The sequence below is a fragment of the Homalodisca vitripennis genome, chromosome 3, assembly GCF_021130785.1.
Source record: "Homalodisca vitripennis isolate AUS2020 chromosome 3, UT_GWSS_2.1, whole genome shotgun sequence".
In the NCBI taxonomy this organism is placed as follows: domain Eukaryota; kingdom Metazoa; phylum Arthropoda; class Insecta; order Hemiptera; family Cicadellidae; genus Homalodisca; species Homalodisca vitripennis.
The window spans coordinates 198,404,344-198,548,522 of NC_060209.1; the positions used below are offsets into that span (position 1 = coordinate 198,404,344).

Sequence of the window (144,179 nt, forward strand, 5' to 3'; positions counted from 1 at the left end):
TATGACTGGTGTAATGTAAATAACTTAAACTTAACTGTGTTTTATGCATTATTATACAAAGTAATCTTAAGTGGCAGTGCCACACTGACAAAATTGCTTCCAGTACGGCTAAAGGTTTGTTTCTGCTCAGATCCTTTAGTGGTAATGTGAGCCTGAATGTCCTTCTTTTTATATATTATGCACATGTACACAGATATATAGCCTACGGTACAATGCTATGGGCAAACTTTGGTAATGCTAAAAAATATTTATTCTGCAAGAGAAGGCAATTAGAATCATATTTGATGTCCCAAGCAGAACTTATTGTAAAGAGCTTTTTATTTAGCTGGAAGTTCTCGCCTTATCTTCTTTATATATATATAAAATCTTGTCTTATATTAAGAAAATTGTATTTAGTTTAACTATAAGTAGTGATGTATTAAGCCATTTCACCAGAAAAAATTGGGATTTAACTCTAACACGGTGTAAATATAACCTTACAAAATCAGCGTTTTTACACCAAGGAATTGAGTTTAACAATGCTTTACCAATGACAACAAGAGCCCCTTAAAAACTTTAAAATAAAATTCAACGAACTGCTCATAAGAGAATGTTTATATGATATTAATGAGTGTTTTAGTTCTGTTGTAAGCTTACAGCTCTGATAACCAATAATTATTGTGACATTGCGATGCATCCTTCTGTTTTGGCAATAAAGATCTTGATTCTTGAAGAATTTAAAGGACAATAAGATTACCAAACCCAACAGAGAAGTTACATAGGTAATTTCTGCACTTCCCTCACAGACTCGGCCTATCACAATTCCATCACCCATACACCTGCTGTTTATTTTATAAGAATAACCTAATGTTAAACTTTTGTAATTCTCTGTTTTAAGTTTGTTGGAATTAACAGGATTTATACTGTTTTTAGACATTAAAAATAAATAAAATGTTAATATATTATTTAGAATTACTTTCTTGTAAAAGCATGTTCTTTCATTCAACAAATAAGATACTGAACCTATAATGTTTAATTTAATTTTAATTTGATGTAGAAAAGTTTTTTGATTTTTTTAGAAAAGTATTTTGCATTTTTTTAGAAAAAGTTTTGTATTTTTTAGAAAAGTATTTTGAATTTTTTAGAAAATATTTTACATTTTTTTTAAACATACAAAAATGATGTTTTTATGATTTTTTAGAGATCATATTAAAGTTGTAGTAGAAAAAAGGGAATCAGGAATAGCAGAGATAAAAAAATGCTGCCTCATTGCATATTTTTTATCAGAAAGATATCGAGAGGTGTGTTGTCCTCATTGACCAGCTGCTAAGTCTGTCACCACACTTGGATCCTTTTTTAGGTGAAGAATCTCCAAATCGATTGGTTTGGGAACACCAACCTGTTCTTCCACCTGACTTTGCTTTCCCTTGTGGGCCATCCTCACTTTCATTAGCAGTGCCAGACATTCATTTAGTCTTCATGGCAGATGGCACCTGATTACCTGACACTTTGTATGGTTACACCATCAATTCAAGTTCTTCGCCTTCTCAACTCAATGTCATAGTCTAATTCACATTATCCCCCCCTCACCCTTATGAGAACTGAACTATACACGCTTGGAATATATTATTTTCTCAGTCAAAATTATTCATACTACTCTCAGAATTATTTATCTAATACAATTAAAACCATCTAGAATATCTTGGGGGAACTTAAGCTGTTACTTAAGCATTCTTTTCTCAAAAACATGTACACATTTGAGTCTCCCACTCCTTCCAAGTTTTGTTTGTAAAGGGTAACAAATTTTTAAACCCATAAAATCCCTTCAAATCGTATTTTAAGAATAAGAGAAAACGTACTTTCTGCAACAACTAGTATTGTTCATAAGATATTTTAACTCTTAAAAGTTGTTAATTCTTTGTTTAGTATTACAAAAACCTTTCTTATCAAATGCAGTACACATTTGTCATTTGGGAAAATGAGGCTCGTAATATTATGATTAATTTCAGTATTTTATTTGATTTTTTACTCACAAGAAAAGGCACTGCAATATTTGATTTGTTATTCCTGGGCGTATCCATCCTTGTTCAACACTAGAAAATTCTATAACTAATAGTAACTTTATTTTCTACTCTTATACAATGATAATAGACAAAAGGTTGAGTACTCTTCAGTAATATACAACTTCTAATACTAAACAACAGTGTAAAAATTCCTCTCAAAACACATAAACACTTGATCCTTGAGAGGCAAAGATCAAGCTAAATACAAGTGTATAATATTCATAACTTGTGCATATTTTATGAATTAAAAAATAACTACTGACTGTTCTTACATGCATTTAATCTAAACACTTGTTTTAAAGATACAATTTAAAGACAAGATTGATTAAAAACGGTACTTATTAAGAATTTAGTAGCTAAGTTAAGTTCGTTAGCTGAAGATGGTTCTCGGAGGGAGAGCAAGCTCTCTAGCTCAAACTGTACATTCTCATGAGAACATGATCCTGCTCCGAGAACCATCCTAGCAAGAGTACAAAAATAAACTCTACTACAAAAAAAGTTTTCCTAGCTAAGAAACTGATAGATATACATCTTGTCTATCTCATTACGAGAAGGACTTAATTGTTATATGTGGAATGTAAAATCATACCTGTAAATCCTTTTTAAAGATGGCATTTCACTAGCTAAGGAATATGTTTCACCGTCTCAAGAAGAAAAATATTTACAGAGTGACAGCAAAACTACCTCCTCGAGTGGATGAACCATTCATAATCTTGGATGAATAGACAATGTAACTTATCAGCAAGTATATTATCTTTTAGAGATGGACAATTTTACAGTCTTAGGTGAACAGACAATTCACATTCTCGGGAGAGAGGTTACAGAACTTCTCAAAGTTATATTTAAATTCAGTTACAAAATATTGATTGTATTTACATTCTAAAAGATGTAGATGTAGATTACCTACACAAGAGAAGGAATATTTCACCTTCTAAGGGTTATGGATATTACACAAACTCAAGAGACGATATAAGATCTCTTAGTGGAAGTAACATTTAATCTTCTCAGAAAGTTAAAGATTTTCCTTCTCAGATGGGATGGACAATGCAACCTCAAGAGAACGGTATTAGCACTCTTAGGGGAAAGTAACATATTTTAACTTTCTCAGAAGTTAAAAGCTTTTCCTTCTCAGATGGGATGGACCAATACACAACCTCAAGAGACGGTATTAGCACTCTTAGAGGAAAGTAACATTTAACTTTCTCAGAAAATTGATTATTTTTCCTTCTCAGATGGGATGGACAATGCAACCTCAAGAAATGGTATTTAGCAATTTAAGAGAAGTAACATCTAATCTTCTCAGAAATTTGATTATTTTTCCTTCTCAGATGGGACATGGACAATACACAACCTCAAGAGAGCGGTATTAGCACTCTTAGGGAAAGTAACATTTAATCTTTCTCAGAAAATTGATTATTTTTCCTTCTCAGATGGGACAGACAATACACAACCTCAAGAGACGGTATTAGCACTCCTAGGGAAAGTAACATTTTAATCTTCTCAGAAAGTTAAATTTTTTCCTTCTCAGATGGGATGGACAATACACAACCTCAAGAGATGGTATTTAGCAATTTAAGAGAAGTAACATTTAATCTTCTCAGAAAGTTGAACATTTTTCTTTCTCAGATGGGATTAACAATACACAACCTCAAGAGACGGTATGTAGCACTCTTACGGGAATGTAACATTTAATCTTTTCAGAAAGTTGAACATTTCTATTAAATGTTGTATTTTCACTTTCCGATGGTGTATTTTTAACTATTCAAAATGTACGATATGTTTGATGATGTTATGCAATAAATCTTTATAACTATATACTTACTAAATAAAATATTCAAGCTTTAAAAATCTTGCTTTTTAGTCTACATATACTGCAGATAAAACGATGCAAAGCTAAAAATGGGTGATAAAATTTACAGATTTTCAATTTAACTGTAGTAACTAGTATAATTTACAATAACTTTTAAACTGATAACCACAGCCAGTTTAAACATTTAATGACCTTTAATTTTTAAACGTTCTAGGTAATGGTACAACTGTACATTGTAAAATAACTAATTATAAAAAATGTGTTTAAATTTAAACTCCCAGATGTGAATGATTTAAACACTCATTGTAACTGTTTACAACTGTAAAAGCTAAGTAATATTATGAACTTTCAAAAGTTTTATAGTTCTTAACCAAGAATGATAGACTATTGATACTAATATGTGTTAACTGTTATTTCTTAGAATTAGTTATGTACAGTGGAAAGTAATTACAGTAATGTCTTTTGTAAATTAAATCATTTAAGAATGCAGGATTTATTGCATTTCCACGACATCCCGTAGCACTTGTATTTTACAGTACATTCAGTAAGAAACAGTTTTATATTATTAAAACTGATTCTCACTTTAAAGCTTGAATCAAATTTTTTTAACAGATCTTTTTCTCTTCAGTGTTGTTTTCTTGGTCTGAAACAGAACAATGAAATCTAATACAATAAGGTATCTTGGTTGAGAAATTGTTTGGGAGACAAGAGATAATTTGTACTGTATAAGAAGTAACCCAGTTTGTCGTTAGATCCGGACAAGAATCTCAACTAAACAAAGAAATAGAACAACGGTCAAGAACGTAGCCAGAAAAAAAATTTGGGTGGATCCAGGCAACTGATATTTTTCCGTAGTGGACAGAGAGTAAGGCCCCATTCTGTTCCTTAAGAAGTTCTTGATCCATTTCTTTGTTGAGAACAATATTTCAGCAGTACATGTCAGTAATACTGAATTATTTAAATAATAATAATTTTTTACTAAAAAGGTAATTTAAAATTTGGGAGAGGGGCGTCCGGACCCCTTGGACCTCCTTGCTGCATACGTCCTTGCCAATGGTTTTTGTGAGAATTGGAATGAAAAGGATGTAAAAGGGTCAAGATACCAAGGAATATGTTTATAGTTGGATACACTTATCATAGTAATATCAGAATACACAGATTAGATAAAAAGGCTGCAATTGGTGTAAATCGATTCTTTGTTTGGAAAATTCCTTTATTAATTTAACAAAAAAATAGGTTATGTTCTTATACAATACAAATGGAGTCACATCTACCCGTTGAAACTAAAACCGTATAAACTATATTTTAATAAATTATAAAGATTTATTTGTTTTTATGTGTATCCCTTCTTGGGTTACAGTTAACACTCCAGTGGTCGCACAGGGTCTGTGTGGATCCCAGGTACTTTTGTTTAACTGCCATTTACAGTTGGTAGCACTTGTGATTTTGAGCAGTCATGTACCTTCCAGTTGATACTTGCTGCACATGTTTGTTTGGTTTTGCGTATCCAGTGATGTTTGTGTATGTCATCACTGATTGGGGTTCGCAAAAACACCATGCAGCCAATTTACACTACAGTTTTTCTTATATTTTGAAAAGTATTCATCTTACGTTTTTGGATCTTTTATTAGTTTGTGTGAATATAATTCGTTTAGCTCATGTATGCAAGAGAGAACAATTGAACTTATGGGTGAGGGAAACAGAAAATGATTATGAAAGTGTCGGTACTGAGGATCGTGATGAAATCGAAGAAGACCTACTAGAAGTGAATGAAGATGGGCAGATTAATTTTTAAGAAAACAGTATCATGAGATCAACCAGAGAAAAGACATGTTGGTAAAGTTCGTCGTTGTCAATGTGGTTGAGTGGAAGACAAGAAAGTCAAACTACTTGCGACAAGTGCTCCAACTTTACTTGTCCAGATCACATCAAAAAAATTTTGTGTTCATTGCTATTGTGTAGAAAATTAAAAAAATATTGTTTACAAACATTGAATATTTTCTACAACAAACGTAGGAACTTTAGGGGAATAGCCTTAGTACCTAATTTGGTGTTTTTTTAGAGGTTTGAGCACCTTCTAAACTATCTCCTTTATAATTTGAAATATTTTTTATAACAGGTATATCAATATTAATGTTTTAAATATGAATGATAAGCAAACTGAACAGCTTAGAGATTTACTTAGCTGTTCTGTGAACTCACCGACTCGTATAACACCGACGTCGAGTACTGCCACTGATTATGTCATACCAAACGTACTCAATAGTTCTGTGTCAGTGCTGAACACTGCTACGAGTATATCCGACCATTACGCACAGGAGATAGTGATCCGTGGATATTCAGTGAGCCAAGAATCCCACAACATTGTTTTAAGGAGAAATGTCTACTCACATAATATAAATCTGTTAAATATATGTCTGGCAAATGAAAATTGGAATTTTTTAGATTCTTTTACTTCTGCAGACACAATATTCGACTCATTCAACAGTTGTTTCATGTTCCGATTAAATGTTTGCTGTCCCCTTAAGAAAATTTAAAAAAGGTAAATTTCAGAAGAATTGTTAGATAACACCTTATTTCTAGTTCTGATTTCTAGAAATAAATTAAAATTTTATCATAAAATATTCAGGAACACTAATTATTACAAATTCAAATCTTTCTATAGAAATTTTTAAAAATTATAAAAAGTTATAACTGCTGCAAAATCATGCGAAATAAACAATAAACTAAAATCATCATCAAACTTTTCTAAGACAGCCTGGAACATTACAAAAAATTCAAAAAATAAGGCATTTAAAAAATCCATTCAGCTTGATGCTAATGGGATAAAATTAACCAATCCAAATGCAATAGCTTTGCAATTTAACGAATATTTCTCCTCAGTGGCTAGTTCTCTTGATGCTGACTGTGAATTGGAGCTGGAATGCAGTTACCATAAATACTTTTGCTTCATCTATGGTTCTGGTTATAAGGACGAGTGGGACATATTGTAAGAAGTTTTTCAGCTAAAACATCCAATGACATAAATGGCCTATCAATGTGGCTTATAAAACAATGTTATCAGCACATTTTAAGTTCATTGACAAAAATCATAAATGTTTCTTTTGAAACTGGCACCTTCCCATCCGCACTCCAATTGGCAAAAGTCATACCAGTTTTAAAAAAAGGCGATCCAGAGATAGCGGATAACTATTGATCAATTTCAATTTACCCTATTTTTGAAAAACTGTTCATGGACCATCTTCTTAATTTTTTTTAAAACACCAAACTTTGTCTGCTCAACAATTTGGTTTCAGACCAGGAAATTCAACTTTTGGAGCAGTCACACAACTTATAGATTTTATTTTGGAAGGCTTTGAGACTCATCAAAGAACACTCAGTGTCTTTCCTGATCTCTCAAAAGCATTTGATACAGTTAATCATGGTAGATTGCTACACAAGCTGGAAGGCCGTGGTGTACGGGGGACAGCACACCAGTGGCTCCACTCATACTTGAGCAGCAGAAATCAATGTGTTCAGGTCCAGAATGCAGTATCAAGTAGTATTAGAATATACCAAGGAGTCCCACAGGGATCAATCTTGGATCCTGTCTTTTTCTTGATTTATGTGATTAAACATCCATGCATCAGCCTTGTATGGGAAAATCATTCAATACGCAGATCACACGACTCTCTCTTTCCAGGATGATTCTCTGACTTCTTAAGAGTTACTCCAATGATGGCTTACTATGGATTAATATTTCCATGCCGTCCCTATGGAATTTCTCTGTGGGGCAGTTGTGCCATATCAAACTTTGAAAGAGTGGCAATAAGCAAAAAAAAGCTGTTTGAATGATATCAAAATTGAGCAACAGAGTCATGTCAAAGTGCCTTCAGGGAACTCAACTTGTTATCTCTACCCAGCTTGTATATGTTATAGACTTCATTTTACTGTACATTTCTGTGTATATTGACATATGGCAGTGATATACATATATACGAGACAAGAGCTCAGGAGCGCTTTCAAGCCTGACAGCTTAGAACAGTAGCATTAGAACGCCTACCTTCTCAAGCTGGGATCAAATTCATTAACAGTCTCCCAGAAACACTAAATTTAGAAACCAATCCAAAAAAATTTAAAAACCAATTAAAACGCTATCTGGTGTTTTGTGCTTTTTACTCAGTTGGCGAGTTCATGGAGCACACTTGGGATTGACATTCTCAGCAGTGTTGCTATCCTGGGGGTTGATCCCAGGAATTTTGTTTGTACTCGTATGTGTATGACTGTGTGCCTGCGTGCAGCTGTATGGTAATTCGAGTGAATGGATTTAGTTTTAAAAATAAATACTGTGAAAAATTGGTATTATTGACTATTGCAATACAATGTAATATATTTTTTAAATACAATAAATATATTCTATTACATATTCTAATACATTAGATCACTGGGGATTTTTTTGTCCCTTAAGAGCACACCTCATGAATGTTTTGTCTTTTATTTATAACAACGTGAACTGATAAAAGTCTTCTTTCTGGCAGAACATTCTGTGTCAACCTTCATCATTGCCAGTCTACTATACAGTAATCTCAACTTCCTCCAGTGAGACAGACGTGTTCAGACATGATCAGCTAACAACAACTATACTTTGGCACAAACAACCTCAGGTTCGGTATAAAACAATGTGATGCCCACAACAGAGCTTTTTTCATTTATCATATCAACAAAAAATATCTGAACAAGAATTATCATGACATTTGGAACTTTCACACAAAACACATTACAAGAGAAAAATTAAAAGATAATTTGTGACAAAGACAATTAAACATTAGACTCCTTTATAACATACCATTCCATGCTGTTGATAATTAGAGTATGTTTTCAATTCTTCCCTCCTCAAGACAACCTAAACACTGTAAACATGAAAACCAGATCTTACTCATACTTACCAACATGTTTTCGTTATTACAGTACTAAATAACGTACTATATAATTACAAAGAAATTGGGTTTTCAATTACAGATAACTTTCTTATTAGTGCCATTACACATTTTTTCTTTCTTTTTGAATATTAAAAAATTGTATTATGTTTTTATTAGAAATTATTAAAATCTTTGTCATTCATGTTGCAAATTTTAAATGTCACCTTATTGTTCAAAAATATTTCTATTAATTTTAAAATTATATCCTAATAATATTGTAAATGCGAAATTATCTTTTTTTTGTTTGTTTTGCTTTCACGTATAAACTTTTCAACGGATCATAATGAAATTTTACATGGACATTCCTAAGGTCCCCTATGCCTATTTTTATTTTGTAAATCCTTCCACGCTACACCTCACTTGTCTTTAAAGCAGCGAAAAATCCCATCTTGGTCTCTAAAGTTGTGTAATATGAATTCAAGGAGCTAGTTAAATGTAATCAACTGTTATGTAAAAGTGAAAGCATAACAAAAGTAACAACACTTCTCATTTTAACATCTTAGGCAAACCAATTTATATATTCTAGGTCACAAATCAATACACGAGATAGTAAATTCAATTTTATGACAGAAAATCGTTGAGGTGACATTGCATCCATTTTTCACTGATGAGGAATACGATACTACTCAGATATATAAATACTGATATAATTCCTACACTGGACCTAGGATAAAGTATGATACAGCAAACATGGATTGGGAAGCAAGCACTTTACTGTATCACGTATTATCTTTAAATATAGATGGCAACGGTCATAATGTAAGTATTGAAGTGTATTATTGATGTCGATTTTAGTTTTTAATTTTTAATAACAATATCCATATCCATACAGTTTAGAAAACTATACTGTTTTGTATCCAACCTCATTATAAAATTATATATAAGTCTATTTATATTGTTTCTCAGGGCAAAATAGCAACTTCAATTTTGCATTGGAAATATAATTAATTTGAACTAGAAGGTGCAAAACTTGAAATTACAATTACTCACAATTTTCATTAACTTCTGGTCCTCTTAATCATGAACACTGTATAATGGGTAACTGATGCACCTTATATGACTAATTGGACTTTTTTTAATGGTAGGGCCCTACCATATTACATCACAAGTCCTTTCACTAAGAAAGCTATGAACTTGAACTTTGAAGTTCCTCTACATTTATCTAAAATATTTCAAGTGTCAGTAAAACATGGGAGCTTTTCAAACAAATACATGGAATTATATATAGAGATTGCGGGTGAAGCTGCAGGTTTGTGCTAGCCTCTATATATAAAAGGCAAATCCCTCACTTAATCACCACTCACCACTAATTGTCCAACTTTCCGATATTCCAAGAAAGTTGAAATTTGGCATACATATGCCTTGTGTCATGAATAAAAAAAACTAAACCATTTTAAATAAAAATAAACAAACATAGAGGTTAGAATTGGGTTGTAACCCCTAGAAGAACTATGGTGTGTTTTTTAACTTCCTGCTGTCCTAGAAAAAATGAAATTTGAAACATATGAGTACATAATCCAGGGTATTACAATGGCCAGAAAAAGAGGTTTTTTTACTAAAACTCTACAATAGCATTTGAATTACTTTAATTGATTTAAACCAGAAATGCTTCTTCGTGCTTTAAACCTGAAAATATGAGTAAGAGGCAATTTAACATTTTAATGTTTAACTTTTAACCTATTAACAATGAACACTCATATAATATATACTTAAACATGTCTAATTCTGATTCAAAATTATAGGGCTCCATCATAAGTGTCTTCACTAGGATTACTATGGACTATAGCTTAAATAGCTCATGTTAACAAAATTGTTTGAATTATTAATTTTAATATTGTGGAATGTTGAAGAGAAATTTGTGTTTCATTGGTGCTCATGAAAACTGTTTCACTCTCAGACGTCGGGCCCCAAAACATTACTCTTTAAATTCAAAGTCCAATTATTCTGGAACAGATCAGGAGAATGAAACATCCTCCAGTGACAGTGACCATAACTTATTTTCAGGTGTTTATTAAGCCATTTAAAAAAGGATATACCTATTACTTACCTGTTGTTCCATAAGAAATTGCATGCAAAGCCGTGGACAACTGCTAGTTTATATAATAAAAGACTAACTCAGGAAAACATGTGATCAATTGGGAAATCGGTGAATGAGTTTTTATTGAAATAATAACTACAAAACTTACCTTGACGCATAACATTACATTTGTTGTCACCTCAAAATGTCCTTAACCTTATTCATATTTGCTTGCTGCTTGAGTTTGATGCGTTTGTAAATCTACTAATGTAATTTGTGCCTTCAATGTATTGAAAGAAAACAAATTTTGTGCCGCTCTTTGGAAAAGGAATGGAATGTAAATACCATTTATTGGAATAAACAACTATTAACCAACAGGAAAGAGCTCTCCAAGATGTCTAGGAGAGGTCCTAGTTTTGGCAATGATCCCTAATACTGTATTTACAAGGTGTCCAAAAAGCGGTATCGGATATCTGGCTATCGGAGTTCAAAATCAGAGCAAATATTATAAACTTAGGGCTGTACGCATATTTATGATTTTTCTTATTAGAATGATCACAATAACTGTATCTGATTATGGGAAAACAATTGGACTTTTCTGTGTTATGCCTTTAATTCGTCTATGACAGTAGTAACAAATTCATCGGATGTTATAAACCAGCATAAGCCAAGGTATTTGGAAACAAACGTAAACTTTTTCAAGTACTCTCTTGTGTTTATCTCATTCTTGTGCTGTACATAGTTTTGTAAATAAGTGTGACACAACTTTGTGGACACACTGTATGTTAAGTTTGTTGGCAAAGTGTCTGAATTTGCATTTTAACAAAGAAGGCATTAATATAACTCATTATATCATTGACAAGCAAATCAAGACAATCTGAAGTTTTTCGAAATTGAAACTGAATATATTGGAAACAATTTTTCTGTCTTGCTTGTCAAGTCTGAAAACTTTTTGCCTCTGTCTGTGATATAATTTACAATTTGTAAAAAAATCCATGCCACAAAGTTTTGTTGCCACAGTTGCTGGTAATTTATGTCAAATTTGTATTTTTATTGTTGTTTAGTGAATGTTAAAGAGTTGTTATATAATTTTTTAACTAGAAAGGAAATTCATAGTTATTTTACCAGAAAAAACCATATTCTAGATTTACCTACTGTCAAACTTGAAAAAAGTAAAAGCAGCCACATATATGAAAATTAATCTATTTAACAAATTACAGGAAACAGCTTGGTCTGTTCCTATAAAAAGATTTAAAATAGTAGTGGAAAGGTGGTTAAAAGAAAATGTATTTTATTCTGTTGATAGTTTTTTAGCCTGTGATACTAGCACTATATATTTTTAACTACATTGATACATTATTTTTTTATTTTATTTATTTCTGATTGTGTATTAATTTTATTTGTGTGTGTTACTGTTATCATAGTTTTAGTATAGATTATTTATATATTTATTTAATTATTTTACTTCATTATTACCTTAGAGATAAGTACCGAGAATTTTACAACTGTCTTTTAGACAGAGATTTATATTAAGAAAGTAGTTAATTAGTTAGTAAATTTGACTTTGTCAATTGCACAATGTGTGTGTGTGTGTGTTTAAAGACAATACAAATTATTAATTCTTGATTCTTAAACTTAAGTATAAAAACTCAATCCTAAACTGTGATGCTGATAGTCCAGTTCCATTTTCAATGAGACAGAGACTATACAGAGTACATTGAAATGCTTAGTGCACCTATCAGATTTATACTATAAACATTAACCTATTTACGTCAACTTACTTTTGTTACCCATGCAGCCGTGACAGGACTGAGAAGACCAACTTGTTCTCTAGCTTCAAAGCCCTAATAATCCATATAATTAAAACCTTGGTGTTAATAAGGCAATTTCCTTTTCACTGCAAAACTGTGTTTTTGAAAATGTGATAGACGTATTCCGTTGTATTGTATAATAAAAAACTGTAATTGATTTTGGTGAATTCTATTTTGAATTATTTTCTCACGGATCGAAATTTTTGCTGTGTATGGGTTGGCAACACTGTGTTTTGTCATCTTTGCATATTATTTTGCAGATTAAATGTATGCTAGTGTTAAGTTTAACTCCATTTCATCTTCTGCTTGGTGCAGCAGCGTCTGATTTTGTCACAAACTGAAAACATACACCACCTAAACAAATTTACGTAAATTAACGGCTGACAGATGTTATTATGGAAAGTCCTTTATTCCTTCCCCGACTCGTGAGAAAGTGAATAAATTTCCAGCACACATATTAATCAAGGATCAAATGTGGCCACAGTACAGAAAACTTGCAATGTGGGCAAAATTCCTTAGATCTTGTGTCAAGTAGTGTTGTTCAGGTCTAAGCCAATACAGTACTTGCCTTTGCAATGGAAATCTGCTGTCATTATGAAGTAAGGGCAGACTGAGTAGATGGTGAAAAGTTGTTGTTTTGGCTTTTTTTTATTCTCTTAGGACAAGAAGCTTATAAATTGCACTTAGTCCTGTAAGAACCTTAGCGCTGCTTCCGGAGTGACAGGATATTCAGGATGGGCAAGGTAGGGGGTTGGGGCCGCCTCCTATCGAGATCCATGAGGAAGAATTAGGGCACTAATCTCAAAGTCATGTCCCCCGGGAAAAAGGGGAGGCCAGCTCTGAACCAGCCTCTCCAGTTAAAGCAGACAGGAGGTGGCACACCCTTGTTGAGGCTAGCAAGAACCTCTGAGGTTAGGGAACAAACCCCACCAACTCCAACAATCATCTCCCGCAGTAGACTAGACCTATCGAATTACCCTTGCACCCTAGAATCTCGACATTTGAGGTTAGTGATGTGCTGCTCCTTGACATCCATAAGGTTGCCCAGATTTAAGTGACACATCGGATTTTGCTATGCTCAGTGGTGGGTTCAACTGGACGGAATAAACCAGTCAGAAGTGATCCCTGCTGGGTTTTCTTTTGGCTTCATTTTGGAGATATTGCCACATCTGCCAGAGAATTAGCAGGATTCTTGGACACTGGTCTTCTGCACGCAGCGGGTCTGTACTCCGTGGTAAGGTTTATCAATAGATAAATAAGTATTTTTGAAATGGAGAGCTGAGTTTACCACAATGCTAAAATGCTCTGCACTGGCTTGTACCATAAGTAGAACAGAATTTTAGAGCAGGAATATTTGTTTTAGACTGTTACTTAGACATAGAGTGTTGGCCAATGCTTCCTTTGAAGTCATTAGCAAAGCTTTGGCTGATGCAATAATAAAACTGTGGTAAGGTGGACAGAGGTATTGATGTAGTTGTTCATGTCATTTCTATTTATCTACCTATATTGGAGCAAAGACTGTTCAAATGTTCCATATAATTTGAGATTCCAAGACCTTTAAAAGACAATAACCCACCTGGCTCGGAGATAAATTAATATACATTATTGAAGAATTCAAGATTGCAACTAACACTTACTTACCTTTACAGGAAAAATTTGCATGTATTTTAGCCAATTTCAGTTCTGGATATCACTATCCAAGTCATTGTAAACCCACAACTATATTGTAATGATCTTTCACCTATTTATTTTTTGATGAAAATTAATACAGATTTCTGAGGTACCTTTCTTGGTCTTCTTCGTTGTGATGACTTCCTTAGCCTTAATAAGAAAGGCTGTATGGTCTTAGTAAATAATCTGTTGGGCACTGAAAAAACTTGCCAGAACAATTAAACACTTTGTCCAACGGATCCTCAAGTAAATGGAAATTATATGGGTCTGTCTGTCTATCCTGATAAGACAGAACTGGTTATCTTGGTTTATAGGAGAGTCTTTTTCTACAACTTTTGATCTCACACCATGACGGCCAGACACGTGACAGGTCCGCGGTGTGCGCAGTAGTCGATCGCGCATCTTCCCAGCTACAACATTTATCACCGTTGAGTTCAAGTAGTCAGTTTGTGCTGAGCTGCAGTCACATAAACATGGCCGCCTCCATTGATTATCCCGCCAAATATAAATTGAGGATCGTTATTCATTTCCTGTCAAGAACGTAGCCAGAAAAACATTTTTGGGATCAGACAACTGATATTTTCTCGAAGTAGAAAGAGAGTAAGGCCCATTTTGTTCTTTATAAAATTTCTTGACCCATTTCTTTGTTGAGAATGATCTTTCAGCAGTACATGTCAGTAATACTGAAATTATTTAAATAACAATAATCGTTTGCTAAAAAAGTAATTGAAAATTTGAGGAAGAGGTCTGGACCCCTTGACCCCCTCGCTGGCTACGTCCATGTTTCCTGCAAGCAGAAGGGACTAGTGCACCAGAACTCCATCGGAGGCTTTACCGTGTTTACAGATAAACATTATGAATGATGGTGTTTTGCGTGAGTCATGTCAAAATTTTAAAGATGGCCGAAAAGTCAAATTCAAGGATTAATTCAAGAAACGTCAAAGCTGAAGCCATTCAGCGATTTTTGTGGATGTCAGTCAAAATCTTTGGCTTTCTACACCACTCACGTATAACACAATTATTCATAATGTTTTCTTTGTAAACACTGCACACTCCCCGATGGATTTCTGATGCACTAGTCCCTTCTTCTTGCAGGAAACGAATAAAACTCCTCAATTCATATTTGGTGATAGAATCAAGAAGCAGCTATGTTTATGCAACTACAGCTCAGCGCAAACTGACTACTTGAACTCGGCAGTGACAGACATTGTGGCGGGAAATATGCATGATCGACTGCTGCCAACACGAACAAAGAGAGATTTGTAAACAAAAACGGCCTTTGTTAAATGCCAAGTCCCTTTAATAAGCAACGTCAAAATAGTTCAGAATCTGGCCACCACCATGGATTATAACGAGCATTTTTTTATTTGTTTTTTATTTATAAGCACAGTTTAGAAAATATGCATTTTATCAAAAATTCCTTTACATCTAAATTTAGAAAAAAATCTATAAACAATCCATACAGCAAACCGCACTATACCAATTAATTGATACAGAAAGTTTAAATTCTCTTACTTTCAAAAACAAAATTCATGTAAGAAGCAGAGTGTTGAAATTTTTATTAGGAAATTTATAATTTCCTTCTTTACTACACATAATAATAGTAAGTAATATAATTTATTCATAATGAAAATGCATGCAAACAAATGATCTATGCAAAAACAAAACAATAATGTGGCAAGACTGACAAATGTAACATTTTTTTCTGACTTTTCTGGTGCCAATACGTATTGATATTGAAACTAATACTGTTTAAAAGACACCATTACATTTGTCGAAAGGAGTTATTGTTGCTATACAAAGTGACCACTTAATAGCGATGTTTGAGAGATGAAAATTCAGTCATCGTTTCTTGGGTTAATTGTTTTTCTCAGAATCTTTTGTACTGAAAAATCCTTGAACCCATAATAATTAGTAGTTAAATAAACACTTTTTCTACGTCCTTAAACTAATTAGTAGTCAAAAAACACTACAATGCAACGTATTTGCACTTGCAAAACTAGTAACATAATCAGCGTGTTGAGGGTGAAAAATAAAAATAAGCGTTGTTCAAACAAATATATTTATTTTACAAATAATACAAAATCTAATAAAATAGCACCTCAGTGTTATTTAAAAATTAACAAATACGTTAATATAAAAATAACATTGGTGCACTAATTCAAAAGCGTGATGTCTTTGTACAATTATATGTAACATTACAAAAACTATAAAAGAAACAATTAAAATTAATTTTAACATGTACATGAAAACGTGTTACATCGTAATATTATGGACGCAATGTACCTTCATGCAATAGCGTCAAGGCAAACAATTTAACGTGGCGAACAACATAACTGCAATATTCTAAGATAAAAACATACCTTTTATTATCGATTAGAACATATGATTATACAGTATTAACGTACTAACGTGAGAGTATCGTGTTTAATTAAAAGGGTCAGGACTACTCGTTAATTAAGACTAGGGTAGAAACAATATCCTCAGAGGGTGAACAGAACTGGTCTGCTTTAAGTTATTTACAAGAGGTACTTGACCTTCACAATAAATATGCAACCGATCCAACGCTGAGACATCCGTGTAGTGTATAAACATGCCACAACCTGCCAGTACACGCCTACAGTAACTGTCCGTCACACACACTTCGCAAAGAATTATTCTACAGTATCGTACACTGCCTACTAGATATCAATACCTTTTTCTCATTCAATCATCGATTTTAAATTTCACCTTTGTTTATAAGGCGCAGACAGTAGCACATTTTGGACATTAGAGGACTGCTCCAAAACATTTTGGACTTGGAAATAAGCAAAATTGTAAAAAGATGCAAAATTAGCACATTAATTAATTTTTACGACAGAAAATATTTCATTATGAGATTAAAATAATACTGTCAAAAAATGACTGGTTAAAAGAACTTAAAATTGCTATAAATTCCCAAAAAATGTTATACTTTTACTTTTAATTAAAATTTTAATTCTTAACTGACACAAATAAATTTATAAAACACAAAAACAAACAAAATCAGCTAAATCAAGATTTTGAGTACAGTACAACCTGATCTATCCAGATCTTCGGGTTATCTGAATCAGTTTACAAAATGGAAAGTTTTTTTTTAGGATAAACTGTTTTTGTTGAATTTCCTGCGTAGTTTTTTTTTATTGACACATGTTCAGCATTCAGAATAATGAGTACGATATAATGAAAAATTAACAATGTTACAGTAGACCTACAAGAGTTTGATAACTGTAAATTTTGAAGATATAAATGATTGGATTTGAGCAAACAACATCATCATTCAAAGACGATGATATACATAAAAACGATTTTGATTGTAAAATCCAGCAGACGGATGGAAATTCAGAGATGGAAATTTTGGCTTTGAAACATCTGTTGGTTCGTACTTCCCAGAAGCAGTGTACCAACAGTTAAAAAAAAGAGTCTGACTGAGTTTGTGTTTAACGAATTAGTAATCATTTCTTTTTATTTGTTATTTAATATATTTCCTCTATGATTAAACTCTTTAAAACAAAATAATAAATTGACCTTCTTTTACTGTTATATTTGTAATTAATTCTTATTAACTGTAATTTATTGTTATTATATTCCCGCTTTATCCAGGTTTTTGTTTACCCTTAAAATTCTGAACGATCTTCCCAATTAATCTCATTAAATGAGTTTGTGTTGAACTTAATTAATGTAATAAACCGTAGCCTAATTATAAATGTGTGTATGAATGATTTTTCAAAATTACGATCATGAAATACCATTTCTACCAATGCTCAGATCTCTGTAAACTTGTAGGCCACTTCCACACTTCATGCAAATAAAAATACGTGTCTTCTTCATTGTTTTGTGAACTGCCCTCAACAAACTGTATTTTTTTATAAAATTTTCCCTAAGTTTTACAAAAATTTAGTGTTACCTTATTACTCAGTATTTCCCTTCTGACAACCACACAAATCAATGCAATGAGAAACTGAACACCCACAGGTTCGAGAATCAGTGGCCTTGTCTGTACACTACACGATATATTGGATTAGATGGTTTGCGTATTTATTGCGCAAAGCTCACGCAGAACATTTCGGTGATAGATACTACTGACATTTCCAGCAATGAAGAGGGTATTTATGCTTAAATCAAGAACTTTACACTCAAGATCCCTAAGATTGTGTTACATATATTATCATAAATAATTTAAATCATAACAATAACATCTCGAACAAATAATTTAAACTTAATGAATTGATCGCAACATTTAACTGTGTTTCCCAACAGAACGTTCTACAATGTGAGAAGTCAGTAGTTGAGCGTTATTACGTTGTTGCATATCAACAATCCTTACGTTGTTACCCTGTACGTTTCATAACGAGGCAATTAAGGAATAGATAACGTTTACGAATACAAACGATGGAAGAAAAACAAGAAAATATCTTCAAAAGTTCTTACATTTAATAAAACAATTTATAGCTGTTTGTATTCTAGTTATTTTTAAGATTAAATCCTAAAAGTTCAACAAAACATTTTTAATTTGAGTTAGAAACTGTTTTGCATAAAAATTATACTTATTTTAAAAGTGTTATGCCAAAATTATGTTTACGATAAAATTCAGTCTATTTCAATGGAAAGAAAATCATGATTGAATAGCAGTTTATAATGTACTGTAATTCAATTATTACAAGACGCTGCTTAGCTAAAATTACTGATACTATGGGAAACACTACTTTGGAATCATACAAAACGCATCTTTAAAGTAAGAACCAAATTTCCTCTTCAACTTAATAGTTATAATTAGATTACATAGTAACATTGTATTATACAGTATTTGAACATCTCTATTATCTTGAAAAGTTAAAAACTAATTTATCAATGTAGCTGTTATGGTATACTTGCTTTAATAAGTAACATGTTTTTATGCTAGATATTGTTATGATTTTTGGCAATATATTAAATATATTACAAAGCCTTAGGTTTGTTCTATGAAAATATTTCTCTCCCCCTGTACAATTTTTACTGCCCTCCTGTAAAATGGAAGGCGGTAAAGGAGCACAAACTCAAGTGTTCTGAGGACGTAGTTATGACGTCGTTGCAGTCTGGATTTTCTTACAAATATTACTGGTTACTATAGGAAAAGTTTAGTCTTTCTTTATTTCAGTGTTATAAACTCTTTAAAACTGAATTGAAAGTTACAGGACTAGACGGAATGTCTTTATAAACCAACTGTAAATTTATTAGGCCATTTATTTTTGTCTTTCAGTCTGTTGCACATTAGTTTTCATGTGTAGAGCGAGACAAGTACGTGGTTTATACAGGCGGTGTATCAAAGGTAGATCTTACCTTCATCGCCAAAACTTATAACGACAATAACAAAATATAGTGTAACATTCAGAAACATCAGAATTTCATTCTGAGTGAAAATATTCTCATTTGCAACGTTCTCTATGGCAGAAGCAACGAAAGTTGTGCTCCTCGGCTGGAATGATGCAACGTGTAGGTGCAGGATGGCGCGTGCCAGAGAGCCAAGCAGCTACTGCTGTAGTAGAGGTGGAGTGTTGCAGGAACTTATAGAAGGTGCCAGAGTCTCTCGCGCCAGACAGCTAGCGCCGTACAGTATCTGGTGTACCGCTGCGGTAGGGGGTGGAGCGCCCCACAGACTTGGAGGGGGTGCTGGGGAGGGGGGAGGCGGTACGGGACATTACCCCCCCTCTCGTACCGAACTGCTAGCGACCTACTGTATCCGGAGTGCCGCTCCTATAGGGGGTTGAGTGCCGCAGAAACTTGGACGGGGTGCTAGGGAGGGGGGAGGCGGCTCGGGAAACTACCCCTCCTCTCACCTGGCAAGGGTCGTGTCGCTGTAGAAAATGTTCCAGGGTGTCCCATCCCCCACCGACCCTCACCATCATGTGACGGCCTTTCAGCAGCTGCAACATACAAAAATGGTACATCACTCAACTTCGACCTCTACAGCTCACAAACTTTCTTTTATACAAATAATAACACGTAGACTCCTCCATCTTTTTTTGTTTCAGAGACGTCTGTTCTGGTTCTTCCATTCTCCTTTCCTACCCCCTCCTCCCATCCTTACAGAACCGTCCCACAGTTTAAAGTAAGTTTTTAAGTGTAAAATAAAAACAGAGTAAGGACTATACATTTTTTTCACTTTCATTATTTGATTTTAAGGTGTTTCTTGTTGGAATGCTTGAGACGTATTAATGGTGATGTTCTTGCATGTGAACTTAAGCTTTTGGTAGCTACTGATTTCAGTACAAACGGGTTTTCTCATCTATTCACTCACTCAAACGTTTACGTTATTTACCAGAACATATCAAGCTGCTCTTGACTAAATCACTTGTACTTCCACATTTCAATTACTGTAACTCCGTGATCAACAATTTGACTGTAGTACGTAGTGAGAAGCTGCAAAGAACTCAAAACTATTGTATACGTTACGTTTACGATGTGAGACAGGTGCAGCACATCACGCCGTACTATATTCAGTCAAATATTCTAAAATTAAAAGATAAAAGATCCATCAAAATTCTAATTCATTCAATATTAAAATGTGGTTTTGAAGGTATTTTACTGAATATTTTTAATCTGTGTCTCATTTAGGTGTAACGAGCACTCGTTCTGGCTCGTACATTTTGAGAATGCCTCAGCACAGGACTGCAGTGATTGATAAGTCATTCCATGTAATGGCTTGTAGGTCGTGGAATGCCCTTCCCCAAACAAATACTTTCGATAGTCGTTCCCGGTTTGTGGCGAAACTGAAAGATACGTATTTTTAGCGGTTAGCCGAGGCAGGTTCGGTCTGAGATGCTGTGGGCGTGACGCTGGCAGAGAGATGAATTTGAGATTGTGTGTAATAAAAGTTAGGACGTATTAGAAATAACTACTTTAGTTTTATTTGCATATTAAAAGTATAATTTTATTTTATATGTTTTAAGAATTACAGAAGTAGTTAATTTAATAATGTGTTAAATGTTCATTTTTACATGTTAAAATATTATAATAATTTCTCCACATTGTTTAAATGTAATTTTTTCTTTAAATTTTATTATTAAGGTAATATTTAATTAATTTTTTTTAATTTTATTATTAAGGTAATATTTCATTAATTTTTTTAAATTTTATGTTGTTGCAGGTTAAGTATAAGATGGCAGAAACATATTGAATCCATCTCTACAAAAGTTTCAGCAGTATGCTACATGGTATGTAGGTTACAGCTAATCGTTGGTAAAGATGGACTTTTGAAAGTATATTTTGGATGTTTTCATAGCATCAAGAAATATGGCACTATTTCTTGGGGAAATAGCCCAATGGTCCAACACATATTTTTTCTACAAAAAACGTGTAGTCAGAACACATTATCTGACACACTGTAAAGCTTTGTTCCTGCAGCTAAAAATACTTAACCCTGTCAGCTTTGTTTATTTTGGAATACGCGTTGTTGGTAAAGAGAAATCCTGAGAAATTTATAAAAAATGAAGAAGAACATAGGTATCCTACTAGACAAAAGGAGTAAAGTCTAGAAAGGCTCAAAATGGACAAAGGTATATCTGTACAAAAATCTATAACAAGGTTCCTCAAGAAATAAGAAATATGGAAAATAGAAAAGTTTAAGTCAGTGCTAAAAGAACACCTTACAACAAGGCCTTATTATTCTGTAGAAGAATTTTTAACTGAAGAATAGCCAAAAAAAGCCATTTTGATGACCATGATGTAGACTAAACTTCTAGTGAAAAAAGTACAAAACAAAACAAAAAACGGGAGACCCCCTCACAAAGCACCAGAACTCCCTGAAACTTCCAAAAAAGAAAACCTGAAACGCCTGATGAACCCTAATCCAATCTCACCATATCTCACAGAAAATATACAAGAACCTAGTTGCCCTTCCTGGAAGACCCATTGCAACGAATTTCATCATACCTAGATTCCCAATTAAAACCAATAGTCAGTGAACTGCCTTTGTATATCAAGGACTCCAACCATGTCCTGGCACACCTAATCACCATATCAACCCCATTACCCCCAATACGATTCTTGTAACCATACATGTTACTTCTCTTTACTCAAATATCCCACACAACCATGGCCTTACAGCATTAGAATATTTTCTAGAAAAACGCTTGAAAAAAGAACCATCAACAGCTTTCCTTGTAAACCCAACAGGGTTTCTGTGCAAAGAACTTCCAGTTTGAAGGACAGAATTTCCTGCAGGTGGAAGGACAGCAATGGGTACTAGAATGGCAGCTGAACTATAAGAGGACTGCACATATGTTCCGATGAAAATTAATTGAACAATTTCAACAGCACCATCACTGAAGCTTTTGTACAGTGAGGATACCCACAGAACTTAGTCCAAAATCAAATGCGCCTTGCCCAATCCAACAACAGACTCCCACCAAAAACCAAATCTGATAAGTTCTTGTCTCTAACAACAACGTTTAACCAAGGCCTACAACAACTAAATTTGACATCAAAAGATGGCTTTGAAATGTTACAAGCCTCACTTGTGATGGTATCAACAATTTACGAAACCAACATTCATGGGCATAAGTGAACCCTCTTGCAACAATTGAACGTAACTTTCAACAGCATTTTAGTATTAATGTCTGGTGGGGTATTATTCATGATCAGCTGACTAGACCATTTATTTTTCAAGAGCGCTTAAGTGCTTATAGTTCCTCAAGAAGAATTACTGACATCACTTGAAGATGTTCCTCTTGCAACGCAACACCAAACTGTACTTTCAACATGATGGCGTTTTCGCCATATTTTTGAAATATTTTTTCCACCTAGTTGAAAATCCAAATAAATGGATTCGGTGTGGAGGATCCTATTCACTGGCCACTCAGGTCATCAGATCATACGCTGTTGGATTTATTGCATATGGGGATGGATGAAGGAGAAAGTTTACAAGATCAAATTTAATTTCCTGTGAGGTGTTACTTAGACCTATAAATGAAGCTTTTACACAATTAAATCAGCAGAAAATACATTGAATTCAGTGGAGACATTTTTTGAAAATTTAATGTAATTTAACCCTTTGAACCCCGATATAAATTTAGTAATTTTTTAGATTACGCTCATTTAAGGTGAAAAAATAAAAATGAAAAATTCCTTAAAGCTAATTTTTTTTTATTCATCACACAACATACAAAAAAATTACAATATGTAATACTTGCATTAAAATAATCACATTTTTTCATAGTAATGGAATATTACAATCAAAATCAAATTCAGGTTACAGAGTAATCAAATGCATGTGATGAAAAATATGAAAACTACGTACAAGGATAAGAAAACAAATAAAGTGTAATATGCTGATCTTGATTAGTTTTATAACTTCTGATAATAATAGATTTAGGCAGTTGTATGGTAAACTTCAAAACAAAAATCGGGATGAAGCCATGGGGTCTGGAGACATGACTTGCAGCGATAATTACACAACAGAAAAGAAACAATAAAAACTTTATTATAACACCTAAAACATGGTAACAATAACTTTTTACAACTGTTTGTATAAGGAATGACAACGCAAGAACACTTCCCAAAGGCACAATGCGTGCTCCATTGACAGTCAGTAATGGCGGATAATATCGTCATCGGCGTTCAGACGGGAGTGGAAGAACAGCTGCCAGCAACAAAACAATTTATTTTTTACCTACTGCGGCCAGCTGACAGCTGCAACTGGATTATTTGGTCAAGCCAGTACATTACTTAGTATTGTGGCTTATGTATTGAACGTATAAACTTCAAAAACAGTAATAAAATATATTTTTATCGATCTTCGGATTATTTCGTCTTTGGCGTTATAAGACCAAACAACATCACGGATTATTCCGTCTACGGCGTGCTAAGGGTTAATTGAATAGGTTTAGATTAATGTTTTCTGGTTAATTTTATTTCGTACTGTTATGAATACAAATTCATTTAGCATCAACATCTATTTGCTTTCTGTGTATTTTATTTATACATTCAGAATAACATTTCCTACAAGTTTTATTAATAATTTTGATCTGTATCTTGATGAAATAACAAAGTTATTGTTGACCAGATGAAAAAATGTGTTATTTCACTCCATATTTTGCATTTAACGCTGGTTTTCTCAAAAACCTAGTTAACTTACAGTTCTGGGACCTGTTTTATTCAATTTATCAGGTCAAAAACCACAAGAAACGATTGAATTCGCCCCTTAATCTACCTTACCAGAATTTCAGGAAGATCTCGTTTTATATAGTGTGCTGATATCCGGGATAAATCTTTCACTAGCTGTAACGCTCTAAAGAAGCATTCCCAGACCCATGTTTGTATAACCTTTTTCATTATTTTTAGATGTAGAATAAGCTCTCACTGTTTCTGCATATCTTTGTGAATCATCTTTGTATAGGTCTCACAACCAAAAGCCTAAGAACAAGAATGAATAGGCACACACAAGATGTCAAAGTCAAAGTAAGACTACAAAGAGAAACCAGTCCCCCAACATGCTGCAAACCACAACATCGCAGACTTCAATCACTTTTTTAAATCCACAATAGTAAAATTATTACCTAAAGACTGCAATCCCTTACAGTTAAGAAGATGAAAAAACCAAGCATACCAACAGCAAAATTAAGAAATTCTCCAAACCAAAACCTGAGATAAGTCCCTCCCTCCACTCCCTACAGCAGACTAAAAGTTTCCACAGATACATAATATAGTACTCGTACATTGGCAACAGTTACACAGTGATAAGTGTCTAGAAAAAAGTGAATAAGTGAATTGGCACCCCTGCTTCCCACAGTGATTCTGCAACCTAAAGTGAACAGACAACTAAAATGCTTTAGAAAGATTGCAGTTCAATCAAAAATTTGTAATTAAGTGAAAAATTTTTATTTTTATGTGTTCTTTTAAGTACAAAGGACTGGAAGACCAGCTTGGTTCTGGCCATCAGTCATCAGGTTGACTTTCCGCACAAATCCTCAGTCTTAAGGATGGAATCTCTCCGGCCTTATTTGCCAGGTGAGATTATGTTATAGTACAAAGCCAAATGAAGACATTTTATCCTACTGTACTCGCGCGAGGATAACTAGAATAATATCATGGTAACAGTATTTTTATGTACGTCTGCTATTATTAAGTGATACAAGAAATCAGTAGCACTAAGTTTCGTGACATGCAAACTGATCTCTTCCTCAGGTGGTAAATAACTAATCTAACACATAACTAAAAGTTAGGTGAAAACTCTCGACAAAGGGAGACTACAATCCTTCCATCGTCATAAATCAACTTTAACCTTCCGAGCATCTATCATCAATATTTTTGATGACTCGGAATTTCACGTCATCATCAAAAATGTTGAAGATAAACATTCATCTCTTTAAATTCATTTTACCAACGCTAATACCAGTCAAATCGCATTATAACCTATACCGTTCGAAAGCCTGCGAGTTTTTCTTTATGTTTGGTGGTCTTTGGATTTTTTGTAGTCTGTAAAGAACATTAGTCTACATCGTTTTCATCAGCTGTTTTGATCTCAGCAAAGTGTGTATGCATTGTTTGCTGTTGCTCAGATACAAACATGAGAATTTCGCTGTTTACAGTCTATTTTGCACTTATTTTCCTTTCAATTCGTTGTTATGTTGTTACTTATTGTTAGAAATAATATTATTGCATGTAAATATTGTTTATGTTTTTCATCAAAATATTCACCATTTTGACGTGTGTGTGTGTGTGTGTGTGTGTGTAAATATTATGAATTGCTAAAAAAATTAAACCAATGTGTATTTCTGTGATCACAGAAAAGTTTGCTACAAGTAGACTATTCTGAATGTTGTACATTTAGTATAATATAAAAGGTAAGAACATTGTTATATCTACTACCTGCAAGTAGGAAAATATTTCAAATGTGTGTTTTGTCGTAATAATATAATATAACAAAAATAATATAAACTGTCCAACATTAAACATTTCTGTTTTCAGGGCAAAATTTCCTACAATTTGGCTATTTTGAATTTTGAATACGTGTAATATTTCAAATACATGTGCATACTTCTTTTGAAAATTTTGTTTATTTTTATTTTTTTTTTAACTTTTTTATCTACACTAAGAAATTTGTTTTTCTAACTTCATAGTTACACAGTTTGGGAGCACAGTTCTTTACAAAAAAAGTGGTATATAACACTTTATATTTAAGTTACTATTTAGATTTATTATAAATTTTAAAAGGAGAGCTTGCAAAACCTCACAAAACAGGTGTGCATTTCACAAAATTTGTTAGACGCTCGGAGAGCTAAATAAATTTATTTTAATTATGAGAAACACGCTGTAAGATAAGAGGATTTCAACACCAGCTGTACATACCCGAACAAAGACGTTTCGCCCAGCAATGTTGTACTTTCCTTCCCCGACCTTCTTCACCTTCAGTTTCTCACACTTGCCATCGGAACAGCGACAGTGCTTCTGGGCTGCTCGGGTCACATGTTGCACCTGAGAACAACAAATCTGTTATCACAAGTCATCGAAGATCATACCTCCTCGTATGGTAAAATTACATACAACTGCTCTGTAGAATCCCTTTTTCTCTAGCTAACCTTAACCCTTTCAGATCACGAACTTTTTTACCCTTGTTGTTAGCTAGGTCACGATCTTTTGAGTAATTTTAGAATGTGTACATTTCGAGTTGTTTAAACAGCTCTTGATGTTTAATTTGCTACACAAAAATATTCCTTTTTGTTTAGAACTTTTCAAATATATATGAAAAATTTTAGACCTGTAGAGGGTTGAATAGATACACATTTTGATTAGGTCTATGTACATTTAAAAAAACTTTCACATAATATATCACTTTGGAATCCGACACTGTCACAGACTTAGTTTCTGGAACCTGGAGTCAAGTTCGACTGAAGAGATAAAAAAAATCAATGAGGAAGAAACTCAAAATTAACTCTTTACGTACATTGTTTTGCGATCAGAGAAACAAGTACTATAAAGTAATCTAGGTGTAGAGGCATTCTCACTATTTAACAAAATCACAATCGAGTGAACTACGATGTTTCTAACACAATCCCTTCCCATCATTTTAAATGGCCACCAACTTGGATGAAATCTTAAGAACGAGTTTCCTTTTTTAAGTATCGTTTTCGGATATAAAATAACAACATACATTTCTGAGTACAGAACTCGCATATAATAACTGTTTAGGTTATTTTTTAATGTGCAGTGAGGTGCTAATATTGCAGTCATATTACCTTAATATTATTAATTACATAAACCTCCTATGGAACCTCATAAAAATTAGTGTCCTCTGAACAATTCAGACTTTTCAGACTAAAAATGGATGAAGAGTTAAAACAGGTTTTACCTTAGGGTAACATCATTGATTCCTACTAAAGACAAAAGACTAAGAATCCAGAATCTCCTAACAATTCACTGGATCCAAAGGTAAAAACTATACCTTAGAGATGAGGAAAAGCCTGCTACAAGTGAAGAATTTCCTTTCTCATGCCTCTAAGTCAACAGTTTTTCTTGAAAGTTGATTCTTATATTCCCTATATCGCTTTTGAACTTTGCATATTCCTATCACTTCATCCTCTTCATTACCAAGATAATGTTGCACCTTTTGCCTTCATGCCATTGTCATGAGAATTGAGCCAGTAAGGAAATCATGTATCCAGTGTACAATCTTAATCTCTGCCCAAAGAATAAAAGAAATTTCTGCCAAGGTTATATGTGAGACAATCAAAGAAGGCTATAACTACCAATGGTTATACACAACTAAGTACCTTCCGGTCCAGATCGGTGATTCCACGCTGAGTGGGTGTGTTGGTGGGTTCTATCTCCAGATCCGGGTCCTCACCACTGCCTCGGGACCAGTCATCCTCCGTGGTATCGCTGGGCACACCATCACTGGCCCCGCCTCCTGGAGGCTGTGGCGGTGGCAGGGGTGGAGGCGGACCAACTTCACCCTCCAACACGAGGCTTCGGCGGTCCACTATTGTCTTGTTCCAGCCCGACAGTGCTGACGCTGAGCTGAGAACAACATCGATTATCATTAAAAAAACACATGAATTTAGTTAGTGTTCATACTCAAATGAGGTTACGTTCATTTACAAATTAAATGTATTATTATTTTATATTTTTAACCAAAGTTTAGATTATACAAAATGAGTTAAAATCTGTGAATGAATCTTTTTTCATTATGAGGCGTGGTTTTAGTTCTAGTTTAAGAATAAATTTCAGTGCTGTGGTCGATGTCTTTTGCTTGTGCACTGTCAATTGCTTTTATATCTGTAAATACTTGACCATTTATTCCATAAATGAGTTTTTTTTTTAATACAATGGTAAAATATATTTAATTTAAGTCATATATATATATATATATATATATCCACTATGTATCCGCCATATATATATCCGTATGACCGCCCTTGCACATACAACAGCAAATTACATTAGTTGCATATATTGTTTTGTGTGTTCGTTTCTTTTGTTTTGAGGCAAAGCCAGTGCTATACATCACTAGAAAAGATCATCACAACGAGGATGAAACATTTGGATAAACTGCTGTAAGCACTCTACAACATTTAATTCTTCTTGTTCATTTACACTGATGATTTGACAGGCAACTACATTTTTTTTACCCCTCGATTGAAAATGTGTCTTAGTCCGCAATCTATCACACACTGGAGGAGCAAATTTTCAAATTGATTTGGACAAAATGATTCATGACACTTGTTTCCGAAGGTTTGCTCCTCCAATGTGCATCCGGCCTAAGATAGCTCCAACCACCTTTCTGCCTGTGACCGTGTTCCACTCGGTATTTTTTTGGTTTTTTTGCTAATTCATTAATCTCAAATAAGCAAAGTCGATTTTAAAAGATTAAAATCAGTGCAAAGAAATTGGCTGACAGTTATCTATAAGATTTGAACAAAGAGGACCTGGTGAAAGAAATAGAAGGTTTCAAATGGCATGGCCTCGATATGGATAACAATTTAATAAATTTTACACCTCAACAAACTAAAACTATTAATTATTAGAAACACTTATATAAAGAATAACACCTATACCCAAACATTACAAGATAACTCAAAATATTCCTTATGCTTCCAGCCTATGTCGCTTCGGTGGAGAGCAAGCTGAAATTAATTAACAATTATTTAAGAAGCAACATGAATATCAAAGAACATAAAAATTTCATTTGACGTAATCAATATTTTGCAGCCAAAAATCTAGAAAAGTTAAAAAAGATTAAGTACTATATTAATTTAACATCAAAGAACATAAACAATTGCATATGACATAATCATATTTGTAGCCAAAAATCTGGCAAAGTTAAATTGTATTCAGTTTTAAAATAATATTAATTTTTTATCACACAGTAATTTATTACGCACTTTTTATGCACAGGGTTGTGTGCTTTCACAGTAAATACAATTGTATCTTTCTTTCATTTATAGAAACAGCTAGTGGATTGTCTTAACTTAAAAAAATGTTAAAAGTTAAGTTGTTAGTTCTGTTGCCTGTGCCATTGTAAAAAATTTGAAAATAGTATATAGTAGGTAATATTAATGACTTATTATATGATTATGGCGACATTAATTTTTTGTATGGGCATTCATGAAAAATAAAAGTGGAATAAAAAGTTTACCTGATTTTTTATTAATATATCAAAACAGTAGTTACCTAAAAAACACACACATACACACACCCCGTACATCTTTCATTTTTACTGTTAATACAATTTTAACCAATGAAGATAAAACCATTGTATCTTTTCTAAATTAACTGCATTTGATAACTTCGCGTCACTTCGCTGTATGTGTATTAGTACCCTTACACAGACAAAACTACATAATGTAAGTCAGCAGTGCATATAACATCAAACCATATTGAGGTTATAAAATTTTCTACCATATATTGTAAAATAATAAATAAAATAATTGCTTACAAACTAGTGTTAATCACTATCATACAGGACTTGAATGTTGGTGGCTGTTAAACTATTTAAGGAGATATTAAATACGATTACTGTAATCATTGCTGCTATATTATAGTATATGACTCAGACATTGTATCTTTGAAACCTATCTATATCAAAAACTTAAAAATTTTGTAAATAACCTGTCACGTGGTTGCTGTTCCGCTCTCATCCTTTAACAGTTATGTTCTGTAACTTAACCTCTCTAGGTATATTTTCCTCAAATTTAAAATGTGCTTAGGTTGTCCCAGTCTTTAAAAAAGGAGGTAGATTTTCAGTTGAACAATATCGACCTATTTCAATATTTCCTACGGTGAGCAAAATATCTAAGTGATTAATTCACAATAGACTTACTGAATTCTTCTAGAACTTCACAACCACCTATATTAAGTTGCCTTAAAAACAGTTCAACCCTTCATGCAATTTAGATGAATTCTTAAGAACTGTATTCTTTACATCAAGAATCAGGAAGAAGCACTGCTGCCATTTTTGGGATCCCACCTGTGCTTTTGATACTGTCAATCATAAGCATATTAAGGAGAAGTTGGAGCTTCACGGTTTCAGAGGTATGCTTCTTGAGTGGTTTCGTTCTTAACTTGTAGGTTATTCTCAGTTTGTTGAAATTGCCAAAAATTAAAAGTAAATCTAGCTGTTTACCTGTTTAGGTGTTTCCCAAAGTTCTAAGTATGTAAAATCAATCAAGGGCTACTTGCGTGCATCCAAGTAGAATCACCTAAAATCCTCAAAACTGATCTATCTATAACTTAAAAAATGTCTAAGCTCATCATGGTTCTTTTTTAAATGATTTATTTTTAAACACTGAAAAAACAAAAATACTACATTATTTCCCCTACTCCCAATTTCAAGTCTGACGATGTTAATAATTACATATATAAACAATAATAAACCTTTTTAACACTTTTTTATGTATTTTTTTATTTCGTACAATATACATTTAAAATTCTAAGAATTCATAATCAGGTACTTTCATAATAATACTTTTGTTAGGTTTTCATATTTAGTCATATTAATTAATCAAATTTTACGCATTAATATAGTTTTTACTAATAACTAGAATTGTATGTTATTTAGAACTGCTCTTTGCCCACCATTGTCCGATACCATTTTTATTATAAGCCATCTTTTTCCACTTATCTTTGTACACACACACACACACCCACCTGCATTCCAAATCTATAGTGGTCCGATCGTCACGTGGTATGAGGTGACTTCTGCCGACCAATCAGGCGTCCAGGACGCGGACAAGAAAAGCTCCCCAAGGCATCTCTCCAGTTCTTCCAAAGACTCCGTTTCGCTAGGTTGTACGTCAACACCAGCTCTAACCAAGTTCGGGCCGTGTCCCTTTGTCTTGTCTCTTGTGAACCGTAAGCCGTTCTATGGCAGTTAACAGTCCCTTCGAGCCGGACATTATTTGGTTAACGAGCCAAAAGTAACTTTGTCGCAACGTTCGTGAGTGAACCGAAAACAGTGTCAAGTGAAGGTGGAATCTTCATGGTGGAATCTTCATCCCTCAGCAAGGACTCCACCAGCGCAACGTTCCTTGGAATCAACCCAGGTCGAACTACAATCAACCCAACTTCATGTGTGTCGAGGTATCAGACAATGGACGGTGCAAGGTAACAGTGTTTCATCATTCTTATTATGGTCCTTCGCAACTAAAGACAATCTTCTTTTCAACCAAGATTTAAAATTCCTCAACTAATTCGGACATTTTTGGACAATTTAACAGAAGAAGAAAATCATTTTAACACTTGTATTTTGCTCTAATTGTGTGCCCTTTTTTCTAATATTATGTTTTGTGATCTCATTCGTATTTTTATTTTCCCATTCGACTAGTAATTATTCTTTAGAAAATCAATGTATGGGCTCCACCTGCTCAGCTATCGAAGTATGAGTTTTTAAATATTAGACATTTTATTGGTCCTTCGAATAATTGCGGTCCGCCAAGCCGGATCTAACATATCTTTGGGTCCTTCTGACCGGATATCACACAACTTTCATAAATAAAAAATACATCAAAAAGTGTTAAAAAGGTTTATTATTGTTTATATATTTATCAAATACTTTTCGAGGCTACATTAATAATTACTTTGTTAATATGGGATGCAATAATAAGATTGACGAAACTGTGCTGAATGTTTACAAGATAAAAAGACAAAGTAATTTGATAAATGGATTTAGTTTTACCGCTGTCTCTGAAAAAGTGAAATCATCTATGAACGAAATAAAATTAAAACCAGTTGGTAGTGATGGATATCTATCCAAATTTTGAAGATTGAGTTTGTATTTGTTTCTCTTAATTCAATCAGTACATTGAAAAACACACCAACCAATACTGATCACTTTATTTTGTGAGGCCTTTTGATAGCAAGGCTGTCTTCTTTAGAAACTATGTTTAGTGATGTAACTAAACATAGTTTTGTGTTGTCATGACATTTATAATAGAACGAATAATGATAATTTACTCAACTTGCTGAGAACTCTTAGAAGGCGCTATAGACTGGCTATTAAAGAAGCAAAGAGACAGAGTAATGAAGATTACATAGAAAATTCAGTCAATAAATGTAGAGCAGCATGGACAATCATTAACAAGGCATCGGGGAAGGAAACCCTACGCAGTCGGTCCAGTAATATTCTGCCTGATGAAATTCAACTCACACTGTGTGACAGCTATTGAAGAGATCAGTGCCAAAGTGAAAAGTTCTGTGAATAGTGCAAATCAATGTCTTAATAAGTTATTGCCTCCATTTGAGGAGTGTGTTTTTTGTCCTGTCACTGTAGATGATGTTCGTTAAAATTGTTTTATCTCTAAAAAATTCCCATTCTAAAGATGTGTATGGATTGAGTAGTATTTTAATTAAGGCTGTTATTGATTATATAATTGAGCCTTTGACATATTCTATTAATTGTTGTGTATTGGAAGGGATTTTTCCAACATGTTTAAAATTTTCAAAAGTATGTACCTGTGTATAAAAATGGCTCACTTGATTGTCCGAATAATTATAGGCCTATCTCATGTGTACCAATCTTGTCTAAGGTAATTGAGAAATTACTTAAACATCAAATATGTATTCATTTTGAAAATCTCAAATTATTTAGTCTAGTCAATTTGGTTACCGCACTGATTGTTCAACGGTTTAAAGCTGTAAATACTCTTGTAAATAATGTTCTCTTAGCTTTGGAAAATAATTGTTGGGCTCAGATCACACTTTGTGATCTGAGCAAAGCAATTTGATTGTGTTAGACCTGATATACTGGTGAACAAATTGGAATTCTATGGGTTTCGTGCAAAGAATTTGAACATGTTAAGGTCCTATCTTGCAAATCGCAAACAGGTTGTTATGGTTAATGGAGCTTATTCCCAAAGTGGCTGATATAAATATAGGTATGCCACAGGGATCTGTGTTTGGGTCCTGTTTTGTTTATTATATTTATTAATGATTTAAGTTTTAATGTCTCTAGTTTTACTACTATATATGCTGATGATACCACTTTGTTAAATAGTCACACAAATTTGCTTTTACTTAAACAACTTGGTAGAGACTACAATGAATGAAACTGTTAACTGGTTTAATGTAAATGGTCTCTATTTAAACGCAGAAAAAACAAAACAAATGTTTAATAACTCTTAAGAATATTAATAGGCCTATATTTGAATCTGAAGTTTTTGTTAAGTTATTGGGGATAATAGTGGACAACAGGCTATCTTGGAAACAACACATTGATTATGTATGCAAGAGATTATTCTAGGGTTATTTACTTATTGTGTAATTTAAAAAAAATAGTATCACAAAGGTATATAAAAATGGCCTACTTTGCATTTTTTGAAAGTATTATTAGATATGGTTTAATAATTTGGGGGGTAATGGTACAGGCATTGATCAGGTGCTAGTAATCCCAAAAGAAGGCTGTGAGAATTTTAGCGGATGCACCTGTGTTAGATCATTGTAAACCTTTGTTTGTAAATATTGGTGTTTTAAACTGTTATAAAATCTGTATATTTATGAGGTATTAGTAGATGTAAGAAAAAAGTCACACATGGTTTTGAAAAGAAATGATGTTCATCACCTATAATACAAGAAATAAAGATAAGTTAAATGTAGATAGAGCTAGATTAGGTAAAACCATGAATTACCATACAACCTTAGGCATTAAAAATGTTCAATTTGTTACCTTATGCTGTTCAAACTTTACCATGTCAAGTTTTTAATAATAAATTGTATTCTTGGCTAAAAAATAGACCTTTCTATAATATTAATGAATATTTTTAGCTGTGAGATTCGTTCATAAGGATTTTTAACTTTAGATTAGGCTAGTAATTTAAGCCTTAATATTTGACGAAGCCTATTGTAATTTTATTGAAAATTATTAATGGCCAATAAATTGTCTATTGTCTATTGTCTATTGTCTATAACTGAATAAGATCGAAAGGCTTCACAAAATAAAAGTTATGAGTATTGGTTGGAGTGTTTTTTAATGTTTCAAGAACATAGCCAGGAAAAAATTTGGGGAGAGGTCCAGACAACTGATATTTTCCCGTAGTGGACAGAGATTAAGGCCCCATTTCATTCCTTAAAAATTTCTTGACCTGTTTCTTTGTTGAGAACGATCTTTCAGCAGTAAATGAAAGTAATAGTGAATTATTAAAATAATAATAATCGTTTACTAAAAGGGAATTGAAAATTTGGGGAGGGTCCAGACCCCTTGGACCACTCACTAGCTACGTCCTTGATGTAGTGATTAAATCTATCCAAATTGTTAAAACTGTGAACCATTTTGTGATAGGAGCTATAACACACCTCATAAATGAATAACTGGAAAGTGGCGTTTTTCCCAGAGAATTGGAAAGTAAGTATAGTATGCCCCCCGTACTCAATGAGAACATCTTCGGACCCACACAACTTATATTATTGGAGAGTTTGTTTAAATTAATACATAATTTCCAATAAGAAAAGAGCTTCAAGAATGTAATAATGAACTTTGTAAATCAAGCTGACTTTAGATTATTGCCAAAATTACAGACAGGCTTTTGGAAAAATCACAGTATCTGCACTGCTCTAACCAACCTGCTAAGTGACAATGACTGATGCCAAAGATAAGGGTAGGTACAGTTCCCTTATAAGGTTAGATTACTCAAAGGATTTGACCTTAATGCACCATGGAATCTTGTTGACAAAGCTGCATTACTATGGATCCAATTATGAAATGGTCAATTGGATAGGGTCTTACTTGAGAGACAGACTGTCAAGATAGGGAGTGACATGTCTGGTCAGTTAATCACGAAGAGAGGAGTTCCTCAGGGTAGCTGTCTGGGACCGATTTTGTACATGAAAAATGTTCCTGCCTTTTTTCAGAACTGCACTGCTCATCTATATGCAGATGGTACTCAACTCTTATGAGTCCGAGTTATATTTTGAAGAACAACTTCAGTTAACTCAGTTGGGAAGAGTGATGTGTGACCTGGATAGTTGTCGGGAAGTGTTCACTAACAGAAATCTTTTGACTTTCTTCATGTTTACCTTCAAAATTCTTCAGTCTTTCCTTACATATAACCTATCACCTATATTTAACCAGAAGAAAGGATACAATCATCTTCCACATCACAACAGCAAGAACTTCAAAAAGTCCATGTCAAATGTTGGTGGCAAAATATCAATGCTCTGCCGAACAGTGTGAAGACTCTTCAACTGAAGCATCCTTTAAAGCAGTACTTGATCAAGCATGCATTTTATTCTGCTGACAAGCTTCTGAATGGAACTTCCAAGTATCGGCCATTAATTTAATTTGTAACTTACGGCTCATTTTTGGTTTATTAACATTGTTTTATATAATGGTATTTGAGCATATACCAGTATATTTGAACAATAAAAAGTGTGATTTGATTGAGTCACGTATCTAATGCTTTGCAACACAACTTACCTTCAGAAAACTCTGAATCATTCACTCATACCTTGATCGAATAACAGACTCTCTTGAATACTAAAATTGAATGTTCAGTTCAATGCCAGTTGCTAATATGCAACATATAAACAATGCTTCTTAAGAGTTAAAATGCAGTTTTGATTTAGGCTATATATATTAGTTTATTTGCTAAAAACTTATCACCAAACACTAATTCGATATGAAAAGTAAGACATACTATTCAAATACAACCCTTTGGTTCAAGTAAAGTAGTTTCTTAATATATTAGACATTAAAAAGGATCTAAACCCTTTTAAAGCTATTTTGAACTAATATTTAAGAATTTAATTAATCTAATTTTTCAATAATGATTAAGATTACAGTAGAACCCCTCATATCCGGCCACCACGGGACCGAGCCCCTGGCCGGATAACGATTCGGCCGGATAAACCAACCTACAGTACACAGCACTTGACGAAACAAAACAATTGTACTGTACTGTACTAACCGGACTGGAAATAATCAACGAACTGTTTACAGGTTAAACCTATTAGCTCAACTGAGGACAACACAGGAAAATGTAAACAAATAGATACACCAAAATAACGCAAGAGTCGTGGGAGACTAGTGCGTGCAACTGCGCGTCTGCAAGCCGTGGTAAATAAATTTCGATATTGGCTTCCGGGAAGTGGCCGGATAAACCGAGGTGCGGTAAAACCGAGGCCGGATATGAGGGGTTCTACTGTATATAATTAAATATTATGTCATCTAGTCTCCTGAAAATGATCATGTATTTTTTTTAAGCCTATTTTAGATTCCAAGTTAGATATCATGTGCGATCTTTCACAATTGCGAGAATCAAATATCCGACTGACTGGATCCGAGTCCGTGACTGACCTGCTGTGTCGTATGACCTTGGAGTGGGGGCTGGGGGTGGGCTGGAACTGCCAGGAGACGATGGAGCCGTGAGACAGTCCAGAGTCGTGAGATTCTTCCTCAGCGATCTCCTTCTCCAGCGCCACCAGACCTGGAGGCTCCATGTTGAACCTGGAGGCTATCCGGGCTACTTCCATCAGGCACAGGATCACACTGCGAGGATTGTTCTGTAGCACTGCACAAGGAGGTCAAGTCAGACAGGTATTATACAAGTCAGACAGGTATTATACAAGTCAGACAGGTATTATACAAGTCAGACAGGTATTATACAAGTCAGATAGGTATTATACAAGTCAGACAGGTATTATACAAGTCAGACAGGTATTATACAAGTCAGATAGGTATTATACAAGTCAGACAGGTATTATACAAGTCAGACAGGTATTATACAAGTCAGACAGGTATTATACAAGTCAGACAGGTATTATACAAGTCAGACAGGTATTATACAAGCAGACCATAGTTTGCGGTTTTCTACAACAAATAAAATGAGTAACTGCATGTATGGAAGAACTGTAGCTGTAACAGTTACACAGAGAAGGTAGAAGCTGCATTCGGGTATGAGAATGAGCAGAATGGTACTCCAGGATGGCGTCTGACCTTCTCTCACTAAGTACATTGATGTCTTCTCAGGTTATAGGTCTGATTACGGGACATGGTCACCTGAGGAAGCATCTTCACAGAGTTGGCATCCTTCAGGAGGATCCACTCTGTGGAATGTGTGACGAACAGGAGAAAACTGCTGAACACCTGCTCTTTGATTGTCCTGCAATAGCAAGGGAGTGCTATGCCATGTTTGGTAGTTTGGACAAGGGTGATGAATTTCCCCAGGAGGACCTGATAGGTTATTTTCGGTGGTTTTCGGTAGTTTGTGGAACTAATGAAACCATAGACTGGTAGGCCTCATGGTGTGCTTTCGGGGTGCACAAAAGGCCCTTGAGGAGTGCACGGCAATAGGCCACTCCATAGAAGAAGAAGTTACACAAAAAGGATGCCAGGTTTTCTGGCCAGAATAAACACTTGTTTCCAAAATAAGGACTGAAATTTTGTCATTCTTGGATATCATGTGCTCGGTAATAGCTCTGAAAATAGGTGCGGCCTGAGAATAAGGGTAGTAATATAATATAGAGGACTATGTTTAGAATGTGAATGTAAGATTTTTTCTGTACATAGTCCGTAAAATCAATATAGGTACAAAAATAGGCACAGCTAAGAATGAGGGTTGCAATAAAATATAGTAGACTATGTATTGAATGTGTATGCAAAGCTTTATTAAAATCGGTCTGTACGTTTTTGAGGTTAGGGCCCATCCATACGTTTTTTATTAGTATATAACCCGTAAAATTGATATAGCTCCAAAAATAGGCACAGACTATGAATGAGGGCTATAATAATATAGTAGACTATGTATTGAATGTGTATGCAAAGTTTTATTTAAATCGGTCTGTACGTTTTTGAGGTTGGGCCCATCCATAGAGGTTTTGTCATGTTGGCCTTTAAGATTTAGTCTCAAAAATTGGTGTTTCAAATGGTGGTTATAAAAATATAGTAGGCTAGACTATGTTTATTTAAAATCTGTATTGGAATTCCAATGAATTCGATTTTATAGAATTTGTATTTTTTTAATTTGTCTTCAAATTATAAAATTATTGTAGTTGTGTTTAATGGATTGGTTCAGGAACTAGTTTAGGAGTAGTTCACAAGCAAGGTTAGGATTTGTGTCTTAGGATTCAAGAGAAGTTAGTTTGGCGCAATGGCCTGTGAAACATGCTTGTGTATAATTTCATAAAAAGTCCACAACTTTGTTTGTACTGAACATACTTTTATGTTTAAAGTGTCAAATTTATAAAAATCAATAGCTTAATAAATATTCGTATAAATAAAAGAAAAGCTACATTTTTTTACCCATATGTCAACTGACTCCCTTTAAGATTCTGGTAATCTGTAAAGGTCTTATGGTGTAATGCTCAATTCTAACAAGTAATGGTCCTGAAAACTAGTAACAGTTACAAGTAATATGTTTAATGTTTTATTTTATGTTAACAAAAACATTATTTAAAATTGTCATATTTTAATTATTTGTATATATTTTTTGTGACTAAGGACAAGGACAACCTTTTAAGGACAAGATTAATAACCTAAGTTAATAAACATTGAAAATTTCCGAAAGAGAGAAAAGTACAATTTTTGATCATAAGAACTTCCTTAGAATGTGAACTTGCGATTCTGCAGACTGCGATAAGACAGACGAGCACTCACCTACGAAACTTCATTTCCATTGTAATTACACAAAAAAAAACATATAATGTGAAGAAGAATGTAAAAAAAATTATTATTCTACTAAATTTTCAAAATTAATCCCATTTGTATTGATGAAAAACTCTTTGTATTACATTTTGAAAGAGTCTGGGGTTTTTCTCCCACTTCTGCTGCATAGTAATATTTTTTTAAATTAATAATACTGTTTTTAAATTCTTGTTTGCATGAAATGATTCTTTTTTTTGTAATTAAGTAGACGAAAAACAAATTTAGTTAGAAGCCGAAACTCAAAGGGAACTTACAAGAAGGCGTTTCACAAATTCTCAATTTTCTCCAAAACGAAATGTTTGTGACACCATGTGTACTGGACAAAAAATTTTGTATTCACATCCTCTATCAACCCTGAAAAAATGTGCAAAATCACCCGAAAAATACAAATTTACGTATATGTAAATATGAAATACTTATACAAAATACGTGAAATACGTATTTTTCATTTTTGTATCAAATGAAAAATACAAGTCCACTAAGAGTAGAGACCATCATTCTACAAAGCTTGTCTTTTCATATACGTAACATATTTTACCATCGTTGTTCTTTTGCATTTTGGGAATTTAAAAAACTACCCATGTAATTCTGTAGGACAAACATTCAGTTGATATACAGACCTAGATCATCACTTTCAAACAGGAGGTTCTGGTGAACGCCAAGCTGTCTGCAGAACTGGATAAACTTGTCCATGTTGTCCCTCGAGAAGAAACTGCGTCGCGCGGCGTTCTCGAAACATCTCCCCTTGATCACTGGTGGCGTCTACACAGAAGTGACAGCATTAGCATACATCTATCAGTGAATAACTGGACTGTTCTATAGTAGCCTTGTGTTCCCAACAGTATTTTTAAATAATAATCAGTATATATTGAAACATAAAATAATGATTACACAATACGACTATACGAAACGTAATGTACGTACATATGGAAACGTAGTGTTACTGATCTTTTGTATTATTGAACGATGACAAGATGGCAAATGTCTGGAAAATCTTGTTTCCTTCACAATACAACTACTTTGGTAAACTCTGTGAACCACTGTGATATAAAAACATTTCTGCATAGTTCATTATTTTCATCTTACAACTTACATTAATTTTGTATTCACAAAACAGCTCAGCTGAATAAAATGTAGTAAAATTCCCTGGAAGTTTTCTTCATGAAGACAGTGTTAAACCTCATGCAGTTTTACATCCTAATTTATAGTCGTAGAATTATGGGAGATACCCCATTTTAAAGATAATATCAATACGCATCAAAACGTTCAAAGGTTTTTCCTATATTTTACGAGTTATTCAGAAAAAAACTCAAACTGTGTTGTCTTCTTCGTTTAAATATTCTAAAAGATTAAATTTTACAAAAAGAAATTAAGAAGCGTTTCGCTGTGTATTACTTATATCTTGAAAATGGGATACATCCCATAATTCTGCGACTAAACAACTCCATCTCTACTGTCCTGAGGTCAAATTGAAAGTTCAGCCATAGTATGAGAGTTCTCCCAAAAAGGTGTGGGTCTACCAACGCCTATTCCTCGCTAAGTTGACCACGTCGTTTAGAATTAGAGACCAAACACAAGCCAAAGCCATGGCTTCTTCAGCCACCATCTCGCCAGACATTGGCTGAAAGCTGATTATTGTGGTTACAAAACAAGTAACAAATATAAGTATGAGAAACAAAGTGTTTCATACAAGTTCAGTGCTTGATTCAAGCATACAGTATATAAACGTTTTGCTGATTCCAGATACAAAAACACAGTCTGCATACAACCCAAAGACTGTCTGTATGCGGATACAGTCTCCAGGCAGTCTGCATGCTGCTAATATCACAATCTGCATCATCAGTATAACCTACCCCAGTAGCCAGTCCGCTGCGGACAGCCTCCAGCGCCCGCTCTTGGATGACCCTCGCTAGTCGACAAAGTACAGCACCGTTGTCCAGCATGTCTAGGAGGTTCGACGACGTGAGGTGCTCCAGACCTGTAGACATACCAAACACAAATCAGTATAAATAGTGGTCAGTACCCCACCCTCAACGCCGTTTGCGTGCATTCTCCAGCGCTAGCGCCCGCTCTAGAATGACGACCCTCACCGTTCTTCAGTACGCCCGGGAAGTTCGACGATGTGAGGTGCTCTAGATTTTGGACACGCCAAACACAGGATCTCCGCATAAGTAAAAATTTGCAACCGGAAGAAGGAAATTCGCTACGTTTTCTTGACGGTGGGTGACGGCGGACCGTTGTGTCGTTCACGTCCAGTGGCAGCCCGCCAGAGCAGGAAAAACTGATACAATGGCTGGACAGGGAAGGACCTCATTCTATCCTTTGTTAGTCCATTAACAAGAAATCATTTTGTGTAAAGCGTGATAAGATTTTCACAGCTGAACGGTAAATTGTGATTATTACAAAAAATAGTTTAGCATGTCAACATTTACTTTATAATTTCATGGATACCTTTTAAATAGACCAGTACTTGAGAATTTTCAATGTAATTAGAATGATCTTTTTCTTATTTTGCTGACGTATATAATAAAAAAAACATAACTTCTTTTTTTAAAGTTTTTTCATTACGACGGAATGTTTGTCAGGATACAGGACTTCGGACATTTGCCGTCGTTATATATTACAAAATGTATAACACAACGTTTTGAGAATTACAATTTACCCTCTTCGTCAGGTGTGAATTTAAGTAGTTCGTGAAAAATGAGAGAGGAACCTGTTTTTTTCCATGAACTAATTATACTAACGCCTGACGAAGAGGGTAAATTTCAATTCCCAAAACGTTGTGTTACACATTTTGTTATACTGGTATATAACGATGGAAAATGTCTCAAAATATAAAATTAGGCATCACATAGCCTAATAGCAGTGTCCAGCAATAAAACACCAAATATGGTGAGAACTGTGGAAACGATGTTTTTACTTGTTTTGTCATTCACCACAAATATCGTGCACAAATCTTGAAGTAGGTAGGCTTATTCGAAAAACCTTAAAAATTATTTTGAATAGGCTATTTATTTGTAAACATTGTCGGATATCTGCTAAATAGAAATATAGCACAGCAAAAATGCAAAAGGGCGATTTTCTATACCACAGCTGTCGTGAATGAAACTCCCTAAATTTTATATCTTTCGAGAAGGGGCTCTTGTGCGGTTGCCACACAACTTGAAGTCTGTTGTGTTGCCAACACGGACCTTGCGTCGCAGTGGCGGTGCAATCGGGTTCGGTTGGAATTTAGCTTCAGAAAATTTCGGCTTCAGCTCTTTAAAATGCCATTCTGAAGACAGAGAAAATATTTTTTTAATCGTATCCCACGAGAAGTGGTATAAATTTGGATCACGATTTTAATTAGGTCAAACAAAGAAACATTGGTTAGTACGTAAGCTACAGTTGTATTGTGCTATAGTGTCTAAGCTAAACCACAGACTTTGCTTGAAAGTGCGTGTATCAAGGACGTAGCTAGCGAGGAGGTCCAAAGGGGTCCAGACCCCCCCAAATTTTCAATTTCTCAATCATTTTTCGAGTAAACTATTATTATTATTTAAGTAATTTAGTATTACGGACATATACTGTTGAAAGATCATTCTCAACATAGAAAACGGTCAAGAACTTTTTATGGGACAAAATGAGACCTTACTTTCTGTCCACTACGGGAAAATATCAGTTGTCTTGACCCCCCCCCCCAAAAATAAGTTTTTTTCTGGCTACATTCTTGGCGTGTATGTGTATTGTTAGTACTATTAATACTGTATGTGTATGTGTATTACTAGTCTATTCCGAAACACAATTTTAGGTACAGTACTTGCCTTTCAAATATGTATAAAATACGTATATTGCTATTAAATTGTCACAACTGACGTAAGAAAAGAACATGAACCATATATTTGTAATGAATTTAATCATTTAACATGATTAAGATCAGCGTAACAATTCCGGTTAGCTCGAACTGTAACGCTACGCTTGTGTGTTTCCGACCACGAACACGCCTGGAATACCAAGAAACACCGACTGTAACGAATCACCGAAAGAACGATACAGGAGAAGGTTTGCTCCACATCCTCAATTTCCGGTTTGTGGACGACCGGAAGAGGGCGCGCAGTTTGGTCGCGTGAGCGCCAACTTTCAGCTTCACTGCTCATTTTGAGTGAAAACTTCTGCAGTGGATCCATTAACAACTTGTAGATAGCGCAAAACACTGTTCTCCTTGTTGAGGGTTTGGAGGATTTTACAAGTAGCCACAAAACTGACAATATTTTACTAGCTATAGCAACAAGTCAATAAAACATCAGTTGTTTGTTGAGCTTGGTTGATTTTACAAGACCCACAAAACTGACAACATTTTACAAGTTACAGCAACATGTCAAATAAAACATAAGTTGTTTTATGTTTTGTGTTGAGTTTGGATGATTTTACAAGTACCCACAAAACTGACAACATTTTACAGGCGACAGCAACAAGTCAAATAAAAAACAAGTTGTTTTATGTTTTGTGTTGAGTTGCGGACTAAACAAACAATACCAACATTACAAGACCAAAAACTCTCCTCCAAATCAATCGGAAAATTCACCAATAAAATTTTGTAACGCTGTTTTAGTTAATTATAGTTGTTAATTTTAACCGATAATAACAGGCTAATCGTAAAATATGACATTGGGTATTTTTCAGTGTTAAAATTTCAAAGGCCACCAGAAATAACAACAAACAGGGCTTTCAAGGACGTAGCCAGCGAGGGAGTCCAAGGGGTCCGGACCCCCAAAATTTCAAGTTGTTAATTTAAATTTAAATAATTCAGTATTACTAACATATAATGCTGAAATGATTGTTATCAACAAAAAACGGACCAAGAAGTTTTTAAGGAACAAAAGGGGTCATTACTCATTACTCTCTGTCCACTACGGGAAAATATCAGTTGTCTTGGACCCCCCCCCCACGACCCACAACACTTTCGTGGCTACGTTCTTGAGGGCTTGTATAACAACAATTACTATGCATCAGTGACATCGGCATCCTCTCGTGTTGCGTTTAACATTTTTTTTTCTTTCGTGGAACAACAGTAATGGAAAAACAAAGCTTTTGTTATAAAATATAATTACTTTTTAGCTTTTGTCATATTTTATAAATGTTAACACTTAAGTTTAAACTAATGTTGGTTACACATAACGTAGCTATGATGGGAAGGGTGGAATCGATAGGAATGTTCAGTTTAGCTCCAGTTCACCTTTCTCTTAGCGCAGCGTCTGGAATCTGACGCTACATATCACAGACTTGACTCCTGAAATCTGAAGTCATTTTGGTCTGAAGAAAAAAAAAAACTGTCGGTTTGGTTTTACATCTGTTTGGAGAGGTATTCTCATAGGTTCCTCTTCACCTATATTACACTATATTTTGTTAGTCTAGGTGTCTCCAAAGACGAAATGATGCAAAGAATTCGTTTTTATCGCCGCCGACTTTTGGTGGATCTCTTCAGACAAACATGACTCCAGATTCCAGGAGTCAAGGCTGTAACAGCGTCAGACTTCAGACGCTGCACTAAGAGGAAGGTGACTCATTCTAATGAATGTTGTATGTTATCAAAAAATTTAACATTCTTATCTAAACATATTATTACTATTCTTTGCGCTAAACACGAGAAAAATGGAATGTTTATGAATGGATGTTTTCTGTGTAGTATTCTTAATACGTAGTGTCCTGCAGGTGCTCAGAACGTGTTATTGCCAGAGAACTAATACAAGGTAGGAGTACGCCAACCCACGTTTCGCGTAACAGACCTCATCCAGGTTGCGTATGAAATTTTAAGTCCACAGCTCTATCATTCTGATAGGCTACATGCGTGGCTATGCCGCGTTTTCAAATGTCCCAGTACTGTACTCAGTTTGTTTCCAAAATGTATTCATTCCGCGAATTTTCACGTTGTCATCATGGTTACCCACACAACCAACGGGGAAAATGTTCGCTAACGCTCAGCCAAATCCCAAGCAGTGAGACCTCAGTGTTTCCTACGTAGAAATTAAGCTTCCTGTAAAATTTCACGCCTGTAGGTCGGTTTGTTCTCGAAACATCGTGCCGGCAGACCGACATATATGACATTTCCCCAACCCCTCGAGTAAAAGGCTTCGCTAACGCTCAGCCAATTCTTTATCTTGGCTGAGCGTTAGCGAAGCTTATCACTCGGTGGCAGTTCAACGACTGATCCCGTACGGTAAACATACCGCTCACACACGTCTAGTCCTGTAGTGTAGTCACCACTATTTATAACAGTATCACCACAGTCTGTGTGACTACCGTAGAACAAACATCCGCCCGTATATATCACAAGAACGGTGGGGGGGAGGGGGCCCTTGACAAGGGCGCGGCCACAGGGCGTAGTACACACAGAGGGTGCCAGTGATAGGTTCATGAAAGCCCATAACGAGATGTAATTGATTAAAGGGATAAAAAGGGCGTTTATGACTTAATAACGTTGGGCTGGTGATGGAAGGTATTTGGAAGACAGTGAAAGAATCAGTGTTTATTAATCGGTATAAGATGATAACTGCGATATTGTGCAAGGTGTAATAAAACCTGGACTATTTTGTTATTACACCGATATAACTTTAAACCCCAAGAAGTAGAACCAACATTCATTAATTAAATATACATGCATTATTGTAATTATAATAACATTAAGGCTAGCTCTAGAAATTATAAAACAAAAATATTTAATTTATTAATAGGGTAAATCAACATTTATTTTTTAAATCTAACTTTTACATATTTTGGGATGTTAAATATGCAGGGAAAAATACAATTTTGAAGTAAGCTTAAACACCTGAAAAAAATCAAAACTTGCTAATTTGAAATTAATGTCTTGTTACTTATACTTAAGCCTTACAAAAACACAATTCCAACACAGTTTAAAAAATACCGTACTTTGGATTTTTACACGAAAAATAAAGTTTTAACGTAAACATTTTTAACATGTGAAAAAAATCAAAGTTGCTAATTTGCAATACCTTATTACTTCAGCTCTACAAAAATCACAATTTTGTGACACACATTTTTAAAAATATCGTATTTTTTTATGTCCAATATACAGGAAATATCCAATTTTGAAGTTAACATCTGATAAAAATCAAACGATGCTAATTTGAAATTAATGTACCTTGTTACTTACACGCCTTACAAAATCACAATTGTGAAAATAGCCTTGAAAAATATCATGGCGATTGAAGAACAGATAAAAAATAACGTAAAAAGTTATTAATTTCCAAAATCACTATTGCACAATTTGATCCACAGGACGGAGGAAACTAACATAACTAAGCAAAATAAGTAAAAGTAGCTAACTCCTTTCTGTCTGAACTGAATTTACACGTACATTACATCACATACAGAAACGCCTTCCAGTGGCCCCAGCCACCGGACTAGCATAACTGTACTGCATGTTGCATCCTCACACGGCAGGCGCTAATGTCTGTGACACATATCCACTGCAGATAACATATTAAACTATTAACTTACGTTCTGATAACTACAATTTGGTAGAAAATTTACAAAATCAAAATTGCGCTTATGATGGTGCAGTACCCTTCGAGTATCGTCAATTTATACCCATATACACAATGTTAATTCAAACTTCTTCCTGACCTTATTTTTAACTGGATTCTTACAACCAATTTTTAATAAGCTTCAAAATACTTTGTTCGTCAAATTACCTCATTTAGGTACGTCGAGTCGGGAGGAAAGTTCCTTATTTTTGGGTTTCTAACTATGGGATGTGTCTCATTTTAAAGTTAATGAACACGCACAAAAACGCTTTTTTTAGTTTTTTTAATAGTATATGGTTTAATACTAAAACAGATAAAGTACAAAAACACTTTTAAATATTTTAGTATCAAAACCTAATAAAAATACAGCAAAAACTAAAAATAATTTGGATGTAAATTTATTACACTTTTAAAATGACGCATATCCCTATAATTATACGACTAAAAACAAGATCGTTCAAGTTTTTTAAGCTTAAAATTGCTCTTACGGAGGTAAAAGTAGTGTGATGGTACTGAGTCAGTCAGACCGCCATTCTTAATACTGACAATAATACTGATCGCGTAAGGTCCGATATACAATATGGGGTTTCAAATAAATAAAACAAAAATAATCAAACAATCAAAAACGCCTAGTGGGAAAGTCAGGCAAGCGATTCCGACTTAAATGAAATTGGTTTTGTGGGAATTACTATATTTTGCAATATTTTCATCCGTCAGTCATAAAAAAATGAACTGTCCAAGCCACGAGATCGATTTAAGCTCAGAAATATAGAGGTATCTACAGACAACTGCATTTTAAACAGAACTTTCACGCGGAAGTCCACCCGGGCTTGAGCTGCACAATGTAATCTCTACGGCCGTAAAAGAGAATTGCTGCTAAACAAACTGTTAAGGAAAGGGCAAGTCGATTCGGCCGATTTGTAAGTTGCCAGTGAGTGAAACCGCCCAGATCTGTCGTCTGTAAAGGTGGTATCTCCGAGAAAGGCAAGCAGTGTAGTATGGCTAGTTCGAAGCACCAACGGGTCCACACACTGGAGAATGTGCTGTGAACAGATGTGCCATAAATAGTCCCGAAATCACCAACGATGTGAAATAATACTGTTCATATCAAAATTGTAAACAGTATTACTTATTTTATCACTGGTATAAATTACACAAACTTTACTTGAGATTACAAGGGTCATTCAATAATTAAAGAGACAAAGTGGTCTGGAGAAGAAACCGTTTACTTTTACAAAACAATACTTTTTCTGCTTTTCAACATAATCCCCTTGCACTTGTTTCAACGGGCTGCAAGCTTTTTTACGTCCTCGTTGTACTATAACCTCTTCCCACGTTCTTGTAGATCTTTTGCGGCACTTCACCTTAATACAGATATTATTATAAACTGTACCGGCAGTACTTTGAACATTATCAACCATTATTTCCAAATTAACACGGCGGTCGGCACGAATGTCATTAATTCGACTTTCAAGTGAGGGAGTTGCCATTGCAACTGGTCGGTGTTCATCAGTCACGACCATTTTGAACTGCTCTAACAATTTGTGAAAACTTGCATGATTCAAACAATCTTCACCATCAATCATTTTGAATTGTCAATATTATGACTGATTTTATCACTGGTATGGAGGGATCAATTACACATATTTTCCTTTATATAGTACTAGCTGTTTCCCGCGGTTTCACACGCTTTTTGTAAGCTTTGCCCGTTGATAAGCACTTCTGGTTTAAGTGAATTATATTTCCAACGCCGATGTAGAGTGTACCTGTTGCCACGATCAAGTAAATCTGCCAAAAATGTACGTTTACAGCCATTGTACACGTACTTGTACTTTATCATAAAGTGGTCTAACACTCAAGCTTTTAAGTTCCACCAAAGACTTATTTTAAAGACAAATATACATTAAAGCCTAGTATCTTCAAAGCCTAGTGTTTGGCTATTTAATATACGTAAATGCCTCGTAATTGCAGTTTATAACGTACAGGCGCTTTGATAACTTTTATATTTTGTAGCGCCGCCTGGTGATGAGTTACATCCATGGGCATAGCATATTAACCTTATACGTGGAAAAATAAATATACACACACATTTTTAAAATGATCGGTGAAATAGTTTCTGAGTCTATAAAGGACACACATACAAACATTCATTTATATATCTGTTATATTTCATTTATATATCATTTATTCTCACATACGTTATATATAGATTGTGAGTATTCTGGGATGTTAGAATGATAGTGGCCCTGGTTTGCTTAGGTGAACGGTGATTGGCCGACAAGATGCTATAATGCTGAAAGTCTTGCCGAAACAATGAGATGTTTCAATAGTATGAAAACGATTAAGTAATGTTTGAGTGCTTGGACGATAATGAGCTTCAATGTTTAGATGATGCATGCAGAGTTAAGTCGCTTTTTTGTAAAGTGTGTACTTTTGAAATATTTATACAATGAAGTACAACGAAGGTAGAGATTTTTTTATATCCATAATTATTGAAAAAAATTTAAATTGCGTTAGGATGCGTATTAATTTTAAGGGTGTTCCGTAACTCTCTGGACAAAGGTATACCATGTTATGTCTCAGGTCAAAACAAACATCACCATATAATCATGGATCACCTATGCTTAGTTTCCCACCTGTCTGTATGTATAAGTGTTTTTATAAAATAATTAATATTTGAAGAACTAATTAAGTTAATCAAGTTCAGTTATACCAAATTTGATTCAAATGTTTATGATAAAAAGGCCAATTACAGAAAAAGAATCATGAAATTATCTTTAGTATTTTCAAAATGGGGACCCTTAAAACTTTTAAACTCTGTATATCTTAAAAATCAGCAGTTCTTCTCAAGAATTGACATGGATAACAGTTTTTGGAGGATATTACCACAAATCTAATGACACCGACATCATTTAAATCGAATAATAAATAACTGAGTTAGAGAAGATTTACTGTAATAAGACCTTGTGGCCCACATTGAGGTTCTCAGCGAACAGCCAACAATACAAAAACTGAATAAACGGCAGCTCTCAGTGTGGGTCATGTCTTGTCACAGCAAATCTGCTCTGAATCTGTTATGTATTATTCAATTAAAATAAATTTTGGTTTTTAAGATATTCAACCTGTAAAAGTTTTTATGGCCACCATTTAGAAAATACCAAAGATAATTCGTGGTACTTTTTTACTAATTGGCCTTATTATTATAAACATTTGAGCCAAATTCGGCATAATTAAATTTAATAGTTTTGAGGCAATAATTTAAAAAAAAAACGCATACAGACAGACATATGGCAAACTAAGCATCGGAGACCCACGTTCATATGGTGAAATATTTGTCTTGACCTGAGCAATAACGTGGTATACCTTTTTCCAGAGAGTTACGGGACACCCTGTATAAGGAAATGGAGTAGAGAACAATACGATCTACATACAAGTCTGTTGGAACAGAAACAAAACACTTCACGGATAAATACCGTAACACGACGTAATTGTAATGAATGTTTCAAACTACACTAAAAGTCCCAAAGCTATTAGCGTCGTTATGCCTTCGTTACACCGAGCCAATAAAACAAGTCTACGCTGCCGCAGCAGCAGCTCTTATCAGTTCAACACAAACATTGTAAACGATTTATCTACAAATAGATATTGTTTAACAAAACACTGAAGGAGATAACATTGAGAACCAGTTTCTATAACCGATGCGAAATAAAATAAACAACATTTTAGGAGATAAAGCCAAATAAATAATCAGTTATACCCTTATACAGGGTGTAACAGTAAGGTTGGACTAGCTATGCATTTGCAGATTCTATGTGTGATTCAAAGTTAAATTGAAGAATATTTTCCAATTTCCACTTCGTTTAGCAGCTATAAGCCATTTTATTATTCTTTAAATAAAACAATTTCATGTTTCTTGTTGTTTCGGAGACCCATGTTCATGTGGTGAAATAAGTTTGTCTTGGCCTAATCAGGTGGCATGTCTTTGTTCAGAGAGTTACGGGACACCCTGTATATTTAAAAGGAGACATCTCCCTCAATTCTGCGACTGGAAATGAGGTCAGTTTGTTTCAGCTTCTAGGGTCTAGGGTCTCGGGTACTGGTGAAGGCGAGAACGCCGGAGTGTCGCGCATGCGTGGTGCGCATGCGTAGTGCAGAGTGCATCGCGCGGTAACTGCGGTAATCAGAACATAACGCGTGGTTCTGGCACTAATTGCCGGCACCATACCGCACCGTGGCAGGCTCCACTTTCCCGCCTGCGGACAAGCGCGTAATTGTCAGAGAAACCGACTTCCAGACCGAGCCACTCTGTGCGCTGGTAAGATCGGACGAGCAATTATTTCGACGGAGTAAAGGAAATATTTGTATATAAATTCACGTAACTTTCACTCCCATAGTGCGCATAGCGTAGCGGGTCCAATCTAAGCATTATCATTATTAGTCAGTATTAGCATTACAGATAATCCTTACCAAATTATCCTCAGGAGTCCTAATGTCTTTGGAAAAATGTTGCCAGAGTCAGGTACTGATTATCTACGACTTAATTTATCCCCACCTTTCGTATGGAACCTGTGCATAAAACCATTTTATGACAGTTATCAAATTACAAAAAAATCGCATTTTCGCTCATTTAAGCGCTTAGAGTCGTGTAGGACAGTGTTCAAAAATGTGCGACTGTTAACTTTGTTTGCCACGTCTCTTCATCTTAGAAACAACCTTGTTTTGTGTGTCTAAATGTGCCTTATCCAGAGGACGAGGTTTACATGAATATGAGACACAGATAACTACCGTACTGGAATGCACAGAACGGTGGTTTATGAACATTTGCCTTCACAGGCAGGTGTTCATTTTATAAACAGATTGCCAAACTCAATGAAACGTGCCTCAACGAACAATGTGTTAAAAACTCTGCCTGGCGTCAAACGCTTTGTACAGTGTTGATGAGTTTTTGGCATTCAACTGGGAGACCACAAGATGGGGAAACTGACATCGCTGGAAGAAGTGGTTGTAATTGGCAGGGAATGAATGGGGTGAGGATTTTGCATGTTGGATGTGGTCTTGATGTGGGATGAATAAAAAACTTTTGGATTTAATAACTGACGTTTACTATGCATGTATATTGTAGACTGCAATTAAACGACATGATTTGATTTATCAGTCCATTCCAACAGTTAGAAAGTCAGGAGGTAAATTTATAATTCAACATTAACAATGAACAATGCTAAACAATTAGTTTTTCCTTTAATTATTATGGTGCATGACGTATTTTTCATCAAAATTATATTATCCTTAGCTTGATAAGTTTAAAATGACAAACAGACACGCGTACAGTCGTAACTATCATCGTCAACAAACTGACAAAGGGACTTTAAGTCGCAATATGCAGGGTCTGTACGTGGTTAACTGGCGCTAACTCACATTTATTTGTGTGTGATAGTTTAGGGTGTATCAAACTAAGAAAATTAAGACCCGAGAAAAGTTACCAATTCATATTGTTCTTAACCCTTTCGACACCTTCCTATTTTGACTTCCACCAAAACTTGGATTTTTTTTTATCATTTCAAGAAATACTAGGTTGCATACTTTGGATCTCAGCTGGACCATAACGACACAAACGTTACTTAGACCTTTTTTCTTAGTACCACATAACTACAAGAACTAGTTTAAAGGGATACAGGATTTGGAAGCATCAGATCAACGTATACATAGGTTATAAAACTTGATTTCTATTCTTGTGTCATCAAAATGAAAATTTACGGTCGATTTGCTTATTGATAAATTATAATAGGCCTTAATAATTTTACAGCAATTATTCTCTCAGCAACAGTCAGAAAAGGAACAGACAAAATTTAATAAATGGAAACCGTAAATTATAGAGGGTGCTTGTGGAAAATATGTTTGCACATAACAAATTCCACACAGGATTTACATTCTTACTTGTTTAGGTGAGCCTTCAGCTAGACAAATTTGGAAGAATGTGAGATAATAAAAAACTAGGGTTTGGGGTAATTAATGTGTTAAAAACGCATTTTTTGAGAATATATTTCCAACGCCAATCATAACAAAGCGATTTTAAAATTGTGAAACAACCTTGAGGTTTGGCCTCATGGAAACATTGTTAAACTTAAAAACATTAGCGTACTTCATTTTGGTCGAAACATTACTATTCAGACGGTGCACTAAAAGGAAGGTGGGCTTATTCAACTATAAATGGCTAAATTCACAATAAATGTAGCCCTGTTTTGTAGTCTAGGTGTCTCTGATGTCGAACTGATGCAAAGAATTCGTTTTGTTCTTCTTCGCTGCCGAACTTTTTTTATGAATCTCTCTCTTCAGGCGAACATGACTCCAGATTCCAGGAGTCAAGTCTGTGACAATGTCAGATTCCAGGCGCTGCGGAGAGAAAGGTCAGCTGGAGCTAAACTCGACACTCACAGTGCACGACTGTTATGGGAAGACCGATCCCATAAACTGATAGTATATCGTGACAAAGAGAATCACTGTGCCTGACAGACAGGAGGACTCAGGCGCTGAGTAGTGAGTGGGATAAGTTGGCAGCTGGTAGTAAAACAGAGTGAGTCACACACGCAGTCAGCGAGCTGCTGCCAGCTTGCACATTGACAGTCTGGTCTCGTGCACACATTACACACACACACACACACACACACACACACACACACACGTGCTCACTCACTCGCTCATCTCCATCTCAACTGCCAACAGACTTCTCTCACTCTAGGCAGTGTTAAAATTCACAGTTGACAGCAAAGTATTGGTAACACTGGTCATTGTTGACATTGAACACTTGAATTGCCATACAGTGGATGTTACAATTCACAGTTGACAGCGAAGTGTTAGTAACACTGGTCATTGTTGACATTAAACATTTGAATTGCCATGAATTGGATGTTACAATTCACAGTTGACAGCGAAGTGTTAGTAACACTGGTCATTTGTTGACATTGAACTCTTGAATTGCCATACAGTGGATGTTACAATTCACAGTTGACAGCGAAATGTTAGTAACACTGGTCATTGTTGACATTAAACATTTGAATTGCCATGAATTGGATGTTACATTTCACAGTTGACAGCGAAGTGTTAGTAACACTAGTCATTGTTGACATTGAACTCTTGAATTGTCATACAGTGGATGTTTACAATTCACAGTTGACAGCAAAGTGTTAGTAACACTGGTCATTGTTGACATTGAAACATTTGAATGCCATGAATTGGATGTTACAATTCACAGTTGACAGCGAAGTGTTAGTAACACTGGTCATTGTTGACATTGAACTCTTGAATTGCCATACAGTGGATGTTACAATTCACAGTTGACAGCGAGATATTAGTAACACTGGTCATTGTTGACATTAAACATTTGAATTGCCATTGAATTGGATGTTACAATTCACAGTTGACAACGAAGTGTTAGTAACACTGGTCATTGTTGACATTAATCATTTGAATGCCATGAATAGGATGTTACAATTCACAGTTGACAGCGAAGTGGTAGTAACACTGGTCAATGTTGACACTGAACACTTGAATTCCCCGTGAATTGGATGTAAAGTCTAACTATTGCTTGTTGAGAACTTAATGTTTAGCTGTTAAAGCTATTAGGAAATTTACCATTATAGCATCAAAACCATATTTACTATGCAGTTGTCATTTTAAAAATTGCTTTTGAAAATTCCAGCCTTATTTTGAAGATAATACCAAAAAATGCCTGGCTGCTGACTTTCATTTGATCTGCGAAACCAGTTGTGTACAATATTATGTATTATTACTACTGCTCGTGTATAGCAGAATCGTCCAAAAATCAATTTCCTCAGTACAAATGTCATCAGGCAACAGATGCAATATTGACTACATCCGGAGGAGGCGTATACAACGTCGTAGAGTGAGTTACACATAATTTCCCTTTCAAAATAGATTGATCTGCTTCTACCCCTCTGGTCGTACAATGTTCACCCTCTGGTAACACAATGTTCAGTCTCTGGTCTCACAATGTTCACAATCCGGTCTCACAATGTTCACTCTATGGCCACACAATGTTCTGACTCCGGTCTCACAATGTTCACTCTATGGCCACAGAATGTTCTGACTCTGGTCTCACAATGTTCACTGTCTGGTCACCCAATGCTCTAGATCGGGAGGTCCGAGGAGGACGTGACATCGACATCGTCTCTGGCTCGACATGATGTAACGTGCCAGTTACCATCCCTGGTCCACCCAATGCTCCAGATCGGGAGGTCAGAGGAGGATGTGATATCAACATCGCCTCTGGCTCGACATGAATGTAACCGTGCCAGTTTACCATCCCTGGTCACCCAATGCTCCAGATCGGGAGGTCCGAGGAGGATGTGATATCAACATCGTCTCTGGCTCGACAAGATGTTACGTGCCAGTAACCATCCCTGGTCACCCAATGCTCCAGATCGGGAGGTCCGAGGAGGATGTGATATCAACATCGCCTCTGGCTCGACATGATGTAACGTGCCAGTTACCATCCCTGGTCACCCAATGCTCTAGATCGGGAGGTCCGAGGAGGATGTGATTATCGACATCGCCTTTGGCTCGACATGATGTAACGTGCCAGTTACCATCCCTGGTCACCCAATGCTCCAGATCGCACGGCACCAATAGGCGACATTTGCCGCGGCGCCTTGTACGGGCCGTACAGGAAGTGGCGACGGCACGACGTACAATGGCCGTAGTCGTGATCCGTACCATCTGGCCTCTCGACACCAATCATGTGTGAGATATATATAAACAAGAATTACTCATGATCTTGAATTTTTTGTATTTTCAAACGTTTTTAGCCTAAACATATAGAAGTAAGATTCAAAATAATTTTAAGTTATGCCGGCGTTTATAGACCTTATTGATATTTAATGGACCATTATAATACTAACAGTTTTCACGATGAAGTTGTTTGAAAAAATGCTGAATGTGAAGAAATCAATAGTATGACCTTTACTGCATCATTGCTAGGAATAACTTTTCCCTGTGGAAAAGCACAGGACCTTACCACTCCTTACTGAGAGACACCTATATAATATCAACCGATGCTTTTTGAAGTGCTAAGCGTTAAAACATTCCTAGGTGCTGAGTCGTGTGAAAACTACACTCAGCAATAAACTTTATAAATATAGTAAAAACATCTTCCGAAGTACAGATCCTCCTTTTTGTTTTTGAGATTTGAGTCAATAGCACATCTTCTCTTTCCACACAACACCGTTTGCAGATACCTCGAGACTCCTGTCCAGTCCCAGCGCGCCCCGACGTGCTTGCTCTTCGCCCAGATAAGGCGCGCCGAAGACTCTGATGGGCTCTCACCGCGCGACCCTGACCACCCGGATTGACCATCTTTGCACGTGCTTTTTGTGGCTATATTGCAAATCTAGCCGGGGAGAGTGGACCGAGGTAAAAATGTTGGCGCAACGTAAACACCGCCGAGGCGATATCATGTCCTCGGTGTTGGTTTACACCACATCAGGTTAGACCCGTACTGACAGCGACAAGGTGACCTTATTGACTAACGTCATCTCCTTCTCGCCGGACCGGCCCTAACGTGCTCACGTCACCTTACACGTCAACGTCCTTGAAGTTCACGGAGAAAATCATCAAAGGTTCGACTTTGTTGTACCCACTTTTTAAATCCTGATACATATAACTAAGTTTGATGATATCCTTTTAAAATCTGGAGTATTACGAATGATGGAAGGGGATTGAAAAATAGCATTCAGATACTTTTGATTAATTTATTTTGGCACCGAACACAAACATTTTAAAAAATAGAAGCGACGTATCCAAGGGGGGTGTGTGAGGCCACCCTTACGGTGCCGTTCGGGAATAATAACAAGGTAAAGTTGATAGAATATATTTGAATGTTGATTTTAGCTCCACTTCACCTTCCTTTCATTGCAGCCTCTGGTATCTGACGCTGTCTTACACTTGATTCCTGGAATCTGGAGTCATATTCGTCAGAACAGATCAAAAGAAAACAATTTACAGCGAACGAACCATTACGTCAGAGACATAAATAGGGGAAGTGGTAGTCTCATTGTCTCTGATGGTGATGAAAATATGAGACTACCACTTCACCTGTTTATGGGTGTCTCTGTTGTCAAATAGATATAAAGATTCGATCTGAGCTTCTTCATTTTAAATATTTTCAAGGAAAAAATCTAAACAATCCCGTGGAAACCGTGTGAACCGATCTCTACAGGTCACCTTGAAACTCGTCTACGTTGTGATATTGACGGTCTAAATGTGATGAGTAGTCAATATTTGTCAATGTAAAATGTAGGCAATCCCGTGGAAACCGTGTGTACCGATCTCAACAGGTCACCTTGACACTCGACTACGTTGTGATATTTACGGTCTAAATGTGATGAAGGTAGTCAATATTGTCAATGTAAAATGTATACAATCCCGTAGAAACCGTGTGAACCGATCTCTATAGGCCACCTTGACACTCGACTACATTGTAATATTGAGAGTCTAAATGTGGGTAAGTTTTAAATATTGTCAATGTAAAATGTAGACAGTCTCGTGGAAACCGTGTGAACCGATCTCTATAGGCCACCTTGACACTCGACTACGTTGTGATATTTACGGTCTAAATGTGATGAGTAGTCAATATTGTCAATGTAAAATGTATACAATACCATGGAAACCGTGTGAACCGATCTCTATAGGCACCTTGACACTCGACTACATTGTGATATGAGAGTCTAAAGGTTGTAAGTTTTAAATACTGTCAATGTAAAATGTAGACAGTCCCGTGGAAACCGTGTGAACCGATCTCCATAGACCCACCTTGACACTCGACTACGTTATGATATTGAGAGTCTAAATGTGGTAAGTTTTAAATATTGTCAATGTAAAAATGTAGACAATTTCGTGTGTAGAACCGTGTGAAACCGATCTCTATAGGTCACCTTGACACTCGACTACGTTGTGATATTGACGGCCCACACGGCGAGCCAAGCCTTGCTTGCAAAACCTTCGCCCAACAAGGCGCACGTTCTCTCTTGAGCTAAACAAGAGTTGCTCAATCCCTTCCTCTTGTGCATTACTTAGAACTCCACCTTTGTCAACCGGTTGTCAGCACGTTTCAGATAATCACTTCCAATGGTAAATTGTGCAGAGCCATTAATGGGGTCTGCTCCACACATCCACTTTGGCTAGGGATGGCTAATGATACGAAAGTGCCATTCCTTAGTGAGCCGGTTATTTAGACTTCTAGTAAACAATAATAATGAAACACTAGACATCTGTTCAATTTTATTATCTACACGAATTGCTGACTTTTTTCTGGTGACTTTCAATATAAAGTAATACTGAGGCATTAAGGACTTTATCAAGGATCTGTTTTAGGTCCAGCATTATTTATCGCTGACCTGTATGTCCCGGCGTGGGACGGTTTAAAGGCCCAAGAGCCTGCCGTAATGCACCGATTGACAGCCTTATAGCAAGTGACTTCCCATATAAAGTAATGCTGAGGCATTGATGACTTTATCAGGGATCTGCTTTATGCCCAGCATTATTCACAGTTGCTGACCTGTGTGTACTAGCATGGGACGGTTATAGACCAAGAGCCTACCGTATTGCACCGATTGACAGCCTTATAGCAAGTGACTTCCAATATAAAGTAATGCGGAGGCATTGAGGACTTTATCAAGGATCTGTTTTAGGTCCAGCATTATCTATCGCTGACCTGTATGAACCGGCGTGGGATGGTTAAAGGTCCAAGAGCCCACCGTAAACGCACCGATTGACAACCTTATAGCAAGTGACTTCCCAATATAAAGTAATGCTGAGGCATTGAGGAATTTATCAGGGATCTGTTTTAGGCCCAGTATTATTCACAATTGCTGACCTGTATTTACCGGCGTGGGCCGGCTAACAGCTAAAGAAGTGTGCGGACTGCCGTATAAGCCATTACTATAATGAGTTGAAGCCAAAATGCAGTCGTGGGCTGTATGACGTCACCTTGCCCACGTCTCTTGCACAATTGTACGTAGTCGCGCATTAGCTAGCCATTGTTGCTCAACTGAAGTAGCAGGCCTATACCTACGTCCTAGCTAACGTTTGGCTGTGGTATACTGGCAGCGAGGTTATTCCATTAAAATAAACACAGCTCTGTGAATGAGGCGGTTGAATGTTCTAGTTATAGAGAAGTAAACCTTTTAGATCGAAAGGAATGCCTATGTTCTTAGAAATAAGGCATACCTTGCACACAGAGCACTCGCGTGAGCTGAACTTGAATTTGGGTACTATCTCGAGGATGGGGATTTCCTATCGGTGCTTTCCTCCTTTCTTAAACGAGATCTGAAGTCGGAAGTTAGACGATGTGGGACATGATCTAAGGTCGGGGAGAACCGTTTAGAAATTCCCCTGACTATTGTATTATTTGATGACACATCTGAAGAGTGCGATGAACTGTGGTGGATGTACCTGAGTATTGCGTAATGACTCCCCTCCAAGCAGCTCCAAGTATTAACAAAAATAATCTCTTTATTATTGCATTAAAAACTTTTTTGAAATTGTGTCGCAATCGTCAATTTGTATAAATTTTGTAAAACACCATGTACACGTTTTACGAATATTAGCTGCAGCTGCTACATGTGTGCAATATTCCACTAACCCGAAGTGTAGGAGCAGCTGAGCACTTGAAAGGGTCAATGTCGTCTAGGGTATTTGTACTTTCGTTGTTCATTTTTATCTTACCGATTTCCATTTCATTCTCCCACCTGTGTTATTCACAAGGAAGATTTAAGCCATACAATTTTATCGCGTAACAAGCTTTTGAAAAAAGTTGCAAGCAAAAATTTTAAGTGTGTAGCTTATTTCATTCTCGAGATGCCCAGCGGACTGACAGACATTAATTCACAAACGAAAGTTTTTACATCCTTCCAGCAGGCAAAAGGGAAATTGTGTCAGCGTGCTGAGTAATATGCTTACCAAATATGTCGTTCAGCGTAATTCCTTGGTTGGAATTTCATCACCATAAAAACTCATTCTTGCCTATGTAGAAATAGTTTCATGCAAAATTAAAAATCAACAGATGGAATCTTTCTTGACATATCTTAACACATATCACATTCATATCTTCCATCACCGAACTTTAACATTCACTTTCCACTCTATAATTTATTCTCTTGTTACTGTACGAATAAAATTCTATACAAAGTCACACGTGAAAAACTCATCTAAATTTAGTTATTACGTTATTTTTTTTCGTTACCACCATGGTCACCTATAAGATCAATATAAAAATATTCGCTAAAGCTCAGCCAAATACCATGGAGTGACATGCACCTTCACTGAACTCAGCGTTGCCAATATAGAAATAAAACTTCATGCTAAATTTCAAGTCTGTAGGTCAGCTCGTTTACGAGATATCGTACTGTAAGACAGAAAATAAGAAGACAAGACAGACAGGCAGAAACGATCTTTCTCCAGTTCTTCTATCGATACGCTTCGCTAACGCTCAGCAATTGTGTATTTGACCCGTGACAATAGTGTTATAGTAACTTACAATTACTACATTCGGGTGAAATATACACATAGTGTTAGTCCTACCTTTGACAATATAACAATAAGACACTGACCTCGCTGATTTTCATATTGCGTGACAGGATTGACACAATGTTCCACGATCTGCTATTGGATCATTTAAGCTGAGAACTAAAATTTACCTTAAGGAAGGTAACATAAGCTATGCTGTATATAATGGAGTATATTATGGAACAGAAAGAATTCAATAATTTTACAGTAGGCCATTGATAACTTTTATTCAGGTAAAACCGTTTGTGTTAGCAAACGTTTTTAACTTATGTGTGTTGACCTTAAAAACACCGCACTTTTGGGAAGTGAAAGGGCCAAGTTTGAAGTTGAGCACTTGGCGTCATGGCCATAAAGGTCAAACGTAACAAATCAATAATGTATGCTGTTTGTTGGTTGTTGGCACCGCCTTATGGTAAGCGCCGTAGCGTAACCTTTTTGTATTTTTTGTTCTAGGGAGCAGAAGAGTTCAATATTTACAGTACGGTATTGATGTGTTTATTCAGGTAAATTGTTAGCAAAAGGTTTTAACTTATGTGTGTTGACCTTTAAACACCGCACTTCGGGAAGTGAAAAGGGCCCAAGTTTGAAGTTGAGCACTTGGCGTCAAGACCATAAAGGTCAAACGTAACAAATCAATAAAGTATGCTGTTGTTGGCGCCGCCTTATGATAAGCCCGTAACCTTTTTGTGCTTTAGTTCTAGGGAGCAGAAGAGTTCAATAATTTACAGTACGGTATTGATGTGTTTTATTCAGGTAAATTGTTAGCAAAAGGTTTTAACTTATGTGTGTTGACCTTTAAAACACCGCACACTTCGGGAAGTGAAAAAGGGCCAAATTTGAAGTTGAGCACTTGGCGTCAAGACCATAAAGGTCAAACGTAACAAATCAATAATGTATGCTGTTGTTGGCGCCGCCTTATGATAAGCCCGTAACCTTTTTGTGCTTTTAGTTATAGGGGAAGAGAATAATTCAATAATTTATAGTATGGTATTGATATGTTTATTCAGTTAAAACTATAGCGATGTCAAAAGGTTTTAAAACTCATGTGTGTTGACCTTTAAAAAACACCGCACTTTGGAAGTGAAAGGGCCAAGTTTGAAGTTGAGCACTTGGCGTCAAGACCATAAAGGTCAAACGTAACAAATCAATAATGTATGCTGTTGTTGGCGCCGCCTTATGATAAACGCCGTAACCTTTTTTGTGCTTTAGTTCTTCAGTAGCCACGCGCGAAGAACCGATGTAATTCTGCATTATCTTCTCTAAACCAGTACTCGCGTTGTATAGTTGGGAAAAAGTAAGAGAACAATTATCTAAATGAACCTCTAAAATCTGCTTATATGATGTGAAACGTTACTGATCAATCTATCGCCACAAAAGATAGTTATAAAAGTCCTATTGAAATAATTTATTATATTGTCCCTATTGTGTTTTGATTTTCACTGTATTCCCTGTACTTTCTATCAAGTTTTTATTTTACCCCAGTGGACATATAATAAATCAATTAACTTTTGGTATTGAGCGTACAAGTCAAACTATATACAGCACTATAAAATGTGGAGAGTAAGCTTTAGACTAAGATAACACACAACCAGCAATAAATGCTGAAACACCACCCAGGGAAACCTAGTAGGAAGTGAATTTTAGTGTTTTGACATTTCAACAAAAACAAAGAAATTTGATGTTATGAATAACACCACTGGTATTTATTTATGTTCCCAAGGAGACGACTACGACCAAGCACAGAGCCCTTGGTTATGACTATCAACCAGAGTAATGTACTTTAAGCGTCAACCATTACAATGCCTCTTTAAAAATGGTAAGTTTACGTTGAGTATTGAGTTTTAGCCGTGACTCCCGTGCTGCCGATCAGACCAATGTCCTTTCTTCAGTCGGCGTTTGAAAGAGAGCACATTACGTAAGTAAGGTTCCGCGACTGTAAGCATAGAGAGCCCCGGCCGTGACTCCCGTGCTGCCGATCAGACTAATGTACTTTCTTCAGTCGCCGCTGAAAGAGAGCCCATTACGTAAGTAAGGTCCCACGACTGTAAGCATAGAGAGCCCTGGCCGTGACTCCCGTGCTGCCGATCAAACTAATGTACTTTCTTCAGTCGCCGCTGAAAGAGAGCCCATTACAAGTAAGTAAGGCCTCGCGACTGTAAGCATAGAGAGCCCCTGGCCGTGACTCCCGTGCTGCCGATCAGACTAATGTACTTTCTTCAGTCGCCGTTGAAAGAGAGCCCATTACGTAAGTAAGGTCCCGCGACTGTAAGCATAGAGAGGCCTTGACCGTGACTCCCGTGCTGCTGTTCTCAGACTAAATGTACTTTCTTCAGTCGCCTCCGCTGAAAGAGAGCCATTACGTAAATAAGGTCCCGCGACTGTTAAGCATAGAGAGCCCTGGCCGTGACTCCCCCGTGCTGCCGATCAGACTAATGTACTTTCTTCCAGTCGCCGCTGAAAAAGAGCCATTACGTAAGTAAGGTCCCACGACTGTAAGCATAGAGAGCCCTGGCCGTGACTCCCGTGCTGCCGATCAAACTAATGTACTTTCTTCAGTCGCCGCTGAAAGAGAGCCCATTACGTAAGTAAGGCCTCGCGAACTGTAAGCATAGAGAGCCCTGGCCGTGACTCCCGTGCTGCCGAACAGACTAATGTACTTTCTTCAGTCGCCGTTGAAAGAGAGCCCATTACGTAAGTAAGGTCCCGCGACTGTAAGCATAGAGAGCCCTGGCCGTGACTCCCGTGCTGCTGTTCAGGACTAATGTACTTTCTTCAGTCGCCACTGAAAGAGAGCCATTAGGTAAGTAAGGTCCCGCGACTGTAAGGCATAGAGAGGCCTGACCGTGACTCCCGTGCTGCTGTTCAGACTAATGTACTTTCTTCAGTCCGCCGCTGAAAGAGAGCCATTACGTAAGTAAGGTCCCGCGACTGTAAGCATAGAGAGCCCTGGCCGTGACTCCCGTGCTGCCGATCAACTAATGTACTTTCTTCAGTCGCCGCTGAAAGAGAGCCCATTACGTAAGTAAGGTCCCGCGACAAAAGCAACGTCGCGTCGCCGTCACCGGACAAAGCCGCGATGATGATCTGGTGTCCACGTAATACAGTACAGTGGACGGCATTGTGTCCGGTTCGTTGGCCGGAGCTTTACTTCTCAACAGAAGCGTTCCCATCATCGTGGTGCCTAATAGCTTGCCCAGTAGAGTACCGTAATCACACGTCCCCCTAGCACTACTGCCGGCTCTGTGTGCAGCTAACCAACAGTATTGTGATTTAACCCTAATTTTGGGTTGAACCATTCTTTGTTTTTACTTCCTCCTTGTTATTCAATAAATACTGTGTCTGTACTCTGTTGAGAGGATGGACACTCGGTGTCCTGTAGTGATGACAGAACCTGTTACACGCGGTACTCTGTCGTTGCAAGGTTGGTAAAACTGGTGTGTGAGAGGTTTATGATCACGGTTTATCAATCTGCAACTCGTGTTTAAAATTTTTCATGTGTTCTCTGTCATTTTAACTCCAGAGCTTTCTTAGTTTTTTTATTCTTTATATAGAATCTTTACCTCATTCTTGGTAGAGAACCTAATCAGAGGGAAAACAAATTAATAAGTCGTTTATATTCATGTAGCATTCATTTACAAAAATGTAGGAGCGCTTTCATTTTAAAGCTATGCATGTTTTTTGTGGTTCTTCAACAGCGTTTTGTGCAGAAGTTCTGTTATATCAACTTGTTAACGTCGGTCCCAGTTCCGAAAGTACGTTTCGTCCCTACAACGAAGGATGTAGCCAGCGAGGGAGTTCAAGGTTTCCGGACCCCCCAAATTTTCAGTATACGATTATTATTATATAAATAATTCTGTATTACTGACATGTACTACTGAAAGATCGCTCTGAAAGAAACTGTTCAAGAACTTTTTAAGGAACAAAATGGGGCCTTACACTCTGCCACTACGGGAAAATATCGGTTGTCTGGACCCTCCCAAAATGTTGAACTTGGCTACAGCGTAAGGTTCAATCACAAATCTAGTAATAAAACGTAATTATTACTATATTTGTGATTAATGATCCATAATAACGTAGAAATTCCCCTGATTACCGTTACTTTTTATAAAAATAATTAACAGAATAAAATGTTTATGAAATTTTCAATTTTAAACCGACAAAAAATAAATTTACTAAATTGAACAAGATTTAAATTCTTTCCACTACGGAAGGGCAAAACGAAGCAATGTAATAATGTAATGTAATAACGTCCATACGCTCCAATTTCACCTTGCCATCAGATTTTTTATGGATAACCAAGAAAATATAACGGCGATAAGATAACCGCTAGACTGGGAGTGATTCACATTTTGCTCTGCATTCGTCCATATCCATCCAATACAGGTTGATCCGAACCAGCTTCCACTTACTTTATAGGATTCCGCTGATCTTCCACGTAAGCTATATTGTTCATGTATTAATGGGGTGCATAAACCACGAAAGTATTTTAATTTCAATTTTAAAGCAATGAACATGTTCATCAGTACAGCATAATCATGAATAAAAATGTTTATCTCAATCTATAATTCTACAAATTTATCCATAACTAGGAAACAGGATTTTTGACCAGTTCTCAATTTATAAATTTATGAAATAACTAAGATTGTGAGAAAAGATATTCATAGCTTTAAGTCCAGGTCTCATGACCATTATAACTAAGTTCAGAAATAAAATTTGATATAACAAGATTTAGATTGACAAGGACACAAAAATATCTCAATACACTTGCTGCATAAAATTTGTATAATAAGCTGCCAATGTGCCTGGTATAAGTTACATGTGATAAGATGTTCTCTGACAGACTTTAATTGGCTTAAACTACGTCCTAATGTATTCTGTTGACGAATGTCTTGAATGTGAAATCGTTTTTTTTTAAATTGAATTGGCCTGCTTCTAATTTTAATATTTAGTTTTAGTTATTTTGCTATCTATTCTTTATTACAAACTTGTTTTTAATCTGAAGCCTCTATTCTTTTTAATTTTAACTGTTACTTTGTTATGACTTTCTCGACATTTTATATCCGTTGTTGACTTATTGGGGTCTTTTTCGATTAAGGGCCAGCACAAAAAACCCTAGCTTTGCCTATTCAAAACTCAGATCACGCGATGCTTGCCCGCTGCGCAGCGCTTTGCGCTGCTTGCTCTTTTAGGAAAAAAATTAACTCGAGCTTGCAAGTCCAAGCCCAGATCAACTCACCCACGCTAAACTCAGACAAAACTAACGCAGGTTTCATTACAGGCAAAAGATAAGCGGCGCGCGTTTATCACTGATAAGATAAGACGGGTTTATACTAGAAGAGTATTACCTGGACTACTGCCCTACGAACTAATAAAAAAAAAAAAAAAAAAAAAAAAAAAAAACTATTAAATGCACTGTCAGTCAGGTACAGTATGTTTGTAAGGTGCTGGCCCCTTAAACGAAAAAGACCCACTTATTGTTACTTAGATTTTGTTGTTATTTTATATTGTAGTTTAACATGTTAGACTATTACTTGAACAATGGGGATCTGCCAGGTGCCACTGCACTGTCATTTTTTTGTTGTCTACCTTCCTTTTTGGATTTCATGAAACTGTGGACCACTTCTGTTTGAAGGACTAGTATTTTTAATAATTATTGTTGACGAAACCTACTGTAATTTTGGTAATTCCTAATGGTCAATAAATATCGTATCTTATCCTATCATCACATTGTCAACGATTAATATTGAGAAACATAGTCAAGACATTTACAAGATATTTACTGTCAAAAGAATAATCAGATTTGGTAAGCTGTTTGCACTCTAAAATCAACATCATTATCAATATCGAAAAGATTCTGCCACTGCTTACCAATATATAGAGCGTTAAAAAAGTCCCGCTCGAGTTTGAAATTCCCGAACGATTACAGGTAAAGCAATAAAACTTGGTACATCATTTATATCACTTGTAAATTTACTTTGAAGTAACTACTGTTACCATTTTTAGTCATGTCAGGGGGATGGACTGCAAGGAGTCTGAAGGATGCTATAAATGAGAGCTTACATCAAGTAGTACTTTCAAATTAAAGGTCTATTAGTAGAGTACAATGCAGCAAATCCGACCTCAAAAGACTCACTCTTTACGCTGGTTTAAAGTTCGAAACATTTACAATGTAGATCCTGTTCTAGGTGGTTTTATATTGTTGCCTTGGCTCAAGTTGTTGAAAGTTTAAACTTAGTAAATAGAATACTGGACTTAGGAAATGGTTTTCTAAGTTAGTTATTGCTCTTCACATCCATTGAAGGATGATCTACATGGAGTTCAGCAAAAAAAAGTTACGTAAGCATATCGTTTTTTAAAGTGTAATGTAAGCTGTACATCTATTAAAGTCTTAGGCCCAACCTAAAAATAAAAACTGTCTATTATAATAGTTTATACCAGGTTTTTCACTTTATCATTCATTTGAACCCTTTATAATGTTATTTATTACAACAATGATGTATATTTTTTAACCCAATTGTAGTTACGTTAACTATTTTATCACCGAAGAAAAATATTACTTATGGGACAACCCCATGAGTGAAGATCAGTCGACACAAAGATTCTGGATATTTTATTTTTGACATATAATTCACCTTTGGATAACTCCAACTCCCGTTTTGATGATCGTGAAAAAAATCGTCAAATATGTTGAAGAATATTTTTAGTTTGCTTTTTTATTGAAAGTAAAAATAATAATCTTTAAATAGTTAAAAGAAATTATGAATTTCAAATACAATTAATGTATTGGACGTTTTTCATTCCTTGTTGTAAATTTAGATCGAGTTATTATTGGTAGCTGACTACCACTGTGATTCAGGTGTGTACTTGGTAGTAAAATTTGTGGCGATAAGAATTGTCTATATCACAGATATTGTGCGATAAGGGTCGTTGAATCGACATAGAAGAAAACGATATTTCTATATTCAGAGAATGGAGGAAAGTAAATAAACAGTCTAAAATAATAACACCGAAACAATATCATTTGATTACGTTAAGTCGAACATTACCTTTATATTACTCGACAAAATGTTTAAGTGGAATCACTGTTTTCGGTTCGATTCCAGTAAATATACCGTACTTAAGAAATACGTGTACGAGATTCAGGCAGGTCGGGTATATCGTTTACTCATAAACCCACATCCTAAAAAGATTTTATTTTTCTAGCTTTACTACAAACCTTTTCCATTATGTAGTCCTGAGTAACCGAATAAGTTGTAATAGCTGTAATATTATTAAAAAATATCATTGGTATTTAAATTCACAGTACCGAACTGATATGGACATACGTCAATCGATATTAGTATCGTAACGAATCGAAGTATCGATTTCAAGTATCGATAATTTTGAGCTTGAGTATCGCGATACTAATATGATATCGACATAAAATATGTACTAAGTTGAATCGAGATACGGAAAATACAGCAGATGTCTTTAATTCTTAGAAGGACGGCGTCATTCGAATATATAATTTGATCTTAAAATCAACAGATTTTCTTCTTGGACTAGAAGAAATCTATGTACCAAGTTTCACCTCTCTAGGCCCTTTCTATCAAGAGTTATCGCACGACTAGATAGACAGGCGGATAGACGATCGGGTGGACTGCCCTTTGACCTTGACGTGACCACAAAATAAATACGCGTGTTCCTTGGAATGAGAGGATTCTTTCAATCAAGAGTTACCATACAGGCAGAAGAACAACGATGCGGTTTTAAGCGGTTTCTAAGTAAGGAAGAAAAAAGAACAAATTCAGGGTTGCATATTAATTAATCATTAAGCACGAATTTCTTCGACGTTATAATGGAAGTTTATGAAAATAACACTTGTCGTACAATTCTTAAACTACCGATTATAAAAAAAAAACTGGTGATCGTGTAATCGGTCGGTTTAACTAGTAAATTTATAGACTTCTTTAGACTTCAAAATCTTAACGTTTTATCTATTTTGACTATGTAAGTATAATCTACAACCTGTTTAACCAACCACTAATCAATAAACGCTTTATCTAAGTCTATTTATAGAACCAGTAGATAATCACAAGGAACAGTTTCCTTGCCTGAGAGATAAGTTTTACCTATCTGCTAATCCTAATGTGTTTATCGGGCATTGAGATACTTACAATGATGCCTAGTTCGGCCTCAATTCATCCTAAGACATCACGTATATGTTATAGCTTTGTAAAAAAACAATTTAAAATACTCAGGGTCCCACTGCACTGTATGGAGAACGTAATGACGTGTGATTTAGTTGCTCGTAAAAGCCACTGCAAACTTATGCTGAATCGGTAAGCTACCCTTTTACTGTTGCTAAATGGTTCATGTCATATTTGTTTACTTCCGTAGCAAAAAGTGTTATCCACGATAAGTAGCTATTAACTTTTAAAGAATAGTCAAAGCGTTTAAAGGTTTATAAATTTAAACCATATTTAATACCTTGAAATTAGATACCATTGCATATATAGTATACTTTCTAACATTGTTTATGATGATTATCTTCAGACGTTGATCTGCTATCACAGACATGGACAGTCCAGGTAGTATATCTCCTATACCGATGGTAGCTTATCAGCATTAACCTGTCAGTGGATGAGGGAGATTGTAATATTCACTCCTCTACCCATGGTAGCAAATAAGTCATCAGTAGTAACCTGTCAATGGGTGAGGGAGATTGTAATATTCACTCCTCTACCAATGGTAGCAAATAAGTCATCAGTAGTAACCTGTCAATGGCTGAGGAAGATTGTAATATTCACTCCTCTACCAATGGTAGCAAATAAGTCATCAGTAGTAACCTGTCAATGGCTGAGGAAGATTGTAATATTCACTCCTCTACCAATGGTAGCAAATAAGTCATCAGTAGTAACCTGTCAATGGCTGAGGGAGATTGTAATATTCACTCCTCTACCAATGGTAGCAAATAAGTCATCAGTATTAACATGTCAGTGGCTGAGGGAGATTGTAATATTCACTCCTCTACCAATGGTAACAAATAAGTCATCAGTATTAACATGTCAGTGGCTGATGGACTGCGCGCCACAGCATGTATAGTGTGTACTCGTAATGTTTACATTGTTGTATCTGCGTCACGTCTGTCGTATAGATCATCACTAAATGCCAACAGTGGTCGTTGAGTTGAATCGACCGGCGGCCTAGATGAATTGAATGTAGGCTCGTTTAAAGACAGGAAGAGACTGTTCTGACCACTTGTCACTACATTGAATGATTCTTCCGAAGAGAAACGTATTGTATCTCTTGGTCCAGAGCTATTCTGATTAAGCATTTTAATTCAACATTTATACTTCTAACTGCTGATGCTTCATGATAACTTGTGTGATGATATAAACGTTAGTGTGCTATTAAGAGGTGATTTTTAATCACCAAGTAGTTAGTGATTTTTACCTTGTTTTTGTTTTGTGATACGGAAGAAATGCTAAGAACTTCACCGCACTCTGTGCTAATCTCTATACTACCAAATACATTTTACTGGAAGTGACAAGAACAATTTAGAAAATATAAACTAAAACCTACAATGTTTTCAATGTAATCTCTGCTGGAAGCTTCTGATATTGTTTTGTGATACGGAAGAAATTCTAAGAACTTCACCGCACTCTGTGTTAATCTCTATACTATCGAAGATATTTTACTGGAAGTGACAAGAACAATTTAGAAAATATAAACTAAGACCTACAATGTTTCAATGTAATCTCTGCTGGAAGCTTCTGATATTGTTTTGTGATACGGAAGACATTTTAAGAACTTCACCGCACTCTGTGCTTTATACTATCGAGGATGTTTTACTGGAAGTAACAAGAACAATTTATAAAATATAAACTAAGACCTACAATGTTTCTATGTAATCTCTGCTTGAAGCTTCTGATATTGTTTTGCCAGAACCGGTGTTCGACATCGAGATTAGTATTTTCCACATGTAGATCGATCCTTCTATTTTTACAGGAGCTAGCTGTACTGATCCTTGCTCTCAACAAATTGATGGAATGTTTCCAAAGTACACATTTACGGTGAACGAGTTCAAATTATAGTTTAAAGAATATACTAAAAACTAATTTTTCCAAATATTGGAAACAACACAAAGTCAGTTAGTACAAAGACTACGGTATAAGCATGTACATCAATAACAATATATCGAAAGACAAGAAATGTCAACCTGTTGAACAGAAGTTGGTGCACGGTCACGACCTAGCTTGTCGGTACAGGTGCAGACAGACGTCACAAAGCGGTACAGTACAGTACATCGCGGCACGGCACACGCATGTGCAAGGAAAGTGTGGGTGAGTGACCAGCGGCAGTGCCACATGAATATGAATGGGCGGAAGACGGACGGGCGCGTACTAGACTGATCACGTGACACCATTCAACTCTCCCTCCGACCCGCGGCACGGCCGTGACATTGCCGGCACGGGCGGTGCGGTAGTGCTGCTCAGGACTCAAAGGCTAGACTACTATAATGTTTAAATATTACTAAATGTTAATAAAATACATTACTTTTTTCCAAATTGTTTATTTTTTGGATGAGGCCTTTCGAAACCAAAGGTTTCATCTTCAGGCAACTCCACAAAAACTAAAATGCATAGTTGTCCGTCTGTTTGTATTTTTTATATTCACATTTTTTTCTAAACAACCATTAAAGGTAGTAGGTTAACATTTTCAACATATGCTAATCTAGTAAATATCGTCAATTTATAAAAAATTCAAACATTTTAGTCAACAAAATTCAAAACGGCGGCTTGGTAAAATCTTTAATGATGAATTTTTTTTAAACCTTCCTGTATAAATAATGTCCTAGAATCAAAACATTTTATACTAAATCAAACGGTACCTCATTTTTTGTAATCGCTCAAGAGACAAAAAAAGTTTTTTATACTGCCTAAACACTTACATCGACTTTAGAAACAAGAAAAATACTTTAAGTTTCTGAAACTAATATTACAAATATGATATATTTTTAGGTTAAAAAATGCCAGAACTTTGTTATCTCTTGAATAATTTCAATAAATTCGGAACCATTTGTTTTAGTATAAATTTTTAAGTTATTACATTTTCATACAGGAGGCTGTTTTTTTAATTCATCATCAAAGATATCAACAAGCCGCCTTTTTTAATTTTTTTGATTAATTTTCAATGTTTTATAAATTCATGATCTCTACTAGATTACCATATGTTGAAAATTTTAACTTTCTTTAATGGTTGTTTAGAAAACATTATAATATAAAAACATACAAAAGACGGAAAACTATGCATTTTAGGGCATACATTTATATGAACTTTTTTGTTTGTTTTAACCCCAGGAACAACCTCCTTAAGTTTGTCGGTGTATTTCAGTTACACCCTGTATATCAAACAAAGTAGGCTACCATTTTATACAAAAAAATATATACAGGGTGTAAAAAAGTCCCGCACGGGCTTGATAATTCCCGAACGATTACATATAACGCAATAAACCTTGGTAAACCAGTACTATAAGTCTACTTTTTTAAGCAACTCCAATTTTTTAGCCATGTCAAGGGGATGGCCCGCAAGGAATCAGAAGAAAATCCTAAATGAGAGCATAGGTCGAGTAGTACATCAAATTAAAGGTCTTTATTGGTAGAGTACATTGTCGCAAATCTGACCTTAAAGGGTTCACTCTTTAAAAAAGATACTTTAAAAAAATGTTTAAAGTTTTAAACATTTACAATGTAGGTCCTGCTCTAGATGGTTTAATATTCTTGACTTGGCTCAAGTTGTGAAATTTAAATTTAGTAAATGAATACTAAACTTAAGAAATTGTTTTTTAGGTACTTACTGACCCTTCAGATCCAGTGAAGGTTGGTACACAAGGAGTTCGGTACAAAAATTTTACGGAAGCATAGCTCAAGATGTAAATCATAACAAAAGAGTTATTTAGCAGAGATGAATGATAAAGGGAAAACCCTGGTATCAATTATTACAATAGAATATTATTATATTTAGGTCGGCTTTTGGACTTTCGTGACATCTTACACTACGCTATAACATTATGTACACTTAGAGCTATGTTGAGTAATTAAAAAAATAGTTTTTAAACAATTAGGAGTCGGCTGTCGTGAGATGACTGGGTTTTCCCCCGCAAGAAAATGTTAAACTTCAAGCAATTTCATGCCCTTATTTTATTGGCAGAATTATAAGAGAGGTCTCGTTTAAAAACATTATTAATAGGCAAACAACTTTGTTTTAAGTCAGTTGATTGTTTTTACTACTTTCTTAAAATTTCAATATTTTTATGGGTAATTCAGAAAAATTTCAAATTTTGTTGTATTTCATTGTTTACTATAAACATTACGAAAAAGTGTTGCATGAATTGTGAAAAATGTTAAATAAGCTAAATAGAATTAAATATATAAATGTTTTTGATAAACAGGCCAATTTTGCGGTTCATTAAAGTTCCATTTCGTAAAGCGAGATAGCCTAGACATTGCGAAACCCCTGTTTTACACTCCCACCACCCACAACCTTCGACTATTCCCTCCCGCCCCCAAAGTCTAATGCCGGAAGGGCTGGACGGCTGGAATAGTTCCAAGTGGCACCGTTTCTGTGTTATTGGGTCCCTCGACATACAAGAGCCCAGCTCTGCATGCCAAACAGCCTCAGCATTCCCCAAGTGTACATAGTTTGGATTTATGATGACGTAATTACGGAACACGTTATAGATATACATAATAATAATTTAAAATACAGATATTTTAAACATATAGCTTACACATTTGTTACATTACAGAACTAAAATAACCATGTAGGTTTCTCGATATTCAAAGTATTAAAAATATAAGGAATTACCGAATATATATATATATATATATATATATATATATATATATTTCGTGTTTAGTCAAAATTCATATTAGAATAAATTTCCCTAATTAATGCTTACTCCAAAAGACTTTGTTGTGCTTTTTCTGTTTCTATTATTTTAATGTATTTTTAATTATTATCTCAGTTACTGAGTTAATTTAAATCAAATTTCGCTTTTATACGTAGTGTGCTAATATCACCAAATTATAATTTAGTCCTTTTAATGAATACAATTAAAATTTGTTACTAATCTGAAAACTGTGTACGGTACACCCACTCTGGTCCGGCTATGTACGATACATCTTCTCTTACCAGACTGTGTACGATACACCTACTCTGATCCGACTGTATACAATACACCTATTCTGACTCGAATATCCACGATACAGCTACTCTGACCCGTCTGTGTACGATACACCCACTCTGGTCCGGCTATGTACGATACATCTTCTCTTACCAGACTGTGTACGATACACCTACTCTGATCCGACTGTATACAATACACATATTCTGACTCGAATATCCACGATACAGCTACTCTGACCCGTCTGTGTACGATACACCCACTCTGGTCCGGCTATGTACGATACATCTTCTCTTACCAGACTGTGTACGATACACCTATTATGACTCGAATATCCACGATACAGCTACTCTGACCCGTCTGTGTACGATACACCCACTCTGGTCCGGCTATGTACGATACATCTTCTCTTACCAGACTGTGTACGATACATACACCTATTATGACTCGAATATCCACGATACAGCTACTCTGACCCGTCTGTGTACGATACACCCACTCTGGTCCGGCTATGTACGATACATCTTCTCTTACCAGACTGTGTACGATACACCTACTCTGATCCGACTGTGTACGATGTTTTTCTGGGCACCTCACACATATTAATATCCTAGATAATTTTTAGTGTATGTTAAGGCTTTAGAATTATATTTTTGTAGTACAACTAGTTTATGTCGAAAACGTTTTAAATTCATATATTTTTACTGACTTTGAGTTGTTCAGTGAATCAGGTCACTAACTTGAAAACAAATCATTAGCATGAACTTGAAGAATGAACCCTTTCCCCTTCACCCCCTTCCCAGAACCTTTTTAATGCCGGCTAAAATGAAACTATCTGAATGTTGGCCCACAATAACAATTTTAAACACTAAGGCACTTTTATGACTCACTATTGGCCCCGTACTTTTACAAGACTTTTCACTGAAAAAGAACGCTTCATAAAAAATACTATTTGGACCAAGTAATAGGTAAAACAAAAACAACTTTTTAGTTCACATAAGTTTGTCTGTATAATGAGGTATACAGTTTTCTAATCACTAAAATACAGAATGCTAATATCAAAATGTTTCATGTTTACTTTTGTTGTTAAAAGACAAAAGTCGATGGCTGCCAGTACTACACCCGGCTCTTAAGAGGCTTGAGGCAAGTAAAAACTTGGTGGTAAGTAGATGTTTATGGCAACTCTAAACTTATGTTCTCTCGATAAGGAAAGTACACTGAAAGTTACCGACTGTCAGAACTTAAAACCATTATTCTCAGTCTTCTGTCACCTACTTGCGGCTGGAGACGGATTTTGAGGAACTTTGTGTAGATTTCAACCAGATAAGCAGGATATTTTAGTTGTTACATTATTTAAAATAAATACACCTGTTTTCCGTTCCAATCCAAAACCACCCTTCCAACCCTACTTTGTAAAAATTGTTACATAGTAACACCTAATTTCAGTTTTTTTTATAACACCAGAACGATCGAAACAATAAAAGCTCATCTTTCAACAGCCATCATCTATACGTCAACATCTAATTAATCCAATGTAATGAATACATATATTTACTTTCTAATTAAATTTTATTTAATTTTGTAACAGTTTCTTAATAGGTTGGGTACAGTATTCAGTTGTTTTCCTTTTGCAATCGTAGATTGAAAATAATCCACGATATTTCCAGAATCCTCATCTTTACCGTAGAAGGGCATGGGTTTTTAGATGTAATTCAAAATAGAGGACCAGGTGTCCAAACCGCTTGAGGACGTCCAAGTTATTGACAGTTGAAGGACAGAGTTGTCTAGACCGCCCTGTAGGTCGCTCCATCATAAATGCCCACTTCTCCGTTTATGACTTGGGTCGGCCCAGACAAGTCTCCGTATTGAAGATGGCGGCAAGAAATAATATAATTGCATAAATTCCCTGCGTGTAGAACTTTAGACGTGTTAAGTCTGTAAAGAACAGAGCTATGTTTTATATCGCTTCTGAAAAATTGCTAAGAAAAAAAGAGAAAAGAAAATACCGCTACTGAAACAATTATACTGCAGATCCATATATTGTGATGTTTCAAGTGAACAACGATTCTCCTGGAATGCGTACTGGACAGTTTTAAAATGTCAAAGTCCTTCATCTGTCGCTCTTATGATTGTCCTAAGCTCAATCAATCAATATTTTGTTGCGAAGACATGATTTGCATGTGATGATTTGCATGTATAGCAAAAGTCAATTCGAGTTCAGAGCTAACATTTTGTACATTCGTATCACATCAGGATTACACTCAAACATACAATTCAAAATGCATTCATCCTTCATCCATTTGCCAATTTTCCACCTACAGCGCCGAAGTCAATCTCGTGATTAGGTGATCTCCCAGTCAAGTAACAAAAACTCGGTAACATTATAAAATGCTTGTGATGCTAAACGAGTTTTTGGGTGTTGCGGCATTCTTTACCAAATTGGGCAGCTTGTTGTTGTTGAAATGAATACCTGCCTGTGAGGGCATATGTTCGTAAACCACCGTTCTCTGTTTACCAGTCCGGTAGTTTCCTCTGCCTCTGGTCTCATACGAATGAATGTCTTGAAATGTCAGTTGTCATAGCACATTTAGACATACAGAACAGACTTGTTTCGAAAATCTAGAGACTTGGCCGAATTATTTGAAGGTTTCTCTACAAGACTCTCTGAAATTCAAATGAGCGATTATTCGAATCTCTTGCTTCTGCAATTTGAACACTCTCGTCAACCGGTTGTTTGTACAGGCACCCGACAATACCACTCCGTAGGTACGGTGGGGGTAAATCAATTCATAGTACGCCGTCATCAGAACCTGAGTTGGGCAATACTTGGCTGTAGACCTCAAGAAAAACGCCTGAGGATAATTTGGCGCAAACATGATCAATGTGGTAATTCCATTAGTGATGTAAATCTATGAATCAAAGTCAACTTTATATTGATAAAACATGACACACTAACTTGTTTTACATTTTTTATGAAATAAAATTATAAAACCGAATAAACATCCGTGGTCTTTGAGAAACCCCTCTCCTTTTTTATCTTCAATTTATAACAACGTGCCACAAAAAATGCACAGTATTTTATTATGCAATACGTTATAGCACAAATACAATAAATACTTCGCACATAAATTCAAAGCAGAATTTAGACGCGTACACCACAGTGCTAATCTCCACGACGCGACGTGACGTGTACACCGCACAGATCAATGGGAAGGGTTGGGGAATAACATGTGCATGTCAGTTGTTTCTGTGCGCTATAAAGTCAGGCAATATTTCCAATAGCGTGCTTCTCGATACCAGGCACATCGACCCCCGGTCCCAGGATCACGAAGCCTTTCATCCTTATGTAAGGATGCTTGACAGACTGGATTCATACGGCATTAGAGGCGTAACTCTTTCATGGACTGATCCGAAAACCTGAGAACCAACCATTTTTCCAATTTTGTTATCACTTTTAAACGAGTAGTCGACTCAGAATGTGGGTCATCCATCATGTTGGCATACACTATTATAGATGATTTACCCACATCTTTCCAATGGAGTAGTGTGCAAATAATCATTTTTTGAGAGTATTCATGCTTCAAATAAAAGCAATTATGGTAAACACGAATTTCAGAGAGTCTTGTCGACCACCTTTCAAAGAAACACATTTCAAGTTTACCATTTGGTGAAGAATTGCATGTGACTCTGCACATACTTGAATATACTGTTGTTACTTTGTTGTCATATGGATGCATTGGTGTTTATTCGGCCGTTTGTTTTTACCGGTGTATTGATGATAGTGTATTTGCTAGGAACTGTGTGTTTACACAAATTAATGTAACCTTATACGTATTTATCTACTGTATACGTATATTTATTTATATTTTGTTGTTGATTTCGTTGTTGATCGTTTTGTTGATTCTGAAATTTATAGTAACTATTTTTTTGTTTTTTGTATGCTCCACTTTGGGGCTATGTTGTAGATGTAGATGCAAATATGCAATGGCATATGCTGTTTAGTTAATTATTGAGCAGCTCAATTATGTTCCTTGCCATAGTTTGTTCAAAATATAATAAAATAACATTAATTTTCTCTATTGCTTTGCTGCAGACAGGGATGCTTGTAGGATGATTTAGTGTTAGATTAGATTAGGCTAAGTGGCGTGTTGCACTTGTTAAATGTATAAATGGCACTGACCGTTGAAATAAATAAACTAAATTTTTGACTATGCCAAGATTCAAAATTTTGGGAACAGTATTATTCTGTATGTCAAAATTTACCTTGACGAGATCTTCGCGGGTATGGAACAAGAGGCAGAGACAATTACCGAACTGGGAGACGGAACTGCATTTTATGGACACTTGTCCTCGCAGGGCGGTGTTCTCTTTACCAATAGATTGCCAGATTCAATAAAAATGCTTCGACGCCCAAGGCATTATTAAACTGTCTCAAACTTTTTTTTTTTTCAAAGACATTTTATGTCGAGGAATTTTGGCTGATAGTTGGAAGACCGCCTTTTTTGAAAACTGACAATGGTGTTGAACGGTTGTACGAATGCACAATTGTATGTTTGAATGTGTTATTGTGGTATGAGCCAAACAGTTACCAGTACTGAATGTCCTTTTTCTATATAATGTAAATTGTTACTGTCAATAAAATGTTTGAGTTTTAGTTTAACCGGTAGGTAACCGCGAGACCCCTCTAGCCCCAGGAGCATGGAGTCTATCATCCTGGAGTCTATCATCCTTGTATCGTTGAATTGTATAGAAACGTGCTATACAAGGTGTACAAAAATTCCCACACGGGCTTGATAATTCCCGAACGATTACAAGTAAAGCAATAAAACTGGGTAAAAACATTACTGTACATTACTAAATCTACTAAGTAACTAATATTTTTTGTCATGTCAGGGGGGCCCACAAGGAGTCAGAAACAAATCTTAAATTAGAGCCTAAGTCGAGTAGTAAATCAACCTCCTAAAGTTTGTCAGTGTATTTCAGTTACACCCGCACGGACTTGATAATTCCCGAACGATTACATATAACGCAATAAACCTTGGTAAACCAGTACTATGAATCTACGTTTTTAAGCAACTACAATGCCATGTTAAGGGGAGATGGCCCGCAAGAGGTCCGAAGAAAATCCTACATGAAAGCATTAGTGTCGAGTAGTACATAAAATTAAAGGTCTCTATTAGTAGAGTACAATGCCGCAAATCCGACCTAAAAAACGTTCATTCTTTAAACAAATTATGCAAGTTTTAAAGTTTGAAACATTCACAATGTAGGTCCTGTTCTAAGTGGTTTATATTCTTGTCTTGGCTCAAGTTGTGAAATTTCAACTTGGTAAATTGATACAGGACTTAAGAAATAGTTTTTCACATCCAATGGAGGATAGTCTACTAGAAGTTCGTTTTAACGTTAACATAGTCCCACATGTACATTATTTTAAACTGACAATATTTTATGTAAATATTTAATAAATATCAAAAACTATTTCTTAGGTCCAGTATTTTTTTTAGTAAGTTTAACTTTCACAACGTATATTCGGTGTTACTACACAGTCACTCGTATATCGCTTGTAACAACACAATTCATTTGTTACTACTCACCACATTGGTTGAAGAGAGTCAAGTTATGATTCCACTCAGCATTACTTTAATTTACCCCAATACAGGTTGTAGGATCTTTCATATTTTTTATCAGATATTACTTGACAGAAACTAACATCTTGGAAGTAATTTAAAATTTTCGTTTAGGAGAATTTATATTTCTCACGTTAGTGCAGTCATTGAAGCATTATTGCTCCGAATATTGCAGCGCAATCACAGCCTCTCTTAAGCCCTTTAACCGTTCACCGTTTGAGAAAAAGGTCTTTTACTAGATATTGCAATAAAGGATGTTGTAGCTCTCTTAATTAACTTTACAATGGTTTTTTATAAATTTTGATAGCATGAAAATTGAAGGAGTTATGGTCCAAAAACTTATCAGATTTTTTTTCTACTTAGTAAACTGAAAATTTCGGAGTGTGAATATTTGGAGCAGTGTGAAAGTACGCAGTATAATAGAGACCCAAAATATTGTAATGTGTTTATATATACATAATATGGCTCATATATTTTGGAAAACGGAGGCATGAATACATACCAACGTTCTTATACGTATATATAAACACATTTCAGTGAATGTTATATAATTTGTAAATATTTTATTCAATAAATGGCAATTTCTTACTCTAAATTAAATTATTTTAAAATATGTAATCATATATATATATTTACTGTTTTAATTTAGGGGTAGTTTTAAGGGTTAGGAAAGCTTAAGAATACGATAATAATTTCGAGAGTGTGGAATAATATTTAAATCCTTTTTCATTTTATAAAAAAAAAACTTTTAACAATTTTTTACCAAAGGGGTAGTTTTCAAGGGTTGAAAGGGGGTTAAAAATTTGATAATTATTATAGAGAACATAAAATATTACTTACTCTACACTTACATCTTTTTATGTCGTACCAAAGTATTTTTTGTGATTTTTTCAATTTAGGGGTTGTTTGCAAGGGTTGTACGATTTTCAAGGGGTTGAAAATTATTTTAATATGAGGTAATTGTGTGTTAGAAAACACTTTACAATTACACCACTTACTATTAGACATGTTTTCTAGCGATAAAAATGGCTCAATGTCAATTTTTCCATTAAGGGGGTTGTTTACACCCCTTAAAAATAATAGGCGGAGTTCAGATCATTTTCACTTTTGAAGTTAAGGGTAAGATGAGCCTAATTCCAAAATTTCATGCAAATCAGTTCACAGTAAAAAAAATTCGGAGGTAAGGCCGTATTTTTTGCTTCAATGACTGCACTACGTAGATCGCAGTCAAAATCAAATTCCTCTCTTGGGGTGATAAATGTCACATAGCTATACGTAATATTTGTAAAGAGCACTCCCACCACAAAGAGTAAAGGGCCACATAAGCTGATTATCGTCCAAATGAGACCTGTGTGCCTTAGGCGTGTGAGCTCTTTTCAGATAATAAGGGGACTGTTGACAAGAGCAATACAGGCCTGTGTCAGCTAAGAGTTATAAATTTCTAAGTCCTCAATGAGTACACGTCCCAGCTTCGTGTGTCTTCATTCAACATATGTCAAGTGTGTACATAAGATATTATACAGGGTGTTAAAAGAGTCCCACGCGGCCTTCCGTGTTATGGGGGTCCGTACATTAGGAAGTACATAAGTTAGAAACAATAGGTAATCGGAAAATTTTACCTTTGTTAAGAAACTTATCCAGAAACTTTGTGCTCAAAGTCGACCCTACATCCAGGTGTAACAGCCCGATAACGTCTCTGTTGGGTCATTAGGGCCGAATAAAGTCCCGTCGAAAGGTTTTAAGAAATTGTAGTTGCGTGCTCTAATTAAGTTCAGATATATGTATTCAATTTCAGATATTTGCATCATTTACTATTTATTCATCCTATTGAGCAAGTAAAAAACTCTTAGAACATCTCCCTTTTCAAATGTCACATCAAAATTGTACAATTAAAATGAATACCATCACGCCATGCCATTAGGCCCTAATTCCCGGAGGTAACCTAACCTAACCAACCTAACATTTTAGGTCGTAGGGTGGTTGGTTGACGAATGCAGACCGTATTGTGACCTTTTTTCTGTAGTTAAGTATTAATAATTAGTGTTGTGTTTAGTTTTTTTATTAAGTGCATGTTTTAGAGTTAATGAAGTTGGCACACAAAATGGTGGTCGTGATTCCTGACTTAGGCGTGTCACAATGCTCTGGTATGATTTGTTTATTTTAACCTAGTTTGTAATTATGTGTTAGGTTAGTTATTTACCTTAAGAAGAGATCATATTGCAGATCTCGAAACGTTGTGTTACTGTTTTTTTTTGTTTCACTGAACGATGGCAAATGTCCGGAAAAATTCGTTTCCTTCGCTAAAATTTTAGGTTGGTACAAAAGTTCTCAGCGTTGTGTTGTGTAAAGTTCAAAATGGCATATCTTCAGTAATACTGACTCGATTCAATCGAAATTTTGCGCCAGAATCAGCACATATTTGGCAACTTTGTACAATTTGATCTATTCCGTCAGCGTTAATGTTGTGGTCGATTCCCTCACAACAGGTCTCTGCAGTGATGATTTGGCCATGTTCCAAAACTTTTAGTGGATCACACTGTCTGCAGACACCATACTGTAACCATAGGTTTCTTTTGGTAGGTTTTCGCCTTTAGGATGTGCCTGAGAGGCTTGTCGGTAGCCAACGACTGTGCCGAACGTCTCCGGGTATCGTACAGGATCTAATTTTTCATTGCACGTCACGATTCGATCAAAAATTAGTCAATTTGGTCTCGCAGAAGCAAAGAACAAACCTCTATAAGTGAAAATTTCTGTCGACCATTCAAGTCGAGGGGCACCCACTCTTCGAGCTTTTTTACCTATCCAATAGGTTTTTAAACCATCTAATGCGTGACTGAAGCCTTAGTACCCGCGTAATCCCTTGAACTGTTCGCGATGGTTCAGCTTCCACCAGGGTCCTCAATTCGTGGTAAAACAGTAACGCAAAACCCTCACTACTTTCGTGTCAACCTAACATAGTATTTACAACAGAGGAACAGCAAACAAAATGCGGAACGCATAGCCTTGGTGTCTTGGTAAATCGGAATCTTATCTCGTAAAAAGTAAAGCTGTGAAGCTCTTAGGTGTCATGTGGTTTATCATTCGGTGACAAAATTCTTGTAGCCCACAGTTCACAGGCATAGGCAAAACCACCTCGACTGTTATATAAAACTATCTGGAAGGGGAAGGATACGATGTCGTATACCGTCTTATGAAAAATATAAAAATTGTGAGAAGAAACACTTCTGTGAAATGGTCTTGAAGTTTCAAAAGTCTCCTTATTTCTTACACTTATGCGCCAGGTTTCAACACCTAACTTTTCCGGTTCACACCTATCGAGCCCTTAACGTGGTGCAGTTGATTTTGGAGGTAAAAAATGTAATAGTGTAAAATTTAACGTCTTTTAAGATAATTTTCTTAAACAGAGGCAAGGTAGACAAGAATCTTTTGGCCACTTAACGTTAAAGTAAAATCATTTAAAGTAGTGGAAATTATAAAATGTGGAACTTTTTTACAATCAGGCACAAATAAAAAAGCTAAAAATTAAAATATACATAGGTTATATGTTAAGGGAGTTACGTGTTTTTGTTTACACGAACATTTAATTTCTTTTATAAACAATTTTCGAAAACACGCTTGTCATCATCTAAAATTGTTATTAAAATAATATAATTAAGTTGTAAATTAATAAAAACCACGTATATAATTTCATGATGCTGCACCTCATGTACTTAATGTTATATTCAGACTTTTTTACTTTGGTCCGATTAAAAAAGAGCCAAACTTTCTTACTTTAAACGCGTGTAATTTCTTATGAAGTGATAAAACATTTTAAAATGTTCTATATTCATGGAAGTTATATTAAAGGACTATAAGTTTAACATAGAACAAATTCAAAAAAATCGATTGTACCATTTTAATAAAGCTAGGCTAGAATTTCAGATGTCGGTTTCTTGTTTCGATAACAAGACGAACAATTCGCTTTATCAGGCCAACATTTCTAATAGGAAAGCACAAATCTACAATTTCTACAATCTGTCATATTAGAACGAGAAGCACTCCAATCCAGATATCGTGTTTGGCAGATTAACAATCGGGGTGGGAGATGTTCGGGTGCAGTCGGAGCTGTTCGTGACCACTCGGTATTGCGATTGCGATAAACACAGCGATCCGATGCGACATATTAATACGGCGACTAATCGATCCTTATAATATAAACGACGATTTATTCGATAGCCAATGTTATTTTTTCGGAGTAAGACCGATAAAAAAATATCGGTATATGGAAAGTGTTAATTTGTTGCTTGTATTGTTCCCAAATTATTGTCTTTTCTTGTCTTCATTAGACACGATATGCAAAACACTTCAAAGCACTAAGAATACAATGTGCTTTCCACTGCATTTGGTTTGTCTATTATAATATACGTTTCCAGAATGTTCATCACTTTCCTTCTATATTAGACGTCACATTCAAAGCCGAAAAACTATTTTTTATAACAGCAAAACTTAAAGAAATATATCGTTAATATTTCGTCTCCGATAACCTTTCTTTATCTTAAATTTTAGACCTCAATACTACTTCAGTCCAAACCAAAAATTACTGGCATCTTCAGAGATTTGTGATTTTAGGTAGCAGTTCTTTCGGATCTTTGGAATCGTCAATCCTATGGTGCAGACGAAAATATTTTAATATCGAAAGTGTAAGTACGCTTTAATTAGCATTATTACAAGAAACTTCATTCCATATACGTTTCTAAACAATACACCGCCACATCCCCAGATACAAGAATCCGGATCGATCATCAATTGAAGGTAGACCTACAGATATGATGCAGACTATGGACGTGAGATGTATCTGCAGTCCTATCTGGCTATGGAGGAACATCGTGAGATGTATCTGTCTCAGTTCTATCTGGCTATGGAGGAACATCGTGAGATGTATCTGTCCCAGTTCTATCTGGCTATGGAGGAACATCGTGAGATGTATATCTGTCTCAGTTCTATCTGGCTATGGAGGAACATCGTGAGATGTATCTGTCTCAGTCCTATCTGGCTATGGAGGAACATCGTGAGATGTATCTGTCCCAGTTCTATCTGGCTATGGAGGAACATCGTGAGATGTATCTGTCCCAGTTCTATCTGGCTATGGAGGAACATCGTGAGATGTATCTGTCCCAGTTCTATCTGGCTATGGAGGAACATCGTGAGATGTATCTGTCCCAGTTCTATCTGGCTATGGAGGAACATCGTGAGATGTATCTGTCCCAGTTCTATCTGGCTATGGAGGAACATCGTGAGATGTATCTGTCCCAGTTCTATCTGGCTATGGAGGAACATCGTGAGATGTATCTGTCCCAGTTCTATCTGGCTATGGAGGAACATCGTGAGATGTATCTGTCCCAGTTCTATCTGGCTATGGAGGAACATCGTGAGATGTATCTGTCCCAGTTCTATCTGGCTATGGAGGAACATCGTGAGATGTATCTGTCCCAGTTCTATCTGGCTATGGAGGAACATCGTGAGATGTATCTGTCTCCCAGTTCTATCTGGCTATGGAGGAACATCGTGAGATGTATCTGTCCCAGTCTATCTGGCTTTGGAGGAACATCGTGAGAAGTGGTATCTGTCCCCAGTTCTATCTGAGCGTATTGGAGGAGAACATTGTGAGATGTCAATCTGTCCCAGTTCTAACCTGGCTTTGGAGGAACATCGTGAGATGTATCTGTCCCAGTATCTATCTGGCCTTATGGAGTAACATCGTGAGATGTATCTGTCACGCAGTGTCTATCTGGCGATGAGGAGACAACGTGAGAATGTATCTGTCCCAGTTTCAATCTTGGCTTTGGAGGAACATCGTTAGGAAGTATTGTCCCAGATCTATCTGGCTTTGGATTAACTTCAGGGGTGATGTATCAGCCCAGTAAATCTATCGGCTATGGAGGAACAGCTGTGAGAGTATCTGTCCGTCAGTTCTATCTGGCTACAATTTGGGGAACATCGTGAGATGCTATCTGTCCGCAGTTCTATCTGGCTTTGGAGGAACATCGTGAGATAGTATCTTGTTCCCAGTTCAATTTTTCCTGGCTATGAGGAACATTTGTGAGATGTATTTCTGTCCCAGTTCTATCTGGCTATGTAGGAATACATACGTGAGATGTATCATGTCCCAGTTCATATATCTGGCTTTGGAGAACATGCGTGAGAAGTACTGTCCCAGTATTCTATCCTGGCTATGGAGTGAAACATCGTGTAATGTAATCTGTCCACAGTTCTATCTGGCTATGGAGGAACATCGGAAAGGGTATCTGTCCCATTCTAATCTGGCCTTTGGAGGAACATCGTGAGAAGTATCTGAATATCCCAGTTTCTACTGGCTTTGGAGTAACATCGTGAGGCAGTATCTGTCCCAGTATTCTTAATCTGGAACTTTTGGAGAAACTTCATGTGATGTATCTGTCCCAGTTCTGAAAATCTGGCTAATGGAGGAACACGTGAGAATGTCAAGTACATGTCCCAAGTTCTATCTGCTTTTGGAGAATGTCATCGTGAGATGTATCTGTCCCAGTTCTATCTTGACTTTGGAGGAACATCGTACTACCATCTTGGTACACAATGACTGTTGTCACAATTCTATAATTGTAGAACCAATATTACACTGGGATGACGATGTAAAATAGATGGAGAAGATCAGGAATACCAGAAATCTGTAAATTAATTTAGGAATAAGGATTGAAATAATTCCTTTTATCATAGACAGATCATAGTAAATTATGTCAATAAACAGAGTTTACAGTAGTTTTGTACAATTTAAGAAATTGTGCTTTAACCCACCCTGTTTATGTTAAAAAGTTGATAGTTTTGTCCCCTTAAATTTTTTCCTGTTTTTGATTAAATCTTTGGCCGTCTTATTGTAATTTAGTGTAAATATACGTTAATTACTAAGTTACAGAGAGCACAGAAATTCGTGCGTACGGTATATTTTATGGTTCTGATATTAGATGATCACGTCACAACCCTATTTATAGAGATTTTAGGGTGGTTAAAGATAAAAGAAGGATTGAATTAATGTTTTACAATTATGTACAGTATTCTTAAGGATACATAAACCTTATTATTAGTTGAGAAAATTATACCAGAATGGATCAAGTACATGCAGGCAAACGAGATTGTGGGAAATGTCACGTCTACATTCCAATGTCATAGTACTACTACGTACTCAATTCTTTTCCATGTCCCCAGTCTATAAGAAACATGAATACACCTGGATGACGATGTAAAAAATGCACAAGTAAAAGATTGTTATTAAAGGTAAAATTTTGTAGAGGAAGTCCTATTACAGTAGATATACCTAATTATTATAAACAATTTAATTAATTTCGTAGACAAAAGTGTGGATTTTATTTGTGATTATACTGTTTAATGTTATTATAAAATGGATTGTCCATTTTAATAGATTTACATTATGTCATATGCAGGGCAGGTAAAATAAACGAAATTTTATTTCTACAATTTTGTCAAAATTCTAATTTGTTTATTAACAATTGTGAGAATGTTGATTCTTGATACAACTTAGTATAATGCAATACTTTTGATGGAGGAACATCTGTGAGGAAATTTATTTATTTGTTTTGTTCTCCTCTGTGTTTCTTATTTTCATGTACAGAACATCGTGAGATGTATCTGGTCCCAGTTACTATTAATTGTTTATTAGTAAAATTTTGTATACAAGTTTCTAGTACAGTTAAAATATTATTGTAAATATTACTTCGTCACAGGAGACTCTGTTTTATTTTCTGTAACGTATCTATTTTGGAGGCCTGTCCAGGGCGGAAGAGTGAGATTATCTGTCCCTATGTTCTAAGCTCAGGGCTAGTAAAACTTAAACGAATTGTCAATGTTGTTCATGTCCCAGTTTCTATCTGGCTATGGAGGAACATCGTGATTAAGATGTATCTGTCCCAGTTCTGATCTGGCTCATGGAGGGAACAATCTGAGAGATGTTAGTCTGTCCCAGTTCTATCTGGCTTTGGGAGGAACATCGTGAGATGTATCTGTCCCAGTACTATCTGGGCTATTGGAGGAACATCGTGAGAAGTTTCTGTCCCAGTTTCTATCTGGCTTTGGAGGAACTTCAGGTTGATGGTAACTGTCCGCAGTTCTATCTTGGCTATGGGAGGAACATCGTGAGATGTATCTGTCCCCAGTTCTTATCTGGCTATGAGGAGGAACTTCAGGTGGATGTATCAGTCCCAGTTTGCTATCTGGTCTATGGAGGAACATCATCGGAGATGTATCTGTCTCAGTTCTATCTGGCTATGGGAGGAACATCAGTGATATGTATCTGTCCCAGTTCTCTATTATGGCTTTGAGGTAACATCGTGAAAAGTATCTGTCCCCCTTTCTATCTGGCTTTTGAGTAACATCTGAGATGTATCTGTCCCAGTTCTATCTGGCTTTGGAGGAACCATTACAGTGAGATGTAATCTGGTCCCAGTTCTAAACTGGCTATGTGAGGAACATCGTGAAAAGTATCTGTCCCAGATTTCTATCTGGAGCTTTGGAGGAAATCTAATCAGGTGAGATGGTATCAGTCCCAGTTCTATCTGGCTATGGGAGGGAAACATCGTGAGAATAGTAACTGTCCCAGTTACTATCTGGCTATTGGAGGAACTTCAGGAGATTGTAACTGTCCCAGATTCTATCTGGGCTATGGAGGAACATCCGTTGAGATGTAATCTGTCCCAGTTTCTATCTGGCTAATGGAGGAACATCAGGTAGATGTATCTTGTCCCAGTTCAATCTGGCTATGGAGGAACATTGTGAAGATGTTATCTGTCCCAAGTTCTATCTGGCTATGGAGGAACATCGTGAGAGGTATCTGTCCCAGTTCTGATTCTGGCTTTGGAGGGAACATCGTCGATAGATGTATCTGTCCCAGTTTCTATCTGGCTATAGGAGTGAACATCGTGAAAAGTATCTGTCCCAGTATCTATCGGCTTTGGAGGAACTACAGGTGATGTATCTGTCCGCAGTTTCTATTCTGGCTATGGAGGAACATCCGTGTGAGATGTAATCTGTCCCCCAGTTCCTATCTGGCTATGGAGGAACATTCACAGGTGATAATCTGCTCCCAGTTCTTATCTGGCTATGGAGGAACTTCATCGTGAAGTACTGTTAGTCTGACCCAAGTTCTATACTGGCTTTGGAGGAACATCGTGAGATTTATCTGTCCCAGTTCTATCTGACATTGGAGGAACATCGTGAGAATTAATCTGTCCCCAGTTCTATCTGGCCTTTGGAGGAACATCGTGAAAATGTATCTGTCCCAGTTCTATCTGGCTTTGGAGGATACATCGTGAGAAGTATCCTGTCCCAGTTCTATCTGGCTTTGGAGGAACATCGTGAGAAAGGTATCTGTCCCAGTTCTATCTGGCTATGGAGGGAACATCAAGTGAGAAGTAATCTGTCCCTGTTCTATCTGGCTTTATGGAGGAACTTCAGTGATGTTTCTGTCCCCAGTTCTATCTGGCTATGGAGGAAACAATGCATGAATTATCTGTCACCAGTTCTAGGATCTGGCTATGGATGAATACTTCAGGAGATGTATCTGTCCCAGTTCTATCTGGCTATGGAGGAACTATCGTGAGATTGTATAACTGTCCCAGTTCTATCTGCTAATGGAGGAACATCGTGAGATGTAATCTTGTCCAAGTTCTTATCTGGGCTATGGAGGAACTTCAGGATATGTATCAAATATCTGTTCTATCTGGCTATGGAGGAACTTCACCTATCTAAGGAGTTCAGAAGTAAAGAGCACAATGATGAGTTGCACAATAGGACTCTGTTAATGTAATACCATTGTTTTAACCCTGATTTAACCAATAATCTGCCACTTAAAAAAAGACATCCTCGTTTGAAAAATGACAAATATCCCCTGGCAACCTGTCCATTGCTGACAGTAAAAAAACAATGATGATGACGTAGCTACCTAAGGTCTTGTTGAGCCAGTCCACAGTAGATCCTCGGTGACGCAGGAGCTTGTCTGTACCTGTGAACAGTAGTTATGCGAATCCCTGGTAGTACTCCACATACTCCTCCTCTGTCTCCCAGTGGTGTGATGTCCGCATAGTCTCCCAGGGTCGGTCCGCTCCGCCACCGTGGCCACTGCAGAGCCCGGGGTGTCCGCCATCTGTAAACACACAGCACCCCACTCAATTAAGCTTCCTACTCCAACCAGAGCAATGTACTTATCTCTATAAGAAACAATGGTTACTTTGATAGGCAATTGAATGGATCTCAGAATTCTACAAGATTTGAGAGAACTACAAAGTCTCCATAGCCTAACACGATCTCAGAGCCCCGCTTGATCTCAGACCCACACAAGATTCTAAGAGACTACAAAGTCTCATAGTCTACACGATCTCAGAGCCCGCCTTGATCTCAGACCCCTACAAGATCTAGAAGAGACTACATAGATCTAAGAGACTACAAAGTCTCCATAGCCTGACACGATCCCAGAGCCCACTTGATCTCAGACACGCTACAAGATCTAAGAGACTACAAAGTCTCTCAGCCTACACGATCTCAGAGCCCCACCTGTGAACTCAGACGCTACAAGATCTAAGGAGACTACAAAAGTTTCACATAGCCTACACACGATCTCAGAGCCCGCTTGATATCTCAGACCCTACAAGATCTATAGAGACTACAAAGTCTCACAGAGACGCCCATTTAAAAACTGTTAAAACCCCCGAACTTAAAAACGTGCACAGCTTTGAAAATCGCTCTTAGCTTTAGGAAACCAAAATGGGTAATATTTCAGAAATAAAATATAATCCACGTTCCATCTTGAAAACCACATACCTACCTCCTTAAATGTTTATACATTATATCTAAAAAGAATCATAACCAATTATATTTTACATTACTTTTTAACTGAAAGCGATTTTATAAAGGATTATTATATGAGCTTCATTAATTTTGTTCCTACCTAAATTATTTATAAGCTAAAGGGACACATTAATAATTGTTAGAAAGAAAGCAGGATTATGTTATACAGACGCTTGTGAATAATAAAAGGGAAAGAAATTTTCATTAGCTAAAGTACGATCCGCTTACGAGGCACCCAGGCCCGGCTCAGGTATTATAAAAATGTCTGTTTTTGGGAGGAAAGACGTTTTTAAACCGTCAATTTTTCCTGTTTAACTTAACTTTTAATGTGTCGCTTATTTTTGTTATTTCAGGTTTCACAAACGAAGAACGGATATATTATATGTTTTTTATCACTACAAACAACAGATTTTCTCATTTGATTACATTTTCAAATAAACCCATAGCCACGGCTTGTACAAAGAGGCCTAATTTGTATATAAAGATTGGGAGGGAGGTGGATCGAAGGGCAGGCTCAATACTTCATGGCGAGAAGCTAAAGTTTTGAACGGCACAATCAGATACGAAAAGGCCCCCTCAACCTCAGTGCTCTGCCCTGCCGCTTTAATTACCTAATAGGCATACCTGCTATTTACTGAAAAGGTATACTTTAGGAAATAACTCACATGTTTACTCTCCACAAAAACCCTGGGTCAAATCTGAATTAAAAGTGGTGATTTATTGACACTTTCTGTCGCTGTGTCTAGATGGATAATGGGCGATAGCAATTTAAACATTAGTTATTGATTAGAATAGGGCTGAACATGTGGACAGTATCCTTAAACACCTGTGTCCTGTATGGTTGGACAACGAAATAAAGAACTTACGGATGGTGAATTAACATTGTATTGGATTAGAGATAGGGCTGAACATGGGTTGACAGTAGCCTTAAACACCGTGTCTGGATGGGTTGACAACCTAGAAAATAAGGAACTTCGATAGCATGAAACATTGGATATTAGATTAGAAAAGGCTGAACATGTGGTGACAGTATCCTTAAACACCGTGTCTGGATGGTTTGACAACGAAAATAAACTTCGATGGAATTACATTGTATTGATTAGAATAGGCTGAACATGGGTGACAGTATCCTTAAACACCGTGTCTGGATGGTTGACAAATTGATCTGGATGGTTGACAACGAAATAAGAACTTCGATGGTATGTAACATTGTATTGATTAGAATAGGTTGAACATGGGTGACAGTATCCTTAAACACCGTGTCTGGATGGTTGACAACGAAATAAGACCTTCGATGGTGAATTACATTGTATTGATTAGAATAGGCTGAACATGGGTGACAGTATCCTTAAACACCGTGTCTGGATGGTTGACAACGAAATAAAAACTTCGATGGTGAATTACATTGTATTGATTAGAATAGGCTGAACATGGGTGACAGTATCCTTAAACACCGTGTCTGGATGGTTGACAACGAAATAAAAACTTCGATGGTGAATTACATTGTATTGATTAGAATAGGCTGAACATGGGTGACAGTATCCTTAAACACCGTGTCTGGATGGTTGACAACGAAATAAGAACTTCGATAGCATGTAACATTGTATTGATTAGAATAGGCTGAACATGGGTGACAGTATCCTTAAACACCGTGTCTGGATGGTTGACAACGAAATAAGAACTTCGATAGCATGTAACATTGTATTGATTAGAATAGGCTGAACATGGGTGACAGTATCCTTAAACACCGTGTCTGGATGGTTGACAACGAAATAAGAACTTCGATAGCATGTAACTGATGAACATGACAGTATAAAGGATGTAACATGTAACCATCCTTACACAGTGTCTGGATGGTTGATCATTCAATAAGGACTTCGATAGTGTATAACAGTGTATAGATTCGAATGGGTTGAAAATGTAGTATAAAGGACAGTAGGAGAAAAATTAGTGTTGGAAAGGATAGATAGAGAGGAAGAGCCAGTACCTTCTCACGGTCTAAGTAATCGGACGTTGGATCTGCATGGGATGTAACGCGTGTTCAAAGTCATGTTTGTGATCGAAGCACTTTAAATCAGTACTGTATCGACCCCCTCCTCTTGTACCAGCTGATACGATACCCGCATAGGCCACTAGGGACTGGCAGAATGGGGCTGAAAAGGGGATCAACTGCTCCTTAAAAGAAATGGGAGGAAAAGTACACAGATTGCTGGAAAGATACATAAAGAGTTTTGTACGGTGGAGCCTACAAAGATGCCTTTGTCAAAGAGAATCGTTAAAGAGAATGGACGAGCAAGGAGGTGAGAGGACTAATAATAGCTTGAGAAGTTGGGAGAGGTATAACGCAACGTTTCGAGGATTGGAAGCTATCCTCTTCGTCAGGTGGGGGAGGTAATTAGTTCCAAAACAATAAAGAACAGAAAGAAGGGTTCAAGCATACCAAAAGCTCTAAAGAGTCTAATCCAGGCGTTGTTCCTGCAGAAAATTCAAGTCCCGAGCACAAGTCAAGAGTACGAGGATCACAATCACACATCACACCGGCACGGATAAAAGTGATGTATTGCTCAGACTCCAAACAGCTTTTGGGTATGTTTGAACGCTTTTCTTTTCCTTCTTTTCTCCTTTCTGTAGTTTTATATGTACTAATATGTCCTCCATCTGACGAAGAGGATAAATTCCAATCCTCGAAACGTCGTGTTATACCTTTTGTAACCATAACGATGGCAAATTTCCGAAATCCTGTTATCCTGTCAAAACTTCCATCTTCAATAATAAACTTAAAACAAAACATTTTGGAGAGTTTTGAACCTAACAGGATCAGCAATACGAGGACTCGCTGGTGATTATTGATCAGGATATGGTGTCGCAATCAAATATATCGGTACTTGGATTGTTTGTTCCATCTGACAATCCATTGTACAGTTATATATACACGTACAAACAAGTGTGACTGTACATTGACACCACCCTTCTCACATGCACTCAGCGTCGATGCTTGCACAATACCGTAACCAGAGGAATGGTATTGATCCTGTCCGACCTGCTTATATCGGTTACTTCCTTGGGTTCGCAGGCTCTAGGGTTACTGGTGCTGCCCTACCCTACTTACCTATCCGGACAGGGGGCAACAAACCCAACATTGTGGTATACAGCTTTTTGCAGCTCACAGACGTCTACACTCGTGAAGAGGTCCAAAACCTCTTTAACGTGCGCTAAATGGAAGATGAGTTGGAGCTAAACTCAAAATTCAAGGGTTATTGAATCAACCATTCCTTCCATATCGTTATTTGTAGAAAACTCGATTGCTCCGAACTACCCTAACCTACTAGACAACTTTAAATTAACAGACCAACCGATCAGTCGAAATTAGACCACTTTCGTTGGTTATTCTAAAAAATTAACTAACAAGAAACCCTAAAGTATCAAACAGATTAGAGATTTGTAACTGACCAATGCGGAGTCACAATATGGTTTTCAGTTAACCTAGAATGAGCCAATAATAAAACAGGCCCACTCCCGTTTCTGCTTTTTGTCGCCATCTTGATTCTGCCGTGACGATCACCACTTCTTATTAGCCTCTGATAAGTTCTATGTGGTTGGTCGGTTAGTGCAGGGCTATTGTGACTTATATTCTGTTTTTCAGTTTTAATAATTACTGTTGTTTTGTTTTTAGTGGATGGAGTTGACACACAACATGGTTCCTGACTTACGCATATCACAACGCTCTGGTATAATTTGTTTATTTTAACTTAGGTTGTAGTTACGTGATACGTTAGTTATTTATCTGAGGAAAAGCTCAGATTGCAGAGTTTAGAAACGTAGTGCTACTGATTATTAGTATCATTTAACGATAGCAAAAGTCAGGGAAAATCCTATTTCCATTCAAAATCCTTCCATCGTGAAAAACTAATTTCAAATAAAGAAGGTACATTTTTAGTACTCGTATATCTTTATTCATAATCAAAATCAGAGGAAAATTTATCAAAGTTAAACTCAGCCTTAACAATGATTTATACTTAATGACAAACTTAAAAACATTCGGGATTTAAGGATGGTGGTGCAATCTAATTTGATTTCATTATTTTTATTTAATACTCAGATCACGAGAGAATCTCAAAGACATGGAAAATAGAAAAAGATGTTTTATGACACCAAGAGTCAACTTTAACCTTGATTTTACATCCCTCTTGTAGATTACCTAGACGTCGGCTGGATTAGGCCAAGAATTGCGATATCACACAGTGCACAACCTCGCTTTTAACATCATTCTTGTAGATATATCGATCGATATCTATAACCTACACATAAACTTCGACATTCAGAAATGTAAAGGCTATTGCAGGTAGTAAGTAAACCCACTTTTGCACAAGAACTGAGCAGTAACAAAGACGTTGGTAGATTGTGCAATATCGCCACAATTAAATGTAATAGAAATCTTATGAATCCTCTATTACATTATTGTACTAACTAAAGAGACTTTGGGACAACGACTGAAGCCCCAGTACAGGGTAGGGTATCGACTGGCTGTGAAGGGGGAGTTGAGTATGGCAATTACCCCCCCCCCCCCACAAATACACCTCACCATGTCGCTAACTGCGTGCTATACATTCATACCGGCTTCATCCCCTCCCCCCCCCCGCCACTCTAGTGTGGTATATCGTGTGTCGAGTGTCAACACAGCTCAATGGCAACATTAGACTGGCGGAGCTCCCGTGTCGTCTGGTGTCGGTCCCATCAATAACGTCAATCTGTCTTTTTTATAGAATGCCATACTGTGTTAAAAACCTTTAAAAACTATATAAAATATACAAACACACTGTTTGTACGCTATGGAGATTTTCCTCGTTGAAATACAAAACTATATATAGTTTCCTAGCAAAACTATATAGAAACTTTTTCCTATATATAGTTCGAAAATGAAGACGTTTTACCTAAAACATTGACAGTAAATTCATAAAATAATCACTACATTTCCCCAGAAATTCTGTAGAAACCTTTTTGACTATTTGAGTCACACAAACTCATACATAAAACAATATTAAACAATAAATATAAATTAACTAAGCATTAATGTACAAATATATATTTTGTAATTTTTAAGTTTGTAAATTAATATAAAATTTGTATTTTGCAATAAAGGAGGCCTCAACTACATAAATATAGAAACCCCCACAGAACAAAAAACCAACTTAAATAACCAGAACTTCATATAAATTAATACGTTTATTTATTATTTTTTTTTTTTTTTGTAAATAAGTGCGTTTTAATTATACGTATTTTTGGACAGTTTTATAACATAAATATAGTGTATTCTTAGTATACGTTGTTTTAAAGATATGCCATGATCTTCGAAAGATATATAAAGTAAATTAAATTGTTTTATTAAAGTTGGGTAGCAGGAGTTTTCAGCTTTTGTTGAAATCGAAAATATAGCCCATCGAGAAGTTTGAGATGTCAGTATTGATACTTGAGTGTATCTTAGCTGATTCTGCATCGTATATTACTCACCAGTTCTGTTCATAACAGTTACACTCACATATACTCGATAATAACTTCAATAACTGCTGAAGGATAGGACTGGCTGATCTAAGAGAACGATAACAGAATCTGTCTCAGAGTCCGTTTTGGCACGAGGACTGCGATGACGTCACGGTGAACGGGACCGCGTTAGGCGCGCTGCGGGACCCACGTCCGTGACGTCACGGTTTGTTACAGTCGTGATCTGCAGTAATTCGGAGCTAAAAACCCTTAGTTTGGGTTAGGTGAGTTTAGGTTAGGTTAAGTTAGGTTAGGTTAAGTTAGTAGTTTAGAATATGTTGGGCCGAGCGGTCTAAGACGTTGGACTTTGAGTCTGAGTTAGAGATAGCGCAGATTCGAATCATGTCTGTGACCGTTGCACTTTTTATCAGTACCATCGACCTTGTAGTGTATCGACTCCCCTTATTCTGTTTGATAAGATCCTCGCACAGGCCAGTGGCCCATGAGGAAGCGCAGAATAAGGCTTAGAAGGGGATCGGCTTCTCCTTAAAAAAAGTTCAGGTTAGGTTGGTTTAGGTTAGGTTAGGTTAGTTTAGATTAGGTTAGTAGTTTATAATAGGTTGGGGTAGGTCAGATCAGTTCAGGTTAGGTTAGTGTAAGATACTTCAACGGTATGAATGAAAATTGTTAAGAAAAATTACAAAAAGCGCCATGGTACGTATCCAATAAGGCGTTACATCAAGATTTGAACATACCAACAGTCAAAGAAGACATTATCAAAATCAGTCACATTTATCTTTCAAGATTAAAGGATCATCCGATGCACCTTGCGGTAAATCTACTTGATAATTATAAAAATGTGTACAGACTACACCGAACTGCTTTCCTGGATCTACCTCTTAAGGTTCTTGAATGAATTATGTTAATGTTAACAATGGTTAACATCTAACTCAATATTAATTGTTATGTTGATTATGTATGTTATATTTACTTAATGTCCTTCTCAAATTGAACAGATTTTAATAAATAAAATGTTGTTAAAAAAGGTTAGGTTACGTTACGTTAGGTTACGTTGGGTTAGGTTAGGGATTTTAGAAATTAAGGTTAGGTTAGGTTAGGTCTGGTTGTGATGTTTTAGCACGACACTGCTTCTTTTCAACAATGTATAGGAATAGCGTTAAAGTTCTGTTATTTCATCCCTTTTAAATAATATTTTACAGTGTAATATAATTTTGATTAGTATTATTATTATTTAGTATTATTTAGAACTTTTAAAACAATTAAAATTCGTTTACATAACTTGAATACAAAATACATGATTATATGATAAAACATAACGCGTGATATTTTAATATAAAATATTTTGTATAGTATTCGTACATTTGCATATACGTTGAACTTCCCTAAAGAAATATTTACTCAAGAATGTAAAACATGAAATTGTTCAAGCAGAACATAGTTGTGGTTCGCAGCGTGCAAGAAAGTTTGCAAGAGTGTTTCCCCGAGGACACAAAGAATCAAGAACGCTTATTGACCTTTGACCACAATTGCTTCCACATCTTTGCCTTCTGTTGTTGTTCTTAGATGCTTACAAAGTCGCGCATAAAACATTACTTCTTCTTTACTCATTATTACAACAAGTACCCCACACAATTAGCATACAGAACTATGAGACAGAAGAAAATTTAAATGAGATTACTTTCTGCAATGTACTAAAAACACCCATTTAAAATCCAAAAATATTCCTAATAAGATAATCATTTTTAAATGCAATTTTATTAACATTTAAATAGTTTTGTTGTTTTTTTATGTTTTAATTTCTTTATTTAGTGATACTACAAGTGCTTAAAGTTTCATGTTTCTTTAAGATATTTAAAAATGATGAAGCAAAAGAGTCTGATTGTGAGGCAGAGAAACTTTACCTATTAGCATTTACTACATCTTTGTACTATTCAGTATTTTTTACCGTACAAAGCGTAAGCACTGATTCTATATTGACAAATCGTTGTTTTTATCGCAAACTGACACAAATGATGAGACACATAAATCGCTTTCTAAGACTGTATTTCCTGGTTTTACTCTATCCCCATGGCTGAAATTGCCCCGTTGGCCTGTATAAATAAAGCAGTCTATGTTAATTTTTACCACTTGATTATTACTTTTTACCTCGTTTTTATTCATCGTAAGTTTTTTATGTAACTTGACAGTTCAATATTTTACTATAACACAGTTTTTAAGCTTATCTCATTCATGACTATGATTTAAGTTTTCACACCTGAAATATTTCGGCCTCTATTTAGAGAACCGTCTAAAAGCACAGATGTCGATCTAGGACGATCAAGATTTCAATTGTAACATCGTTTTGACGGAATGTTAACCGCAAAACCTGGCACTAGTTATTTCACTATATGTTGTAACAACTAAAAGATATTTATTTTGCATTTTGAACTATACTCTCCGAGGTAGAAGAGTTTGCTATCCCTTATATAATAAAAGTATTATATAATGTATTTTATTACTACGATGAATTATTAAAAACTAAATTTATATTTGAATACAATACACTTTGGTAAAAGATATGTTACTTTGAATCTTTGAACTGAAATTGCCAAGTAATTTTTTTCTTTATATTTAACAATTATTTTGTTGATCATGTTTTGTTGTACATTAAATTGAAAATAATTTCAACTGAACATTCCAAAATATCATTTTAGAATTTCCAGTTTGTAAAAGTCACGATTGACTAACAACATTTTTTTACATAAAACGCATTATACTATTAGAAAAACAACAATTTCATAAAAAAACTATTTCTACAGTCTGTGTGTACATATTTGTTAGAAATGAAGTCCATAGAGGATTATAATTTTATAAAACTACAGTTTTAATTAAATAAACTAAAAGATTTAGACTTTCTTTACATCTCCACACACTTAAACAATAAATTCCAGTGCCATAAAGCTCAATATATTAAAGCCTTCTTTTTCCCGAAGGCGATTGGCATCGTCATGTGAAAAGATAATATATATCAGCGAGTGGAAAAGCTATTTCGTTCCAGCATTATGCCCTGGACTACACCACAGATCACATTGATTCCGATCGAAATTAGATAAAACTGGCTCTAATCTGGATGACAGGAAAGCGGATTGAAGAACTTACTGCTAAGATACGTGCATTAAGAACTGAAGTGACATCTGCTAGCCTACTGTGTACTTTAAAACCTATAACTGCTAATCCTAACAAAACGGATCACGGTCAAAACTGGACTGAAAGGAATGTCGGGAGTAGCCTCTATTTTAAACATAACAGCACGACACACTCACAGGGGCCGTTTACCCACAACCAACAATTTACACAAGCTTAATGTCTGTATTTCTGTAATTGCACCGAACCTACAAGGAAACCTCCCCGCCTACAAACACCACGTATCATTGCACAACTTAACTATTCGCGAACACGCGTAATCTGGCTATTCTAATGGGATAGGACATTTCGAGAACACAATTAGTTCAGTCACGTGTGTCCCACTCGGTCACGGAACCCGGAGGCGGTCACGTGTGATCTAGGCTACAGCTATCCCGTATTTAAGTCCCAAATTTATAATTTGCGACAGTTATAACTTTAGCATAATATTTTAACTAATCTCCCTCATCATTTTGTACAACTACAAAAACATTCAGCAACCGACTTGCAGTAAATCCATCCTGAGAACAATATTTAGAACTTGATTTTAAAAGTTTGGATGATTACACGTGGAAGAAGACGAGTATATACTCTTAAATGAGCAGATAGCTACATTACGAGTATATGACCTCTCTAAAAGATATGACACTCACTAAAACTTGTAATATATACTTTATATATATCTATAAAACCTGAAGGAACCACTTCGTCGTTATTGTCCAACGACTAGTGATACCATCTATGGATTCACTATTCTACATACAAAATGCTGACTTGGATATCTCGGTGTACCAAAATAATCTAGATATCACCCAACAGCAAATACATCCTTGTAATGTCCTATAGTGAACGAGCTATCATCTAGAGATATTCACTATTCTACTTACAAAATGCATGACTTGGGTATCTCGGTGTACCAATAATCTAGATATCAGCCAACAGCTAATACATCCTTGTAATGTCCTATAGTGAACGAGCTATCATCTAGAGATAATCACTATTCTACTTACAAAATGCTGACTTGGGTATCTCGGTGTCCCAAAAAAATCTAGATATCACCCAACAGCCAATATATCCGCTTGGTGTCCTATAGTGAACGAGCTATCATCTAGAGATAATCTCTATTCTACTTACAAAATGCTGACTTGGGTATCTCGGTGTACCAAAATAATCTAGATATCACCCAACAGCTAATACATCCTTGTAATGTCCTATAGTGAACGAGCTATCATCTAGAGATAATCTCTATTCTACTTACAAAATGCTGACTTTGGTATCTCGGTGTCCCAAAATAATCTAGAAATAACCAACAGCCAATACCTCCCCTGGGTGCCCTATGGCGGACGAGCTATCATCCAGAGATAATCACTATTCAACTTACAAAATGCATGACTTGGGTATCTGGATGTCCCAAACTAATCTAGAGATCCCCAACAGCCAATACATCCACTTGGTGTCCTATAGTGAACTACCTGTCATCTAGAGATAATCACTATTCTACTTACAAAATGCATGACTTGGGTATCTCGGTGTCCCAAACTAATCTAGATATCACCAAACAGCCAATATATCCGCTTGGTGTCCTATAGTGAACGAGGTATCATCTAGAGATAATCACTATTCTACTTACAAAATGCATGACTTGGGTATCTCGGAGTCTCGAACTAGTCTGTCAGATCGCCCCACATCCAATACAATATTACTGGAGCTGTTAATCGATTCCAATGCAATTGCGTAAAATCAATTCAAATGAATGCAACGGCAGTCAGTGCCGCTAGGAAACTGACCTAGGTTAGAGCACCAGATCACGTCTCGGGTTTACGTCAATCTCTGGTTACGCTTTAATGTCTCATTTATTCTCTTGGCATTAAACAGTTCAGTTGCATCTGAAGTGTTAATAGTTGCATCTGAAGTGTTAATAGTTGCATCTGAAGTGTTCACAGCAACATTTCGCATTCAGCACGGTAACTGAGTGCCTTCCATTACGTAGAGGTTGTCCGTTTCATAACGGTTTATATTACATGTTTAGTATACTGTATGATAAATTTGATATTTACCAGACTATTGACATATTGTTGAATAGTATGAAACAATCATATTGTGTACTCGGATATTGCTTACCATACAATAAGCAAAAAATGTTAATTAACCTTTAAAAATAACAACGTGTTGATAACTCTAAAATGAAACAGATCTGTAATTTATGTATTACTAATGTAGAACTTAACAAGGTGCATATATTTTAAGACATTTTATATAACTCGATATCTTGTCTGAAAATTGTATCGTTTACAAAGATCTTCGTAATTTTAGAACTTCCTGTACATGTTAAGGTAACGTTTTATATGGTATTTGTTTTGACTTGATATATTGCCTCACTAAATATCTAACAGTGTTCTGTTATAAGTTGTATTGAAATTGTATCGTTTCCAAAGAACTTCAGAATTTTAAAACTCACTATATATGTGATGATAACGTCTTATATGACATTTGTTATTATTAAATATATTTTCTGACTAAATATCAAACTGTGTCCTGTGAAAGGTATAATTAATTGAATTAAAATTGTATAATTTCAAAACAACTTCCGAATTTAAAACTTCCTGTACATGTCACAGTAACGTCGTACATGTCATATATTATAAATTAATATATTGTGTGACGAAATATCCCACACTGTTCCGTGAAAGCTGTTATTAGTTGTACTAAAAAAGTATCGTTTTGAAAGAAATCCTGTAAATATTAAGGTAACGTCGTATACGACGTTTGTTATTATTGGATATATTGTCTGACTAAATATGCCACAGTGTTTTGTGAAAGCTGTTATTAGTTGTATTGAAATTGAATTGTTTCCAAAGAAATTTAATTTTAGAACTTCCTGTACATGTTACGGTAACATCTTATATGGTATATTGACTATTTGAACTTGATATACTGTTTGACTAAATATCCAACAGTGTCCTGTGAAAGCTGTTATTAGTTGTACTTAAAATATATCGTTTTCAAAAAAACTTTCTGTACATATTAAGGTAAAGTTTTATATGACATTTGCTATTACTGGATATATTGTCTGACTAAATATCCAACAGCGGTCTGTTATTAGTTGTACTGAAATTGTTTAGTTTCCAAAGAACTTCAGAACTTTCGAACTTCCTGTACATGTTACGGTAACGTCGTACATGACATATATTATAACTTAATATATTGTGTGACTAAATATCTCACACTGTTCTGTGAAAGCTGTTCTTAGTTGTACTAAAAAGGTATCGTTTTGAAAGAAATTCCTGTAAATACTAAGGTAACGTCATATACGACGTTTGTTATTATTGGATATATTGTCTTGACTAAATATCCAACAGCGGTATGTTATTAGTTGTACTGAAATGTTATAGTTTCCAAAGAACTTCAGAACTTTAGAACTTCCTGTACATGTTACGGTAACGTCGCGTCGTAAAGGCGATCTTGTAATAGCAGCATATTAAACACCTGTTCGAACTTTACGACGCTCGACTACTGAATGAATGGAAGCCTTGCTCGAACTTGTGCCATTAATGAGTCCATAAATGTTAAATGCTTCCTTCACAGGGCCGTAAAACAAAAGCGTTACGTAATAAAATCGCTTGTTACCAACCTGAACTGGAATTCCTATTCCCGGAACATGTAAAATATAGCACAATCTGTTAGCTAATAGTAACATGCCGTTACATATCACTTGCAATATCCCTTGCTTCAAACACTGGATCGTTATCGCTATATATAGGCAATATATCAAACATTGTTTGTCTAGAAACCGAAAGCTAATTTGCAGTGTACAAGCACACGTTTTTGTACTTTAAATCAAAAGAGAAGAAAATTTCCAACGAACGGAATCGATCATCAGATGCGCTGGTTTGATGGAGGTCAAAATTTGAGGGTTCAAAAGGGTGAAATGATTATTTATTTCATGAAATTATATTTTCTTAGCTTTATACACTTAAAACCTACTGGTAGACACATAAATCGCACTTATATCATCGTCAAAAAACCAGACAAAAAGACCGAAATCGCCCATATAAGGATCTGTATATGGTTAGTTGACGTTGATTTAACATATGATTACGTGTCCACAGTTGGTGTGCCAAACTAAAAAAATATGATCTGAGGGAACAAAATTATCATTTTATATTTTTAACCCTTTATATGCCATCTCATTTCGACCTCTACGAAAACTAGCTCGGTTGACAGTAGATTTCTTTCTTAGGACAAATCAATTTGAAGAAAAACCAAATGCAAATTTTCTTATACAGTGCAAAGAATTTTCTTATTCAGCTCCTGGATCATGTTATTATATAATCCATCATAGTTTGTAGTCATAGATCAATATAATTATTTTTATACTTCCTAAAGCAACCAGCGTTTTAACAACGCAGAGATAATGTTCTATATACGCCACGGAACCAATACAATACAAAAGTTATTTATTAGCAATAAAATGCAGCATGTAAAATAATAACGCAGTTATTTCACTCAATTAAATTGATCAAATACACAGGACAGTGTGTTATTATCACAATATAGTGGGATTTAATTGTAGAATTTAAGGTTTGAACTTCTATTGGTGCAAATTAGTTTCCAAGGAATACCCCTGGATCGGGAAATAATCATCGCCGATAAGATAAGCCGAAACCGGTTTGTTTCTAAGGGCAATATGATCAGGTTAGCTTATCGGCAATAGTGATCAGTTGTATGACTTATTGACTGATAGCTGTGTTACAGTTGGTCATTTATTGCTGGTATATTTTAAAACAAGTAATACTTATTTATTATTATCGCTTGTTAATGACGATGGAAGGTTTTTATAGGATGTTACGATTTGGGATATTTGATTTTATTCTCTTTTCCTTAATAGAAAAATTAATGTTAACTAATTATATTCATAGCTGACGAAGAGCATAGATTTCAACCCTAGAAACGTTGTATGACTTTTTTACATACATTTTTTACACATAACGATGGAAAATGTCCGAATCCTTTTATTCTTTAAGTACAGTTTCATTCATGTAAGATATGTTCAAGGGCCGGTAAAATTCCTAGATAAAAACATACAGCCGAGATTTACTATACAGTTCTTGATACATATAGAATAACTCTATTATATGGAAAAGTATGGTTTGTGTTTTAGTATTAGTCAGAAGTTGTAAATCAGCCAAGTCGCTGCGTACATCCGTGTCCGTACCGAATGCTTATAGTACAGGTATAAAGGCAAAAGAAGGACGATTTATGTCTCCGCAGGAATATGTTATGCTCGTAAAAAAATACGTCTAAGGAAATTAAATCACAAATGAATTGAAATTGAAAACTTTGGTCGAGCTCTCCAAGTTACGATACTAAAGGTAGTGAATATCGTTCAAAAACGACTAATAAGGTGTAAAATAATTTACTCATAACCCATTTGATTAATCTAATTAAAAATTATTATTATTTTAAGATTAACTTGAGACAGTTTGAAGCAAATGTCTGTAGCATTACAAATTTAATAAACTTGCATAAACTATCAATATTCAAAAATCTTAAATAAGTTTACTTGCGTAATTTGTCCTTGTTTTTCATTTATCTTCTGTCATTTATTAGTTAATAAAGCATTTCAACTAGATAGTAGACTCTGCCTTAGGAATTTAAAGACATTTCTTTGCGGACAGACAAATTTAGAAAAATAAATAGTATAATTTAAAGGTTGGGTAATTAGGCAAGAAAATCTGTTTGAACTTGTTGAAACTGCGGGAACACAAACAGGGGCGCTACTTCTGTTTATCTATCGTTACCAGCACTTCCGCAAACTGTGGGATGAATAATAATGACGTCATTACACGCACTGTTCCCGCAGCGTCAAGGTATTCCTATATTTTAACACAAATTTCGAACAGCATGACTTACTACTAGTAATTCCCCACGGCTTCGCTCGCGAATTCTTACTGGATACCATAGACATATCCTGATGTAATAGTTTATAAACACTCCCTATATCACTGGAAGATATTTCTGAATCTTTTTAGAATACCTGGACATGGAAAGAGTAGAACTTCGGGCCCATAATGATAAAACTCGAATTTCTGTGCAACATTGCATGATACTCTGTTTAAAGTTTGTTATTGACGATTGGAAAGTTTTGAAAGGATAACAGGATTTCGGACATTTGCCATCGTTATAGGTTACAAAATCAGTAACAAACGTTTCGAGGATTGGAATCTGTCATCTTCGTCAGGTGGGGGAAGCATTAATTCATAAAAAATAATACTCGTGACTTCCATTCTGAGCAGTGACAACGCCTGGACTGGACTCCAAGCACCTTTTGGGTATATTGTACCCTTTTCTTGCCCTTCTTTACTTATTTCCGTTCTTTCATTTTTGTGCGTATTAACACCACTCCAACCTGACGAATAGGACAGATTCCAATCCTCGAAACGTCGTGTTATACATTTTGTAACACATAACGCGATGGTAAATGTCCGAAATCATGTTAGCCTTTCATTCCATAATATTTGGTTCAACAGCTTCAACGATTTCAGTAACTCTTGACAAAATTTTGGTCAGTGAATAGAAATCCTAGAGTCGGTGTCCGTACTTTTCTTAGTTAAAGCATTTGTGATTTAATATGATGCAATCCTACGAAAATTTTGAAAATGAAGTATGCATATTTGAGGTATGTACTATTTAAGTGCTCAACCGAAATTTCAACACGACCTCACATAGTAGCTTTTGCGTGACAGGCGCTTAAACCTCCAAACAATCATTAACAATATTAACGATTATTTTAATACCTCAAAAGGACATAATATATGCCTGACCAACGGGACTCGCTGTCCTTGTTCGTATCTTTAGTATTAGATTTTTTTTTATTTTAACAGGAATACTTGTAAACCTGATACAATACAGTGTACGTCCTTGCTTTCCACTCTTTAAGTTCCCTGTAACATCAAATTTCTTTGATTCAGTACAAGAAGTAATATGTATATTTGTATACACCTACCTAGTATCGTATTTCTGATCAGTGCAAAAAAATACTCACGGCCATCTCGATGGTTTTCTCGTTCCTTAAAAAGTTGCACTTTGTGTCTGGTGTATTGCTTTGCCATTGCATTTGCAAGGGCCACAAGCTCGCTGCGCTCGCTCATTGCCTCAAATTGTAGTCGCAGAGCATTGTGTGCCGTCCCTACATTGCTACCGTAAATATTCGGCATTAAAAGACATTCTCATAATAAGCAATGAACATGCCAAATTTCGTCTAAACATGTCTACTAGACTGTGTGTGGGTGAGTATTAAATCATCATCACACACTTGTGAATATAATATTTATATAATTTCTAATTAGCATTTACAATATAAAAGTTATTTTATCTCTTATACACCGAAATGTATGTTTAAAAGTTTACGATTTAGACTTCGCTTAATACTTTTTTGCGAAAATGATTTTTGGAACTACTTACCCCTATAAATGAAAGAGAAATCTGTTGCCTACCAAGCAAAGACATAAGGAGTAATATTAAATAATAGTTAATTAGTGAAAATATTCTCACAGGGGATATATACCTCAGGGTTTTGTTATTTTCTTCAACTCTTTAGACGTCACTACTTTTGCTGGTTAATATTATAAATGTGGATTGTTATTCTCGAAGTGCCATTTTAAGGTACAGCGATTCCGGTCAGCAATAAAATAAAGGAATCGTTTGGAAGTTTTTCGATACAATTTTTATATAATTTTTACCTACGAGATATAACGAAAATGTAAAAATGGTATGTATGATGGTATGAACACTAAATAATTAAATGGCCTGTCGCAAGTGAGTTTAATATAATAATATTAAGTCATACTTAGATCTATTTAACTTTAATCATATTTTGACAAAGAAATATATTTTATATTTGACAACTACAATTTCTTTTCAATCAGTTACGTCTGGCGAGATATTATTGATTTTTATATGAGTGCAATCCACGAAAACAGTATTATTTTCATTATTTAATAATCAATAAACCATGCATATTATGAAATAATAATGTAAACATACTAATAAAGTCAAGAAATGGCATAACACTTCGGACCCACATGGCGTGGTCTAACTTTCACGTATATGTGTTTAGATAGTTTCGTTCCCTGAGAAAACGAACCTGTAGGTGTGCACATTTGGTCCATTAGGTAGCAAATTAGGTTAGGATCGTTGGGCGCGACCAACGGTTCAACTAATTACAGGTTTCACTCGCTACTGGCGGCCCAACCATAACGTCTGGTTAACTCTTGGTTTGTATATTGTATACGGTCTATTTACTCTCTGGGATTGAACAATGTGATCTTCAATACCAGGTGTCACGAGAGTCAGAAAACTCTGCTTTACTGGTAGTTTGTGGGACCTGTTTGTTTGTTTGTTTGTTTAGGAAAATCTGTCCCCTTCCCTAAACGGAGGACGGGGCGAGAGTAATTATAATTTACAATAATGTGATAACAGGTGGTAGTCAAGGTCACCTTTATATCAGTCCCACAAGAAAAACTGTTCATACTTTCAGCCGTAAGATTGTGAGAGATCTCTAATTTAAAAAAAAAATGGCTAATACAATACATATCCAAATTCTTTTTATACTTTCATTTTGGTAATTCAGAAAAAATCGCAACCGTATTCGTGCTTCATCGATTACAAATTCGAAAAATTTACACTATACAAGAAAGTATACAATAAATAAGAAAGTATACACTATACAAGAAAGCATACAATATACAAAAAGTATACAATATACAAAAGTATACAATGCATTCAAACGTATACATTATACAAAAGTATACAATATACAAAAAGTATACTACATACGAAAGTATATAATATACAAAAAGTATAGCTTATAAAATAAAGTAAACGCTATCAAGAAAATGTACACTATACAAGAAAGTATACAGTATACAAGAAAAACTGTAGAAGCAGTTTGATGCGTATTATACATATATTTACAATAAGACTTTCCTTGTGAATCTAGGTCCTAAGGTAAGGGTGAAAAGTGTTTGTGGTTTAAAGGGAAAAACTCGAGGTCGTAGTTACCTCCAGAGCAGGCTGTATCTCTGGAGGTAACTTTAGAAAAGTAGACGAAATGGTTGGAAAATATATACTTGATATTGTAATATACTCGTATGTTTAAAAATATAGTTGTTCTAATTCAAAACAAACAGTCGATGGGGATAATGTAAAACCGACTATGATGTACCTTTACTTATTTCAAATCAAACTAAAAATCATTTCGGAATGAGAAATATTTTTATTTCACAATTACACTTTATTTCCATTTTCCTTCTTTCCCAGCCCCTCTCGCCAATCCCAATCAACACCCAACCTCTTCTGATCATGACTGAATATTAAGTACTATCATGTACAAAGAGTTAAAAGTGTACAGAAAATAATATTTTACTTAGTGCTAGTTGCTACCAAAATCGTTCATTACAAATAGTTTTAATCCAAGTAACTTACAAATCCAGTAACTTTCCATAACATTCGTATAAAATAAAACCTCGTGTTGAATTAAATTAAACTCTCTACAACTCCACTTTTGACACTTTTCCTTGTGCGATAAAGACTGGAGGCAGACATTAGACGTAAAATTTGATTATTCCATAATGGTTTTGTCGAAAATTATCTATTTACGAGACTTATATGTCAATAACGATAACATATTGAAAATAAACTATAGGAATAAACGATGTAGAAAATTTCAACACCTTCAAGTTTTATACGTGTCAATTTGTCTGTAGGACCTTACTGAGAAATAAGCGAAAAACAAAAAAAGGGGCCTTTGTACCCCCTCTCCTAGGTTTGAGGACTTTTAGTGTACGAGTATTATACTACAAGGTACACCGAACAACGACCTACATACTTATTGACTTTCCTTCTAAAATCATTATTGGCTGAGCTATAAGAGCTGTAGATGATCAGTAAATAATATAGAACCTATGTAAAATATCTGACAGTTTAACAACAATAATGTTATTTATCATGTCACTGCACTGATCAATACTCGTATGCGATAACACAAGTGTTCTATTAAATCAGCTACATTGGGCTGCACTAAAATATTAATGTCCACCAATCTGTTTACAACCTCAAATATAAATGCTACAATGATAATTCAACTAAAAGCGGTTAACATATACATTACACTTTTGAGAATTTTGAGACTTTGGAGGAGCACAAACCTCTAATCTAGTTTGGTCCCTTTTTCAATGTAGAGTATTAAAAGCACACAATACTTGGAAATTTGGGGCACAATCTTATCAGCCCACCATTGGCGATAAAATCAACACGAGGGACTTCAGAAGATAGGACGGCCAATCACTATTTGCCTTATCTGTGGATTGAAAGGTAGAAGAGAACTAGCTAGCTATGTTCTGGAGGCACGCATCGCAGACAGACTCACTTGTTGCGAAAGTAAGCGGCGTAATCAGGAATATAGTAATTGTTGCTAACCCAGTACAGTTCGTTAGACTGACAGACGTCTGATGCTGCCACGGGGGCAGACCCTCGGGTACAGAACATTCTTTACAGTGGCTTCCCAATCTGAATGCTCAGTTTCGGACATTTTGAACGAAGACAAGGATCCACATTTCGCCTGTGGACTCTGCTTCAGTTGGACTTCGGGGTCTGGGTTAAGATCCATCCGTCAACATCTGACTCATCTGTTTTCCTTCCACGAACCACAAAGAGGAAGCATCAGCTAGATATCCCGTGCAGTCCGGTTGCTTAAGCCCATACCGGGAGCTGTGGTTCAGTAATACAGTTACCACAGAATGTGTGGTGCAATGGCTATCTAATGCGGGTGGAATTGTAGCCCAAGGGCAGTTATTCGACAGGACGTCCCCTGTGTGTGTGGTGAATGAGATGTATGAGCTGAGCCGGTTCTGTCGGGATATCCTTGGAGATTAGTGCTATCTCCAAAGTACATTATTCACGCTAATACCTCGGACATAGTGACTTGCAAGGTTATTTGGCGTGGAATTTGCCCTTCACAAGTTCTTTACAAGTTTATTAAGTGTTTATTATTATTAGGTGTTTATTATTAGGTGTTTCATTTCGGCTGCTTGGGGGATTACCATAGACAAAAAGGTGATCCCACCAGAACGGCTAGAGGATCACCATCCCACGTGTAGGGCGAAATAAAAAGGGGTTTGTATTGTTAGTAGCAGCTCGCTTCTTAGTTCACCCAAGTTCTACTTAGAAACTGTTGTGCTTTCCAGCTCCAGGACTCCAGGACACCAACAGTCTCCTGCGATTCACTTTCGATGCTGCACCCAATCATGTTATCTTATGAAACACCCAAGTTTTTCTTGGAAACTATAGTGCTTTCCAGCTCCAAGATTCCAGGACACCAACAGTCTCCTGCGATTCACTTTCGATGCTGCACCCAATCATGTTATCTTATCAAACACCCAAGTTCTTCTTAGAAACTGTTGTGCTTTCCAGTTCCAAAATTCCAGGACATCAAGTTTCCTGCGATTCACTTTCGATGCTGCACCCAATCATGTTATCTTATGAAACACCCAAGTTTTTCTTGGAAACTGTTGTGCTTTCCAGCTCCAAGATTCCAGGACATCAACAGTCTCCTGCGATTCACTTTCGTTGCTGCACCCAATCATGTTATCTTATCAAACACCCAAGTTCTTCTTAGAAACTGTTGTGCTTTCCAGTTCCAAAATTCCAGGACATCAAGTTTCCTGCGATTCACTTTCGATGCTGCACCCAATCATGTTATCTTATGAAACACCCAAGTTTTTCTTGGAAACTGTTGTGCTTTCCAGCTCCAAGATTCCAGGACACCAAGTCTCCTGCGATTCACTTTTGATGCTGCACCCAAGTTATAAGTTCTACTTATAAACTTTTGTGTTTCCTGATACCTGTGCTATCTATCACCTAGTTAGTTTATGAACTAACATTATTGTCAAACAAGAGTGAGTGTAGAAATAAACTAATATAGGTTTTCTAAACATAATAATTCTTTATTTAGCGTCACTTCAAAAATTATGTAAAAAAGTTTATATTTCCCAATATCGCCTTGTGGAGTAGGATATTAAATCGAATGTCTTCAAATAATGCCTCGGAAACCAGTGTTACACTGTGTTCGCTTGATGGTAAACTGTGGTCTCGGCCTCGGACGAGCGATTTCCAACGACAGCGGAACAGAAGTGATACACTGCCCGAACGCGACATCTGTGTAACTGTTCCTATCACTGCTACACAGCAGCAGCTGGTGTCTGCTCTATCTGTGAGAGATAACACTGTGTTCCCCGCCGCTCCTGTGACGTCACGGCCGACCAGACAACTGCAGCTCTGTATCGACTGCCATTCCCGCCCTTTCACACCCGTCACTGTCAACACACTCGCGACATCGTTTGTGACAAATCACTTCACAACCAGTGGCTCATCACAACGCGCGCCTTTACACTTTACACAGCCCAGTATTTCAAAAGAATAACCAAACTAACATATGATCAGAAGACCAAATACCTGGCAAATGACTTTTATTGACATTTTATACATTTTTATAAAGGGCAATAGCCTAATTTAATTTTTTCGATAAACATTGAATCACAAAAAGTACCCGCTCCGCCGGCCGAATACAAAATAATTGAATCGTAAAAAGGTAGGGCTCTATGGTGTAGTGGTAGCGCACTCACCCGGCAAATGAGAGATTCGGGTTCGAATCCGGAGCAAGTACTTTGGCGATTCAATGTTCATTGAAAAAATTAAATTAGGTTATTGCCACTTATACAAATTTAATAAATAAATATACATTATATGACAATAAACGTCTTGACCGCCTAGTTATTAATTTCTTCTATTAGCCCAGGCATACCATACCAATCGAATTTTAGATCATTAAGATGCAATATGCTCATTAATTTTCATCTAATAACTACTCTTCTACAATGAACACCTGATAAATTTATACGGTATTTTGTATATAATTAGTGGGTAAAAGCGGCAAAAAGTTAATTTTACATAAGTAAAACTTTATAGGCCTATAAATTAATTTACAGAATGTGTAATGAAATTTCTGTAAATTCACAATATAGCAACAATTTTTAAAAATTATTTCGTCCTAAAATTATTAATAAGTAAATTTAAGAGTTACTTATACATATATAATTATTTTAAGTTAATTTAACCTCGCAGTACTGGCAGAAAGAGAAAAGATGTGTCGAGATAGTATCAAATTCGAGATCAGACCACGTTGGCGCTCCAACCACTGTGATCATAAAACGCGATAACGCGTATCTAGTTGATAACGCATTCAAAGCCAACATCATAACAAACATAATTATTCGTAACCCATAGTTAAAAGCCTTTCTTGCAGATTCTTTTAGATTGTATAGACATTGCGGGGACATTCCACACACCAATAAAACTTAATTACTTTTTTTGGAAAATATGTTTAAGGATTTTTGCCGTGTTATGTCCCAATGTGAGGCGCGTTGCGAATCAAGGAAGGGTTGGAACTCGTCATGGAGTGTAAGCAAGGGCTAGAGGGCCCTTAGGCTTCGCTCCCCTCAATTGAATTTAATTACCTCTGAAAAGCTGTTTGTTGATTAGAGCATGGGGGTCTACATGATTGGAAAACAGCTGTTATACAATACGGCGTTAAAACATAATTAATTGATAATTAATTAAATAATTTAGTAATTAATTCGGATCTTCCGTACCGTAGTTTGATATTCCAGAGCATAAAATATTGATGAGTTTAATATTATCGTTACTCATTGTTCTCCGAACAGTTTATCTTGTTTTATTGAATTTAACTTGGGTTTATAATACGAATTGTTTAACTTGTAGAATATTCAAAAATTTAATCTTCTTCCAAATAAAACTGAGTAGGGAAGTTAATCTATATGCTAATATTAATACACTCAGAAAGTAACATTATTCAGTCTTCATTCAAACCAGTATTTTGTCAAAGATCAGTCACAATGGTTTTGAGAACGAATTTCCACTCTATCAAATATAAAATAATCAATTATATTTATAATAATTTCATAGTTTTTTATATCAATCTACGACTCATATTTGTTTATTTATTCGCAAACAAAAAGAATGTTTGTATTTTTTTTAATGTAAGAAGGAATATATGTTTTAATATCTATAAAATGTTTTGTCATCAACAGAATTATTTATTTCTGGATTAATGTAGATTTATTTATGTAAAATAATATGCATGTAAAGAATGTTTGTTATGGTCAAAAAGAGTTTTTTTAATCAATTTTTCTCCTTCGATTAGCAATGCAAGAAGGTTAGATACACGTATATGTGTTTAATGCTCTTCTGAAAATAAATACAATTTGAATTTGGATTAATTTTAAAGGGGGAAAATACTTTAAGAGTGTGAATTATGACAAAAATTTAAAAATTAAATTGTTGAAGATAGGTTAATTTATACTAAAACCAAATAGTGAATAAACTTACCTAAAGCGACACGAAGCAAAAATCTTTAACACTATTTAATATACATATGCTTGAAAGATATTTCAAAATCTACTAAATGCCACATTTGTATATTTGCAGTTATACTTATCTGCATTATGAGGCTAGCTATGGAATATCTTAATTAGATCGGAAATACAAAATAGTTTTAGTAATATTACACTACCATTGTATATATATCAAGGGAATGTAACAAAAGTCAAGAATCATTGTCGTAATAAATTCATTGTTTTTAGCTTCTTCCTCAAACTTGTTTACAAGTATCTAGACGTTTCTGTTCGGAACCTATTGTAACAAACAATATGAACGCAACGTGAGTTTGTTCTAGTTTCTACGAGTCCATGGTTAGTAATTTATTCAACTTTGAACATAGAAATTAATTAACTTGTTTGGTTAACCATAATATACAGTAAATATATGCACAAAAAATATTTATCATAAAACTTATACTATATCAATGGTAAACTTATTCATCACCCACATCTAACCGGGCAAATTAGGTTAGGTCGCCGCACGTTGTGTGCACCTTATCTCTCTCTCTCTCTCTCTCTCTCTCTCTCTCTCTCTCTGTCTCCCTGTTCTCCTCTTATCGCTCTTATCTGTCAGCTGTTTACATTATACAGGAGCAGAAACCTCCGCTCAGGGAACTTTTATCGCATTTCGGTGTAAGTTAACGTTTACACAGTCAATTTTATTTTTGTTTTATTATACAGGTCAATCGAGTACGTAGCATGTAATCGGTTTTTATATTTTCTGCTTAATGGAAGCCACCAGGTTTTAATATAAAAGACATTTTTATTCTTCCACAATTTTAATTTATTTAAAAGCGCTTTCGCCGTTTAAGGCATCATCTGTTATTTTTTACAGAAAAACATAATTGTATAAAATAGAAAAGAACATACGATAAAATAGTTAGAATAAAATTTAAAACTAGTTGTAAAGACCAACAACTAATAAATTATAAAAGTATTATGTAGAAAATATGGTTTTGCAATTCATAATTTTTTAATGGATTTCTTGTACTAATAGTAGAAAAATGTCACTGAAATTTTTCGGAAGGTTGGGAAATACATTTATCTTTCAAAACCGTCATACACGCACTTTCAATTTTGTTTCTTTTAGTCCAGGAAGATTCTTAAAAAACTACACTTGACGATTCAAAGTTTATATGGTGATTTTTCTTTATAGCGTGTTCAACTAATTTAGATTTTTCAATGTTTTCTTTTTTATAATTGTAAATATGTTCTTTTAGCCTTGTTTACACAGGTCTTGATGTTTGGCCGATATAAGTCTTTTTGCATCCACAGTCAATTTTATACATTACATTCTTGGTTTCCTGTTATTTGTTTTCTGGTTTTAATTTTTCATTATAGGGCATTTATAGTGAACTTCAAAACATAAACACTTTTGTTTCAGAAAACACTAAAACAGAGGTTTTAAAAATTCAGATTTTTAATATTTTTAATTTGGTCACTAATGTAATGTATGTCCATTGTGTCAACATAATTTTATAATAAAAATACATATATACAATATTTGGTATCTAATTTATTCAAATAAAATATTCAGAGGTCTGGACACTAGCGCCCCCTCCCCCCCCCCCAATAATTTCGCTCGCTACGTCACTGCTAATGGCCTGTAGCTTTTCAATATATTAATCCCGAGTAAATAAGACGGCGCGGCATGGCGGGACTTGGCGGCGGCGGCGGCGGGAAGGAATAAATCACAGGTAATAAAGGTGAGAGGGTAATAGAATGTTGTTAGCGAGTGGGGGCGTGGCGTGGCGATTTGAGGCATAATTGGACCCGCCACGAGCTCGCGCTGTAACCCGCGGACCACATGTCCGACTTCAGGACTTTCTGTCCGTCATCTACAGCGCAATCGTTGAGTACAGCGAGATCGTCAACATTACAACATAAAATATTGCGTTATACAATTATGATGCAACAGAAGTTTTCGTACGATCAAACGTATCTATGATTCGCGTAGATTCTAGAAAAAGTAAAATATAAACTGGTATTTAGTGTAGAAATATAAATTCACTAAAATTATATTTATAGGGACTTAGGGATTTCAGAAAACCCTTTAATCTCGTGTATTACAACCTCCTCAGCTGGTACTTTGCCAATGATCAGCCTTTTTGTAAGCCCACACAAAACCACTGAGACGTTTCTAATATTTCTAATATTGTAAAAGTATCATGTAACCATTAAATATATAAAAAATACATGACAATAAACTTCTTGACCGCCTTGTTACCCATTTCTTCTATTAGTCACAGGCATAACCAATCGAATTGTTGATCGGTAAGTTGTAATATGATCATTAATTATCATCTAATAACTACTCTTCTACAATGAACACCTGATAAGACTATACGGTATTTGATACATCATTAGTAGATTAAAATCGGCAAAAAGTCAATAATAGTACAAATGTACAGGCTTATAAATTAATACAACAATTGTGTAATGACAATTCTTTAAACTCAGAAACAGGCAACAATTTTAAAAATGTCAAAACTCCTTTCATCCTAAAATTATTAATAAGTAAAAACATATATTATTATTTTGAAGTTTCCACCTCGCACTACTGACAGAAACATAAAAGATGCGTCGAGATAGTAATCAAATTCGAGATCAGACCACGTTAGCGCTCCAACGAATCTAATCATAAACGCGATAACGCGTATCTAGTTGATAACGCGGTCAAAACCAACATCGTAACAAACATAATTATTCGTAACTCATAGTTAAAACTGTTTAGATTATCGAAACCGTAACCATTTTTTAAAAGTCTAAAAACTTTCGTATTAAAATTATTATTTAAATGCCACTCAAACATTCTTCTTGATTGATTCATTTCTTCATTGGTTCTTTTAAGTTGGTTGACGAATTACGACATCAAATAACATTTTAAAATATTTTAATATTCTAAAATTTGTATTAGTAGAGTCCCGATAGTTCGAGTCTCGATAGTCCGAGGTTCCGTTAAATCCGAGCCAACACATGTAAAAAAATAAAATGTGATATTGACATATTGTACAACACCACTCGAGCGCATGTCTGTAAACTGAGTGCTAGGCTACTTGGAGAAGCCGGCCGCCTGACTCATCAGTGCCACTTCATTTGCACCGCCCCACCCCCACCCTATTGTCAAGGTCACGGAACATCGCGCCCCGTATTGTCTAAAAATAAATCAGTTCGTTGCAACGTACAGTACTTGTTGTCTAAATATTAAGTTTTTAGTAAAAAAGTATTTTCTGAAGTGTTTATGTGTTCATTGTACAGTGAACTATGAGTTCAAAAAGTAAAAGAAAGTTTGTACCGATAAAAACAAAACTAGAAGCTCTTAAAAGACTTGATAAAGGTGAAACGTTAAAAAAATTAGCTGCCGAGTACGGAGTTGGTGAAGTGACAGTTGGTGACTGGCGAAGGAATCGCGATAAAATTGAAAAATTTGCATCAGAAAAGTGCTCGGAAAAGTGTACTAATGAGCGGAAGTCTATGAAGAAAGCAGAGTATGAAAAAACTAGCGAAGCCCTATTTTTATGGTTTTGTCAACAAAGAAACAAAGGTTGTCCTATTTCCGGACCTATTTTACAGGAAAAGGCATTGTACTTTCGCAATGAAATCAAATGAAGGTGAGGAAGATTTTACGGCAAGTGTAGGATGGCTTGACCGTTGGAAAAAACGTTATGGCGTGAGGCAGTTAGACATTTGTGGGGAGAAACTTTCGGCGGATTCCGAGGGCAGTTGTTCAGTTTCTGTGAAAAGTTAAAAAATCTTTATTAAAAGTGAAAATTTAACACCTGATCAGATTTACAACTGTGATGAAAACTGGTTTGAATTTTAAAAACTTTGCCATCAAAAACTCTAGCTTCACGGGAGGAAAAAAGCTGCTCCGGGTCACAAAAAAAAGCAAAGAGAGACTGACTGTGCTAGCCGCTTCAAACGCGTCGGGAAGCCATAAATTAAAACTAACTGTCATTGGCAAGTCTGCTAAGCCTCGTGCGTTTAAAAACATGTCTATTTCAACGCTTCCAGCAACTTATACAAACCAAAAAAAACGCATGGATGGACAAACAAATTTTTAAAAAAACTGGTTTTTTAGTGAGTTTGTTCCTGAAACCAAAAAGTTTTTGAAGAAAAGCAACCTACCCTCTAAAGCCATCTTAACACTTGATAACGCAGGATCACACACCCAGATGAAGGGGAACTGCAATGCGATGGCATACGTACGATGTTTTTGCCACCAAACGTGACCAGCCTCATTCAGCCTATGGACCAAGGCGTACTTGAAACTTTGAAAAAAAAAGTACAGACGCCGTCTGTTGCAATCAATGTTTCAAACAATTGAAGGAGAGGCAACCATAAAAGATTTCCTGAAAAAAGTCACAATCAAGGATGTTATTTATTGGATCGCTGAAGCTTGGAGCGAAATTAAACCAGAAACAATCCAGAAATCATGGAAGAAAATCGGAGGAGTGTGTAAAATTGAAAATGATGATGAAGATGACGATCTACCGTTAATAAATTTAATAAACAGACTTCCTGGTTGCAATGGGACAAATCAAACTGATATTGGAGAGTGGATGAGTAGGGGACGAACAGTTAGAGACAACAGACGACACCATAGTTGAGATGGTCACAGACATGACAGCTGACGGGAGTGGACGAAGAAGAAAGTGTGCAGGAGACAGACCCGGCAATGACTCACAGCGACGGCTACGCGGCCACTGGATGCGGCCCTGCGCTACGTAGAGCAGCAAGCAGAGGCGACAGCGGCAGACACGTTATTGCTTCGGCGGTTGGAGAGACATGGCTGCCCGCAAACGCTGCAGTGTGGTGAAACAAAAAAACTCTAGACAGTTTTTTTTTAAGTAAACATTGCATCTTTGGACCTCTGTAAGTAATTTCTTAATGCTGGTATTTGTAATAAAAGCATATTTCTTTTGTTTGCCTTCAGTTCTAATTATAACCCAATTTTTCTCAAAGTGTTCCGTATAATTCGAGTTCTTCACAATTCGAGGTACATTCGGTCCCATTCACCTCGGATTACCGGGACTCTACTGTATATACTTACTATATTTTGTAGATTAAAACGGTACCGTACATGAGAATCATTTGGTAAGGCTACATTTGGCTCCACCGTCACTTTGCAACTTTCTTGACTACTTAAATCAAATAATGAGCAGTACAAATTTCAACTGCAAATATTACCTATCTGCTTCAGCACTTAACGTTATCTGTTAGAGAGCAGATTATCATGATGGAAAGCAGAGAGATTCGCTGAAAACCGGTTTGTGCGATCAGCTCACCGTGTTTTATTGGATAAGGTTTATCGATGTAAACATTGACGTAATGTACTACTTTCTCACACACATTTGCCACCAATCTATTTAGAATGCTATTTGTATAGTGCATAGGTATTCCTCTTAAGGGAATCAAACTACGCAGTTGTGGTTTAAGGCATCAGCAGACAAGATAAGACAAAAACATTACTTAACCCCTATTCTTTCAAAATTAGGTAAATTATTTTTCCGCAAAACATAGAATCTCATTAATAACGATAACGGTGACAACGATAAGGGTTTCGTATGTATTGACTTTACAAGGTTTTATTAGGGCTAACAACATACAATCCCAATGTTTACAATGCTACCGCGCCAGGCTCCAATGCAACATAAGTTTTCAATACATCTAATTCTGACGTCAACCCAATGTTTGTCGATAGGTGTGTCGGCCCTGCTCCAACGTCCAAGCCTTATCAACCCAATGCTTGTCGATAGGTGCGTCGGCCTGCTCCAACACCCAAGCCTTGTCAACCCAATGCTTGTCGATAGGTGCGTCGGCCTGCTGCAACGCCCAAGCCTTGTCAACCCAATGCTTGTCGATAGGTGTGTCGGCCTGCTCTAACGCCCAAGCCTTGTCAACTCAACGCTTGTCGATAGGTGCTGAAGCCTGCCTGCTCCAACGCTCAATCCTTTTGCTGCTACCAAAAGCTTGCCGTCCTGTAGTTCGTAGCCCACAGACAGCGCTCAATGGGAAACCCTATCCCGGATGGAATGAGATAGCAGTAAACAGCCAAGGTATACGATGTTGCGGAAAGTGAGTCTATGATGACTTGGGTCACGCGAGGATGTCGTCTCGACCGCACGTCACGACTGTCGACCTGTCACAGTCACTGTCACTGTCACTGACAGGGTCACCCCGTGCCTGTCGCTAGACCGAGAAATTAATTTCGCTAATATAACCGTGGCTTCAACTTCTCACAGTGGTTAGGTTAGAAACTTTCGCAGTTTCTCTAGACGATCTAATCTTCCTTAACTTACCTCGACCAGAACATTGACTTAATCACTGAAAACGTAGTCTGTACTAATAACACTACAATAATGTCTATGATTAGCTTTCTCCAAAAAATCCCCAAGACCGATCTCTAGAAAACAATGAATGGAAAAATTTCTGTTCAGTGATTAGATTATAAATAATTAACTTTTGATCATTTATATAGCAGTCTTAAAAAAAATTTTAAATCTGTGGAAACGTACTCTCATTTCCTTTTTCCTCAATAATAAATGAAACTTATGAGCAATTCTTTTTGATTCACATCATAAATAGGTATTCCTTTGTGATGCAGTTTGAATCACCACTTATTTAAAAGATATATATATATAATGCCAAAACAAATTTCTTCTTTTTATCGCATACTGAATAATTCTTATTGGATATTACACAGACATTTAATTGAATAAATTATGTAAATACTCGCTTACAGACATATTAGCCATGTACTAAAATATCTTAAACATAAAATGTCGGTGACTGGCCTTCATAGTCTTCTGATAAAACATTTAGATGATAGAACAATTTGCAACTTTGTGGGGGATTCCACAAAAATATATAATTAGTTTTTATAAATATAGACTGTATACGTTATACAATAGATAACCTATCTAACGCTATAAATTTAGGAACGGCAATAGTGAGCGCTTGGTCTGCTCTATGTGAAGTGAGAGGTTCAAGTAATTAGAATAGCAAATATTTGAACGGTAGCAATTAAAATTATGTAGCGCAGCCTATCGTCAACCTAACCACATTCGTGCGAGAGACTTTTTACTTTTATTAAAACTTTAACTCTTAGGCTTACAAAATCGGTGCCATAGTAGATCACAGTTACAAAAACAAGAGCGCAATATAATGCAAAATAACAAAAGTAGCTACTTGAAAACTTTTTTTTCAATATTATCCAAGTATAATAAGAAAAACTTTAGTTGTAATCCAGGAAGAACAAAACTTCAACGAAGAAGATAGCATCAAATTATCGCAAAGCTGGCAGCATGTGATAAAGAAGCCTTATTAATAACTGATGGTCACATTGAATGTTGATTGGTTAAGTTTCAGCTAATCACGATACACCACGATCTCCTTCAGCTCATCCGTCTCAGCGGATGTGCATTACTGGTAGTTACGGTTTAAAATTTGTCGATTGAGGATAACTTTTCAAGATTACGCCCACATACTTCAATAATGTTGACAATTTTTAGACAAAATGTGATTTGGAAAAAAAGATGGTAGACAGATAGTCCATTAATTTAAAACAACTTCCTTTCACCCACTTTACAATGTGTATTATCTAAGATTTCTGGTGTAAAACACGGTTCCGTTACTCACCATTGCCGTTCCGTAATTAAAGCCATGTATTCGTTAAGCGGTGCGGTCTGCAGCGTTATTGGGGCACCGCAATGCGCTTGCTCGTTAATAAGGGAAATCTGCGACGTCAACAATTAACCCATTATACGGATCTAGTAGATTTGCTGGGAGGTGGCCACTTGAATCGCAGCAACATTCCTCATCGCACACATCGTGGTGAAGTCTACCGTGTGAAAGAGCCCATAAATATGGATGAAGTAAGGTTTGCTGAGTTCAGGCCATTTGAGTCGCAGTAACTTTTCCACATCGCAAAACCACGACGTGGGGTCTTCGTGTTGACCAACCAAATCACAACAACGATGAGATAGATACAACCATAATGTTCCTTAGAGGGATCATAAAGTCCTCTACTCATCTTAAATTTAGTTGTTTTAATACGTACATGCACTCTATTTGGATCTTTTATAAACCTTGAAATTGTTTTTTTTAATCTTTTACATTAACGCATTAACCATCCCAAAAGTAGAACAAGATTAATATGAATTACCAGGAATTGCAATGGCTTCGTCAACTGGCACTATAAGTTCGACGTAAAAACGCCCAAAAATATCCAAATCCAACAATTATTGATTAAACATGAAGCTTTATAACAGAGTATACAAATTCAAATTGTGCAATATCATTATTATTGACGCTCGTATGTTCAGTTGTTTGTTTGTACCCATATTTCAAGTATTCGTTTTGCGCGGGAGATGATATAAAACAATTCAGTCTGCACGAGAAGGTATGGTATGAAACCATCTGCGCGAGCTACCAAGGCCAATGTCAATAACTCTGACGTGTTTTCAAACCCATCTGTTGCCTGCAGTTTGTACTCGCTTACAATCTCTTCATTGCAGGAAATTTGAACTTTGACGCTTAAGTGCAATGTACACTAATCAATATCTCGCCGATTTAATTACGGCACTCCTAATTCAACTTTCTTATTAAATCTTCCTCCATTTCTATAACGGTTCATACAGTTTTCTTCAAATTAATTTTCAAAGGATTTTTACCTTTGATCCATCTTGTTCCCTCTCTGTATGCCCTACCTGTACACTTTCTATAAAATCAATCCGAAATAATCTTGGTTTGATTCACGTAAAATCCTACCGATTCAAATTCGGTTCATTTCCTATAAATTCCTACGATTCTACATGTCTTAAGCACCTGTTCATACACGTCCTATTTGCTAAGATGACCAGCTAATTACATCTTGTGACACCAATTTATAAACATACGCTTTATATGTCAACTGAAGAGTTTGAGTTACTTTACTACGAAAACTGTATATATCTTGATATATTGCGTTTATATGTAATACATTATATAACTTATGTTTTCTTCCTAGAATAAGCTCCACGAGCACATACATTGCCTTGGATAAATCAAAAGCATCGCGTGCCAGGAAGCACTTTATTCAACAGTGGACAATTGATTTCTTGTCCGAGCGGCCGTTGGCCTGACCTCTTCACCCTCAATGTCAGTCTGTTGGTAGTTTATCCCAGTAGCAATAATAAAACGCTCGGATTTCTAGTCCGAGGGGCCGTTAGCCTGACCTCTTCACCGTCAATATCAGTCTGTTGGTAGTTTATCCCTGTAGCAATAATCTAATGCTCGGATTTCTAATCCGAGGGGCCGTTGGCCTAACCTCTTCACCCCCAATGTCAGTCTGCTGGTAGTTTATCCCTGTAGCAATAATATAATGGTCGGATTTCTAATCCGAGGGGCCGTTGGCCTAACCTATTCACCCCCAATGTCAGTCTGCTGGTAGTTTATCCCTGTAGCAATAATATAATGGTCGGATTTCTAGTCCGAGGGGCCGTTGGCCTGACCTCTTTACCCTCAATGTCAGACTGTTGGTAGTTTATCCCAGTAGCAATAATATAATGCTCGGATTTCTAGTACCAGCGGCCATTGGCCTGACCTCTTCACCCTCAATGTCAGTCTGATGGTAGTTTATACCAATAGCAATAATATAACTCTCAAATTTCTAGTCCTAGTGTCCGTTGGCCTGACCTCTTCACCCTCAATGTCAGTCTGATGGTAGTTTATACCAATAGAAATAATATAACTCTCAAATTTCTAGACCTAGTGTCCGTTGGCCTGACCTCCTTCACCCTCAATGTCAGTCTGTTTGTAGTTTATCCCAGTAGCAATAATATAACGCTCGGATTTCTTGTCCGAGGGGCCGTTGGCCTGACCTCTTCACCCTCAATGTCAGTCTGTTTGTAGTTTATCCCAGTAGCAATAATATAACGCTCGATTTCTTGTCCGAGGGGCCGTTGGCCTGACCTCCTTCACCCTCAATGTCAGTCTGTTTGTAGTTTATCCCAGTAGCAATAATATAACGCTCGGATTTCTTATCCGAGGGGCCGTTGGCCTGCCTAACCTCTTCACCCTCAATGTCAGTCTGTTGGTAGTTTATCCCAGTGGCAATAATTTAGCACTGTCCGATGTCTATACACAATAAACTATCAACTATCAATTCGTGAATATCATGAGTTTCATTCGATGATACAATAACTGAGTATCATCTACTCAACTGACATTTATACAGACCATCGCCAGTTAAGTTTCGACAGAATTAGCCGCTACTGATTTTAAGCTCCTAATCGGGAACCAGAGATTAAGTCTGACCGCATGCATTAGCCTTTCTGCCTTCTACTCGAATGAAACGCCCCGATCTCTTATTTTGCAATCGTCACATTAACACTTCCTCGCCGCGGTCACAACTGGACCCTGTTTGGCTCTGCTCAGCAAGGCGTCTCTCACTCTCCCAGAACTGGTCTGTATTGGGGTGACCACTGATCGCCTTGCGCAACCTCCCAGCTTATTGATGATGGTCATACATAACACGGTGTCGGTAAACCATACGACACCGCTCGTTAACGGCAGTCACCGATAAGCGTATCGTTTCACTTTCAGTATTGGAAATCCATCTGAAACATCTGCAAACCATCAATAACGACGCTGTAAATTTATCGAGACAGGTTTAAAGGACATCTTCAATTTCATAAAATGCCAAACTGTAGAAAATCAATTTGATGTAACCTATTAACCATTGGAGATATAATTTGTTTCGCAGAATTGTGGTTACATTTATTCCTCTTGGTTAGTTCCTCCAGATCCTCGAGTTATCCCTTATATGTTTGTAGATTCAGTCAGTACAATCGTTGCAGCAACGCTCTTGGTTCTGCATCATCTTAAAACTGAAATACCTCTTCTGTTGTTACACATTGTCGGTCAGTAATTAGATGATGCTTGATCGCTTGGCCGATAACAAAGCAACATCATCCAAGCGATATGTGTGCGCTTTAATATACAGTTTCCGAACACCTCACGCAGTCACAGGCAACTCACGAGGATGGAAAACATTTGGACTCGAAACGATTTTTGCTGAAGTCAATTTTAACAGTTCGATAATTTTACCATACAAGTGGTATGACCATGACAAAAATCATCCTAAACACCACGCGAGTAGGCGTTGCTTACGTTTTTACACTATCGCTTCTCAGAAACATGATCCTGTAGAGAGTAACTAGGAGTGGTCATCACGGAGAAGAATAGACAGGCCTACAATCATCATTGTAACACCTGGCGAGTGAGGAGTGGAGAGTGAAGGCCAACTCTGACATGTGTCATTGTCAAGGTCACTGTCAAGGGCAGTGGAGTGGGTTACTAACGATAGCTTATCAGCCGCACCAACCTTATTCAAGTGGCGTAGAGCTCTCTGGAAGTCGGACTCTGAGGAGACTGGGAGTCGAGGTGCTGAGTCGATAATGGAAGTTTCGTATTATAAACCTAACTTGAACATCCTACTATTTTGTCCAAGGCCGAAATATCCGTGGTTCTCGATCCATGTACAATTTAATGTTTCCGGTTGACATCCGTTATTAACACCCCACCTTGGCTAGTTTGTCCCAAGGATAAATCGCACCGACTTACCCAAGCATCCCAAAACCCAACCTTGATCGCAGTCATGATAGTTCACGTCAAAAAGCTCGCAACTCTTACACATGTTCTCCAGATACATCATCCATATCGTGGCAAAGGCGACAAGCTGAAACAGCAAGAAGTCAAAGCTCGCTTCGTATCTGATCCAACCAGATTTGATAACTCTTAGGCCGTCCACGAAAGGAATTTCCTCTACACTGCCTTCGATCTCCACTTCAAACAATAATGGCTATGGATCGAGGATCTATGAAAGATCGGACACGATATTTTGGCTGTTGAAAAACTGGGTGATTCACATAACTAGGCCCTGATCATGCGTATCGCCATATCGTTCAACGTAAAGTTTGGGCTGAAACGTAATAAAGCAGTTAATACATTTATTAATTAGGTATTAGCAGTAACTAGTAATCTCAGCTAATAAGTACCCAGCAGGGATCACTTCTGGCAGGTTAATACCTTACAGTTGAACCCACACTGAGCACAGCAAAAACCGATGTGTCACTTATTAAATCTGGGCAACCTTATGGATGTCCAGGAGCGGAACATCACTAACCGCAAATCTTGAAATTCTGGGGTGCAAAGGTAATTCGATAGGTCTAGTCTACTGCGGGAGATGACTGTTGGAGTTTGGTTGGGTTCGTTCCCTAAGTTTCATAAGTTCTTGCTAGCCTCAACAAGGGTATGCCACCCCTGCCTGCTTTGACTGGAGAGGCTGGTTCAGAACTGGCCTCTCCTTCTTCCGGAGGGACATGACTTTGAGATTAGTGCCCTAATTCTTCCACATGGATCTCGATAGGAGGCGGCCTCTACCCCCAACCTTACCCATCCCGAATATCCTGTCACTCCGGAAGCAACGCTAAGGTTCTTATAGGACTAAGTGCATTTTATAAGCTTCTTGACCTAAGAGAAAAAACTAATAGCTAATTATCTGTTTTTTAATTCATTTCTTCAGTAAATATTGGTAGGATAGTGAAATTCTTAATTTGATTACTTTTCGTACCTGTTCCGTTTTGCATAAAGGTTTCGTGCAGAATTGTTACAACCCCCGTAATGTGCAAAAGTTGATTTTGCACTGTACATAGTTGCTAATTACCCTTACAATGCCACAGCACGATGTTATTTGGGTTGTGCTTCTACAGCTTCTGCAGGTCTTGGAACTCAGAAGGTGACTTTCAATAATCACGTCCCAGAAAGAGTCAACCACGATCAACTTACTTTTTACAATCAAGATAAATGTCCTTTGCGTTCTTTTGAAAGTATACTTGCACAACTTTGTTGTAGTATTACCAAACCACTGTGTGTGATAAAAAAACACACGTGTATGGTATGGCAGAAGAACAGGAGTGAAGTGATCGAACAGATGTTTCGGAGCATCTCCCACGGGAGAGGAATGTCCCGTCTTCTGAACCCCTTCTGGAGATTGACAGAGATAGATGATAATGACAAGGATAAAAAATTGGTCACAGAACAAACATCTCGAAATATTCAAATAGGAACTAAACTTTTCTTTTTTTAATGAAAAAATCATTTGATGTTTTATTGAGCCAAGACTATCTCTACTAATAGTTTAAAGGAAAACAAAAAACAAAAAAATTGTAAAAACCGTGACATAGCTTCCAGACTATCAACGTGTATCACTTCTCTGCAGTGATTAGTATCTGTATTGGCAGTTTTAGTTCAGGCGGCGAGAGCCACTTTGTATTGTATAATTAAATAGCTTGGTTTGTCTCGAAATGTCACCTGGAAAGAAATCTATCATCAGCCGCTATAGTTGTGGTCGAAATCGGAAGGTACTAAAAGGGTTACAAATATGAAATGATACTTTTTTCTCAGATCACATTTTTCATAGCTCGACACGGTTAGGACTAACCTTAAAACGCGTAAATCAATGTTAAATAAGCGCCAGTAACCACACACAGACCCTAAGTTGCGACTTTTTTGTTCTTATCTACTCTTACTTGTTCGATGATGGTATAGATATTATTATTCTATCGGTCGTATGTTTATCAGGCTGGAAAAAATAACCAAAAGTAAAAATGCTTACGATCTATTTTTTTTCTTGGGTAAAGGTTTATCCTTCGATTTCCAGACAAACCAGATCGTGTTCTTATACAATGGAACTTGACCATCGGCTCGTATACTAATATACTATTATTTATACTAGTCAACTTCATAACCAGTTTGATCTTGGTTCCAAAAGAATAATATTACACCGTAAACTATTCAACTTACTACTTTTACTACCTTATTTATACTCGCATATAAGAGTACCTTATATAAGAGTTTACATATATAATGTACATAGTAATCAAGTCAATAGACAGTTATTGAGTTCCATTTACAGTTACATAATCCACTGCTCCACCACCTAGGGGACTAGATTACTGGAAATCCCCAATTCCTCATAATACGTGTAACACTTCTGTTGTTGTCGAGTAGAAACGCGTTCTATTCTAATCTTAGTAGTTAGTTGTGTTGTAGAGTTTTGTGGCGTAAAGGTACTTTCCCAGGAGTACAAAATTAGACATCACGCAAAACTCTGCGTTCAAATTTAATTGTCGTAAGGACATATGTTTATATTAATCTATCTACAACTATAATATGAGTAATACTCCATAAACTGTCTATATACAACTATTTTTAACGATTTTTGAAACAAAACGATTGAAAAATAAAAATTGTATTATGTTGCTGTAGCTTTTTGGGCTGCAATGGTTTTAATTTTTACAATTTTACGGATTTATTAATTAGGGGTTTTTTAGGGGTTTTTAGTACTAAGTAGATTTGTTAGGCGGTAGGTAATGATATGGAAATGTACTACTTTGGCAAGTCTGCTAATGATACTTGACAAAAATAGTTCGATTCTGTAGTACTGTAGTTGTCTTTATTGTATCGGTTCTTCTCTCCAACTATTACTGGTTTTTAGTTGGTTCAGGTTGGAAAGCTAGCTAATTCGCTGGTAGCGTGCTGGGCCAATGATTTAGCTCGGTTATGACATCGTTAATCATGGGGTGGGGGGGTATTTATACCAGCGCTTCTCGAATTCTGCTGTGTGTCAAAATTTCCTGGAAACAACGAGAACTGGGCAAAATCTTTTAACTCACTTTGAGCTCTTGAGTTTGATTTTTAAAACACTCCAATGACATTTCATTGGCGTAGGTGTAGTTGGCGTTCACTGATTAAGCATTGCTCAGGCATAACTAATCAAAAAATATTTTTACACCGACTTGGAATTGATTAAAATTTTCATCCTTGACTTTTATTTTTGTGACCGATAACCCAGATCGTTATAGTCACTTAACTGTAAATATTGTGAAATACTGAAGAAACCTTATGAAATGTTTAGTTTGTTGATAAATTCTAGCATGCATTTTGAATCCGTCGTTTTCAAATGATAAAAACACGTGATTTACTTATGTACATAACTAAAATTTGCAATGTCTAAGGCACGAACCTTACACAAAATTATTACATTTTTTAATGCTCCCAGCTAAGTTTGAATGGTGGCTTCATGTCACAACATTTAATGGCATTGTCAAAATAATACAACACAGATTTAGGTTTTTAAATCTCTTTTTATAACGAAATAAAGGAACAAATGATGGAAGCCGGGGGACAAAGATGGAATTCCTCTCCCCCCCCCCCCACCGAGGAAACAGCCCCTAGCCCTATACACGAGCCTACCCTCGTTATTTGCCTTTCAGATGCAAAACCAACCTCAAGGCCCTTGAAACGATTGTTCTCTTAACAATCTTGCTTCAGTTTGATTTCGACTCAACGTCGACCTGCCAGGCTTTCTGTTCTGTTTGACGAATTGATGGACTTAATTAGGATTACAATTGACTGAGGAATGTCGCTTTCAATTAATGAGATCGCTCTCAGCCGTGTACCACTGTTGTACCGGTTTGTTTACCATTTGAATTGCGATCTGATTAAATCAAGTAGTTTGTCCAGTGCTTGTAAACAAGTTTTTATCTTATCTGTCCGCCTGACCAGATTACGGCCGATCGATCCATGTTACATTGGCTGTACACAGTCATCTCATCTCATTGGCTGTACACAGTCATCTCATCTCATTGGCTGTACACAGTCATCTCATCTCATTGGCTGTACACAGTCATCTCATCTCATTGGCCGTACACAGTCATCTCATCATCTCATTGGCTGTACACAGTCATCTCATCTCATCGGCTGTACACAGTCATCTCATCTCATCTCATCTCATCGGCTGTACACAGTCATCTCATCTCATTGGCTGTACACAGTCATCTCATCTCATCGGCTGTACACAGTCATCTTATCTAACCACTCATGCTTTGTTTATCAACCGTGGTTTTGACATTTTCCCAATTTAAATCGAGATACTGTAGACAGCTTGACAATGGACATGTTAGTTCAGTATTGTATCGACCAATATTTTTATTACAAATCAATAACAATTGTAAAATATTTTAAACATTTTAATTACTGTTTGGATTTTATTAAATTGGTATCAAAACTTCACTTTATTCCTTTTTATTTAAATATAGTCAAACATTTATAATATCGATGGGTGTGTTTGCAACGTTCGGCATACTTATGAACTGACAACACATTTTTGGGACCTATGTTATTGATTGGGAAGGGGACGTTGTGATTGTATACAGAAACCAAACAAGAAAAATTGTGAGATTTGAAGCAAATTAATTGCTATTATACAAGCAACCCTTAATCCAAGTAAAATTTTAACACCTCTCGAATATCTTTTAACCTAGCGCCGAAACGTACTCAAAGCCAGCCCTTTGTACCGTATGTGAGTATTTTAGGCATTAAACATGTTAAGAGCCGGCTGTATTTGTTTTTATTCCTATTCGAATGAAGCACCAGAACGTATTCAAAGCCAACCATTTGTACTGTCGGACGAATATTTTACGCATTTAACTTGTTAAGAGCCGACTGTATTGGTTTTATTCCCTATTCGAATGAAGCACCAGAACGTATTCAAAGCCAACCATTTGTACTGTCGGACGAATATTTTACGCATTTAACTTGTTAAGAGCCGACTGTATTGGTTTTATCCCTATTCGAATGAAGCACCAGAACGTATTCAAAGCCAACCATTTGTACTGTCGGACGAATATTTTACGCATTTAACTTGTTAAGAGCCGACTGTATTGGTTTTATCCCTATTCGAATGAAGCACCAGAACGTATTCAAAGCATTCAAAGCCAACCATTTGTACTGTCGGACGAATATTTTACGCATTTAACTTGTTAAGAGCCGACTGTATTTGGTTTTATCCCTATTCGAATGAAGCACCAGAACGTATTCAAAGCCAACCATTTGTACTGTCGGACGAATATTTTACGCATTTAACTTGTTAAGAGCCGACTGTATTGGTTTTATCCCTATTCGAATGAAGCACCAGAACGTATTCAAAGCCAACCCTTTGTACTGTCGGACGTGTATTTACGCATTTAACTTGTTAAAAGCCGAAAGTATTGGTTTTATCCCTATTCAAACAGCTTTAAATTAATTAACCTCTCATTTTTAGTCGTTCAATTAAGGGGTGTGCCCCATTATATAGATGTATTTCAGAAGCTTTTTAGTTTTTTACATTTTTATCGCTTATGCAGAACATTATCAAACCGTTTTTTGTACGTTATTACTTTTCACTTTTCATGAAACAATTAAAACTTTTGAATGCGTAAAGTGAGACATCGTACATACTTCTAAGACTAAAGATAAGGGCATTAAAGTGGGTTTCAAGTAACCCACTATAATATATATTTACTGTAGTATTATTCTTAGGGAGTGAAATTCAACAATCGCTTCAGTACAAGCTGCTCTTAAATTCTTTTCTCAGTAAACATTTCTCGTTAGTAACATCCCAGGTTTTATTACTATAAATCCTTACTGATATATTTTGTTACGGTACAGACCAAAAAGGTTGCACAGAAATTTCATCAGTAGTGTCTATGGACACTACCATCTAACGTTCTACTTTCAGCCGTAACTATACCAGACGTAAAGGCAAATTTTGTACTGCCGATATATCTTATCAATCTGTTTCATATTTCGGGCCCAAATATTTTAATACCCTCAAAAATCATTACAGTGTTTCTAAATAATTTTCCTTTTTTTATTCTTTGAGATCGAAAAAGTTAATGAATTTGTCGATGGCACATCTTAGAATTAGAAGTAAATGTACAGCAATGCGTTATATTGAGCACTTCAAATTAAATTTGAACCATTATAATTGTTTAAAACTATAATGATCCAACCAAATATTTGTCCATAAACAATAAATATTCTTATTTTTCATTACTGATAGTCTGAAGCAATTGTTTCGCTGTATTTACGATAAAGGATAAGAATTAGCGAAATAAATATTGAATCTTGAATTTCATTACTGAATCGAATTGCAAAACCGATAACATTATTGTAATATTAGTTCTACTTCATTAATTCTTCATTTATACAACACAGAAGATCAAAATTTTTCAGTGAGTATTAATGTACGAGATAATAATAATAATAATTCTTTATTGCAGTAAAACAATTAACAAAATTGCATTGCAAGCGTCATTTCAACATTTTGATTTAAAAATCTATAAACTAAAACCTATCTTATCATAGGCACAGTTAATTCCACATACTCATGTGTGAACCTAACAATATATTGTATTTTGCATGTTTTGGATATCAGAAAAGGATAAATAGAATAATAATAATAAAATATTAATTTTCATCCCAGCGGCCCATCGTAAACTCATCAACGGAGTAAAATGCCTTTGACAACAAAAAGTGTCTCAATCGAGATTTGCATTGTTTGGGTTCATTAATTCGTTTGAGATGAACTGGTATCGTTACTTAATTTAAAAAAACAACACCCCATGAATGACGAGCACAAATCAATGTCCCAGCACGCTCTGAGCCGCGGCACTTGTACCACCGGAAACACTGCTGAAGAGGTCGTATAACCTGTCGTTACTGTGCTCAGACAGCGAGATCACAGAGGCCTGGTCTATTTGTGTACCGTGGAATACTACGTGGGGGATCCCCGCTCCCACTTCCGCAAGTAATATTCCAAATTAAACTAGCAGAGCCTTCAAATTTCATAACCTACCACAGAACCTATCAATTCCTTCCATTCCTCGAGGTGTTGAAGCTACTGCATTTCTATTATTAATTTTGTACTGAACTAATGAGGCATTTGACATTTAACCCTTTTATTGCCAACGTCCGATTTTACAAACATTGCAAAATCAACGCCTCTAGTATCTAATACTATTTTATGTATGACAACTGTTAACTTTGTAATGCTATAAATAGCACTGTTTGGATGTTTTCCAAAATCTCTGTAAAATTCCTTGAAGTTTGTTTTTTGACGATGGAAGGATTGTGCATAAAACAAGATATTCCGGACATTTGCCATCGTTCAGCGATACAAACATCAGTAACACTACGTTTCGAAGCCTGCAATCTGATCTCTTCTTCAGGTAACTAACCTAACACATAATTACAAACTGGGTTAAAATAAACAAATCATACCAGAACGTTGTGACACGCCTAAGTCAGCAATCACAACCACCGTGTTGTGTGTCATCTTCCATAACTCTAATACATACACTTAAAAAAAATTAAACACTTGTTTCTGCCGTCACTATCGGAATTTAATATTGGCATCTGGTCGGTCGTAGGTGGCTGGTCGGCGAATGCAGACCTATTGAGACCTGTATTCTGGAGTTCAGTTTTATTAAGTATTAGTATTTTAGCGTTTGTTTATAATTTTTTACTCCAACTGGTTTGCAAAACAATTGTAGCTTTAATAATTTGTAACGTGTTTAAGGTTCGGAAGATCGGGATGCTATGGCGAAGCCAACCTCTTCTAATTCTGTATAAGGCATGGGGAAAGAGGATGGCTCAGGATACCCATCGACAAACTCAAATTTTCAGAAAGTTCAATTCGAAGAATGCAGAGGAGATGTAATTTAGAAATGCCTATCCCGAAAAGGTGAATTACGGTAGGAAGCGATCGGGGATTTTTGCACTGTACGAAGGGAAACAGGAAAAAGGGTCCGAGAAGAAGAAAAGTCGGTACTTTCAGGAAAGAGTGTTCCATCCATACACAGACTACAACCGTCACTGTTGATGGTGCATCCCCATTTCCACAGCAATGACAACTTTATTCATACGTCCAGCATTTTGTCTGACACTTGAGCAATTACACTCTCGAGGTACAGCATCACGTCTCTAGAGCAGGGTCCCAGGTTTGAGGCTCGTGCCGGCGAGGGAGGCTGTGCCTGTCCCTGCCCGGTCGGCGGAAGCCTGCAGCCGCTTTTAGAATAGCTAAACACCTGATCAGTTGACGGTGACAATAGCTCATTGTTCCCACAACAACACACCTTCGTCCAGTGACTTGCGTCATCTGGAATCGTGACGTGGCAGTGTCCACCACTGCCTACTGTATAAATATAACCTCTGCTTGTGTGTCTTCCTGGCCGCTATTTCTGTTCATTTCGCAAGGACCAGGATGTGCAATAATAGAAGAATGAGTGTGAGTGACCTGTGTAGTCCGTTACGATCTAATACGGCTGGACAGTTGCGAGAGAACTGATATTGTCACGTGACGAGGAGACCCGGTTTTTTTTATATCGAAACTATGTTTAATTATTAAACCCATCGATGTAATTAACCAATATGTATTAATTAGAACAATAACTAAATCACCTGCACCAACTGTACACATATTTCCATACTCTAAACATAATTGTTTTCTGCACAAAACTTCTTTAAAACAAAATTAGATATTTAAATTTAGAAAACTATACAAAATAAAAGATTGAAGACTCTTGAAGCAATTTGAAAAAAACTTATAAATACTACTAAATGTAAATAATACAACACTTTTCCAAATTATTTATTTTTTAGACAAGGCCTTTCGAAGATAAGGTTTCGTATCTAGTCTCATCATCAGGCGACTCCACAAATAAATATTTACATTATTTTTATTACAATTAAAATACAATCAATTAATTCAACAATTTTCTGTAGTCATTTTTAATTTTTCATACTGGCTGAAATATTTCCAAAATCTATGTATTTGCATATTTAAACCATATGGTATTTTAATTGTAATAATAATATTTATTTGTGGAGTCGCCTGATGATGAAACCTTTGGTTTCGAAAAGCCTCGTCCAAAAAAAAAAAATTTGGAAAAGTATTGTATTATTTACATTTAGTAGTAAAATAAAAGGTGATTTACCATGTCTTTTTTTGGTTTCAAGATGTTTGTTTTGTTGTTAAGTTATATTTAAACTACATTTTCCCGATCACTTTTCTTACTTTTTCGTTTTATTAATGGTTATTGGGAGTTTTTATTATTATAACATTACGTATTGTTTAAACTATTTCTATCAATCTGAAACGTGTGATTTTGGTTTAGTATTTTATATACGTTGTTATCGATTGATAGTTCTGTTATTCGATATATAAAGTATCGATAATTGTAATAAGCGATATAGAAACCGAGTCCGCTTATCGTACTCTGCCCCACAATTCTAAATTCCTAATGTATTATGGCCTGGCGTCTCTCTGCTCAGTGGAAATTCGACTATAGTATTAGCAAATAGTGAATGCGGCTGGGTCCATGTTCCTCCAACATTTCTCCTTATCAAAGACGTATACAACTTCGTACACTCTAATCTTGGCCCAGTGGGGTTCAATCTCTAACCTTAATTAATTGGAAGTTGCAATCTCATCAAATCGATGAGATTACGCAACTGCGTGACAGTAAATCATTTATTGAGTGCACAAATACAATAACACCCAGGGATAGGCGTAAACGGATGCGTGAACAAAGTGACAATGCGTGAGAACAAAGTGTGACAGCTACGCCCCTACAGAACAGTATCGTTGCACATGTGACGGGTTAGACTACAGAGAAGTAAAAATGTCGTCGCCATTCGTGCTCTGTAGATAGGCAAATAAGGAGATGTATCATTTTCAGGTTTACGCCAAACAATAATTGATATGTTATCAGTGATTGGTGTATAATCACAAATACGGGTTTTTATTATCTCTAAAAGTTTTTTTTTTAATGTCGTCGCCATTCCTGCTCTGTAGATAGGCAAATAAGGTGATGCATTATTTTTAGGACTGCGGCGAACAACTGGCATGTTATCAGTGATTGATGTATAATCACAAATACGGGTTTGTATTATCTGTGAAAATAATTTCAAATTAGGTTCATGGGAGAAAACTAAACACGGGTTTACTGTCAAACCGTGTATTACACAGTGATTGATGAACTTTTAAACAAACAACTACTAGACCAAAATAACATTTATTATGACAGATAACTTTGATTCTGGTGCAGACTTAACTATAGAAAATGCGTTATTATCTTGTACATTATTGCCTTTTTATTAGATGTTTAGGACATTACAAAAACCTCCGTTGGTGATCAGTATCTATGTAATGAACTTTGCAATGCAAAGCGGGATATCCCATAATACATTATATAGCAATTGTTAATAAATATTGTTTCTTTATCCTGAAACCAAACAAAGAACATCCTAAATGACCACACAACAAATTTCATAATGAAATCATTGATTAAGCATAAAGTTAAGTGCACAGCGAATGTTACATGAAGTGAAGCATGACGGTGAAGCCTCACATGTACTTAGGCTCTGTATTTGATTTGTACTGTAACATCACCAGGGACATCTAACAAGTGCTGATGTGTTGTAGCAATCACGAACCCTGTCAGCTTTAATTGTAACTGACTTTTCCTTCCGCTTTCATTTAATTGTAGCCGACTTTTCCCTGCCTGCATTAATTGTAACTGCTTTATCGATCCAGCTTTAATTGTAGCTGACTCTCCCCTGCCAGCTTTAATTGTAGCTGACTTTTCTCTTCCAGCTTTAACTGTAGCTGACTTTTCCTTGCCACCTATAACTGTAACTGACTTTTCCCGCCCAGTGTTAATTGTAGCTGAATATTCCCTTCCAGCTTTAATTGTAGCTGACCTTTCCCTGCCCGCTTTAATTGAAGCTTTAAATAGTTATCTCTCTAAGATTAGCCTTAGACTGTGAAATACAGTTTCATTATTCGAATGGTAAAGTTGAATGGCATTCCCTCGAGACCCCCGTGTGTGAAGTGTGCACTCCCATCAGGGGTTACAGAACTTCGCCGACCCAAGCGCACTCATCCCTAATGATCGAGCTGCCCTTTTAATATCCGGTTGTGCTTCCGATGTTGCAATGGCCACTTGTTGTGTTAAATCCGATTTAATTCAGTTTCATTAAATATGCGATCTTAAGAATATGAGTCCACATACGAAATAGTAATGAAATACTAAAACCAGTATAATGGAGAGGCATATCATAAAATTAGTTTAATACATAATCAATTCATAACGCGTTATCTACACGCCTCGGTTGGCGAGTTAGAGCAAGTTTGTAGCCCGGTTGCGGCATACGCCCAAGGCAGTGTGTGTATAGCGGTAAGGATCCATAATACTCCAGGGACTATGTCTATCGGACAGAGTACACTAAGACCAGCATAGCTGTGTACATGTTTGATTACAGTAATAACGAGGCTAGCGCCCGTGGAGTCAGTGTAGGATAATTGTACACTGTTCACCGATGGTCATGCTACTGTTGCTATCTGGGTAGTAGTAGTAGGGGCACTATTGTACTACCAGTAGACAGGCGAGTAACTTCATACATCTAGAAGGTTCGTGGAACGGTCCCCAACCACCAATGTAATTTTGTGTTCTCTTAGGACAATAAGCTTATAAATTGCATTTAGTCCTGTAAGAACCTTAGCGCTGCTTCCGGAGTGAAGGGATATTCAGGATGGGTAAGGTTAGGGGGTAGGGGCCGCCTGCTATCGAGATCCATGAGGACGAATTAGGGCACTAATCTGAAAGTCACGTTCACCCGGAAGAAGGGGAGGCCAGCTCAGAACCAGCCTCTCCAGTCAAAGCAGGCAGAGGGTGGCACACCCTTGTTGAGGCTAGCAAGAACCTCTGATATTTAAGGAACGAACCCCACCAACTCCAACAGTCATCTCCCGCAATAGACTAGACCTATCGAATTACCCTTACACCCCAAACTCTCGACATTTGCGGTTAGTGATGTGCCGCTCCTGGACATCCATAAGGTTGTCCAGATTTAAGTGACACATTGGTGGTTTTTGCTGTGCCCCAGTGGTAGGTTCAACTGGAAGGTATATAAACCAGCTAGAAGTGACCCCTGCTGGGTTATATCCGGTTTGTTCGTGAAGATTTATTATACAAAATGACACTTCGGTACAATCAGGGGCCACCAAATTTATTTGGAGACGGAACCATGGTTATTTAATTCTTTTCTATTTCAATAATCCAGTTTTCGTCATAAAATTCCAGCCCTTCTTTGCATAGCCTTTACACACTCAAGAGCTTATTAAACGTTATAGGGGGGGGGCAAATATCTTCGTCACAAATCATCCTAGGATTGTTGTACAATACAGAACAGCAGAACACACTAGATACTACCAGAGGAATCATCAAGATGGCAAGTCAGGTGGGTTGTTGGCGAGGACAGGATCGCTCAGAGGTCATCGATCCAAAGATAGGTCATGCTGTTATCAGTCGGTTGTTTGACTTCTAGTGATAACTACTGAAAGCACAAATACTGTGACATAGGCATTAATGACATTACTGTGAAGCTTTTAAATAAAATCCAGCGTGCTCAGAACTTTTGCATTAGGATCATTTTCAATCTCAGAAGTGATGATCACTAACGCCTACTTCAAACAATTATCATCTTAAAATTACAAGATCTTCGAGACTATTACTCACTCACTCTGTTGCACGCTCTTTTAAACACAAATTGTCCCAACTTATCAAGTTATCTATCAAACAATTTTCAATTTATGTCTGAAATAAGTGAACGAAGTACAAGGAGGGGTACGTTCTTATTAACTATCCCAATTCATCGAACAACTACTTTTAGCAAGTCGTTTACAGTTTCTGCCTGTTGATTATGGAATGCTTTATCTATAAACATCAGAGCCATCGATAAGCGCGCTCGCTTCGGGGCGGAGGTCAGGGCCTTAATGCTGCAGCTCAGGGGGTATAGCGGTTGGCAGCTTTGGAGTGTGGTATAGTTAGGGCAATGGAATGCAAATTGAATGAGTGCTAGTGTGTTTTGTAATAGTAGTGTAAATATGTATAAAGTTACATTAATTATTGATGCTCGTTTTTAAGATGAGGTTCATTTAATACATAACTGAAATAAAAGGATATACTTTGAGGTTTATTTTAGACGATGGAAGGATTGTGAAGGAAACAGGAATTTTCTGGACATTTGCCATTGTTCATTGAAACGAAAAAATCAGTAACAATACGATTCGAGATGTGCAATCTAATCTCTTCTTCAGATACGTAACTAACCTAAAACAAAATAACAAACTAGATTAATATAATATATAACACAACCTAGTTTGTAATTATTTATTAGGTTAGTTATTTATCTTAAGAAGAGATCGTGAAAAATCGTCTTTCCTTCACAAAAGGTTATATGTTTAGTTATAAATGTATATATGTTAGTTTAATTTTTTATGAGGTTAAGGTAGAGAGGACTTTATAGTCCTAATTTCATCTGTAATAAAGACATTTTCATTTCATTTCACAACATTCTACTGCACTTTTCAGGTTAAATTTGGGATCAGTTTGAAATTTCCATCTGAACATTAAAAAATTAACGCGGTTGTTGAATACGGGTGAAAACACTCGTTTTGGACGTTATTTACAGAAAAACGAGAACACCGACCGTTATTATTACTGTTTTCGGAGAAATCACCGGCCTCCAAAACTCGAACATTGCAACGGAAAGGTCGGTGGCCCGCAATCTTCCGTCTTCCTAGGCTCAGTTATTCCAGGGAGAAAGTGGCGAATCGGTGAAAATTACCGGCCTATATCGTTGTTGGACCACGCTGTGTCAATTTGATAAAATTGGTTTCATAACGATTGGTTTCTTGGGCTTCAATATACATGCCTTATTCTTAGTATTAATCATATTCATATTTATATGACCTATGCCTATCACTTCCTCTGAAAGTTACCACAATTGATGCCATCATGCACTAAAATCTAATAAAACATTAAAATAAAATAAAACTTGAAAATACAAAACTAACGTTTAGAAAGTATCTCCAAAGTGGGATATCCCAATAAATCTGCTTGTTCTAGGATCGAAACAAAGATATGGCGCTAATTTTTACCGGACGTGCCGCATAAACCACAAAAGTGGCCAAAGAAAGCGCGAAATGCTGAGAATTTGATTGCGGGTTGCGTAAAATTCATGATCGATAGATCTTGCTGGAAACGAACGAGGAATGATAAATAGCGACAAGGATCGCCGCGACTATCCTTGGAATAAAGCGGCAAACCGTGACCGTCCGCGAGATTGAGGAAAGTGGAGTGCCACAGGGTGCCGGCTGAGACCGATGTTGTTCCTTATTATACCCCGCACAATGCGTCCTCAACAACGGTAAATACTGCGTACTTACTCTTCTCAAGTCATAGTCGGCTGGACTGTGGTGGAGTCCCACAGGGTACAGGATTAGTACAGAAATTGTTCTTTATGTCAACGGTACAACATGTACACTCCCAAGGCTGCACGCATATTCAATGTATTATGATTAGTGGAATACCACAGGGTACTGGCTGGTTGCGACAATGTTCTTTGCTACCTTAACACAATGTGTTCAAGATAACATAAATTTCTGCACTCATATGTTGCCCTCACTCTCACCTTGAGTATAATTGGTTGTTACTAAAGGGTGGCTAAGGGTTGGGCCCACCCTTGCACAATACACATATGGTTATGGTCATATGGTTAGTTTGGACGGTTCTGATAATTTACAATTTAAAACCTCTTTTAAAACAATGCGTCTGCGACGGTACGCCTGATTACGTCCACTTTAAGTATCGTGATCAGCTGGAAGATGATTTGTGAGGGATAAGCGTATCTCAAGGCATATCGTAAGGAACAGGTAGAGAATAACAGCATCTTTATCACAACACTATCTAATCTCAAGTACCGGCCGGCTACAACAGTAAACAATGCGTTTGTTGCTCCTATAATCACCGGTTGGATAGCTAATAATAATAGAGTTCTCATTACTTTATATTACTACAATAATTATATTCTGAAACAGTGAACCGTAATGGCGAAATGATCGGTTTACTTTTAACCTTTTTCATTCCTGTAAGGCCCATAAGAAATTGTTAAATGCTCACCAAGTTTTAAGACTTACAAATCGCGTTGTAAAATATCGTAATAAAACAGTCTATTTATAGGGGATGAGTTGTGTAATTTATTTCAACAGGAACAGAATCCTGTTAGTTAGTGTTCTATGACGAATTAGCCATCTCCACAAAACAATTCCCGAACATAAATACTCAACTAGAATTTACAACACGGAAAACCATATAAAGTTTAGCAAAAACATTAATAAGTCATGCCAAAACAGTATTAAATTAAAAAATAAATGAAAATCGATATAAATTAAGAAGACCGTGTAGTAATAATGAAATACATGAAATAAAATACATGAATACACTATTTACACCAGTGAAAAATATTATACATGAAAATGTACACTATTAATCACGATGAAACTAGCAAAGAAATTCTAATATTTGCTAAACATGGATCACTACAATTAAACATTAAAACCTATGAGCAGAGATTAACTAAACACAGATAAACAAATTGGATAAAAAATAGACGACAACAAAAGATATTTTTCTCGCAGTTCAACACTTACCAAACAACTAATTTATCGTGGAGACGAAGAAACAAAATTCTCCGCTTTAAAGAAAAATACAATACAATGTACATATGTCTTAAATTTTTTTCAGAGTTAAATTATAATATTTATAAATTGGTATACAATACTCAGAAATATATTAAACTACCAATTTAAACGCAACGAATGATATGTAAAACTTAATTTAAAGGATCTAAATTGAAGAAAAAGTTAAATTAATAAAAAGTCATGAACACATTTTTTCACAAACTTTCTTGATGAAATATACACACAAACTAAATATTGCTGTAATTATTAAATGTATTGCAGTTTGGGAATACAAATTTCACATATATTTGCAAAATCAGGAAAAGCAAAACATTTTTACTATCTTTAGAAATTAAGATGTCAATATTTTAAATATCTTCCTCTTTTGAGTCATTGTTCCCAACAATTGGGGTTTTCAAAATCCAAGGATATATTAAAATTGAGGAGGAAAATTTCAAATTCAAATTAAACAACATATTTTTGAATATTTAGTAAAGAGCTTCCACAAACTGGGAATACTTTCTGTACAGACTCCTTGAGAATACAAAAATTAGTTGAAACACAATTCCATTTAATACTAAAAATTGAGAAAGGGCAATGAATTGTTGAGACTGGTAAGGAAGGTTTCTCAACTGCAGGTGCATCAAGAAATAAGTTATAAAAACTTTTAAATGTACGAAAACATTTAGTATAATTAATAGGCAAAACGATCTAGTTGTGTACTGTATTATAATTTTAATGTTCTGGTTAATTGAGGAATCCGGATTGCTTTCCCCTCCCCCACATCCTTTAGTCATTGGACATACCAGATCTCTATAATGGTGTCTATACTGAGTTGACCCTGGACGTGTAGACCGGAAGGTATAAAGGGAACAATCCTGATGACTAGCTATTTGCGAAGGAACATTAACTGGACTGGACAGCTGCACAAATACTCTGGAGTCCAGCTGGAGGCAAGCCGGAGTCTTTGTTCCTCTGTTAGTCCTGGTGCTTGCCGGAGACATTCGCCAGTTTATGGGCTGTACGCAACACGTGTGTCTCGGTGCTTTGTGGTTTTGGTCCGGCTGCTGCGACGGTTCTCCCTTTCCATGACGGCTGTGGTGGTGCTGCTGTGTTAGGATCGAATATAATCATAACAATCCGTTATCGGTGGTGTAGATCGCTGGATATTTCTATACCGTACTCTAGAACTGAAGAAAACTAAAAAACTGGACGCGATTTTGCTGAGCGGTACTTCTCCACGTTTGTTGACTAAAGACGATTTGAAAGATTGCAGAACTGCTTCGGGAATTTTCTGTCGTTCGGCGTTACAGAAATTCGAGTATAAACGTGACATTGGCATCTCCATTTTTGTTTTGTAAAGTAGGTTGTGTGAAACACGAGCCTAATGGTTAAGCCGCCATTTTAATTCCTGCAGTCCAGTGAGTGAGTGGCGAGATGCAGAGCCCAGACGCCGCTGTGCCAAGGTCAAAGTGCATCTGGCAGTCAAGGATCCATCTCCTGGTAAAGGGTGAGTCTATCTACATCCGCCACTGTAACTCCTGCAGTCCAGTGAGTGAGTGGCGAGATGTAGAGCCAGACGCCGCTGTGCCAAGGTCAAAGTGCATCTGGCAGTCAAGGATCCATCTCCTGGTAAACAGCTACTAGCTGCAGGGTGAGTCTATCTACATCCGCCACTGTAACTCCTGCAGTCCAGAGAGAGTGGCGAGATGCAGAGCCCAGCCGCCGCTGTGCCAAGGTCAAAGTGCATCTGGCAGTCAAGGATCCATCTCCTGGTAAACAGCTGCTAGCTGCAGGGTGAGTCTATCTACATCCGCCACTGTAACTCCTGCAGTCCAGAGAGAGTGGCGAGATGCAGAGCCCAGCCGCCGCTGTGCCAAGGTCAAAGTGCATCTGGCAGTCAAGGATCCATCTCCTGGTAAACAGCTGCTAGCTGCAGGGTGAGTCTATCTATAGCCGCCACCCTGTCGACATCTGGTGTGGCGTCTCTCACATCGATCCACGGTCCGGTCTCTAACAGACTAAACAAGAAAACAACCAAATTCCCTCCTATTAAATCTTTATAGGGGTGCATTAATTAACTGAGGCGTCAACTTAGGAAGGGATGGAAACTGTAAACAACTACTTTTAGCGCATCAGTCCATTATAGTATAAACTGATACATTCAGTGTCGGTAGCATAGTGAATTACCGATGGTGATAACTCATTTTGTAGACTCTTATACAGCTCTTACAGCGTTTACATGCTTCTTAGGTAGATTTCATAAACGTATCAAGGCAATATTCTATTCTGAAAAGTCCGATGGTAATACACACGGTATGAGTACGTCAGACTAAATGTTACGTAACAAGCATCGCTCAAGTCGCAGGCAACTTGTCAAAGTCTACAGCTCATTTCATCATCGACATATCCTACGGACAGACAGACAGACAGTTAGACAGCAAGGTACCTCCTCACAACACAAGAAATTTGCCACTCCTTAAAAACCGGAATGTTTTCACATTGCAGATAAATAAAGCTCGAGAATTGTGTGTTCTTTTATCGGTAAAATTTTTTAAAAGGGATAGCTACGATCCTGTTGTAACAGACGAGGGAATTGAATGAAGTGTCAATAGCAAAATACCCGAATCCGCTTTTAACTAATGATAAGATTTCCCATCAAGTCCAATGAATCGTTTATTTCCCATTATAAAGCTAGTGTCTCTGCCATCTCTATCGTTACAAAGACGCCACTGTTCACACGCTCGTATCTCACCAACGTATGACGTCATGGTTGTGCATGTCACGTGTACAAGCATTCACAACTCGGCCGATGATAACTTTCATGTGTTAAACCATCGACGCACACAATTATTTGACACAACCATATGTACAGGGTGTTTCGCGAGAGGGTGGCACAGCTTCAGGATGTGATAGTGGACACAAAAACGAGCAAAAAGTTCATATGAACATATGTCATAACTCTGTCTGCCCATATGTATATTTTATTAAAAACTCATATCTCAAAACTCGTTGGAGCAAATAGTATAAAAATACAATACAGAAAATGTAAATAACTATTATCACTTTTCATTTCAAAATGGCGAAATTTAAACATTTTTAAACTTTATGTTTTAATTTAAAGAATAATAAAATGACTTATAGGTGGTAAACGAAGTGGAAATTGGAATATATTATTCTTCATTTTTGGCTTAGAATCACACATAAAATCGGAAAAAGCATAGCCAACACAACCTTTTTGTTATACCCTATGTAAGGATATAGTTGATTACTTTTATCTATATTGGTATTTATTTTGATTTCGCATCGGTTATAGAAATTGGCTCTAATTCAATGTTATCTCCTTCA

General features: G+C 36.2%; 1 protein-coding gene across 1 annotated transcript; it reads right to left on the bottom strand.

Moving 5' to 3' along the window:
• Positions 1–17,477: 17,477 nt before the first annotated feature.
• Positions 17,478–109,530, bottom strand: LOC124358544 (GAS2-like protein 2). Its single transcript, XM_046810844.1, is given in 9 exon segments — positions 17,478–20,230; positions 26,655–26,780; positions 28,076–28,322; positions 37,090–37,303; positions 40,056–40,197; positions 41,289–41,413; positions 89,299–89,499; positions 105,907–106,058; positions 109,364–109,530. Coding segments are annotated over 9 exon segments (1,575 nt in total). The 3' UTR covers positions 17,478–20,029.
• Positions 109,531–144,179: the final 34,649 nt, after the last annotated feature.